Source organism: Pezoporus flaviventris, unplaced genomic scaffold (genome assembly GCF_033815535.1).
Source record: "Pezoporus flaviventris isolate CSIRO_AGI_PZ_B2104156 unplaced genomic scaffold, CSIRO_AGI_Pfla_v1 ptg000004l, whole genome shotgun sequence".
Classification (NCBI taxonomy): Eukaryota; Metazoa; Chordata; class Aves; order Psittaciformes; family Psittacidae; genus Pezoporus; species Pezoporus flaviventris.
Genome location: NW_026892552.1, coordinates 231,885 through 358,875, shown reverse-complemented (window position 1 = coordinate 358,875; position 126,991 = coordinate 231,885). Strand labels below are relative to the sequence as shown.

Here is a 126,991-nt window from a genome sequence, read left to right as displayed (position 1 = left end):
TCACAAAATAAAGCTGTAATACTGCCCAGCATCAGCAGTGCGGCATGGGAATTGTATCCTGTAGGGAATCTTGGGTATTTGGCTTTCTTTTAGCAGCTTCTTATGACTTACAGCTCTTGTCTGGGACTGTAATGTCTTCTGATGATCTGAAGGTCAAAACTCATCTTGCTTTTAAAGCCAACAGTCTGAGACATCTATTTCTCTTCCTACTGGCAAATAATGTTGAGATTTTTGCCCTAGAAGGGATGCCCATTATCTCTTTGTATTGTCTTCAGGAATGGAGGCAATTACTTCAGAGGACTCAAGCCTGGACCACGGGTGTGGGCGAGGGAGAAGGGGAGTCCAGTAAACTGAAATCTGTGAGGAGCAGCAGAGTACCTAGAAGGGATGTGGGATGTAAAGAGCGCCTGGGGAAAGGAGGCCGCAAGCCTGCTTTGTGGGGAGGATTTGGATAGGAGGCAAAGGAGCTCAGAGCTGCCACAGACTGAGAACATCAAAGACTTCTGGAAGAAAGGGAGAACTGGTGGAGCAGGGAGAGAGGAGGAGGAAGAAGGTCATGCATGTGAGAAGGGTCTCAGGAGTGTGGGGCAGGATGTGTGTAGAAGGAAAACTTGCTACTGGTGAAAAATAGTGCTTGAAGTGAGCAAGCCCAGCTCTCTCAGCCTGTCTCCAGAGCAGAGCTGCTTCAGCCCTCGCAGCATCTCCATGGCCTGCTTTGTACTCTCTCCAACAGCTCCATGTCCCTCTTCTGTTTTTGCCCCAGAGCTGGACACAGGACTGCAGGGGGGTCTCCCCAGAGCACAGTAGAGGGGGAAAATCCCCTCCCTGAACCTGCTGCTCATGCTCTGGGGATGCAGCCCAGCACACGAGGGGGTTCTAGACTCAAGCATGCACTGAAGCTGGATTGTGGAGAGCTTCTTGTCAACCAGCATTCTCTTCAGGGCTGCTCCATCCTGTCTCTGCCCAGCCTATCAATCAAGGGGCAGCTGAAATAAAATTAGAACATGGGTGGTGCACGAGACAAACTAGTCGATTTCTTTTGGGGTCTTACTGAGCAAAGGTATATTTTATGTCACAATGGCTCAAGGCAATAGGAAGGCCTAAAGAGGAGTTACTTGTTAAAGCACAATTATTGCTCCTCTGCTATGGAATTACAATGAAATCTGCCTGTTACTCTCAGTAAGATGTTTTTTTCCTTCCCTTCTGCAAAAGGAAGTTCCTTGAATTAACTTCATCTCAAAATATAAACACACTTTATTTTCCCAACACTTGAATAGGCTCATTGTTTCCACCATTTATTTTTAACATTAAAGTTTAATCATGAAGTTGTTAGCCATTAAAAAATATTAAATGAGTACAGAACATTAAAAAAATTAGTAAGCATTTCAGAATGAGCACTTGAAAAGAAAATCTATGCATAGAAACAATGGAGAATTACAATTAAGAGCTCTAGGGATCTGAGAATGATTTGTCCAGCCATTATACAGTCATTTCAATTTAAATTAAAACTGTAACTATTTTCTAGTCTACTAAAAATATGTGGTGTCACATTAAGAGTTTTAATGGAGCTTTCTCTACCAAATTTAGAAAAGCTGGTTAGTAGCACATAAATAACTCAATATTGGAAATTGAATAAATACTCTGCCAAAGCCCCCTAATATTATAAAAACACAAATGACAGAAGATTATTCTATTTTCTCTAACAAAGCCCAGCTCTCATGTTAAAACAAAAAAAGAGTTCACAGGGTGTCTGAATCTACATGATTTTGCAAGGTCTGACTGACAAAAATAAATAAATGTCTGCCTGATAAACTTTTTTTTGCCTTGACAAAACCGTGTAAATTATGCTGTACATATGTACATTACTTGTACATTGTTCACAAACTATGACAGTGTTATTGAACAGTACAAGCTTTATTCAAGTCTTCTTAAATATGAACATCCAACCAAACAAAACACAACCATAAAATCATAGAATCATAAAATCAGCTGGGTTGGAAAACACCTTTAGGATCATCAAGCCCAACCTTTACCTCAGCACTGCCAAGGCCAGCCATGTCACTAAGGCCCTTGTCTATACGGTTTGTGAACACTTCCAGAGATGATGATTCCACCACTGCCCTATGCAGCCTGTTCCAATGCCTGACTACCCTCTCAGGGAAGAAATTGTTCCTAACATTCAGTCTAAACCTCCCCTGGCACAGCTTGAGGCCATTTTCTCTTGTCCTATCGCTTGTAACTTGGGAAAAGAGACTGACCCCTACTTCACTACAACCTCCTGATGTCAGAAAGTGGTTGGAGACAGACAAGTGTCTCCAAATGTTACGGAAACAGAGTTCCCCCACACCTGTGGAGCGTGGTGGGAGGAGCTAAGGGGGGTTTGCTGGTGACCCGCATATTGGTGACCGCTGAATGGAGTGGAACTGAGCAATGTCATGTCCCTGTACTCCTCAAGGCCTGAGGTGCCCTGGTCCCCAGGCCAGGAGATCCTGCTTCTTCCATAGCCCCTGCCAACCCCCAATCTAAAGCAGTTACCCCAAGTCAAATCAGCTTTCATGTTCACATGGATGGCCTTTGCAATTCAGAGGGTGCCTGAGATCTGGAGCGCAAGCTGCTGAGCTGGAAGAGAAAGACAGGTTTAATAAAGAACAGAACAACGTGTTTTGCCTGCTATGCTCAGCAGCACCACACCTGTATTTCAGAGCAACACAAGGACTCTGCAGCTGGGCTGGTCCAACCCCCAGTGCTCAAGGTGGGTTGGTGAGGTGTATCTCCTTGTACCAGTTTGTTGTGGATCACAAGCAAGCACCATGCAGTCCCATGGAATACTTGCACCTACATGAGGCTGTGGTGTGCTATGTGGGATGGATGATAAATCCCATCTGAGCATGTGTGGAGGTATTTTGAGGATGTGGAAAACCTCTCCCAGGTGTTAAGTGGGCTCTGGGGACAGGACAGCATAATGCACAGTGTTTTAGAAGGCAGTTTACTATTAGAGCTCTCAAGCACTCAGAACTTAAAGGTTTAGAGACTGGCAGCTACTACCAAATATGCTATAATGAAGCAACTAAAATTCTGTTTTGTTTCTCCCAACAAAGGCTGATGGCATTTAGATATTTTCTAAGCTTTCAAAATGACATTCCTGCTTGTTTTTTGAACTCTTCACTATTTTAATAAATTACAGATGTCAGAACGGTGATTCCCTTAGTTAATATACTGACTTTAATTAACTAAAATACCAGGCAGGCAATTACACTAATAGCCTCAACCTGGAGTTTCGAAAGCAAGTCTATGTGGTTTTTCCTTGTGTCATGTCTATACCAACTCTCGCTCTATAGTCTCAATAACTAGCTTGGCTTCAATATGTAAACATATTTTGATTTTTCCTTCTCCTCAAAATTTAATTTCATTTTTGTCTGCTCATATAACATACATGTGTTTTAACCTTAACACAAGCCAGTTAGAGTTTCTGTCAATTTCTTATTACCCTTGCACATGATACATCTACGTGCCTGCTCCTCCACAAAACCATCGACTGAATAGGTTCTAAATAAAAGAGGGAGAGAGAAGAAAAGCTATGAGAAGGTGATATTCAGTGTGAAAAATATCTTCCATGTTATAAATCTAAATCAGGGGCTTTAAAAAGTACCTTTACATCACGCTTTGAATGGAAAAATAATTTAAACATGAACAGATGGGCTGCAGGGGTGAAGCAGGAAGTGCTCACTGCTTCTGCTCCTCAAAACAAGACCAACATGCACCATAGTTTTGTTAAAATATCAAAACTAGTCCAGTCATTCTTTGGGGACTGGTTTTCTAAACAATACAGGGCAGAACTGATTTGCATTTCAGAAGGGTATTTCATACTGCAGCAGATAGGAAATACAATTACACTGGGAAGGACAGGGAATACTCCATGAATCACAAAGATAAAGGAGTCAAAGAGATGAAAATCTGCTGAAGAGGGGAGAGCTTCTAGTTGGTTTCCAAGCACTGGTCTGGGACTACTCTTGTTGAGTATCCTTATTCATGGCCTGGACACAAATTGTAGGTGTTATAAAAATTTTCTTATAGCACTAAGTTAGAGATGAACAGAGGAACAGAAGAGAGGAACTGAGAACATGTGAAGCGGAAGAAACATGGCTATCATAGGACAAAGTAGTAGAAGCATTAGGTCTGGTAGAAAGAGGACAAAGAGTGTTGTTATTACACGGAATCCAGATACGGTCTTACAAGACCAGGGACAATTTGACCACCTGTTTTCAAAGAAAGATAAATCAAGGTCAGCCAGGGAAGTACTCAACATGAGGATGATGAAATGATAGCTAAGAGGATGCCCCAAGAGCTTCAATGTCACAGAACACATTTAGGTAAATAATGGTTACTCATATACTTGCACAAGTGGTAGCATTGTGGAGAGGTAAGGCTTAAACTTAGTGGTAATGCCAAGAGCATGTTCATGGCCACTAAGACACACCCAGCTGCCCACTGACTCTTCTCAGTGTTATGGGGAAAAGCATCAGAAGAGCAAAAGTGAGATAACTTGTTTTCTGAGATAAACGCAGTTCAATACATAAAGCAAAAGCTGTGCATGCAAACAAAAAAAACAAGGAATCCATTCACCACTTCCCATGGTCAGGCAGCTTTCAGCCACCTCTAAGACAGCAAGACTCCATCATTTGTAACAGTGCCATCACTCCAAATGTCCCTTCCTTCCTCCTCCTTCCCCAGCTTTACATGCTGAGCGTAACACTATATGGTCTGGAATATTCCTTGGGTCAGGTGGGGTCAGCAGTCCTGGTTGTGTGGTTTTTCAGCTCCTTGTGCATCCCCAGCCTGCTCGCTGGTGGGGGGGGTGTGAGAACCTGAAGAGTCCTTGAGTCTGAAAGCACTGGTCAGCAACAGCTAAAACACTGGTGTGTTATCAACATTGTTCTCAGACCAAAGGCCAAACACAGCACTGCAGCAGCTACTAGGAAGAGAATTAACTCTGTCCCAGCTGAAACCAGGACAACAAAAAAGATAAATTAAGTTTAGACTCTAAAAGAGGTTCCTAGACAAGGAAGTAAAGTTAGGACAACCTTCTAGGTGTAGCATACCAGTTGACTTCAAGAGTGACACATATGCATAACTTTATACAACCTGGCTGCCTGCAAGAGGTGTAATCTGAACTCAGGGAAGCAAGACAAGCCTTCCAGTCCTGTGTTCCTCTCTGCAGAGGCTTCCCCAAGCTGGGCTCACAACCCGTGCTCCTTGATATCCACACAGGTCCTTTATTTGTCAGACCTTGATTTTGCCTCCTCTGAGTTCCACCTGAGATCAGCTGGAATGAATTTCCAACAAGCTCAGTAAAAATACCTATTAATAGTGTAGCAGTAGTTTGGTTCAAAAAAAGCACGAACAAGTCTTGCTTCTTGCCCATTCTCTGATTCTGATCACCAAACAACATTCACTCACAGCAAGGAATATTAGCAAAAAAAGTCAGGATGGTATCCTATGAGGAGGAACCTTATTTCACACATCAGAGCTTGTAAAACAACTTGAATCAATTATCTCCCAGTTGTTCTTAGCTTAAAAAGAAGGAAGGAACGAGACATCTTAATTACTGTTTGTCCTTTCATAACATTAATCTTGTCACCACAGGGAGCAAATAGTTACACAGAATGGGCTTCCAAACAGTGGCAGTTCAGGTACTTCAGGGTACTTCTGTACTCATTCCTGAAATTAAAATTCCTTGAGTCAAGGAATGTGAAAGCAAGTGAACGTTTGAATTTTTTGGTTCTTGGGCTTTGCAGTTGTGGTTGGTGACCTAAACCACATATTGTGTTGTTCATTAGATAGACTGTTATCAGTATGTCTCATTCAATCAGCCCTGCCATCTTCTACCCTTGTTTCAATTCAGGTCAAGTTGCAGGCAAAAGCCAAATTCATTGGGAAAAGTTTGTATTCAAACAGCAAGGGATCAAGCAAAAACCAGAGCTCACACAACACTGCAGTGCCCAGATACGTATCAGCTATAGCCCTCGGCAGCACTGCTAGCAATCCTAACTGCTTTCCAACTGATATTTAGCAGACTCAAATTTCAACATCCAAAATCTAAACAAGAGTAATATTACAGCAGGAAGAGTCAGGTACAGAAAGTATTTAAGCACTGATACGAAGCTTTGAGCACTAATTTATTAGAACAGTAAGTTACGTATGCTTTTATCAACACAAACCCTTAATTCCTGTGCCAGTCATATACCACTTGTAAGATGTGCACTGTGTGAGCATCACCATTTACATTTCTTTATTGGCAGTTAAGGGATGCCAAGAATGTGGCTGCCTCCTCCCACATGGGTCCCCCCAGCACCGTCACAGCCATTCTGCCACCTTGGCACCCCTGCCCATACCCCAGCAATTTGATGCTACCACGGGTCTCCCTCAGTGCTTACTGCAAACACGCAGTAAACACAACCTCATCCCACCAGCACCCCAAACTCAGCACGGACCCTCTGCCCACATGACACCCCTGCCCAGACTGGGGTCTCCTGCTCACCACTGGCCCAGCTGCAGGTTTGCTGGTGAACACATGCACACCCCACACAACACGCCCCTGCCCTGGGGAGGACACAGACACTCGCCTCCCACCCTGCAGCTGGCACCAGCACCAGGCTGTGACCCCTCCATGTCCACCTATCAGCTGGTACCATCCCACTGACCCCACCAGCATGCCAGACCCCCACCGGGCTGCCAGCCTCATCAGCTGCAAAGTCCAGCTCCACTGCAGCCTTCCCGCCCACTGCTGCTACTGACCAGATTTGTTTGCTGTCTTCCTGTCCATCAGATGTGTATCCCTCTGTCCTGGGTTCAGCAGTAGCAGTCATGTTTTTCCTTTGTGTTAACTGGTGCAGTGCTGTGTTTTGACTTCCAGCTTGAGAACAGTGTTGGTGAAGCCGATGTTTTCGGTTGTTGCTAAGTGATGTTTACCCTGACCAAGGACTCTGTGAGGCTCATGCTCTGCCAGGGAGGAGGGGAAGCTGTGAGGAAGCAGAGACGGGGCGCCTGACCCGGGCTAGCCGGGGAGGTATTCCATACCACAGCACGTCATGCCCGGGGTGGGGGGGTAACTGGGAGTTACCCGGAAGGACAGGGGCTTCCGGGTGGGACTCGCTTTCTTGGCCGGTGGTATCGTATTCTCTTCCCTTGGTATTTTCCCTTATCATTGTTTTAACTGATAGTAGCGGTGGTGATTTGTTGCTGGACTGTTCTTGTCTCAACCCGTAGGAGTTGCACTCTCTCGATCCTCCTCCCTGTTCCTCCGGGAGCGGGGAAGGGGAGAGCCCCGGTGCAGGGGGGAGACGGACACGGACCTCGATTGTTGTCAGCTCGGCACCACTCACTGTGAGTGAGTGAACAATTTACCTGACTGGTTTAAACCACGACACCCTTTCTCTTTTAGTTCTGACTTCCCCCTTTTCCTTATCATCCCATTTGACAAGGTCCCTAATCAAATAACATTCCCAAAGTGAACATTACCACATCCCACACACCCTTATTAATATAACTGACCAGGTCTGATTCTCATTACCGTCCCTCTCAGGACCTGGCGGTTGAGTTTGCTTTATTGTATGCTCTTGTTCATGTTACCCCCTCTTCTTATTTCACCCTTTTTCATCTAAAAGGTTCTTGAAGTGCTTCAAGGAGCAGCAGCTCTCTCCTTCCATGTGCCCATGCAAACATTTCTACCTCTTCTTGAACTTTGATAAAAATGTCCCTATTCCTTTCCTTGGATAAAGAGCAGCAAAGCAACAACTTGGCATTGGAAGAAAATGATGGGACACTTCTACCTAAGTCCTTTAATAAACAGATCCTGAATGGAGGGTTGTGGATAGTAAGTGGAGCTTTTATTAGCAGCCATCTCTCTTGTCTGTCCCTGTAAGGCTCCAACAACACCCAACTATTCACCTACCTACCCACCCCTCAATGGATAAGCCTCAAGCTCTATTTAAGGGACAATAACATGGCATTCACATACAGCATATGCTACCATTGCCTTAATAAGAAATACACATTGCCACCTTGTCTGGATAGTACTGGGCATCTTTGCACAGAGGAAGGCTTCAACATACATCTTCCCACTGCTGCTGCTTGGATTTACCCCAGCAAGGATAAAGGCATGAACACTGCTATGTGACAGACAACACAACCGCTTAAATTAGGGTCTTTCTCAATTGACACTCTCAAACCCCAAACAACCCCTGTCTGTACTTACTAGTTCTGCGCATTTCAAATTTGTGATACTTACATTCTGCACCTGGTACAGTTAAAGGTGTCACTCCGAATTCCTTGTGGATAGTGAGGGTTACAAATGCCTTGTCCATTCACAAGTGGGTTAAAGGTGCTATTGTTCTGAACACGATAATCTGATGATCACTTAGCAGAAGAGCATCAGACAGTACATATGCTTGTTAAGTATCACCAAGGCACAGTAATGGAATACAGTAATGTCTTATATGGGATCACAGTTTAAATCCTAGCACTCTTGACTTCACATTTATTGAAGACAGTCCTATTTTGTACAACACTGAGCATATAGTGTAACTCTGGGAACCACAGCTGTGACTTAGTTAATGATCTCAATAAATCCTACTTAAGCAGAGACAAGAAAAGAATTATGCAAATGACTATTTCTGTAGCACATGTACTTGATAGCTAAATACATACCAAAATAAGGTTCTGCATACAAATACCAATACTTTTTAACCCACATACATGAGAAATACACAAGAAGGAGAACAGCTTACAGAATTTTATTTCAAAGAATTGCAGCTGCAGAGCATTTGTTACAAACTTGAACATACAGAAGGCATAATGTACAAATTGGGGTGGTTAAAAACCCAAGAAAGGTAGCAGATTTTTCAAATACAGCTGTGAATGTAACAAAGAATTACTTTTCTGAACACACCTGTCTAAAACATTATGATTCAAGCCTCAGTCCAAAACTGCTGCTTTCCCAGCACATGCATCAGGCAGTCATACTTGGCAGCTGGACAAGATGTCTTCCATCAGTCTCTTGTAGACCCACACATCCCCTTTAAGCCGCTGTCGTCGGATACCCACTACTTCAGGTCTGCTGAGCTGACACACTTCTAACACAAACTCCATAGCTACTTTGCCAACATGCGACCGTGTTTGACATTTGAGGGTATAACTGTACAAAACAAAGGAAACAAAATAATCATTGAAATATTTAATGTTTGTTTTCTAACACAATTTTGAATTAATAAAAGTACTTTAAAGAAATTGTGCTACTGCTATTGAGACTACAGGGAAACAGCCCAGAATTCAGTGAACTGAGAGCTTTGAATACTGTAGTCCAAGAACATTATCGTTATGCTCAAGTAGCAGCATGTGGCACTAATGTCCTACCCAGCCATAGGACCACTGCTAGCCACAGACCCCCATTCTCAGAGTGCAGAGCTGGAAGGATGGTGACACTCCCCATTGTTTTTCCAGGACAAGACCACTCTCCTGTGCAGAAACATTGCTGCAGAGAGGCTGGTTACAGCTCAGCTAGTGTGAAAAGTGGGAAAATTGAATGGGAAGTTTAAATCATGACAATGGGAGAAGGTGTTTCAGTGCAATTCAGTATCCTTCCAGATGCAGAGCTTGGAAAGGCATCAGAGGTTGAAGTGTTATCTGATGTTCTACAATGACTATAATTTAAATATTGGAAACCTTTAGAAAATGCGTGTTATTAAGCACATTCTTTTCATGCACTGGGAAATCAGGAGCCAGGCATTAAGCTTTGGTCCGAACTAGGAATCAATCCTACTCTCAATACCTTAGTCTAGTTAGTCAATCCTACAAATTAAAATACAAATCCTACAAATTAAAACAAACCACACAAAGGTGTGTTAATTCTGTGCAGCTTTTAAAATATACCGATCTCCTGGATAAAAAATGATGTCTTAACTGCCAAGAATGAGGGTTAAAAGGTGCCCAACATTATCTCTCAAAATTGCCTGATTTGGTCATGTGACCATACCCTACACAGTTTCACAAGAGATCAAATTCACTTCAGCCTCCAAGAACTTCGTCACTATTCTCAGTTCATATCTATCAAAGAACTCTATTATAACTCACTTAACCTTGCTTTGCAGTGGGTAGACAAGTTTTATTGCACACATTCATTTAGTGCTCTGTACACTTTTGATAAAATTACTGCACACAGGGCTGAGAAAGTAAGTTTAAATACTTCGCTTTATCAAAGACTTGTCTAAATATTTAGACAAATACAAGTTGAAGTAATCTTACTTTACACTTACCCCTTCTGAACATATTCCACATGATTCTTTGAAAGAACAGTGATTATTTCATTCAAGAGCTGGTCTGGATTCAGTAGCTGAGTGGAGGTAACATTGTAGTGTGCCTAAAAGTTAAAAAAAAGAAAAAAAAAATCTTAGAAAAGTTTTCATAAAGAAAGCTTCAGAACAACTAACCATAGTGAAAAATGCTCCAACTTCCCAATATTATTATAATGAACCCATTGGGGTAGCAACAGGAGCACTAAACAACTGCTACACAATTAATATCAAAGCACATCCAAACCAGAAAGCATCATAAAATCCAAAGCAGCAGTGCTAGGCCAGGGTGGCTGTCAGAAGTCTTGTACATAACCAGAGGTGGTTCCTGGAGTGGGCTAATGAAGACAGTCAGATGGCTGTACTTAAAGCACCCTGCAGCACATGCCACAGCCCTGAGATCACTTGCAGTGTCCTGCCTCACTGAAGCTGAGTGCTCCTGGTACCAAGGAACAGGCATGGCAGTATGCAGCTCTTCTAGGACCAAAGCACCACAATGTTTAAAGAAAAATGGTAACTCACAACTCAAACATATTGCACCTAATATGTCATATAATGCACTTGGCTGGTAAGTGACTTCTTGAACAACTTTCATGCACCCATATGCAACAAAAGTGCATGTCAACTATAATATGACAAATGCTCTATCCAGCTTCTGAAGTCTCAGAAGCAATTGAAAGAAAACAACCATAAAACAGCTTGAGAAATGAACACAGGTTGAAGATGCAAGGTCAGTTTAAAAGTGTGGTTCTTACAGTTCTCATTCAGCCTAAAACATGAGTAACTGCCTGCCATTAACTGCTGTAACACTGTGAAATAAAGTTCTAACTTTCCCTGTTGTACTCCAGTGTCCCTAGACATGCATCAGTAATTTTGCACATACTATGGACAAAGCAAACTGGTGTGGAAGGATAAAAACTTTTAGAGACGGAAGGTTTAGCTTTTGTTTCCATTGCCCTGGTCCCTGAATTATTTGCAAAGTCCGGACTCCTGTCCGACAAGTTGGTCAGGTTTGCAGCCCAACATACATCCTGAACTTGTAAGAGTGACACTTGCTCTGACAAGTGCCTCTTGGAAAAGCTGCCAACTGCAATACAGTAGCTGAATTCCATTTACACAGACTGCAAAACACAAAATGGTCCTTCTACTCACAGACAGCTCTTACTGTACATCAGGTGTCTTAAGAGCTGCAGCTTGAGGAGCCAGTCAGCTGAAAGTATACATCACATTTTTATGGAACTGTTTATACCTCAGTAACAGTCCTGCTCTTTCATGTTAATCATGTTTTTCAAATATGTCATCTACAGATTCAAGTATAAATTCCTCCTTAAGTTCTGAAGTGTGTTAGTTGCTGTTTGTGATGTGTACAATTCTGTTCAGCATATTAATATCACATCAATGCATAAGAGCAACTGCACTTTACTGCAGAATGCAGGCAAGTGACATCACGGAAGTTTTCAATTCGCTTACAGACCTTTTCTAAAGGTATTTGATGTTTTCAATCACACTTCCAGCAGCATACCTTAAGTTTCCTTGGGTGATCTCTAGTGGAGCATTTCTTTTTGCTTGGTGTAAGCATTGTGATCACTTTATCTAGGCTTCTTTCAAGACTTCCAAATATTTTGGTTTTTCTCTTCTTTTGGCTGCTACCCACACGAGTTAGGTCCGTATCTAATTCCACAGAATGACACCTGTTACATGAATGAATTAATCAGTTATTCTTTGTCCGTATTTTAGACATCAGTTACTTCAGATACATCACTAAATTATTCCAGAACTGACAGAATGAAGAAAACTAAAGCAAGTGCAGTGTAATATGAGAATTTTTGTTTGAAAGGCAGTTGAGATCTAAACCCAGAGATGTATATAGAAACTGTAGCTTGCTGGGGAACTGGAGTAAGAAGGAACTTACACTATGAAGACAGGAATATATTCTGCAGATAATTGACTACCAAAGTCTTAAAACTCTTCTCTGCAATCAGTGTTTTCTATCAAATGTAGAAAAAGGTTTTAGGAAGTATTATACCAAGACAATGGAAATAACAGCTTACTGTTGTAACAATGCTTCCTAGGCAGTACATGGATTAAGGTAGTCCTCTTCTAAATCAAAAGTGCACACAAATAACCAGACATTCACCTTTTTTTGGGAAGCACCTCAGCTGCTGTCAATTCATTTGTGTTCCTCAGGTTTCTGGTTTTCTCAGCTGGGGTGACTCCAGTGAACTGATTCTCTGGAAGAAAGCATCCAAGCCAAAGCAGGTATGTTTTTGCATAAAGGATTTTGTTTTCTTCAGAAAGGTGTTTTTGTGATTAATACTTTATTTCTAAAAACAGCCTTTTCTTCTAACTCAGGTCTGTATCTTCGGAGTGATAAAATAAGTTTTTAATATCATAATAACACTACTCCTACTTTACAAGTTTTACAAGTAAAACTGCAACTGTTTTCCCCAGGGCTCTACAAGTCAAGGCTTAGAGTGAATAATTCAGTACAGTACTATGAATTTGGAAATGCCACTGGAACCAGAATAAATACTCAGCAAATTACTGTGTCCAATTGTTACATTCTTTACCAAGCCATTTTCCTTATATGAAGAGTCTAAGTTTATGCAGCCATGTTTAGTAATTCACACTACATAATGGCCTAAAAAGTTCTTCTACCCACACATTGACAGATCTCCAGAGCATGGTTTTGAATGTGCAGAAGCAAACACCAAGTGCAACAGGGAGCAAGTGAGTTTTTACAATTAAACCCAACTTCAGCGTTCAAAATTTCAGATCTCTACAGAATTGCACCTGGCCCCAAACAATGCTGATCCAAGTTCCAATGGATACTTGCTATTAGTATTAATACTATCTGTCTTGAATCAAAGATCTTTCAGTGAAACAAAGAATGAGCTTTTAATTGTTTAATCCTCAGAAATACCTCACTAAAATGAGCTGAAACAGTGTTTCTGCATTTCCCACTTCAGAAAGAATACCTACTTTTGCTTTCTAAACTCACCATGAAGTCAAATTTCATAAGTTACCTCATACAACCTTAAAGGGGAGAAAGAAAAAAAAAACAACACAACAAAAAAAATCAAGCTCATAAGTAACTTGGCGTTTTAGTGAACTCCTTAAAGCCTTTACAAAGGATGTCATTGAACAGCAGTACATCCAAGATCCCTTATAACTTGAGTCAGCCTGCAAAGACTGTTTCTTAACAACATTCCTTAGCATCTAGAACAGAAGAGCCCCTTATTATAGGGAGTCCTTGGCATTTGAAGGACAGTTTGCATTTACAGTATCAACACCAAAGCTTTTATGTTGAACAGAATAGCACTGTACACACAGGAGCCATAATTTTTCATAAGAATGGACCAGTCAGGCTGAGGACAAAGTTCTGGTAACTCAGAAAAGCTGACAATTTAGACAAATTTGTTGTGTATCCATTACTGTAAGATCTACACCGTTGTTAACATTGTTACGTATATAAGTATTTTCACTGGCACATAGGACTCGTTACTGTGAAAATGCTGATATGATACCATCAGAAATGCAAGTTAGATTTCTCTTAGAAGTACCAATAAAAGCATACTTGACTAAAAGTATACCTTTATTTTCACTCAAGGTAATAACAAAGAAAAAGAGTGTTAAGGAACTTGTGTTCTCAGCCTTCACAGAAAAGTGGAACCAGATGTAATTTCAAGAACACAGAACTTGGCTCCACGTCGAGAGCATGCCAAAAGGCATGCATGTGTGACTCTAAGCAGCTATGACTTCTGTAATTAACATACAAGTAACATGCCCTGATATGTGGTTAAACCTCTTGCAGCACCTTACCAGAGTTACTAGAACAACCAGGCTGGTGAATACAGGAAAAAAAGTTAAATCTTCCAGAAACAAGCATTGTGTTCGTATTTGAATTTACAGTAATTCCTAAGCAACATGTATGTTCTAAGTTTTAATTAGTTAAATGCAATGTACCTTTGAACGCAGCTGCCTGAAAGGGTATAGTTTGTAACTGTGTTTCAATCTGATGCTTCGCAAAAGGAGCGTTTGGAGCAGGAAGTGCAAATGCGCTCTCAATACTTAAAGGTGACGCTGTATCAACATTCTCTTTGATTTCATGCTTGTTTGATGCCATTTTCCTTGTCACTGGAGTTGACAGTGTGAATTCTGTACCATCCAGCTGAGCATCATGCCTTGAATGCTACAAGAGAAACAGCAAAGAATGTCTTTGGTTTATTTTGTTGTATTCCAATCACATTCAGAAAGGTAAGAGACAAGGCAATTCTAAAATTGGAGCAGGTTAAAAATACCATACAGTGTTTGCCTACTGAGCAAAATAGATACAAGCTCTTCAATACTTCTGATTAGTTCAGTAACTTGAGATGTTTATTAGTAATTTGCCATTTGTTTATCTGCTGTTCTAAATTTTTTAGCTTGCTCATCTAAGACTATTCCTTACCAACTCATATGAACACAGGTAAGAATTTTCATTTAGTTTAATTGTATAATTCCAATTGTTTCATCGGATTTTCTTGTCCAATACAGACAGGTTGAGCTTTTTCAAAGACTTGTACAACTCTAGCCTAGCTCTGAGATCTCGTCTGCTGTACCTTATTGTTTTCCCATCCATTTTAAAATCTTCATTGCCTCATTTATTCATTCCTTAAGTGCAATTTTTATGCAAATCGAATGTCAAAGCTCAAGTTCTCATCAAATGAATCATGACCTACAGCTAGAGAATCACAATTTGTGTTCAATTATGTACTTAAAACATTTCTTCACTCTGTTTGTAACTCCCTTTGGCCAGGGTCCACTAAACACTTAAGTACATAGCAAGCTTTATGTACATTGACAGATTTTTTTGATTAAGAATTTTTTTTTAAGGAACTAGTACTTATTCTTCAAACACCTGCTTTATTCTGTGATTATTTAGAATAAATTCTTCTAATGGAGGCTCTTCAAACAGCGAAGCTGCATCAGAAAATTCCATGGATCCAAATGCATATGGCACTTCACTGCAGTTTGGAGTATCTTCATATATCGTAGTGTTTTCAGACTGAAAAGAAAGATTCAGTTAAGATTCCACTGCATGATTGTAAGTAAGATTTAATCAGAAAAGTGTTATTAAAATATAAATCTTATAATTAGAAACTGAAAAATGGTAAACAGCTAATGGAAGTTGAGTTAATGAAAGCCAAGTTTTATAATATGACTTTCATATTGTCATTGTGGATTTGTCATTTGTATCAAAAGCAGATGTGAAATTATTGTCAAAGCACCATTATTACCAAGTCATCTGTCATGACCTGTGTCAAGAGAAGTAACTAGCAAAAAAATCCTGCCTTTGATTTCAAGACTTGAATCATAAGCTCTTTTCACTGGAAGCCAAATAATAAGCTGGAAAGTACCCAATAAAAGAATGCAGTAAAGTCTGAAAGGGGGCTGGATAAAGGTAAATACATTACATCCAAAACATACAATTCTAGAATCTGCAACAGTATTTGAATTAGCACCCACAAACCTTCATCTAATTGCTAGACCTGAAAAAAAAGTAGTTTATTAAATCACAGGATTCGTTACTTCAGCCGAGACTGCTAACCCTCATGGCCCACATCACACATAGTCAAGATGTGTATCACAGCCAAGAAGCTAACAGCCCAATATTGTACCTGAAATCATGTTTCATTACCACGTGAATGCCTGAATAGAATTCCTTGCCTACCATGTTTCAGATGAAATTCATGCCATGGTGAATTTTCTGGAATACCTTTCTCCATCAAATTGCTTGAAATAAGGCAGTATTACGTACAAGCTTGTGCCACCCAATTCAGAAACTGACTAAGTTATAAGTTAAAGGTTCCCTTTTGCTTGGTTGTTTTCATTAGACTAGCTCTCACTAGAGAACTTTGTTAGTTGGGTACTTCAAATTCAGTTGACATTCACTCACAGTACCTACATGCAGGTAAAATAAATATGTCCCCAGTGCTTTAGAAAGACAATGGACTGTTGTCTTCTACAAGACATTATCTTCACAATCAGCTGGGAAGGCATAATACATACGCTAAACTGGAAATCTGTCATTAGCCAGATCAGTTTGCCTAGGACACCACTAGAGATGAAGTTACTTCACAGCGTCAGCACTGCTAAACCTAGAGAAACTCTACCTTAAAATCATCTGAGTGCAGAAGACTAACCCACTATGATCATGAAAATCACATTACACATTCAGCAACAGTTATGATTTGTGATCTGTTACACAGTGCTGGTAATTCTAAAATTGTCATCTGTGTTTCAAAGCAGTTGTACAAGTGAACTGAAATTATTTACATGCCATTGAATCGGCTACATAAGTATTCATTCTGAGTGCTTATCTCTATGCAGAGAACAGCACATCCAGATAGCTAGCTAACAATTTTACACAGGCACCTACAGTTCAAGGGAAAATGGCTAATAGAAAGTCTGCCAATTTACTGAATGCTTTGAGTTTGTCAAATACAGACCAGTATCAATAACATCACATACAGCTGCACATCGTATATGATATTGTAAGCAATTTAGTAACTTTAGACAAGTTCTGAAGTGCCCTATTTGCACTTTGCTTCAAAACCACAGGAACAGAGATTACCAAGAGATAAACAGAGTCCTTTCTGGGATTGTGTTCTGAGCAAATGAGGAAGGAAAAGGTCCCTCCCTTTAACCACCACTTTATGTAGTGTCCATGTCATCTCAGCGTAGACTGACCATGTCCATGTCCTGACACACTAGGACACTGGACTTGATGACCTTTGAAGGTCCCTTCCAACCCAAACTATTCTATGATTCTATGATGTTTCAGAAGACTTTCCTTACTAAACCATGCTAAATGCAGCTAGCAAGGTACAAAATTATTTAGACAAATATGAAATAGTGCAGTAAGAAGTGAGGCATCATAGAGGAAAATCTGGAATGATCACACAGGCCAGACAATGGGCAATTTTAGTCCATTTTCATGAGTAACCAAAAGGAGATTCTCTGGGGTACTCATAGTGCACCACGTCCTCCCAGGCAGAATTCCAGTAATGTCAATTCACAGAAGCAGCCCAGAGTTATAAACATTTTAATGAGGAGACTGAACTGTTTAATGACCAAGACTTTGGCTGTCTTCACACATGCTTGCTTACTGATGTTTAGGTCACCAGTCTGTTTTCTCAGGCAGGATTTTGTTAATGCAGAGCATTTTAATCAGTATTTTGTCCTGCTGAATTAAAGAACTTACCTCAAGGCCTGCTGATTGTGTTCTACTCGCATGCCCCTTCAGATGTGGAACTCTTAAGGAAATATGCTTGCCACGAGCCTTCTTTGATTGAAGCAAGAGATATGTTGCTGACATTTGGTCATATTTCCACTGGGAGAGGAAAAAAAAAAAAGGAATAAAGACTATTTCAATTTCCTCTTAGGAAACACTGTAAGTACAAACAAAGGCTAGCCTTCAAAAATTTCTGTGTGTTGCAAGTTTTTCTACCTGATGTGCATCCCTAATGTTTGATCACCTATGTGTAATTTCAGACTTCAGTTGATTCACATTATGTGTTCAAGATCAAGAAGCAGTCTTTGGCCATTGTCCTTCGCAACTCAAGTCTGTAGCACAGGCACTGGGGTGAAAACTAATGCTGGGACCACAATCTGTCTATAGAAGTGAATGGCAAAGGTATTAATACAGTTTGTCCAATACTTTAATGAGAGTCTCCATTTTTTTGGAAGCTGCTGTTCCTCTCTCCACTCTTGACCCACAGAAGCAACAAAAAATTGCATGTTTTTCAGCAACAGTCTACTTGCAACATGGGTAAAATGCCAGACTGGTTGGCAGCATAGTACAATTGGTTTCAATTTGTTATAAGAGATTAGAAGTCCTCCAGTAAAGGACCATGCAAACACCACAAAACTACTTGAAAGGACTTTTCCCTGCGTAGACAGATTGCTCAGATTATTTCCCATAACTAAAAAAACAAGTAGCATTAACTCTACAAACCCTTCTTAAGTATCACATGATTTAAAAGTTTGCTCTACATTTTAAACTGTTTCTACAACAGTTAACATGATAAAGTAACAGTTTCTAGAAAGAGAACTGTCACTGCTACCATGGGGGGGGGGGGGAATCAATTTCAAGGAAGAATTTTCAGATTCAAGTTAAAGCTGGAGTATACATCATATTTAAGTCTCTTCTACAGGCTGCAATGTCATTGCTAATATTTGTGCAATTCTTCTAGAAATTCGGTTCAACTTTAGTCATTTGTATTCAAAAATGACTAAACATATTCATAGTTTTAAAAACTGTGAAGAGTAACTCCAAAAAATATATATAGTCTGTCTGGGTGATGCTCTCATTTTTATCTTACCTCTTACTTATTGAACCATGTCAAAGCAAACAACCCAGAAGATGGCATCTGCTGTTTAAATTTCTGTCTAGTTGTGACTGCCCCATACCTGGCAGCGTTCAAGGCTAGGATGGACAAGGCTTGGCTCAAGCTGCTCTAGACTAAGGCGTCCCTCCCCCAAAATCATTCTATCATACTGTAATACTATTTTGGTTTTAAGAGATTTAGAATAATTTTACAATGATGGAAAATAACAGTAAGATTCAAGAAAAATCAGGAGCACAACTCAAGGAGGAAAAGGGGAAGAAAACCACAAACAACCAAATTTGAAATTTAGCAAGATATTTACAAGTTACATATGGATTCTGGAGTTCTGTAGTGGGTCATTAAATCTAGTATTAAAAATATCATAGTTGAGAATAAATGAGCATTAGTCTGATAATACAGTAAGCTTATTTACTATATAATTGTGTTTCATTACTGCAAAATATTGATGTATACTTCTTACCTCTGATATTAATTCCAAAATGCTCTCCCTGCTCTGTTTATGAAACACAGAAAGCTCTGTAACGCAATCTTCATCAAGATGTCCCAGCTGCAAGAAAATAACAGATACCGAAGCATGAGACATTCAAGTTATTTCATAATCCATATCTTACTGTGACACTGTCATAAACCCAGTGGGTTGAGTCAATAATCAACCATGATTTTAGACCTTGTATTTTAAATAATTAGCATCAGAGTGAAATATTGTAGGGAACAGACTGAAAATGTCATACAAATTCAACAACATCACAGTCTGGCCCCTCCTTTGTGAGAGGTTGTGAATTCAAATAAGAAAGCCTGACAGCAGATGAAATTTTTACTAGAATAGAAGCTACACTTTCATCTCTCCATAAGTATTCAAAGCTATCAGACATGCACATCTTTTCTACAGCCAGTTAGAACTGAGATGCTCACACAGTAAAGCTGCTCTTTACCTAGAGAAACAGTGGCATCCAGTGGCCAAGGTAAAGCACTGGCTGAAAATGTGTAGGAACTTCTCAATATTAATGACAGCTAGATTGCTTGTTTTTTTATTTGTTTGGAGTTTTCCCCCATACTGCCTTACTCTCTCATACAGTAAAACAAGCAATAAAAGGATTAACATGTTACTCAAACTAGCAATTTTCAGTGAGGACTAGATAAAAGATAAACCATAACCATATCTAACATGCTTTTCAGAATGCTTTTGCATTTTTCACCTTAAGTTATTGACCAAGCAGCCTGGAGAATCAGGTGGTCATTAGTACATGGAAATACTTCACATTTTGCTGAGAAGTCAGTTATTTTGCAAATTAAGCATCAGCTTAAGAGAAAGTAATAACATTTTGACAGCAAGAAGAATCAGAAAAGAACCATGACCATCTCAAAAGTTCATCTTCAGAGAAATGTCTTCACACCTCCATAATGGAAGGAGAGTAGTAAGCCAGTGAAGATTACATTAAATACTTCAGTATTCATCTGACAAGTGTACTTACTGGGTATTTACTTTGCCACTGAACAGCATCAGAATAACCTTGCATGAGCCAAGGGTGATTTAACAGATGTTTAACTGTAATCCGCTTCTTTGGGTCCACCTAGTGGCCGATAAAAAACAAGCTGATACATGAAGAACAATTTAAGAAACGATGTTTTCTACATGGAATCTTAGGGTAGTTAGAAGCTCAATTTGAGCTTCATAGCTCCACCAAAAGGAAGAACAAATGTATGAGCTGTGAAAAGCTGTTATTGTAAGAAAGAGTGGGTTACAATATGTTCCAGGAATGTTTAGCATTGGCTAGATTCTTACATGCAGCCCAAATGCATATCCAGCATGTCTGGCTTCATTACTGAAAAAAAAAAAATGCTATTCAAATGCTATACATAGCACAGTTAAGAACAACCAAATCCAGGCTGCTTGAAGACTTGGTTCAACATTGCATAATTGTTTCTGTATCAAACCATTCTCAGAATTTTCAGCAGAAGACAGTATTAATATTTCCCTCAAAAATTTGTGAGATTAAGCATCTTGTTTAAAACTGAGTATTTTTTAAGTATTTCATCAATGCAAAGTTTTGACCTATGCAGTCATACTTTATAGACTTACTGAACAGAAGCGATACCTTTACCTGCAGCATTTGGTTAAGTAGTAGCGTACTGCTAGGAGAGAGCCATTTTGGAATACTGTATTTTCCTCTCTGCAGAAAAGAAGAGAGTTTAGAATGAACCTTGAACAGCTAGCTCAAAAGAAACTGCTAACTTATTTGGATGACAGCAACATCTGTATTTGGTCAAAAAGGAAAAATAGAAGGCACATGCAAATTTAGCTTTACAAATGACTTGACTAAATGTAATGGTGGTCTTAAAACCCCATGGCATTAGTACAGAAAATCCTATGTTTGAATTATTGGCTGCAGTTTCCATCCACTCAGCTTGTGTGACATTTCAATTTCAGTCCACTTTTGCAGCTAATCTACTATTTATATATTGAATTGTTTCATCAAATCAACTTGATATTGAAGTGTTAGCAGTGCAAGCATGTTGGAGCCTGAATGACTAATACAAGCACTTTGAAATGTGAATATTCATTGAAATCATTACTTTTCAGACACTAAAAACCAAACTATACTCATCATTTAGCTATTCTTTTCTTTTTAAACAGGTTATATCTCATGCTAGGGTTTTGATAACTACTCAAACTGCAGAGAAGAAAAATGTTACAGATCTAGCAGGTAAGTTTCTTTCAATCAAATTATTTAGTGTGTGTGTGCGTGAGTAATGCTTGATTAGAAGAAAATTGACAATGGCTTTCAGATTCAAGACACAACAGTAGATAAAAAGCAAACCAAATACACCAAGGACAATTTGCATCTCAATGAAAATGGAGAAAAGAATAGAAATCAGTAAATAACCTATTCTTTATAATAGTCATAATCATCAATTTGTCATGGCAGTTTTCTTTCTACAAATAAATGCCTCAATAACAAATCAGCTGGTATTATACACAACATACATTTCTAGGTAGAGTATGCCTTGCTTTAACATCACAGGTTAAAAAATCTGAGTTACTTATTTACAGACAGTACTAATGAGCTATTTTAAATAGTTTGTAGGCTGTTTCACAATGCAGTTTTACTCTGAAACCAAGTAACACATGCAATCTGCGTTTTTAATACATTGCTACAAAACATGAGACATGGAAAAACAAAAGTAGCAACTGCTGGACTGATGGTAATGCTAGAAGATAAATGGCTTGCTAAAGCTACCAGATGCATAAGATCACACCAGAAATAAGTTTTTTTTTTTTTTAATCTGTCACATATTTGATTTTTCATTCAAAAAGTAAAAGCATTTATTCAAGTGTTCCCCAATGAAGAGATGGGGAACATTCAAGGGAAAGAAACATTGTAAGTAAATCATACAATCCTAATTAGCTTCAAGCAGCAGATTATTACATTGACTTGGAACAACAGTTCTGACTTTACACTGTGATAGATTTTATTATCTATAATGTGTGACATTATACTCCACCATAGTGCTTAGTATGATCAGAGGGCTGGCGCAGCTCTGCTCTGGAAACAGGTTGAGGGAGCTGGGCTTGTTCAGTCAGAAAAAGAGAAGGCTCCAGGGAGACCTTAAATCAGCTTCCAGCGCCTAAAGGGCCGGCAAGAAAGCTGGACAAGGGCTTTTGAAAAAGGCAGGTAGGGACAGAATACGGAGAAACAGCTTTAAACTGACAAGGGGGAAGATTTACATTAGTTATTAGGAAAAGTTCTTCCCTTTGAGGGTGCTGAGGCCCTAGTACAGGATGCCCAGAGAAGCTGTGGCTGCCCCATCCCCAGCAGTGTTCAAGGCCAGGCTGCACAGGGCATGGAGCAACCTGGTCTAGTGGAATGTGTCCCTGCACATGGCAAGGGGGTGGACCTAGATGGTCTTTAAGGTCCCTTCCAACACAAACCAGTCAGATTCTGTGGTCCTCATTTCAAGCAATTTTCAGTTTGCAGTCACATAAAATTAAAACAAATTCAAAGGAGAAATAGCAAGCCTACATCTTAACACACGTGTGACATTATTGGTTTTTGACTGCACCAAGACTAACTTTTAGAACTTGGTCATCTCAGTTCAATTAAAAAATTTTCAAATGGCCAACTTCCTGTTAGTCCAAATAATTCAGCACCCAGATCCTGTGCATGTTAGACAACTGCAGGTATGCAGAAACCATCTGTGATGATCTTAAGATCTCCATTCCACATCTAAGGTCTCTGTTCATGCTTTGACTATTGACAAGTTTGCCAGTTATACTGGGCACCTTGGTGTAATGTCCAGCATAAAGGATTTGTCGTTCTACAGAAGTATGATTATAGATGGACAACTCCTCATTGTATACTAACCTTATCAGCATACAACCCAATTCACACCACAAGCAGATAAGGTAGCTAAAGTCTGACGGTCTAGGTGATTCACCCTAAACAGTGATTTTGCTGAGAAACTGCAAGTGTTGCTAACATTATCTGGACAACACTAAGACATTATGGTTTATTTTCAGGTAGTACTGTGAGAAGGGAGTTGGAATCAGTGATCCTCACGGGTCCTTCCAACTCAAGATATTCTTTGATCATGCAAGTAGGAAATTTGTATCATTTTAGTGGTGACTTACCTAAATATCATCACCTTTACACGATCTCTTTGCATCAGTTAGACATTGCCTTTTTTTTTTTTTAAAAAAAAAAAGGTCTTTAAAACAGCTTAAACTGAGCTTCCTACAGATCTCCTGTCAAGCTGCCCATGTCCACTCTTCAGTTCCAGACTAACAAGTCATACTGTGTGCTGAACTAATCCTACTTTTTAGATAGCTCTGACAGCTACACACCCAGAAAAACTCCCTGTGTAGACCAACTATCAGCTGCCTCCTACCAGAGTAGTACTTGAACACTCTTGAGTTTTTTGGGGGGGGTCTGGTTTTGGGTTTTCTTTTTGTTTTTTTTTTTTTGTTTGTTTGGCTTTTTGTGTGTGTTGGGTTTTTTTTTGTTGTTTGTTGTTTTTGGGGGGTTTTGTTTATTTATTTGTTTTTTAGACAGAGGACACCCTGGGCAAGAGAAGGAGAAAGAAGTACAGGAAGCCAAAACCCTTAACCAACACTGCTGCTCCTCACCCCACTTACTTTACTGGAAGCTTTATCAACGTAAATTTTATGGCAGCTTAAAAGTGCTTGGTATGTGCACGTATGATGTGGAATAGCAGCTGCTTAGCTGCATCAAGAGGAGTTTACAGGGAAACAGAACCAACTACTAAATTATATTACTTACTATTTATTCTCCTTTTTTTTTTATGCTGATTATGGTGTCTTACATTTCCTCCTCACTTTGGAGGAGGAAAGCATAACAGCATATGCAGAATCCCACTTTTCCAAGACATGAGAATAGTTGACATTTAAAAATATTATTTTGGGTGAATCAAATGATGTATTTGCAATTCTATCAAATGCAATACAGGAGAAGCCACATAAAGGCTCATGCAAAAAAAATGCCACCCACCAGCAAGAAAATGTTGCTCCTGAAACTCCATTTCCTATCATTTTATAGCATCAAGAATACTGCAAACGCTCATCAGTAAAAGATGGAAACAAACCCACAAAATACTGATAGGAAAAGTAGCAAAGTGTAACATAATTCAGTAGATATGCCTTTTTGCTCTAGACACAGCTCAACAGGTCCTGCCATCAGAAAAGCAAAGGACTCTCATAACGCTTAGAAATGTCTGGTTTTAGTGTATTCTAGCACCATCAGTACGTACCATTATCTTCCTGTAGACAGCCATGACATTGTCATCATCAAAAGGGAGATAGCCACACAGCAGAGCATATAGCAGTACTCCCATACTCCAAATATCTGCCTAAAAAAACAAAATTTGTGGAAGTTCATGAACCTGATCTATCTAAAATGACTTAGAGACAGGTAATAATCTCTTTGGTAAAGTCCACATACAAGTCATGAAAAGTAGGCTCCTTAATTCTGGACAGAATTCTTACATTGCAAGTGAAAGCATGCAACCCAAATTCCATTTTCAATTCACTCAAGCTAGAGCAATAGTAAAACCAACATCCTCTTCCCAGGTCATCAAATTGCTGCATTACCTTCAAGGATTTTGTTCCAAAAATGAAATCAAACTCATCACAAGAAATTTCATACAGTAACATTACTGATTACAGCTGTCAGCAATGTTACAATCAACTTTAAGGCCGCACTGCTTCTTTGTATAAGCAATGCTCATTTAGCCCATAAACAAAAAGGTGGTTTGAAAAGCACTGGACTTCATGGAGAACAAAACAAAACAAAAAAAGAAAGCAGGAGCACAAGTACAGCAGTGCAAAGACTTACTCCATCCAACAGCAGAGCCATTTAGGAAGTTTGAGGGGGACTGCAATTACAGTATTTTGAATGCATTGACAAAGGCAAGTAGCAGGTCCTGATGTTCCAGACATGGAATCAAAGCTGGATAAACTCCACCTTTTTTCTTCTCTCAAATTTTACTACACTGTGCAGTACAAAGAAAGCAAGGTTTCATGCACAAATTTCCAGCTAAAGACAGGCCTGATAAAGCATACAAGATACTCAGACCGCAGAAATTTGCAACAGGAGTTGGGTAATTAACAAACTAATTGCTACTTGAAAGGATGTGAGTATAAGGAAGGAGTTTTACTGTTTTGTAGGTCACTAAAATATGGAGCAACAAATAGAGATAGTGAAGGATTAGTCAGAGCCAGCTACATGATCTGAGCCGAAGAGCACTATGTGCTATTCCAAGCTGTGACCATTGTGGTTAGTAACACAGCTTCTGAGAACTACTGAGGTTTTCCAGTGGTATTCAACAGAAGAACCAAGTGAGCATATCTGAACTTCACCACCTTTAAATACATGGTGGGAGAAGTGAGGAACAACTTACCCAGAACTGTGCTACATACCTCTGATCCAATATATGCTTTGCCCTGAATCAGCTCTGGTGCTGCATAAGCAGGGCTTCCACAACATGTGTTCAGATGGTAATCAAGGCCACCCTAGAATAACATAGGAAATCAATCACACAGAAGAACTGGCTTTAACAAAGCTTAAGTCTTCTAGCAACAACCTATTAGAGGCCTGAGGTCGTGCAACTACATTCACATTGTATTTCGCTTTGGCGTGGTTCACTAGACCAAAACCGTCTAAGAGCATGAATATCTATAAACATTCAGATCCCAAGCTGCTCAATCACCTATTACCCTAGCAGTCTTTTCTGCAGCTCCTTTTCTCGTAAGAATACTTTCCTTTGTCATTGAAAAGAGAAAAGAGATGAAACCTGAGGAAAAGTGACCCATGCTCATGAGGCTAGCTGGTTATTTATAACAATATTTAATGCAGTAAAATCATGTAGAATCACCAAAAATACTTGTCATTTCTTTTCCTGGGCTTTGTCTTTGTCCTCTCACTTGTTACTTGACAGAAGAGATTGACCCCTGCCTGCCGGCTCCATTCACCTTTCAGGTAGTTGTAGAGAGTGATAAGGTCCCTCCAAGCCTTCTTTTCTCCAGACTAAACCCCCAGCTCCCTCAACTGCCCCTCATAAGACTTGTTCTCCAGACCAGCTTTGCTTCTCCTCTCTGGACCCATTCCAGCACCTCAATGTCTCTTTTGTAGTGAGGGGCCCAGAACTGATCACAGAATTCAAGGGAAACAATTGCTGCCCTGCCACTGCTGGCCACACTATTTCTCATAAAGGTCATGATGCCAGTGGCCTCCTTGGCTGCCTGGGCACAAGCTGGCTCACGTTCAGCAGCTATCAAACAGCACCCCTAGGTCCTTTTCCAACAAAATAAGATGACATTATATCACCAAGATGATGGTAATGATTGCCTGCAGAATGTTCTAAACTGAGTCAAGTAAATCCACGTTGAGGACAAGCAACTGTATTTGGATCAGAAAGACTTTCTTCCTATTAAATTGTTTCTTAACAGGACCCACCTCACACATTATGCTGACAAATAGAAAAAGCTCCTAGAAACCAATCTTAAACTCAGAAAACAACTCAGTACAAGCATATGGAAGCAGAGGATTTGTAATTGTAACTGGAATAAACTACTTGATTTGATCCACACCTACACATATATACAAATCTTTTGCAAAAAAAGTTAGATGACAGCTAGGTAGGCAGCTTGAATTTAGGGCCTTCGAGCAAGTCTCTGCATTGCACTCTGAAATCAAACACGCGTTTTTACATGCGTGCCGTAGTTGATTTGGCCCTACTCTGTGAAAACAAATGATACTCTGTCGTGGTTTAAACCCAGTCAGGTAATTAGTTCGCTCACTTCCCCCCCCTTTCTTGCCCTCCCCCTGCTCTCGGAGGGACGGAGAGGAGAATCAAAAGAATGCAACTCCCACGGGTTGAGAGAAGAACAGTTTAGTAACTAAGGTATAACACAGATCACTACTGCTACCACCAATGATAATAATGATAAAGGAAATAACAAGGGAACAGAATACAACACCTCACCACCCACTGACCGATAACTCGCCCCCCAGGCCCGACCAAGCTCCGACCGATACCTCCTCCAACCCTGCAGTCTCCTAGCCCTTCCGGCTAACTCCCAGTTACATCCTGGGCATGATGTGCTGTGGTATGGAATAGCTCTTTGGTCAGTTTGGGTCAGGTGTCCTGTCTCTGCTTCCTCCCGGCTTCCCCTCCTCCCTGGCAGAGCATGAGGCTCACAAAGTCCTTGGCCAAACCAAAACATCCTTTTATCAGCTCTGTTCCCAAGCTGAAAGTCAAAACACTGCACTGCACCAGCTACCAAGAAGGAGAAAAAATGACTGCTACTGCTGAACCCAGGACATACTCTTACCTTTGGCTTTGCACAAAGTCCAAAGTCTATCAGCTTCAAATTATGTTCCTCATCAATCAGCAGATTTTCCTGGTAAATGAGAAAGTAATAATGAATGCTTCTATAATCCAAGTAACCAAGAAACCACATTTTCTTTCACCTTATTTCTTCCTGTCAGTAGCAGCTAGAATTTCATGGAATGTTCAGGTTGGAAAGAACCTTAAGATCATCCAGCTCCAACCCCGCTGCCATGGGCAGAGACACCTCCCACTAGACCAGGCTGCTCTCCCATGTTTTGAATTTACCTAAAGCTCTCCTCTGGAGACTGTGATTGGTTGCTAACAAATATATCCCATGTTCCAAATGGGCAACAACAGTTTGCTGAGAAGGGCCTGGGGACAGCATTGACAGCCAGCAAGCTGAACACTGGGCAGCAGTCTGCTCTGGCAGAAGAGCAGCCAGCAATATCACAAACTGTATTAAGAGGACCACAGCTAGTTAATTCAGGCAGGTTACTCTAGTCCTCTGCTCTGCATAGCTAGAATACTGTATCTAGTTTCTGCCCCAGTACAGGAAAGACATCAAACTGAATAAGAATGATGGATGGCCATCAGCCTGCTCAGGGGGCTGTAGCACTTGCTCAATGAGAGAAGGCTGAAGGAAAGACATTCGTTCAGGCTGTAGAGGAGAAAGCTTCAGTGCAGACCTCACAGAAGCCTTCTACTACCTACAGGAGCACATGAAGACAGAGCTAGTTTCCTCACAGCAGTGCATGGTGGGATAATGACAGACAAGAGGCATCGAGAGACATTCAGACTGGAAATAAGGAAAAGCCTTTCTCCTCATAAGGACAGCAAAGAGATGAACAGGTTGCCCAGAGAGACGGCACTGTCTCATGCCAGGAAGATGTGACCGGACAAAGCCCCAAGAAGCTTGGTCTGGTGCTGCTTTGAGCATGAGGTTCAAGTTGAATCCTCTAGAAGCCAGCTCCCACCCAGTATACCACATGATCCTGTGAATAGGCCAGCTCCTACAAAAAGGTACATACAAGGCTTTGGAGGCAGTTTTCACAAGCTGTCAAGGAAAATGCTTGGGCACTAAGAATTGTTTTTTCTCAGATGCCAGGGTCTCTAAAACTGCAACTGTGGAAACCCTTGAAGGGGAAACGGACTCAGGCCTTCCACACCCCAAAACAATGCTTCAACTCTGCAACTACAGCAGTGCCACAGGACGGGCCCAGTAGCATGCATCATCCCCTACACCTTGTATCTACACACCACTTGTTTCAACTACTGGTGTCCCTTTTGCCTTTGGGCATGAGAACAGAACACTCTGCACAACAGAGCGGCACCACAAAGACTCTCTCCAGCTATAAGCTGGAATAAAGGAGAAAACAAAACAGCCAAAGCAACGTTCCAAGTCAGATTTTTTGCTTCACTCCCAGCTGGGATGTGTTGTTCAGCCTCTTTTCAAAAGGAAGCTCCTTCCTCAGACATAACCACACCCAGCCTAGCTGAGGCACATAGTAGTGAGTAGAAATAATGCTCTTTCAGAAGAAAGCAGGAGAATGGAGAAGGCCTAACTGACTCCAGCTCCTAAAGAATAAATTAATGTTGGTGTTCACTATGCCTTATACAAATCTGACGACTGTTCAGGCTTACTGGTTTGAGATCCCGGTGGGCATATCCCTGACTATGAACATAAGCAATTGCTGAAACAATCTGCCGAAAAAACACACGAGCTTCCTCTTCTGAAAGGTGGTCTTTAGAAATGATGTAGTCAAACAGCTCGCCTCCGGGACAGTACTGCATGAAGACAGGAAAAAGAGAGCACCTTTAGAACACAGTAATGAACCTAAATGTGCCCGAGAGCCCTGGGCAGCATTATAGGACACTCTTCCATTCCCTCTGCTTCATCACAACAGCAGCCGCCAAATACCCTAAGTCAGTGCTAGGGCAGACCAAACAAGCTGACTCCTTGGAATGGATACAGCAGTACAAATTGCCCAGGAGCCAATAACCACGCAGGAGTTCTGGGGACCCATATGTCCCATTGATGCTATTTTAAAAGAACAGAAGCACAAGGTAGTTATTAGTTATATTTAATTATTGATTAATAATAACTAAAGTCATTCCCGTAAACAGTGAAGGGCAGCTTTTACAAGATACAACATAGTAGATATTACCAGCTTTATTTCCAAACTGAAGCACCTTCAACATGCTCATCACTGACATCATTTCTTAAGAGTTGTTTCATTTGAGCTCTGTTATCATCTACCATGACAGCAAAACCCAGGAACATTTGCTGTGGCAGAAACACCATTTCTTACCTCCAAGACCATGAATATCTTCTTGGATGTCTCTATCACGTGATACAGCTGGCATATATGCTGGTGACTTAAGTTCTTCATGGCATCAATTTCTGTTTTAACACGAGGCAAGTCATCCTATGAGACCACAACAGCAAATTGTGAACTTGCCAACTACTTTGACAGATGGTTGGTACATCAGAGTAAGCACTGCGTGACACAGAGTTTCACAGCATAGATAGGACTGCATACAAATCAAATTCAGGCCAGTACCAGCCCTGCTGTTACCCTCCCACAGTTCTGGCACATGGATCAGCATAACCCAGAGGAGTAGATGTATACCTAGTACTCTCATCAGCATTCTCTTTCAGTTACTGTAATGTTTAACTTCCTCAGTTTAACAGCCAGAGAACCTTGCCCTCTTCATAGGGCAGCACAAGATTTGTGGTCTTTTGTTACAATTCTTTTAAGGCTGTAGCATCCCACCAACAGAACAACCCAGCAGAACAAGCAGGTGTCAATTCAACACGTCACTGTGTTCTTGAAAACTGCAGCAGAACAGCAGAAGATCACAGAATCATTTAGGTTGGAAAAGACCTTTAAGCTCATCGAGTCCACCCACTAACCCAGCACTGCCAAGGCCACCATTAAACCATGTCCTAAAGTGCCACACCTCAACATCTTTTTAACACGTCTTTAATATATGCAGGGACTGTGATTCCACCCTGGGCAGCCTGTTCCAATGCTTGACAATCCTTCTGGGGAAGAATTTTTCCCTAATATCCAATCTAAACCTCCCCTGGTGCATCTTGAGGCCATTTCCAAGATGCTATGAACTTTTAAGTATCTTTTGGCTTACCCCTAGAGCAAGTTTGTCCATGATTTTTATTGCAACTTTTTCACCAGTGAGAAGATGGCGTCCAAGTTTTACCTTTGCAAATCCACCTAAAATTCCAAAAAGAGACAAATTCAAAGCTTAGCATGATGACATGCGTTCTTGTCTGCAATCTTGGAGCTACATTGGAGTATGTAGCAGGCACAGCATGCAGCATGTTCACTTGAATAAGGGAATCACTACTACACCTTCTGAGTTTATTTTCAGAGTTCTGTTCCCCAAAGCCCACCCTTGAAACATGACCTATAGATTCTGTAGTAACAGCTGATCTACACTCAGGTAAATACTGAAGCAGTTAGACCACACGCATTTGTCTGCATTAACAGACTAAGCCTACCTGTTCCAATTGTTTCATGTAACTCATAGTACTTGAGAATCTCCTCACGGTCACCGACAGACATTTTGAGAGGTATGGGGATCTTGCACTTCTCAGCACCTGCAGGGAGGAAGCGTGGACAGCGGTCCTGATTCTCCACTCGGAGCGTACTCACACACAGAAAGCACATTCGCTGCAGCCTACACGCCTAGCAACAACTCCTCTAGGCAACGAAGTCCGAACATCGCAGGCTAAGGGCACAAAAGACCGTCATCTTCTAGGGACTTCTCAACAACGCCTAGCAGCGGTAGCAGGAACATTCCTGCTGCTGCCCCGTGCCCGCGGCCAGGGCCTAGCACCCCCGGGCTCCGCCCTACCGCCAGGGAACGGCGAGAGCCATCCAGTGATAACGGTGGCTGCATGCCGCTAGCGAAGGGGACAGCACTCACCTCCTAAGCAGCCACCTCCCGGTGCGGCTGTTACCGTTCAAATCTCCTTCCGCAGAGCCCACTTCCGGTCACGGCTGCCGAGGGGCCAATCACCGCGCAGCGCCTCACCGGAACAGGTGGGGCCGGGAGAGCGAATGCCGCCAGGGTGGAAGCGTGTGTCCTGCTACCTGGTAGCCGGCGGGATGGCTTCCACTTTGGCCGCGCCGGTTCCTAGAGATGGGAAATAGAGCCCGCTACCGCTGTGAACCCATGCTGCCTCCTACGGCCGATGGCGACGGGCGGGGGGGCTGCGCTGTAGGGAGTGTCGCCGCCTACAAGAAGGCTGCCGCGGCGGCGGCGCCTGCCGCTCCAGTGGGACTGTTCAGCATATAGAGGCTGGTGGAACATATTATTTCTGTAAATTGTCTCAGTGATGCGAAGGGTTAACCGATGTACGGGGGAGGGGGTAGGATTAAGCCGCTTAACGGTGTTACTGCTTACTCGTGCTTACTCAACAAATACCTGCTCAACACTTACCATGCTTGCCGGGAACAGGGTGGGAGGACCAAGGCTATTGATAGGCGGAACAGTAACTCCTGTTCTCTGGACCCCTAAATCAGCTCTGCGGTTTGGACAGTGACCAGATCACCAGGGAACATATGCAACAACTAGATGAAAAGTTCAGGGAAGACTCGTTTACTCCATCTTGAGATCCCCGCCTGTGACCACCAGGAGACTCTATGTAAGCAAGGACCTTTCACCTCATTATAACATGAAGCAGGGATAGGTCATGAATATGTATAGGCATGTTGTGTAACCTCTTAACTATGTAATAGTTTAGAGGATAAATATGAAGAACAATGCTGAGGTGCGCATGCCTTTGGAGGAGCTATCCCCCATGAGCCTCAGCGCTGAATAAAAGCATGCCTACTTTACAACTTTAACAAGTTGTGGAGTCTACCCACGTATCATCTGCTCTGCAACCTTCCCAGGCAGACTAAGTCTTTCCCGAATAAAGAGATTTACATTTCTGAGGATAGGGTTCCATTTTCTCCCCAGTGAAAAAAAAACTGATGTGGGAATCCAGAAGTTAAATCTGGCCTGTTAACTGTAATACTTCTGTGAAAACCAAAGGAAAGGGGGAAAAGCGGTATCTGGGTCTTGACCACATGGTGAGTGCTTTCATGAACCATGACAGACAAGTATTTTGCAAGGGTTTTTCTAAACATTATACTGAGGTTTAATTTACTTTTGTTTGTGGGTTTTAATTAATTCTAGGGTTTCTTCTGTCTTGCAATAGCCATTCAGGTATCAGCAGTAATAAATGGAAAGTAATAAATGAAAAATAAACAAATATTGTAATGCATTCTTAAAAACTTTATTAGTGTGACACAGGTTCTTAGTACAGACTGTGAAGTACAGTCAAAAGTCTAAATATCCCCTATTTAAATCTCCGGGCTGTCTCTGTCTGCAGTGCTACATACCAGAGTCAGATTTTGGTATGGAACATTGGCATGGCCTTCCTCTTCAAGCACATTGAGAAGCAGTACACACATGAGGAGAGAATAAACCACATGGAGGCACCTGGCCACCTCTGTGCGAGAGCCCGGTCTGCAACAGGCTTGCAAAAGGCACTTGCGCCTGTTCATTGCAGAGCAGGTGAACATGATGTTCCTTGAAGCACAAACAACTGCCCTACATTCCCTGCTGGAGCCTGAGGAACAGAGGCGAGGACTAGAAACAGTGCAAATTAAAATAAAATATTAAAATAAAAAGGAGTATGCCTGTTGACCTGAACTTCTCTGCTAATGCTTGTGTACCTTTATTTCCTTTGCTGTGATGGTAATTGTGGCATTATTACACTAGGATTTGTATTTGTTCAGTCCAGGAGACTCCTGAAATTACAAAATAACAGTACAGATACCACTGGAAGTAGAAACTTAGAATTTGTATCTGGTGTGTTTTTCTTGTTTTAACTACAATTAAGGCATCATCCAAAATACTTACTACTACATGTGCTTGATGAAGCAGTTAATCCCCAGTTTTTCAGTCTTTAGCTACCACACCTTACTTACAGTCTACCAGGAACTGGCTTGCAGAAAGAATGCACAGCCAGGCTGAGGATAACTAAAGCTCAATATATTCCAGAATACTTAATGCATTCACTGCAATGTTAAAAATGCTAACATATACAAATTCTTCTGAGATTTACAGGCACTATGTGGAGATTATGTGCAAAAGTCTGCAGTTTTTTTTTCTTTGGCATTGCTATTGTAAAATATAGTATTTCTTGCAAATATAAAGCATCCTTTCCCTCTGAAAACTGAAGAAAATTACAAAAATGTCTAAGTATATGAGTGTAATAAAATTAATGGCTGAAGTGGGGCAAAAAACCCCAATAAACCCCAAACCTAATACAACTTAGTCCACTACTGGGAAAAAAAGAAAATATGGAAAAAGACCAGCAAGTTTCACCATACAAAGACCACCCAGCACAACCATGCGTTTTTTGCATGAGCTTTTGTTCTTCAGGAATTATTATCCACCAAGAGAAAGAAGGTGTTTTATGTGATGCACCAAGAGCCTGGGGGAAAGAAAGAGGAAAAAAAGTTAAGAGTGCTCATCTGCTTTGAGAAAAATGTCACAAAATAAATCTGGGATGAATTATCAGACAGAAAGAAATCTAGGAAGACTTAATATCACAAGGCATTTGGTATTGTTTGAAAGTGATACTGCAGTGAGGACAGCTGCCTGCTGCAGACAGCAGTAATGATACATCTTTATCTTGCTCATTTGAGGTTGGTTGCCAAATCTCCACATAGGATTTTGCCACATACAGTCAATTCTCCTCCCAGGGGAGCCAGGACCACCTCTGCAGCCCAAGAAAAGCAGCTCCCCTCAGGTTCTTCAGGGTGCTAGAGCTGGGACACTCCTGGCTGGCATGTGGTACATGGATCCGGCCCAGGATGTGCTTCAGCCTCTCCCCTCCATGCCCCAGGAAACCCCCCAGCCTGAAGCACATGTATCAAACATTGAGGTGTAGTTAAGTGAATGCCCCCATGAACTAACAGTGATGATGAAAGACTCCAATTACTCTCTCTTACGTTACAGGTGTGATCAAGACAAGTACAAATAAGTATGTGGCATCAGGTGGAACATGTGCATAGAAGGAGGTTGTACTTGTGCCAGGAAAGCTGAGAGCAGAGCACTGAAACCTGCTCTACCTGCCAGTTTATCTGTGGGGATTTTTACACCTGCTCTGCCTGCTGTTCTGAAATTAACCGGATGCAGAAGTACTGTCAAGAGTCACTGTCCTAAAGATAAAAACAAGCAGCTGAGATGTGCTTGTTCTTCAGTAGTCTAAAAAGGTCTTACAGTGGAAGCAGAATGTCATGCCTTGGAATCCTCAACTGCAGAAACCTAAAGGAATGCACCTATGTATAAGTACAGACATAGGGTGTGAATAAAAAGTAAGGCTTTTTCTGCCCAGGAACACTGAGCTTCAAAGTCATTGCAAGTGTGTGTCTAACAGTGTCTCTAACCATGTCTAGGTTTAGTAAAAGGCTGTGAGCAAAACTTGGCTTCAGTAACACTCGCATGAGTTGTCTTTGCGATAAAGAGAAGAGAGAGGAAGAAATCTTACCCAATAATGTTAACGTTAGCTTTAATGTTAATGTTTAGCTTGTTTTCTGCTTCTCAGATTTGCTGCTGGAGGGCTGTCCTTTTGCCTGAAGAGCAAGAGAAGCGTAACAGTAAGAAACTGCAAACTACGTTTCTGAAATAAAAGTGACAGATACTTTTCAGAAGACACAGTTCAGACATGAGTATGATCTGCACTTAAAATGCAAAAAGTTTAGTAACTGTATTTGTAACTTCTGTTGTGTCTATATATTTTAATTTTTCCATGAACACTTTTATCTTTCAGATATGTCCTCTTCGTATTCTACTTCTGAACATCCTTTTACCCATGCTAGTGATCCAGTCACAACTCAGAATATTAAAAAATACATCCTTCTGAAAGGGAGTTAAAGACACACACCCCCCCCCCTTCAACATAAAAAATTGAAAAGCATTTCTGTTGTTACACAAAGGCATGTATACCAATTTCTAATACTGAAAAATGACATTACTTGAAATGTGAAACATAAGATTTCCCAAGCACATATTACCATCTGATTCAGGCACCTACCTGCATGTATCCTGTGAGAGAATGTGATGAGAAAAATCTATTTTCTGTATTTCTGGATGACAAAGGCCAAGCTAACCTTTTTTTTTTTTTTTTTCTTAAGTATATATAGAATCAACTGCCTTCCTTTTCCCACCAGATTCATTCTGCGTATTTCTTTATAAATAAAGGTAGGGCTTTATTTTTTTTTTCACAACAAATAATAATAATGTAAGAACAGACATGTGGTTGAAGGTGTATACCCTAATCGATTTTAGACTGCTGCTATTTAAAAGAGAAGAGATGTGGATCTAAGGCAACTGCAGGCACATGAAGTGTGACTTTAGTATCAGCAAATATGGGAATGAAGAGCTTGTGGAGCATGCACTGAGACCCCTGTAGAATACCATACTTTCTCTGAAAGAAACATATTTTAGCCCCCTTTTATTGAACATTTTCCATGTAGCAGAAAGGTGCTTTTCCCCTATGTATACGCTTACAAAAATAGATTAAGTTCAACCTATCCATGTAAAATTCTCCCCAGAGTAACAGCCATGTAATAGGAATCCAAAATCCAGTTGCCCGGGTTTCACATTTATAGTGTATGATAACCATGATTTTCCATATTATAATACATATCTTTCTACCGTTTTAGGGTCTTTGGGTTTTCCTTTAGCCTGCGGGGTTGGCTTAGTGGTTTCCTTTCCACTTCTGTCCTACACTCCAAAGAAAAAAAATAATTACAGTTACAAATAGAATAGAGAATTGATGGCTCCTACTTCAACACCTGCCATAACACATTTTTTTAAATGCAGCTGTTAGGGTAGGAGAGAGCCCAACACAGGATGCATGCAAGTAATTACTGCCACTAGTCCATGGCAAGGTGGAATCTGGAGCTTCATTTAATACTGGGGAGATGAGAGCACCAGAAAGGATACTGAGATAAAAAAACCTGGTATATGGGCATATTTTGTATTTACTACAAAGCAATAATGTTGCAACAGCAGATTTAGCAGATTCAGAAGTTTATAACCAAACAAAACAGCTCTTTAAACACCAACAGTTTGCCTTAAGCCATCTGAGGATTTGTTGTCAAGGTAAGCACCTGGGGAAGTACTGCAGAGGCCAGAATAGCTATTTGGAAACACAGGTATTTCCTCCCAGGAATTACATCTGATGTTAACTTCAGTTTGCAAACTGCTGCTTTTTGACCCCCGGGAGAGGAACAAACACATCATAAAAGCACAGATAATCATAATCAACATTTTAAGTATGCACAAACTTGTAATTCACTCTTGGTAACTGGGTTATGCTTCCATACTTGTGTCTATACAAGGGATTTAATTTTTAACTGCTAATATACTGGTTTGGCGAAAGATCAAAGATCTTGTAACATCAAGCTTTTTTTTTCGTTTCTCCTTGCAGGAAGCAGGCAGGGATAGGCTGGCAGAAGTCAGTAGCATGAGAGACAACAGCAGGCGCTTTACTCAGCTACAAAAAGTACAAAAAGTATTCATCATTTAAAACCATGTGTATCATTCCCTCTGTCTGCAGGTGAGAGATTAGGGCATAGGACAAAACACATCACATCACAGAACCACAGACTGGGTTGGGTTGGAAGCGATCTTAAAGCTCATCCAGTTCCAAACCTGTGCCACAGTCAGGGACACCTTCCACTAGACATGGTTGCTCCAAGCCCCATCCAACCTGGCCTTGAACACTGCCAGGGATGTGGCAGCCACAGCTTCTCTGGGCAACCTGTGCCAGGGCCTCACCACAGGGAAGAACTTCTGCCCAAGATTTCATCTCAATCTCCCCTCTGTCAGGTTAAAGCTATTCCCCCTTGTCGGGTCCCTACAGACCCTTCCCCCCTCCAGGTTTCCTGTAGCCCCTTTAGGCACAGGAGCTGCTCTAAGGTCTCCCCTTAAGGAGCCTTCTCTTCTCCAGGCTGAACCAGCCCAGCTCTCTCAGCCTGTCTCCAGAGCAGAGCTGCTCCAGCCCTCGCAGCATCTCTCTGGCCAACTCCAGACTCGCTCCAACAGCTCCACATCCCTCTTGCATTGTTGCCCCAGAGCTGGACACAGGACTGCAGGGGGTTCTCCCCAGAGCGCAGCAGAAGGGGAGAGTCCACTCCCTCGACCTGCTTCTCATGCTCTGAGGATGCAGCCCAGCACACAGGGGTGGTTCTGGGCTCAGGCACACATGGCCTGGTCATGGGGAGACTCCACGTATCAGAAAATCTTCCTTTTTCCAAACATTTAGTTCACAGCAAGATGCATGAAACTTCTATCACAGTAGTAAGACAACCACTTTGGACAGCATCTTCCAAAGAGGCTAGCTCAAAACCTAAACTGAGCTACTCCAGAAAGTGAAACTTCCATAGAGTAGTGAAAAACTGTTTATTTTCCAAGTTATTAGAGAAAATGTCCTACCTTTGAGTTCTGTGGTGTGTCAGGAGCCCTTGCACTAGTATCAAAGTCACCTGATAGGGCATCGATAGCTGCAGAGTCATCCACTCGCTTCTGCAATAATTTAAATTCTGAAGTCACACAATATGCAATACTTCCCACAGTCAACTTAATGTTTCAGGGATTTACGTCTGCTTTAATTATACTTCTCTTAAAAACAAAACAAAACAAAACAAACAAAAAAAACCAAAACCCCCTAAAACCAAATTATACCTGGGCTCTACACATACATTAGGACAGAGATGTCTATTTGAGGTTTACAAGACACAGTTTCTTTCAATACTGTACCTGAACATTCACATCATTAGTTGCATATAAAAACTATAATTATTGTTAATCTTCACAGAAATTTTACTATTCACAAAGTTACTATTACTTACTCCATTCAATAGCATTTATGAGAACCTGCAGTGAATCATGCCTTGAGCCTACAATGACACTACTTTGGAAAACAGGTCAGAGGACACAGCATACAACAAAGCAAAGATACCATAAATGTTACCTCTGGTTCTCTGTGTTTCACACTGCCCTTTGCTGTTTGCTTTACTGGTTTACCCGTGGGAAGAAAAAGATTATATCCTCACTTTGAACTGCTCAGATCAGGTTTAAGATACACGTATACTTATATATGACATTGGGGGTTTACAGATCATGAAGAAAGTTGATTTCTTTGTTTCTTGTGCTATGTACTCAAAGACAGTTCATGGTATCTTTTCATAGCCTGTTACATTTACAATATCATCTTTCTATGCAGTCTACTGGAAAAGCAATTTTCTGATCCAAAACCTACTGATCAAAACCTACTTTTTCTTGTTTTTTGAATTAAATGCATGCAAGGATATACAGAGCTACTCTATCTGTAGGATATTTACATGTTTAACACAAATACGAAAATATAGTACCCACTTCCTCAGCTTCCCTGTTCTTACAAAACCAACAAGGACAGACTGGCTCATACACACAGATTTATGGTGTTGCAAGTCCAAACTAACAAAGTTAACAAAACTAACTTTTCCTTACCTGCTCACCTGACTCCAGAAGTTCCTGATAATCAGGTGGGATGGTATCATCTCTTTCTCCAAGTTTGTCTCTGTGTTCAGATTTAGCCTTTTCCTGAAAGCATTTAAGTTTTTAACAACTGAATACTTATGATAGAAATATTAGCAAACAGTAGTCAAGAGTACGCAAATAAACTTGGGACAGAACCTTTTTTAAATTTAAAATTTTTAAACTATCAGAAAAAAACATATATATTTATTTCACTATGAAGTGTGTTTCATGCCTGAAAGTTTTAAAATTACTAGCTCTCAGTAAGTGTACCCATTTAGTAAGTTAGACATACGTAAACAGCAGCATGTCAAAATAAACAAAGAAGTCATGTCAGTTTTCAGTTTTGCTTTTCAACAATATGGCTAAAAGAAGTCATTCCACACTTCTCCGTCAAATCTCATCCATGCACTGTATCTTTAAAACAAAGCCAATGTTCCTGCAATGTCTTACCTGTGAATGCATCCCAGTACCTTCAGCAGAACACAGGCTATGTATCAGCCTCACACCCAAACTGATCAAGAGTGGCCTACGCTTCTCATCAGACTTCAAAGCCAGGCTCAGTTTCAAATCCAACACAACTCAAAGCCAGAGCAGCACAAGCTCTGGAGACTCCATCAAGGAGGGAAGCATTCCTTTCACTACATTTATTTTTCAATTTAAGCTGCACAGCTTTCTGACAAACATACCAGAAATGTACCAAACAAAACACCTGGTTTGCATACAAGTAGGTTTTTAAGCATACTGTTGAAGAGTACTTTTGTATTTGTTAATGAAGACATTTTAATTATTTTTTTTTTTATTTTTTGAACATAGGCATTTTCCATGCCTTTTATAAGGAACAACACATGAAGAAAGCTAGGCTCCCACAGCTCCACTGAAACACAGCAGCTGGTGTGAGATACACCACATCAAGCATTCACTCCTCTGCTATAGCAAGGGACAATGCTGCCCAGGCTGCCTACTGCCTATTCCCAAGGCAGCCAATAACCTCTGCACAGGAACCTGTCTGAGATTAATCTTCTTCTAGATTCCAGACTGAATTTATCAATGAGCATCTTACGGTGGGTTTGTTTTTTTTTCCCCAATAGCATCCTTTTTCTTAATTATTTCAGTTTACAATTTACTATTATGCAGAAATGTGCCTGATTTTCTTACTACAGGCAAGATCTTTATACAAGTATATGAAGAAAGACTGAATGAAGACAAAGCAAGCAGAAACAAGCAAGTTAAAAAATGGGACTGATTAAATGAAAACGTCTGTTGATGAACTTGTTTTTTATGGGGTTATACAAGTCCAAGTTTGACAAAAAGAAGGCTACAAAATTAATTTTTTTGAACAGACACCATAGAAGACACCTGGAAAATAATTAGAATAACAATAAAAGGCACTGAAACCAAATTATTGCAAATTTCCTGTAATATTTCAACACTCACCCCTAAGTGGCTAACGTATATTTATCTAATTCAACATTTGTCACAAAACACACAAGTAATCCAGTTGGCTCAAGAGTGGCTGATATGCCTCCATTTAGGACAATATAAAAGTATGTTGTTTTTTTTACTAGGAATCTTACTTCTGTATCTAAAATGACATACCATATGCTCCTATAAGTGTGTAAGACATACTGCAGTATTAAAAAATATATATAAAAAAAAAAAACAAAACATCCAACAAGTAAGGTACCTCAGATTTTGTTTGTTTGGGGTTTTTTCTTCTGTTAGGGTTTTTTTTCAGTTGTTTAGTTTACCCACCAGATTGCACAAGTTTCAGAATGTCTTCTGTTACCTTTACTTTGTCCACAACCAGTTTGTTCTCATCAGGGACAGGTTCCCTCTGTCCCAGGGAATCAGACAGGAGATCCAAGGCTTCATCCATCTCTTTCCCTCCCTAACAAAGTATAAACATATTCATGAATGCAAATCTGCTGTAAAAATAATTCAATTCACCAAGCTAATACAAGTACTGACTAATGAACTGTCAACTAGTGAACAATGACCAATCAGCTCTCCTTTTGTAATTACAGTGTAGAGCACTACTGGGGAAAACAATTACAGAATATTTGGACATACAGAAAACATAATTTCAAGAAGGGGTTATAGAATTTATTTTAATGACTTTCATTACACATAGGGCTAAACGATTTAATGAGAACAGTTCTATGAAAAGACTGGGTTTTGGCAAATGCCACTGATTTTGCAAACATCATTATCACTGCAGATTAGCTGTTAAAGAAATGTCAATCTGAATTAAAACCCATTAACATTTTTATCTTCACAATATATATCCTCTTTTGCTAATTCACACCAGCTCTATTCAAAAAATGGTTCGGAAAAAAAAAGCCCTTAAAACCAATAATAACCCAAGCAGGAGGAGCTTTATAGTCCCCTCTCAAATTAGGCTGGAAACACTGGTTAGTGCACAACTGCACAGATCAAAATGGGTTAAAAAATGATCCAGGCAACATGACAACTAAAAGCAAGGAAGGGAAGTTCTGGTATTAAAAGAAGGTGCTGGTGCTGCCTGTCCCTTCTTTAATCTTGAACTCCTCCTTTTAGAAGCTTAACAAATGACTTTGCTGCTATGGTGATTGGTGATGGCTACACTATTATTATTTTAAATGTTCTCATAATGTTCCTTACCTAACCAGGAAAAAAATGGTGTTCTGCTAAGGGCCCAAGCCTCAAAATGAAACCACTTGCGCATAGGTAACTACCTGCACTGACACACAGAAAGGAAATGCAGACATCCTACGATGTGCTCTGTAACTTTGTCCAGAAATTCGTACTTTCTCTCCCCCTCCCCTCCCAGGGGGAACATTTTCTTTCCTCCCACTTGCCATTACTAGCAACAAATTGTTTAACTGTGCAATAGTCTGTATTAATAAAACTGGTCAGATCATGCTTCCATCTCTCTTAATTAGTCAATTCTGAATTTCAGAATAGGATTTACAGAAAAGGTTGCTTACAGAGGTAGAAGCTAGAGGAGCTGCTGAGCGCACTAAAGAAACTGTAGCAGCAGAGACAATGTCGGAAGAACCTGCAGAATTTTTGACCTTCTTGGTTTTCTGAAACAAGACACAGCATCATTACTAACAGAGAGGTTTAAAATAAAAACATACATCAAATTCCATGCCTCCAAAATGCAATACCTGTCCTCTTTATTTCTAGGACTTTATTTTTTTTTCAAAGCTCTACTTATTTCAGATTGAAACGTCTTTCTGTGAAGCACTGCACAACTGTTTTGCATCTCAGTTTGCTCATGTTCAATCTTCCATCCCAGCTACTGGGTTAAACCTTGTCATAGCTTAAGTCAGAGACAGGTTTAATATACCTTCAGAGGAGCTAAGACTTCACCAAGCCCATCTATATTCTCAAATAAGACTTTTAAAATTCTCAACTGCAAAGCATTACTTATGCAAGCAGCTGTTAAAAGATGACAACTAACTTATCTATTTTTTTCCCTTATTATTAAAATACTGCTCTCCTATTAATTTGTTGCAAAAATATTTTAAATTTTAGTTACTGAATTTGATTAGAGAAAGTTTACATGAACTTTTGAGGAAAACATAACATATCAATTGATATCAATTGAAAATATCAATTGATATCAATTGAAAATATCAGTTGAAATAATCTGAAAATAAACAAATTTTCAGAAATCAAATATACTCACCTTTATTACAGTTTGTGTAGGTAGTGGTGCAGATGGAGATGGAGAATAGGAAAATCCTTCTGACAAACCCTCTAAAAGATCATTTTCACTCATAGGCTAACATTAAGAACAAAAAGAAGAGGCTTGTAAGCATTTTCATCTACTAAAAAGTGAGCAGGTAACATAGTCTATCTCCATTTTTTAACTGAAAACTGGGAAACCTTACTGACATTTGGGTAAGTAATTAATGAATGAAACACTGAATATTCACTTTTTTACCTGGGACTTTTCTTCTGGTTTTGGTAAGAGTGGTTTTCCTTCTTTATCCTACAAAACAAAAATCCCCATGTATTATACCAAGCAATCTTTAAATGACTTTCAATACAAGTACTCTGAGAGCACTCAGCAAACAGAAGAGTATTACACAAGAAAACGACCTAACTAAGCAACCTCTTCCATCTGTTGCTGTTACTCAAAGTGTCATCTAATAAATCCAGGTCCTGTAACTTCAAAATATCTGAGTGCTGGAAAGTGATTCAGTGTGGGATTCTGAGCTTCCCTACTTAATGTTTCAATTTCCACAGAAATAGCACAAGTAGTAAACAAAATACCAGCCTCTATCAACATTGGTAACAATAATCCTGCACACAGATTTCAGAAAGGCCATTATCTTTTCACAATGGCAGCTGTGGCAGATGTTGTGCAAATCTTGGCTACACCTAAACTACCCATTTATGTCAAATGAGTCATGTGGTGATGTCTGCAAGCATACCACCTTGAAGCTTTGAGCAAACACAATTTACTAAGTACTAGAATACAGAAAGCTAATGGAAGATTTCAGGGAACTAATCTCAGCCTTAATTATTCCTGTGTAGGTACTTACATCCAAACTACTTCTGTGCCTATTCAGGCATCTAATGATAGATGTCAGATATTCAGAAACTACAAACAGAAATTTTTATATGCTAAAAAAGTGGCTGAACTAAACACCAACATATAAAAATGAAATGGAGTTTCAGTTTCATCTATGTATTCTTAGGAACGGAAGGAAAGTAAGAGTAAGATAGCACATTAAATAAACTACTTTTGCTTCTGTTAATCTGTACTCTGGAGGAATTGTTTCTTCATCTTCACCCAGTTTTTTGTGTTGCTCCTGTTTGGTTTTCTCCTGTGAAGGCAAAATCAAAATAATATAAATAAAACCAAACAACTACATTCCAACAGAAATGCAGATGAGCAAGCTTTTGAGGTCTTTGGTCTCCTGAGTCAAATTAGTCTTTCTAATCCAACTATCAGATAAAAACCTCTTGAAAATTAGAAGAAAGCCTATTCTCTTGAGAAAGCCTTTAATTCTCTGCCTGTTTCCTCCTATATATATCAGAAGTACCTCTACCTATTTCAATGAAGATCAACAGAGTTAAGTAAACAGACAATCACAGACCAATCTAAAATAGATTTATACCCGAGTCTTAACTCTTGACTTCTTCTGAAATCCTCTCAACAGCTGTCTGGGCTGTGTGCAAAGGAAGGCTGGACAGAGAAATCTGTAGCCAACTTCAAAAAGCACTATCCTCTTATGTTATGTTAGAAGATGGCAACTAGAAAAAGGTAGTAAAGCCAACTTCGGGAACTTCTATTTGATGGAGTTCCAGCCCACTCAAAATGCTGTCCTTCCTAGTTTTGGCTCCAGTCAATACCACCTGGGCCATGGTCTGGGGTGGCAAATGGGGGTATTTAGACTGGGACTATGAACAGCATTCACGGAGAACACACATACTTGAGTGTGTTGCTTAAGGCTCCCTGTTAAAATAACAAGATAAGTGGCAAAAACAGGTTTATGTATCACTTGTAATTTAAACAACTCGTCATGAATTTGGTGCCTTTTGAAAGAAGATTGCTACCTCTGATGTACCTGTTAATTCTGCTTTGGTTCAGCAGTAAGACACTAAACAAATGCAGTTTTCAGAAGCTGAGGGAACTGTTGTATTGTAATAGGCAAAATTATAAGAAAATATACTCCCTCTGCTGAAAGCCTACTAGTACTTCCTAAGCAGAACACAACTGGTTTCATAGGTACATTTTGTTTTTTTTTTAAAAAAGAAAAAAGTTAAAAGTATTACCTCTAAATTATTTCTAGCCTGAGGAAATACAGTAACACTGAAGATAATTACATCAACAGTCCATTTTTTGAGCTCTGATTCTTTCTCTACCTTAATTTTGTCCACAGCAGGCTTCTTTTGATCTGGATCAGGCTCCATCTTTCCTAGGGTACTGGATAAGGCTTCCAGTGTTTCATCTGCCACTTGGCCAACCTGCTGGGGTATTGATACAGTAAAAAACAATTCTTACTTTGCAGTTCAGCTGCAGCTGAATAAACCTGTTCACATACAAGCCACACATTCCTTAAGGTAAAAACTGGTAAGTAAACCAAAAAACAGTAATGCTTTTTTCCTTAATTGCTTTCACATACTTGGAATCTCCTGGGTTCAAGGCATAAGGAAACTTTGTCAGAGGTTGCTCTGTAAACAGGCATCTCCCTTCCAAAGACTTAATCACAGCTAAAATGTTCCACAGGGAGGTTGTTTGTTTTGGGTTTTAATAAAATCATATATATTCTGCAAACAAGTGCAAGAATGTCAGCCTTTAATGTCATTTTCCTTCAAATTATTCAGGAGGACAATTGTTATTTTTTTTGTAGAAACTGTCTTTTCCTGCAAGTATCCATTATGTTCACAAGCAACATCCCTTTTACAGCAGTAAGTGCTAGAATAGACCACAAGAACTGTCAGTTTGACTTCTTCTGTTAAGAAGGTCTCTGATCTTCCCCATTCAGTTTGCGTTTGACTTTATTTTTTGTTTGTCTGTTTGAAAGCACACTGCCTTTGTGGCTTACCTCTAAGGAGGATTAATATAAAATACTGAAACAAGCATCTTGAAAACATGGTATACCATTGCATAAATGAAGCACTGAATTTCCAGCTAAGACTACTCACTGAAGACACAGCTGTTGCAGCTGAAGACTGCAGAGTGCAAGCTGTGGCACAAGGGACTGCTTCATCCTCAGTAATTTTTGCAGCCACAGAATCTGAAGGCGTCTGAAACAGAACAATTACACTACATTTTACTGATTATGCTCAGAAACCCAAAAGGTGGCTGTTAAGTGCCCTCCCCCCCCCCCTTTCTTTTTAATACAGTACAGACCAAGAAAGAAAAGTCTAAATTTAAAGGCAAAAACCCCTCAGTTAAGGCCTAACTGCCAATCCTCCATGCAACTGGGGGTTGGGGGACGGGACCAAAAACAGAAGAAAATATTTTTAATGAAAGAATAGTAACATCATCCACTCTTAGCAAAACTATCACTGTCAGCATCTTCACTGAACTAGAGAGACATACTTTGGACATGCTCCTGGGATTTGATGGTTTGGACTGTACTGCAGGCTGGGCAGAGCACACAAAGTCTTTTGAAAATTCATCAATAAGATCAGATTCACTCAAAGGCTGCAAAAAAAACCAATCCCATGTGGTAGAGGTGACTCACTGCCTGGTTTTAATTTATCTTTCCAAGAATTTTATTTCAAGTACTTAGAAAGCATGAAAACTTTTGTAGTCAACACCAAAATAATCTTTCACATTTATGTGCAACAAAACAACGTGAGTTTTGTGGTGCATAAAGAAAGAAAATAGCTTTTCAGAATGAGTCAGTTGCTTTGTTATCAAAAGTCAGTACAATGTAAAGAACATGATGTTCAATACTGTTTACACGGCTACTGAAAGGAAAAAGGAACCTCTTAGCTAGAAAAACAGATATTTAACAGAACAACTTACAGAACCACTACTGAATTATATTTGTGTCTCTGACTGATAAAGATGAAAGAGCACAGAAATATTTATTCTCCTACCAACCACTTAATTCTTCTGGCATAAGATTTCATGATTCTGAGTTCATCTTCTGCTTTGGTTTTGTACTGGACTTCAGTTAAGCCATGAACCAACCTCCTTTAACTCATGCCAAGTTCCTCTTCTGGAGCTTTTCTGCTTTTTGTGTCCTTCTCTTTTGTACTCCCTATGAAACAGGAATGCTTGTCTCCTAAACATCAGTGCCTGGCTCCCTCAGAACTGTTCTCCCTTTTTTTCCTATGACATGATTGGCAGGTGCTCCTTCTGTGCAGCTCTATCACAACACCCACTACAGACGATTCCATGTCTAAGACCCAACACACGAATTTCCAGAAATGAAAAGTCTTTACACCACTGCCTTTGCACTCCTCGGTATTTCAAGCTTGAATAAGATAAACGAGTTCACATTCCTGCTAAAAGGCATGGTGTCACTCTTGCTCAGATTGATCCTGACTCATTTCAGAAGAACAGGGGTTTACTGTACTTATCCAATTTGGCAGCTCTCATCAACTCACAGTATTTGCAAAGTGAAGCCCCGTTTCTTCAGTGCACAGTTCCTTTGCTTTTCCCAATCTTTGCTTTCTTCCTGTGCATTTTAAATTTAAAAAAAACCTCTGTAAGTTCCAATCTTTTCATTCTATCTTACACATCCTAGGCCACAATGGATACTTTTTGCAAAGTACAAGTTGTTCTTCGTGATTAGGAAAATATTCACAGTGGCTTTTTCCCTCTTTCCAGTCATGTTCCTTTATATGTGATGACTAATGAAAGGGAACTGTCAAGAAAACAAAAGATTTTCCTGCCTTGCCTCTCTCTGTCCTTCAACAATTCCAACAGACTTCTACAGAATACCTTAAACTAACACCCCACACAGCTTTTGTTTGCGTCAGCAGTTATTTCTGTAATTCTCTCCTGTGTCAGTTATCTCTAAACTTTTTTCTTACTGTTAGCTCTTCATTCGCAGCCAGCAAATTGCAAGAAATCCAACTTTCACTTGACACTTCAGATCAGCAGGTTTTGTGGAAGGCAGTAAACACACAAGCAGACCAAGAGACTTACATGATGGCAGAGAGAGAAATGACAACAGAGAAGGAGAAAACAGGGTATCTATTCACACTCTCTCAACATTGTCAGTTTTCTAACCTTAGGTTTTTCCTCAGGCTTTGGCAGTGCTGGTTTTCCATCTTTATCCTAGAAGTAAAGGAAGTATAATTGACATTTTTCCATTGTTTTAAGAAGTTCCATGCTTCAGCAAAGTAACATAAAGTAAATGATCAAAAGAACGCATCAAAATGTATCAAAAGGAATGTGACCAGCAGGATGAAGGAGGTGAACCTGACACTCTGCTCTGCTCTTGTGAGACCCCACTTGAAGTACTGCATGGAGTTCTGCTGTTCTCAACATAAGAGGGACACGGAGCTGCCGAAGCAAGTCCAGAAGAGGGCCACGAGGGTGGTAAGGTGGCTGCAGCACCTCCTGTATGAAGACAGGCTGAGAAAGTTGGGGATGTTCAGCCTGAAGAAGACTTGGAGACTTCAGAGCAGCCTTCCAGTATTTGAAGGGAGCCTACAAGGATGCTGGAGAGGGACTCTTCATCAAGGACTGCAGCAATAGCACAAGGGGTGATGGTTTTAAACTTGAACAGGGAAGTTCATATTAGGTAAAAGGAAGAAATTCTTTACTGTGAGGGTGGTGAGGCACTGGAATGGGTTGCCCAGAGAAATGATAAATGCCCCACCCCTGTCAGTGTTTAAGGTCAGGTTGGACAGAGCCTTGGGTGACCCGGTCTAGTGTGAGCTGACCCTGCCCATGGCAGGGAGGTTGGAACTAGATGATCTTTCCAACCCAAACCAGTGTATGATTCTATGTTACTATGATAGACACAAGATGAACTCAGTAACATAGTTACAGGAAACCCTCTAAACAGGGCAAATTCTTACATAGCCAGGTAAATGGATAAAACAAGCAAATACAATGTCAGCACAAACAGGCCACGAGACCAGAAAGAGTTCATTCCTGTCTGGATCAACATGCAGCAGAAATTAATTCCCTAGTAAACTATCAAGAATTCATCTAGTAGTAAAAAAGGCTTTGAGTGCAAAGGATAAACTTTTGCGCTTAACAAATAGGGAGTTAAATCCCACGTCTGTAGTCAGGTAGTCTTGAAATCTCTAAAAAGAGGGGTAAAACTGCTCCTTTCACAACAATGTTAACATCCAGCTCTAGCAAGACCATTTTATATAGCAACCTTGGTAACATCAGTTAAACTGTTGCAAAACCTTCCAAATCTGAACTTTATGGAAAACACATCTCAGTTCTATGGTTGGTTTTTTTCACCTTGAGAAAAAGCTCCATCACCTGGAAATGACATTCTAAAAAAATTAGTTTAATTTTCATACCATTTTACAACACTGTTTCAAGGTTACATTACAAAGTGATACCTACCAGCACTTCCGTAAAGGGATGGATTTTACCATATTGAGTTTTAGTATCAGAAACAAGTAACACCACTCTTGGAGAAAAAGTATGTGATTTGGGAAGATAAGATCTTTGTTCATACGCCTGAAAAACCCACTCATGCCCACAAAGGGAAGGAAACTAGAGATACAGAAATCACCAGCAGGAAAAAGCTGCTGATTAAACACTAGTTTTGCTTCATTTTCCTATACTCTTTCCCTCCCTGAGACAAAAATGTCAGACACGTGCCCTATTTACACGGCAATGAAGATACAAAAAACTTACCAACTTCAGTGTTAACCTGTACTCTGGAGGTACCATATCATCAAGTTCTCCAGCCTTTTCTTCCTTTTTCTCCTTAGCTTTAGCCTTACAAAGAAAAAAAAATAAATAATAATAATCACAGAAATTACAATAAAAAAACTCCAAAGCAGACTCAACTTCAAGATTCATCAGCCTATTGTTTGAAGAATTGGTATCAGATAAAATTATTCCATATAGTAAGATATTAAAATTCCTAAATTTATTCCTATCAAATTTATATGGTAAAATCATCTTGGTTTAAGAATCAGTGCCATATGTGAACACAGCTGTACTATTTTAAATTTAAAAAAATACTCAGAGCTATAGCTTTGTGGCACATCGAGAATTTCTGTGTGTACAAAACCCTCAGGTTTCCTTGGATTTCATCATTTTGATTACAGAAGCCATAATTCTGTATCTTTTTCCATCACTGTTACTGAAATCCAGCCTTTAATTTTCTGGATATCCTTCCAGAATTAATGCATCCACTATGTAATCTGAAGGCCCAGGCTACTGCACTACCTGCACTACTACATGCTCCTTTTGGTAAAAATTTAGCTCCGACATTTTTTCTCAGCGACAAATTATTCTCTGCTATTTCCCTGTCATTTGTATGTTCTGAGCTGTAAGTGAATACAAGGGAAAATAACTGTTAGTGGCAGAGTTATAGGCAGAGTTTGCAAAACTAAACTATGACTAAACTTTGACTAAAAAGTCAAAGTTTAACATGCAAACACAGGGCTACTGTTAAAATCTAACTGTTAAAAACAAAATTCTTAGAAGTCAGAGTGAAAGGCAAAACCCAAATCAGAAAATAATGGGGTCTGATGGATAAAGGAGCACAGGCACTAAACACCTGAAAAGTCAATTAAAAATGAAATTATAAACATATGCAAAACAAAAGCTTGCTATAAATTGTACCCAGTGCTTGAGAAAAAATAAAACAACAGAGCTATAACTAACACAGTGAGAAGTGTATGTATGTAAGCTTGTAGAGTCAAATGAAATGCTTATAATTTTCCAAACCATCTTACTGTAATTTTTTTTACTTGTATCCACTCAGGGTTTCTTCACTTCTTAATTTTCTTAATCATGTAAGAGTCAGACATTCCTTAGGCCTCTGATATGAAAGTCTATTTTACACATTTGTACAATATCTAACAAAGAGGTCATGTGATTCCATGGGAGAGTCTGAAAACTGCTGTAAAAGTGAGTAAGACTATACCTCTGCCACCTCTACAACAGGGGTATGATCTTCAGGTTCAGGTTCAGGTCCACCAAGAGTACCAAGAACTTCCATTACAACACCTTTAATTTTCTGCATTTAAGAAAATTCATAAATCATTCAATTACTAATTTAAATTGACAAAGGTTTTACCTCATAGATCTTTTATGCTGCATATGAAACAAACAGCCAGCACCAGACTGGTCATTTCTGTTTGGCTTTACCTGATTTCCTTAACATCACATTGGAGGACATTGCAAATCATGTGGGAAGATTAACACAGTCTAATCAATATGTATCTCCTCTTAAGGAGAGGGGAAAAGGAAAAAAATAGGGGGGATGGGAGAGGGGAGGGAGCACAATATCATATAATACAATTGTGAAATGCTTTGACATGGTAAACCCAGGATGTATAAGATCATATTGCTCTCTACATAGGAAACAAGAAAGGTTTTTGAAACATGAGAAAAGTACATCAGATACAAGTTTTAAATACACCTCACATAGCTAAGAAAACACATACATTTTTCTACTCTTGCTCATAGCCAGAAAAAACACCGTTATTATGCAGAATAATGCAGAAAGAAAGTAATCTGACCCACTGAGGTACAGCAGAATCTGAGCAATGACAATTTCTATTATTCCTATAATTCCTATGATAAACAGGATTTACAGCTGAAAATCAGGATGATCACAGGATCACAGAATGGTTTGGGTTGGAAGGGACCTTAAAGCTCATCCAGTTCCAACACCCTACCACAGGCAGGGACAACTTCCACTAGACCAGATTGCTCCAAGCCCCATCCAACCTGGCCTTGAATACTGCCAGGGATGGGGCAGCCACAGCTTCTCTGGGCAACCTCTGCCAGGGCCTCACCACCCTCACAGGGAAAAACTTCTTCGTAAGATCTCATCTCAAGCTCCCCACTGTCAGGCTAAAGCTGTTCCCCCTTGTCCTGTCCCTGCAGGGCCTTGTCAAAAGCCCCCCTTCAAATTTTTTTTTAGCCCCCTTTACATCTTTACAAGATCAGGCAAACATAAAACACAACACGTGCTTGTAATTTTTAGTTAGAAGTCAACTACTCAATGTATTATTATGTATACCTCTTTTGATTTTGTTTTCTTCTCCTTAGGAGGAACTGAGGTGTTTACTGATCTTACTGCTTGTGCTTGTACAATTTCTCCTTCCTTACTTGGTTTCTATGAGAGATACAAAATTACAAGCAAATTTAAAAAAAATCAAAAAAAAAAGGAGAAAACTGACAAGATAATTTTAAAGTGAACTACTAAGATACCAATGGCAATGTTTCATCGCAGTAAAGGCAACCAATTGCAAGAAAAATATCAATACCTCTGTCAGACTTGTCTTTTCTTCAGCAGAAGCAGTACTACAGGTGAAGTCTGATGACAAGGCCTCTGCAAGCTCATCATCTGTCATTGGTTTCTGAGCGAGAAATTGCAAACTAGGTTATGATTATTAAATTTCAAATATCAATAGTGTCAAACTTGGTTTAAAATCTGAGTGCACTCCATGCTTACTCACACAATGACCTCATAACAACACAATGGCATTGCAGAAAAATTGTATTTCCCCTCAACGATAGATTCATTTTTCAGATAAGCTTTATTTTTTTATGTTAAACTTATAAAACAGTAAAATGAAGCTGGCTTACAGAATTCTCTTGTGAAGTACAGAAATACAAATTGTCTTTGCTAAAGACATATGCACGACTACTATTTCTTCCTTTTGTTATTATTATCGCTAGTATCTCTACGCCCACTTATCTGATTTGTTTCAGCTTCAGTCAGTGTTCTGAAAATTCTTACTTCTTTCTTAAAACCATCTGTGTCAAAGTCTAATTTCTGTGACAAGTTTTAGCAGCATCTACATTATCTGGCACCCCACAGACGTCTCCCACTTGCTGGGATTTTTGGAAGACAGGCAACACTTAAATTTTCTTAGGAGCAAATGATAGTTGGGTTATTTTCACCTTCCAAATTTTTTTTTTTTACAGGTAACTTACTTCCCCTCGTTCATCTGCTTTTGGTGGGAATCCATCTTTGCCACCCCCTTTGCTCTAGAATGAGAATTAATTTTGTAGTAAATGGTAAGCAAAAACTTACAATATAAGAGAAAACACACATGAAGAATAAGCTTTTTTTTTTTTTTAACTCACTAACCTTCAACAATTTAACATACTCTGGAGGGAGACTACCTTCTCGTTTACCCAGCTCTTCCAGGTATCTTGAAGATATATCTTCCTATGAGAAGAATGCACATCTTAGTGTCTTTGTACTCTTGTTTATTGAAATAAATTTTAATGTAGAGCTATCTACAGTGATAATTCTGTAAAGAAAACAAAAGAGTTGGCTAGATCACAGGGACAATCCTGGACCGTCACTATAGTGTCTTTCAGACCTAGTGTCATGCATGTGGCATCTCAACTAGCTGCAACAGTGCACACCACCTAGCAAAACTTTCCCTCTCCAGATTTCTTCTGTATTAATATAGGACATTTCAGTGTCTCCCGCCATAGAATGTATTGCTGTACCTAAAGTGAATTCTAAATATTGATAAATTCAAAAATTTTCATCACAGCTGAGTACTGCTTTTAATCTTAATCATAGAATCACAGAATCATTAGGGTTGAAAAGGACCTTAAGATCATCTAGTTCCAACCCCCTGCCATGGGCAGGGACACCTTACGCTAAATCATATCACCCAAGGCCTCGTTCAACCTGGGCTTGAACACTGCCAGGGATGGAGCATTCACAACCTCCCTGGGTAACCTATTCCAGTGCCTCACCACCCTAAAAGGAAAGAATTTCCTTCTTATATCCAATCTAAACTTCCCCTGTTTAAGTTTTTACCCCTTGTCCTGTCACTACAGTCTCTAATGAAGAGTCCCTCCCCAGCACCCCTATAAGCCCCCTTCAGATACTGGAAGGCTGCTATGAGGTCTCCACACAGCCTTCTCTTCTCCAGGCTGAACAGACCCAACTTCCTCAGCCTGTCTTCATACGGGAGGTGCTCCAGTCCCCTGATCATCCTCATGGCCCTTCTCTGGACTTGTTCCAACAGTTCCATGTCCTTTTTATGTTGAGGACACCAGAACTGCACACAATACTCCAGGTGAAGTCCCACAAGAGCAGAGTAGAGGGGCAGGATCACCTCCTTCGACCTGCTGGTCACACTCCTTTTGATGCAGCCCAGGATACAGCTGGCTTTCTGGGCTGCCAGCGCACACTGAAGCTGGCTCATGTTCATTTTCTCATTGACCAACACCCCCAAGTCCTTCTCCGCAGGGCTGCTCTCAATCTCTTCTCTGCCCAGCCTGTCGCTGTGCCTGGGATTGCTCCCACCCAGGTGTAGGACCTTGCACTTGGCATGGTTAAACTTCATGAGGTTGGCATCAGCCCACCTCACAAAGTGTGTCGAGGTCCCTCTGGATGGCATTCCTTCCCTCCAGCATATCAACCAAGCCACACAGCTTGGTGTCATCGGCAAACTTGCTGAGGGCACACTCAATCCCACTGTCCATGTCAGCGACGAAGATGTTAAACAAGACCGGTCCCAACACCGACCCCTGAGGGACGCCACTCGTTACCAGTCTCCAGCCGGACATTGAGCCATTGACCACAACTCTTTGCGTGCGGCCATCCAGACAGTTCTTTATCCACCGAGTGGTCCATCCATCAAATTGATATCTCTCCAATTTAGAGACAAGACTATCATGCAGGACAGTGTCGAACGCTTTGCACAAGTCCAGGTAGATGACATCAACTGCTCTACCCCTGTCCATCAGTTCTGTAGCCCCATCATAGAAGGCCACCAAATTGGTCAGGCAGGATTTGCCTTTAGTGAAGCCATGCTGGCTGTCACCAAGCACCTTGTTGATTTTCATGTGCCTTAGCATGCCTTCCAGGAGAATCTGCTCCAAGATTTTGCCAGGCACAGAGGTGAGACTGACTGGTCTGTAATTCCCCCGGTCATCCATTTTCCCCTTCTTGACAATGGGGGTTATATTTCCCTTTTTCCAGTCATCGGGAACTTCACCTGACTGCCATGATTTCTCAAATATGATGGCCAGCGGCTTCGCAAGTTCATTCACCAGCTCCTTCAGGACCCGCGGATGGATCTCATCAGGACCCATGGACTTGTGCACGTTCAGATTTTTAAGATGGTCTCGAACCAGTTCCTCTCCCACAGTGGGCGCAAGGTCTTCATTCTCACAGTCCCTGCATCCATCTGCCTTTCAAGACTTGGGTGGTTTGGTCAGAGCCTTTGCCAGTGTAGACTGAGGCAAAGAAGTCATTCAGACCCTCAGCCTTCTCCAAATCCCGTGTAGCCAGTTTTCCCAAGAGCTTCCTGAGGGGGCCTACATTCTCCCTAGTCTTTTATTTGCTATGTACCTGTAGAATCCCTTCCTGTTATCTTTAATACCTCTAGCTAAGTTTAATTCTAACTGGGCCTTAGCTTTCCTAACCTGGTCCCTAGCTTCTCGGACAACATCCCTGTACTCTTCCCATGCCACCTGTCCTTGCTTCCACTTACTATAAGCCTCTTTTTTCAACTGAATTTTCCTCAGAGGCTCCTCATCCACCCAAGGAGGTCTCCTGGCCCTCCTGCTGCACTTCCTTATGGTTGGGATGCAACACTCCTGAGCTTGCAGCAGGTGATCCTTGAATGTCAACCAACAGTCTTGGGCCCCTCTGCCCTATAGGGCTGTATTCATTCTTCTTATGTTACTTTCCCAAACTAACTCAGAAAAGTATGCTTCCTTCCCCAAATTCTTGAGGTATTACTCTTTCTCAAGTAGAAATGAAATCTCCTAGATTGCTTAATGCTCTCTTATGTCTCCATCATTGCCTTTTGTAGATGCACTGGAGACCATGCCTGGAAGTCAGTTAAAAAAGCAACAACTGTCTTTACTGACCCTGTTTTCTACTGAGATACATTCATAACTGTATCATTTCTGTTTTACCGAAAAAAGCACTAAAATGCAACTGTGCAAACTCTGTTTCACCCCTTAGCAGATCTAAGCAACAAATACTGTATCAATGTAGTAGTGAGCAACTATAGACATATTTCAGAGATTAATCCTCTAAAAAATAAAAATTAAAATGCAAAATACCGTAACTTCTGGACCAGTGTAAACAGGACTAGTAGGCACAACTTCCTCAGGTCCACCCAGGGTATCTATTAGGCTATCTAGTGCTGACTCATCCATTCCAGCCTAAGGAAAATAAAAAATAAAACCATTCTAGAAGTTACCATGCTGTACAAAAAAAAAAATCTGAATCATTTGATGAATCTGCAGAAAACTCCTGGAAACAAGACTAAAAGCTTCCTGCACTTGCCAAATTTTTCAGTGGGAAATGTTCTTCCACTCTTTCCCTAGTGTCAGTAACAGACTCATTTGTATTCACGCACCAGCTCAGATGCAGGGATATACAAACATAACTGAAAATAAAGAGTAATTAAGTTTATGCTAGTTGTGGTAAAATTTATTCTAAACAAGCCCTATTTGACAAAGCATAAATGACATGCCACTAGTTTATTACCTATTCTTTCAGATAGTCCTTCACCACCATACGTAACTATTACATAGCAGTACTTCAGCAGTTACCGATATTTTTTTCCTGAAATAGAAGTGTTTCAGAGAGAGAAACACCCTCCAAGTCATTTTTACATGGACGCATTTATCTGGGACTTGTTTACCAACCTCGCTGCTTGACTTATCAGCCACAGGAACTACGCTTGCACCAGCTGCAGCTGCACTGGCTGCAGGAGCCTCTGTGGACATTTTCTCAGACTTGGGCTAGAGAATTTAGGAAAAAAAAAAAAGAGCTACATTATACGGCCCTATGTTAAAAATTCAAGAGACAAAACAAAGTAAACTAGAGATCTTCTACACAGGCATACGTATCTATTTGCCCTCTTCATCTACATTTCGAATACGAGAAGCTGGTTCTACCTACTAGCTGAGTGGTCTGGAAGTTGAGTAGCTGCACACTGTGTGATACTGAGCCCAGTCTAAAACATACAACTCTGAGGCTGCATGTATTTTTTTTGACTCAGCAACAGGCTAATGAACCTGCCCAGGGTCCAGATACCGGGGCAAAGCAAGCTACCATCTACCTGCAGTACTACAGAGTCATTCTCCATTTCCAGAGTGGTTTTGCTGTGATAAAGGAAGCATGCCATTTTAAATACTTTACTCCCCCGTTTTACTTCACCAGTAAAAGAAATCTCCAGTGCAGAAAGACTACGAGGCTCCTTTCAAGTCTCTTCTGAAAGCTTTCACTTATACCTCGTAGTTCTCAATATACCATAAACACTAGCAGCAAATACTGTTCAAACAGGAAGGGTGAGAACTGCTTCAGTGAGTTAGGTGCAGGCACAACACCAACACAAAATTAAGACTTTCTCATTTACTGCAAAAAAGTGGGTTACAACAGAACTGCAGGAGTCCTTCATATTACATTTGCTTTATCACCCAGACATGTGCAGACCAGAAAACCAAAAGATCTAGATCCTGACTCAACCATACACTTTTACTTCAGATTTTTCTCCACTTGCCCCTCTGAAAATGACTGCACCCCGAGTTTTTCCCCAACCTTTCTCTTCCTTGTAGTCACGGTTTATGGGCTACCTCACTGCAAACCTGCAACCTGCTGACCTACTACATATAGAGCCAACACTGCTACTACATAGATGCCTGGAAGCCCCTAGATGAACGAGCTCTATGATGGCAATGCTCACATAAACAAAGCTTGACTGACCAGACAGTCCCTTCTATTCACTTCTGCCATGAAGGGGCAAGGGAAAAGACTGGCAAAGTACCAATTCTAACAACGTAGCTGCAAGGAACTTGCAAAAAAGCTTGCCTGAACGGCAGAGGAGCCCCAAACCCATAACACATGGTAGCCAACCTATACGTGTGAGGATATTAACATCACTTGCTTGGCTAACAGGCAAGTCCTGGAAAAACTGATGTATGAATAGGACAGCAAAAGGTGGACACACATCAGGATCACCAAAAAACCAGTGCAAACTACCCATACCATGTGGCTGGGTGGCTCAATCTGCAGCCGATGCTTATTCTCTAATGCTGTTATGGGTTAGCTGGAAGTGGTATATTCCGGATGGTGTTTATGTTACTTAATGGGTAAAATGTGAACTTCCTACGTTCCAGACTTTAAAGCAGCACAAGGAGGTCTGTCACAGCCACCTTTAATCACAAGGCAGCTCTTAAGCTTTTCTACATTGTGAATTTTGGGAGTGTAGTCTCACTTGCAATATTCAGCATAAGAATCCATCTTGAAATGAATTTTTAACCCCTATAATAACATAAACAGTAAAAATTTTATTTGCTACTTCTGCCATACCTTTGCTGTCTCTATGGAGATTGCTTGTGGAGGCTGGCCAGCTTGAGCTGTAGTTACTTTTTCTGCATTATTTGTTGTCAGAGAAGGGGAAGTTTGGCTTTTTGCCTGTGTAGAGACAAACTATTATTAGATACAAAAATGTTTATGGGATGGATTTGGGTTTTGGTGTAGTTTTGTTTGTTCGTGGTTTTTGTGCTTTTTTTTTAGGGAGGGAGAGTGGGACGGAAGAAAGGAAGAAGGAACAGGGGAAGGAAGGGAGGAAAAGATGGAAGGAAAGAAAGGAGGAGGGAAGGAAGGGAGAAAGGGAGGAAGGCAAGGAAGGAGACAAAGAGGAAGGAAGGGAGGGAAATACCACTGCAGCCTTTTTTTTTTGGGGGGGGGAAGAGAGTTTGGAAAAAAAAAAAAACCTGTACAACTTACACCATTGGGTTCCTTTTGCCTCTCTTCAGACAGCTGTTTATTTTGAGAGTCTGTTGGCTGTCATAAAATAAAAAACTTAGATAATTTATCCTTACCATTATTCAATGTTTTGAATCATGATCTACCCTAGCTCAAATAAGCACAAGACAGATTAAAGGTGGTTAACAGAACACCTCCTGAGCTGCTGCATTTCCACGCCTGTTTGTTCCTTGCTCTTGTGAACACAGGAACATTAGAATGTTACTAATCACATGGCAGTTTCATGTGGCACAGCAGTGGCAAAGAGTTTAGCCTCTTTCTACAAAGTTAGTCATAGTCCAAAGTACAGCACTTGCCAAAGGTGAAAGGTAGGTATTTACCTTGGTTGACTGCGTGCTTTTTCCAGACTCTGTTATGGTTGTTGGTGCAGGCTGAAATATAAGTAACATATATTCAGATGGAGATTAATATACTTAGTTATTTCTAAGGAGTGGGCTTATAAACAGAAGAATATCAGGTTCATGTTTGTGAGCACTTGTGCTATGTAATTAATATACAGTGTCCTGATCTAATAGTTTACAACATTCCAACACAGACCTCCACTCCAGGGCCCACAGGTCACATGTGTGCAAACACACATATACACACACTCCTCATATAGAAGATAGAAAAGAGAGGGAAAGAAGGTGTCAAACAAATAGAATGAACAGTTTGATTTACACTTGCAAATTTTCTGCAGCCATGACACCAAATTGATTCCTGTGATTCACCTCATGTCAAAGTACAGTAACCAACAGATTTCTACTAGTAGAAACATGAACACTGAAAAATTCAAGAAGTTGTATGTGATAAGAAGAAAGAAATATTGAAATGCTAGCCTCCTCACTGTATTTTTCTTTTTTTCCTCCTCTTGTTTCTTCAGCAGTGCTACAATTAACACAAAAAGAGCCAGCCAGCCAGAATTCTTCCCTATCCCCTCTATTCTACTAATACATTGAGCACATTTAAAAGATACTAACAGACAAATAATTGTTGTTTTTTTTTCCCAGTAGCCTATTAAAAATCAGTGAACAACCAAAAGAAAACAAAAAAGCAAACCAACTATTAGGCGGTAATTATAGATTTCTTTATTCTTGATAGATTTCTATTCTTCTTATAGATTTTTCTCATTTCAGCTCCCAAATATTAATTAACATTGCTATACTTCCAGCTTCTCTTTTCTAGCTGACCACATTTGCCACATTTGTTTACCGCGTGTTATGCAAGTATTCACACCCCCACAATGAACCACAGACACTTGGCTGGGAAATGCTGAATGTGCATAAAAACACAGATGCCTGGGCATAATCTTTGCAAAGATCTCAAGGCTGTACATCACAGTGAAGAACACACCACCACCACAAGTAAGTCCCAACATGGAAAATATTGATAGAGAAGGAGGACAAAAATTTTCCAAAATCCAAAATGGAGAAAAAAACTAATATTAAAAAAAAAAATCACTTAACTTCTCAAGATTCCTTGCTTTGGATTTTCTCTTGACGTTTAACTTGATTAAAAAACACATATGGTATGATTCAACCATGCTGTTTATGCTCCCACTTGTACATCCTCATTACATGACTACCATACGGTTAACTCAAAGACATACATCCACTATTTGTGTACCTGTAAATAATCCTGTATTGAAAAGGTAATCCTAGATTTTCAGATTTTAAGCTAAAAAAGGTTGGTCATGTTTATGCAGCATCTAAAGCAAAGAGTCAACGAGACATAAGACGTCCTTCAGCTGCAAGGCTGCAGAGAAACCTAACAGATGTGCAAGCTTGAGGTCCAAGAAAGAGAGTCTGACTTTTCCTGCTGTGGGACTGTTGTAGGCATATAGTTTGGTTTTTTTTTTTAAAAAGGACTTTTTATGTAGATATAGTTAAAAACTGGAACCTGTGTCACCATGGAAAAGCCTGAACAGATACAGGGGCCTCCTAAAAGGTCGGGATGACCTGGGAAAAACCCTAATGAAGATCATTGACAGCCAGGGAAGAGGCACTGGCCTTCTGCAGGTGGAATGAGAAAAACAGAACTGAGAAAAACAGGACTAACAAACCTCTGATCAGTAAAAACTATTAGTGAAGACTGGTACATCCTGAAAACACATGGACACTATCAAGGTATGTCTCTAATGTATCAGTATAACATGATTAGCGTGTTCTTTCGGTGAACTATCCTCATTATAATCTCATCTCTTAAACTAAAAATCACTCCCACAACTCAAAAGACTCCTGGACAGGTGAGAAGACCCCTCCCTGAGCAGCACTACAAAAACAAACGATGTCATCTTATGTAAATTAACTGACTAGTCATTAAATGGTGGGAGGGTTACAGGGGGTTACTAACCTGAGTTACATTGTATAAAAATGTGAATTTTATGGGGCAGTGAGCTAGCTCAGAGGGATACTACCTAGCGCCCCTTTTTGAGCAAACTTGGAATAAACAAATACTTTGGCTCTGTGTGTGAGAACTGGCTATTGCACGCTTGGCAGCCACAGGTCCTGGTTTTGGGACAACATGACTGTTGCCTGCTCAGGATTTTAAGTACCCTGCTGCTAGAGCGCAAATTCAGGTTTTCCTGCTGTGCTTTCAAGAAGAGGAGTAAACACCCTTTTTCTGCAGGACAGTAAAATCTATTTTCTTGCATTTCTGTCAACACATAACAACAGCTGTATAGAACATAAATTCAAATTCTCAGCCTGCCAAACCAGTTATTAGCAACTGCCTGCTTTTTCTTTCAATATTGTAAATATTATTATACTAAAGACTTAATGTGTTTTGGGTTTTTTTTTCAGGGTATGCACTATTCATGAGACTTTCATCTCTTCCAAACTGTGCAGAACTGCTCATACTATAAATTTATCTGTGACAATGCTGAAGAATATATGGGCTCACACACATGATCATGAACACATACATACACACACACATTTATTCAGGTACACTTTTAGCAACAACAGAATTAAAATTGACTGAAGAAAGAAAAAAATATTACCAGGCAAGTCAAACCCACAATTTTGGTATGAGACTATGTATATTCAAAGGCAACAATTCAGTCATCCTTTAAATAGTGTCAGCTCTGAGCAATCACACCCTGAAGCCACAGCTCAGTTTACACTGAGTATACACTGATCTCCTGTGGAGAAAGAGATGTTCCCTTCCCCTCTTACTGCCTGCTTCCACCTGCACTGCGCCAGTACCTGAAAGGCCACATCTTAAACTGACTCAGGAAACTGAAAAAACTGCCTGGGAAAGGAAATGAGGATTTTTTAACTAGTTACCTAGGTTACAGTGCAGTTGCATAACCACATGCAAAGAAAAGAAAGCTGGATGGGATCTGGTTTTGTTGTTGGCAGTACCCAGCTCCTTCCACTCTTCCAGTGAAAGCCACAGGATGCCTGCTCTCCACCCTAGTCCTCCAACCTTCCCACCTAACCCCTGAGGCTTCACCTACAGAACAAGGAGTTCCACATTCCTTTCTTTGCTGCAGTAACTCAGTTTTCTCAGAGGGGCATGATACTGAGGATTAATCTGAGGCAAAGGATTCAAATACAGAGAACTGGAAGCTAAAGACAGATCCTGAGCATGTCTAAGAGTACTAACACACCAGTGAGACTCTAGGAAAGACAAATGAGGTGGTTATCAAACAATCAAGAAAGATTTGGTAAATTGCAGGAAATTTTGGACTAGAAATGAAAATGACTCAGCAACCACATTTCTTTTCAAAGAAGTGTACTGTCAGAATGCAGATGACTTGCTTCATCCAGCAGGAGGAAGACATTAATAATGCAACAGGCATTAAAAGAAAACATTAACTGTCTTACACATGCAAATGCACGACATGGTTTCAAAGGGATTTGTGTTTACCAGTCTCACAGTACTGGAGTACAACTCTGCCGCTCTATTTCTGTCTTGTCTTGCAAACATAAGTTTTAAAGATCTGATTAGAAATCTACCACATTCTTCTGAGTGTTACTTCAAATTTCAAGTAAAGAAAGAACATAAACATTTTTAGACGGCTAATTGGGAAAACAGCATCAGTAACAAACATGATACGAGTGAGTTTGCTCACAAATGTGACAGGACAGAGATCTGCAGTACTTTCATTTATAAGTAATGATGATTGTGCATAATGGAAAAGGCTTAATTGTCATACAGCTCACTGCTACCAATATGTGTCTTACACGTATTCATGGAGGAAAAGGGTTGTAAAAGGCTGAGGGGAACGAAATGGCTAACTTCAAGCACAGAAAAGATGGAGCTAGGCTGTCTTCACAGATGAACACTAAAAGGGCAAGAGGAAACAGATAAAAGTTGCAGCAAATCACAGAATCACACATAGATTTGGGCTGGAAGGGCCCTTATAGATCACCTAGTTCCACAGGCAGGGACACCTTTCACTGGACCAGAGCACTCCAAACTCCAACCAAACTGGCCTTGAACACTATCAGGGATGGGGCAAGGGAACTTCCCATTTCATAAAAAGAAAAAAAATCACCATCATGAAGGTAGCAAAACATTAGCCCTGGCTACCCAGAGATGTTGTTTAATCTGCACACTTGCATGTATTCCAAGCTCATCTGGCAATGCTGTGAGGTGTCTGTTTTACCTACAGAGTGGCTCCGCCAGGACTAGAGGACCTCCAACCTCACTATTCTACATGTTCCTTCACTTGCATGTACCCAAGGTGCTGCGCAAGTCCTGGCTAGCCTAGTTTGGTATTCAAGACTTTTGTTGCTTTCACTGTTAAGATTACGGAAAATGACAGAGGGAGATATTCATTAATTGTTTGTTTAAACAATATTCATACATTCTGTTAGGCAACAGAGGCATAAGGGAGGATTACAGTTCTTGTCTAACAAGTAAAATACATGACTGATGACACATGTTTGGCACTAAAAAAATTCCAGTCATAAGGCAAGACAGAACAAGCGTAAATAACAAAGCCAGAGAAGCTGTCAGACAGGCAAAGATAAGAAATTAACAAGAAGATGCAGCTGTACGTACATTAAAAGCTGAAGCTTGTCCTGAATTCTTTGAATATGAGAATTTCCATTAGGTCAATAACCCTGTAATTACACTGGGGGGAGCTCTATACATGTCACAAGACGTGACTGACCAACATTAGAAATTTTGAGGGTTTTTTTTGTTTGTTTTATTGCTGTTACAAAATCCTCTGAGTGCTTTCTATGGCATTTTTAGATATTTTTTAAAGAGAAAAATAAGATTCAGATCAGACATACAAAGTAAAGTTACTCAGTAACAAAGTGTTACAAAATGAATTCCATTTCTTCATTTAGCTGTGCTTAACTGCAAGCACAAATTTCTCAGGAATTCATACCTTTGTTTCAGATGGCTTCATGGTTTGGGGTTTTGATGCATCCACAGTAGGGGACTGCTTCTAAAAGGGAAAAATACAAACGAATTAATTTCACCTTTGTTATACATACTGCTATTAAGCAAGCATAGGCTACCTGAAATCATTAGATACACAGCTAGAAGCTAAAAAAAAATATTACTGAAAATCAGACCTATCATTTTAGGTCTTCTGCCTTGCCTGTATTTCTACAATAAATGTATGTAGGATTTTGACAGCATGATGCTTGTAGATCTCACAACTTTTTTTCTCTTAACTTGTGCTGAAAACAAATTTCGCATGAAACCAAAACAAACTCAATTCCTGGTCTCACACTGAAGCACACATACTGGCTGTGCAAGAGCTGTCCATATTTCATTTTTCTTTTCTTTTGTGCAAAATGGTACTTCTGGATTTACTAGTCTGTTACATAAAATACTTAACACTACATTAGCAAACTCAAGTATGTTGAGTTAAAAAGGAATAATTTACCTCTACGTAACATACACAGCAGTGTTTCTACCTATCACGCAACCCTGTTGGAAAAGCTGCAAATGAAATGGTCTGTTTTTCTAGCTTTGGTGATATTAATCTGAGAACAGCCTGTTTTAATTCTGCTGTGACTGTATCAAACTTTAAAGCCCAGACATTAATATTCCAATACATTATACAGATGTAATACTACCCCTCTGTTCCTGCCTCATGTTCCTCTGCTCAAAGCTCTATTTGCTATCTCGATCACAGCAACACATACAGAGTTTACATTTAAATGAACAGCACAAGTTACTGACTTTTCCAGATTTCTTCTTCATGCTTATTATACCACTTGCTATATGAAAACACACAATCTGAATAAAGTCAGAAGCCATTCCACGAGTCCATACCTAGGGTGACGTCATACTCCCACAAAGAAAATCATCTCATTTCCGTAACTTTTCATAGTACAAGCATTTCTCAATGGTAACACAAAAGTTGTACAGGATTTAAAAGGTACATTACGATGGCGATGACGGCAGTGTGCTCTCCCCACAGGCATATGTGGTATCTTGCACATCTTAGTAAGAGGTTTGACTAAAAATATGCTAGACAGGATTTGCAACTGTCATACCACAGAAATGTAAGCAAGTAATACCTGCCTCCATGTACGTATGTATGTCTAGATTGACTATGTAATAGATGTATGGGTGGAGAAGTACACAGGAATGTATAATGCCTCCTACATCAGGATAAGAACAAGTTTTTTAAGAACATTTTTATATATTGGGTGGTGTTGGTTGATGAGAAACTTCACAAGAGCCTGCTTCAGTGGGCTCTCACAGCACAGGAAGCCAATCTTATCCTGGGCTAAGTCAAAAGGAACATGACCAGCAGGTTGAAGGAGGTGACTCTGCCCCTCTACTCTGCTCTCGTGAGACTGCACTTGGAGTACTGTGTACAGTTCTGGTGTCCTCAACATAAAAAGGACATGGAACTGTTGGAGCAAATGCAGAGGGCCACGAGGATGATCAGGGGCTGGAGCACCTCCTTTGTGAAGACAGGCTGAGAAAGTTGGAGCTGTTCAGCCTGGAAAAGAGAAGGCTGCGTGGAGACCGCATAGCAGCCTTCCAGTATCTGAAGGGGGGCTACAGAAATGCTGGGGAGGGACTCTTCATTAGGGACTGTAGTGGTAGCACAAGGGGTAACAGGTTAAAACTTAAACAGGGGAAGTTTAGATTGGATATAAAGAGGAAGTTCTTTACTGTAAGAGTGGTGAGGCACTGGATTGGGTTGCCCAAGGAAACTGTGAATGCTCCATCCCTGACGGTGTTTGAGGCTGGGCTGGACAGACCCTTGGGTTACATGGTTTAGTGTGAGGTGTCCCTGCCCATGGCAGGGGCATTGGAACTTCGTAATCTTAAGGTCTTTTCCAACCCTAACTATTTTATGAGTCTATGATTCTGCATATTACCATTGGGTAATCTGTAGGCAACACCATATTTTCTTAATTGGCTCTTTAATAGTTTTTCCTTTTCTTTCTTCTCCATGGAATTAATCCACATTTCTTCTACGTGACTAACAAGTAGGTATGTCTTCTACGCCTTCTTATTAGTCACCCCAGTCCCTGTCCATTTAACAAAAACATATTTACCTGAGCCCTTTTGCCTTTAGCCCTCCCCACCAAGGCATTTTCCCGCAATACACTAAAAAGTTCACTCCCAAGCTCCAGCACAGCAGCACCACTATGACCTGCAGAGAGCAGTGAAAACCTCAAAATAATCCAGCTGCTTCTTTTTACTCTATCCAGCTGGACTAGAGCAACTAGCAGCAACTAGATGAGTTTAAATGTTCATGGAGGAAGATTAATAGTTTGGGAACAGATGAGCATGTAATGCATAGCTGCTGCTCAGCACAGCTCCTACTCAGAACTATGGAGAATGCCACACCATCCTCCCTGTAAAGACTCACGGCTGATTTGGGGAAACAAAATCCTGCTCTGGGAAGCTGGGGGAGGGGGAGGGGAAACGGGAAGGGTGGCGAGTAGCAGAGGGCACCCTCCTACAGACAGGCAGTGCTGTGTCACACTGGTCTGTGGGCTTCCTCAGCGGTATTACATGCCCCACTTGTCACCTTCTCCCTGAATTCCACAACATTCGCGGGCTCTTAGAGCGTGTGTCTCCAAGCACACTGCACCTGGCAGACTGACAATGCAAAAAGCTGCGAGGTCCAACCCCCCCCCTCATTTGGCAGTCACTGCACAGCCAGTCAACACCAGCCTGACTCTGTGGACAGCTTGTCACTGTGGTTGTTGTGGTTTTCCTCTTCTGAGGGCTGTGTACTATGGCCAGCAATGCCAGCTGTCAACCAGCTGCACAGTCAGACTGCAGAAGGGGCGAAGCAACACACAGATGCCTGTCAGGCATGGATGTAAATATTAAACTGTTGCCTAGCAACAGGCATAATAACTGCCTGATGCATAGTTCTCACCATGGAGGTGCGAACCCCTGCTGAGCCTGGGCCAGACACCCCCTCACAAACAGTGAAGCTGCCAAACAGAACAGCAAGAACAAAGAGAGTTCAACTCACCCTGGCAGTCAGGGATTGGCAGAGAAAGCCAGGCAGCCCTCCCGCTGGGAGAGCAGGGTGTTTGTTGTGTTGTTAGGGATCCCCTGAGACAGAAACATGAGCATCACTGGTGCTGACACCCGCTCCTCCTGTGTCAGCACCCCTGTGGGTCCTCCCCAGACATAGGTACGGATGCTGAGGATCCCATTCCAGCCCCAGCCCTGAACCAAGGGAGGGAGCTGCTGGAGGTCCCAGCCTGTGGGACAGTTGCTGCATGGCTTTTCATAAAGCACCTTTGCAAGTTGGGCGAGGAGGCAAACTGGACAGCAAAGCACCCAGGACCACAGCGATTCATGGGCAAGAAGCATGACCACCTGCAGAGGAGCCCACCAACAGCATGAGACCACCACAACAGGGGCTCAAAAGACGAAGAAGAGGTTACAGGCTAACACTGATTAAGCAGGGGCTGGTAACTGAATTACCCACTGCAGGGTCACAGCCTGTGCTCTCACCAACCTGCTTGGCAGACAGGAGAGGCATGGACAGACAAGCACAGGAACTGACCAGTAGACCTCAGATGCTCTTGGCAATGAGTCAGAGGATGGCTTACCAGAAAGGGCTGATGAGAAGACTTGGATCTAATTTCGTAAGAGAAGGAATACCCTTAGAAACATATTTGTCAAATTAGCAGGGCAGTTGACATGGTACTGTTGAAAGAGAACAATCACAAAAGCCAAGAAGTGGGTTAGTAAAATAACAAAAGAAGCTGACCAAAACCTGGTTATCTAGCCTCACTGCATGTACTGAGAAAAAAAATAAAGTGAGAAACATCACACAAAAGTAATTTTAACTGCGCAGAGAATTGGATGCAAACACCCTTTGGAAAAAACGCAAGTGAAGAAATCCGTGAGAGCACTGGTCATGGAGACCACCCCATATGGTGTTGAGAGCTATCAGCAACTAAAACTACCAACTTGGTGAATTCATGAAAACCGTTCATAAGACTGAGGAAGGCCAGTGCCCACCTTTAGAAAGGAGCCCAGTGCACCAATTGGCTACCTTCAAAAACAGAACAGACGCTGGAAAAATGTACCAAGCAACTAACACCGAAACACTTAGCTGACAACGTGAGAATAAACAAGAATCAAAAGACTGATAAAGAAAGGCACATAAAGACAGTGCAACACTTAATACACACAAACATGGAAATAAGCTCAGCAAACAGACCTAGGACATGTTGTCACTGCAACTTCTCATAGTACTTGAGGTGACATTTTCTTGAAAGAAATGGGGGAGGTGTTTACCTATGGTTACAATGCTACAGGCTAGCATACTCTTGCAAAATAAAACCAAGAAAAGAGGAATCTGAGATAGAAACCTGTTAACATGACAACATAAATGTAAAATATGAGAATAACTTTCCATCCTTTTTGGCTTGAGGATCTGTAGGTCAAGTGCTAGGGCAGTTTTGGCTGTCACACTGCAATATAGATGAATAAAGAAAGACCTGAGGATCCTTTTAGGGAAAAAAAAAAAAAAAAAAGGATAAATAAGTATGCATGAGGAACTTAGCGACAGGAAAAGCAAGTTAGCACCTGATGTGTCTTCCTCCAGTTAAGGACCCAAGAAAATGGAAAAACAAGAAAATGGCTTATTCTACAACAAGAATCTCTCAAGTGAGAGCTTCAAGATCTTCCTTTCTGGGAGATAAGTTGCTCCATAGCAGAAGCCATATAGACGAAGCAGGGGTTGCAGCCCTAGCAGCCTTCGGGGAAGCTTATATACATATTTTCTCTATGGACAGAGTACCCAAGAGCCACCCAGGTACCCTTCTGGGCTTACACACATTACATCTGAGGAAATTGGGGCTGTTTCTCAGACTAATGTCAACTTTACTATTTCAGTATTACTAACTTACAGAGTTACTTCGATACAGCTGTGCAATGCAAGGCAAAACTTAATCTAGCTGACTACAAATGGTTGCTTCTTTACATTACTGGTTCTGGTACCAAGTTTTAATTACGAGTGTTTGTAATACATGGACCACAAATGCTCTCTGGAGAACTTCTGTGAAAAATAATGGATTATTTCACTGAAGTGTAAAATACCACTTGAGCTGTATGGGTTAAACCTCTCACTTTGAAGGTACGTGGCAATGGCTGTGCAACCCTCACTTACCCAGACACACAAAGACAGTCAGCAGGCAGAAGGCAGGCCGGGAATCATAGAATCATAGAACGGTTTGGGTTGGAAAGAATCTTGGAGACAATCCAGTTCCTTCAACACTTGCAGAGATGGCACTAAGAAGACATTCAAGCCCCTCACAATGCCCTTCATAACACAGCAAGCAAAGCGATATGCAGTCTTCAAAATATATTTGAACTGGAGAATCAGTATGTTGATCCGTGGTATAAACTAAACTCCATTAATTTTCCATTAAGCTGGAGTTGCAAGAAACAACCTGAACCAACATCCGCGCGTATATACAAATATATATACACATATCAAATACATAAGTATATATATAAATGTACACACTTATATAAAAAATACATAAGCAAATATATATTTAAAGCTACACAGCAACTAAGATATGCAGTGATTTAATAGCCAAGTTAAAAATCAAAAATTTGAGAGCTCTTGAGTGTCATTTTCCATCCCAAGCAATGCTGGAAACATTATTTTGTAATTATTGTTCTTAACAAATTAGTTGCAGAACTATGTATAACAGAAACAACACCTTTCTAAGTGAAAGATAAAATACCCACACACAACCAAGAGAGCAGTACTTTTTCCAAGATTTCAGCATTCAGTTAATTTTGCAGAGTTTTAATATTAATAACTTGATGACATGGAAGAGCAGGATATAGGCTTCCAGTATATTATGCACACACTGGTATATTTACTTTAAACATTCCTACTATATATGCCACTATGTTGTCCTGTTTTGACGAGTTTCATTGTGGAAGTAATCACCATCATTTATTTTCTGGGCAATTTACATTGTAATTTTTCCTTACTTACTTTTCCACATGTGATTATCTGCAGGCCTGTCTTATCTACCAGGGAGGGGAGGAATCTTGGAGGTCAGTTACTTTTTCTGTAACTCAATTCTAATTCAGCCTAAAATTCTTAGCTAATGTTGTTACTTTGATGTCACGGAGCTCATTACTCCCCTGACCCAGTAAAGTCCCCCAGCTTTGCACTGGCTGCCATAAAGCAAAGCAAGTCAAAGAGGATTTAGTATGTAAACCTGCAGATCAACTTGAATAAGCAGTTTGTTGAATTCATGCTTTTGTGTTTCAGTTCTTCAGTATACATGGTTTTAAATCTCCATCTTCAAAAAGCCAAAACCAAACCCAAACCAAAACAAAAAAAAACCCGAACAAAACCAAACCAAAAAATCCCACAAAACACAATCAAAAAACAAACTAAAACCACCACTACCAAACCCCCTAACTCTAGGGATGCTTCCTGCGTTAAAAATATTCATATTCTCACCTGGTGTGACTACAACCTGAAAACATATAAAAACTGTTACTATTATTACAGATTAAATTTCTACAACTTGACAAAGATCACAAGTAACAAAATTTTAGAGATAAAGTGACACCCCTTAGAGCTAAGAAACTTCGTACCACCTAGAAAAAAAACTGATCTGCCCAACCACCCCTAGATCAGATGTCTGGTTTTAGGTTTCTGGATTTCAGCAACCTATGTCAAAGTCCAAAGCATAAAACTGGTACGTTTGTCTTTATTTTAGTTACTATTAAGTCACAATTAGGACTCTCAAACAGCTTTATGCTTGAATAATAAAAAAATAAAACACAAAAAAAACCTGAGGGCTGTGAATAACAACTGACTTTAAATCATTTTTGTACCATTTGATTTTTTTTCTTGAACTTCCAACACCGCACTTTATGCTTACTTATATGCTGGAAGTTAGGGATACACAGAAAAATCTAGAACTATCCCACAGCATCTTTTTGCCATCTCTTACTGTGTCTAATACTTTCACAGGTTTTTTTGTTTGACTGTTTACTTCATTCAGAAGCAGAAGAAAAGAATTTGCTACTTGATCAGAGGGTATGCACAGTACCTAAACATCAAGAACCTTTACGTACTTGGCAGCTCAACTTGTAGCCAGAAGAAATTTAAACTTCAGTATGTAGCATAGGTACTGCTCTATAACCCTTACTTAATAGCAACTTCATGTCCTTCCATGATTACTCATGTTCTTCCATGACTACTACGAGTGATCTAGAAAGAAAGACAGTAAATACTGAGCAGGGTAATGGAATTCATCTGTGGCCTTCAGATTCTTCCCATATGCAAACAAACCACCACTTCAGTATCACAGGAAAAACACTCCTTTGTTCTTTTAAATGGAGTGAAAAGCAAAACCACAAACTCGCTCTGGTTTTATATGCAGATTATACCTCTCCAGCATCAAACGGAGGCTTTGTTTCACTGGAAAAGCTTTTTAACTGAAGCATCAGCCAAGAAAAAAGTGTGTTATTTTCAGACTTTTCATTATCAAAGATGTTCATTTTACTGTTATTTTGATGAAGAGTGATCTCAGTATTTCCACTTGATCACAGAATGGGTTGTCTAATCTGAAATTTCCCTCAGCTATGCATGGAGAAATACTCAGAAAAGCTATACTTTTGAGCAGGTAAAACTCCTCACTGCACATACATAAGTATCATGAAAAGAGTTCTGACAGCAATAACTTGTTTAGAACTCCCCACTCTTATTTCTTCTTAGAATCTGCTCTTCGATTACCTACTTTTGGAAACTTCCTGTTTCCATCACAATAAATTCTACAAGCTGGCACATACTGAAATTTCACTTTCATTCAGTCACATTCAAATATTAGAAGCAGTGCACCAGTACTGTCACCACTCTTCTCAGGTTCCCACTCTGTGCCACATAGCATTACAGAAATGTACAAGCTGCTTGTAGCTGTAGCAGAGCTCTCCTCTTTTGTAGGTAGCTCAAAAATCTTCTTTTCAATTCTACCTCCTGCAGAAGGTTAGTATTTAGCTGTAATTACTACTGTTAACTGCTTCAATTTCTGCACGTTGTTTTAAATAGCAGAATGTTCCAAAGCTATCAGCAGCAGCAAACTGTGAGCTGATAAGAAAACTCCAGGAACACACACAATTAGATGCCAGCCACATGCCACACACTGCTGCTGAGCTCAGCTAGGATTTGCGTTGCTTGGTCTGCAGAACACCCAGGGACAGCATGTGAAGAGGGACAGCATGCAAAGCCCTTCTCAACAGACCTGGAATAGAAATGGGGAATTACAAACAAAACTGGTATTCTTTAAACAGGAAGTTACTAAGATTGAAGTGTTGTGTAAAAGAGGACTTAATACTGGAGATCTCCAAAGTTATAACCTTGGTTATTTTCATTAAAATAATTAAACTAGGCAATACTCAAAATGGGTGGCTGGCAGTCACAGAGCGATTCTCTGCATTAGAAATGGTACTTCTCTGCCCCAGGCTGCAGAAGTAAAATGTTACTCACAAAGCCATGTAAACTGATACACACATTGTCACGAAGGCACTGGCCACCAAAGTGGACAGAAAATAATACAGGGGGATAAACAAAAATTGTCAAGACAAGGAATCTTCATAGAACTTTGCTGCTGAAACATAATCTAAGGGTAATACTGCATAACCTGGGAGGGGTTTTGCTATTTTTCCTTAGATCATCTTAGAAAAACACAACACTGTTCTTCTATTACTACTTTAAAAGAACCAGATTGGGGCACTTCCTGCTTCAGCACTGCCTCTTAATTCAGGTTCTCTTGCTATTGCTTCAGAAGGGCCCCTTGCATACTCGAGGAAGAGACATGTTATTGTTCAGTTAAAAAAAATCAGAATCTCCACCTTCGCGAGGCCTTGTCCTCCCGCACAAAAGCTCCCTTCCTGGGGATCAAAAATATTAGTTTTCTAGTCAGTTGGTTCAAGCACTAAGCAAGGCATAAAGGCAGGCATAGAGCTGACTTCTTCCAGAACCAGGAAGTATCAGTTCCTTAAGGCTCAGAACTTAGGTTTCTGAGCCTTAAAGGAGTTCCTGAGGAGCTCACAAGGCCACTGGCCTCCCTACAAGATTCTTTCTTTGGCAGAAGAGACTTTGGACAAGGTCCCAAGCTTTTGTTAGAGCAGGTTCTCCTCCCTCAGGAAAGCAGAAAGCAAAACTGGTAAGAATGAGCACGCTGGAGACCAATTTACTAAAAAAGCAGTTCCTTTACTTTCCAGAAACATAAGTTTCTCCTCTGTCCCCATTCCCAGTACTCCAAAAGGTACCACCTTCAGGGCAACACAGCTTCTTCACCTGGGTTTCAAATTGGGAGCATCTGCTTAAGGAGCAAAGCTCCAACACTAGAGCTGTGAGAAATACTGGCTAAGGAACTCATCCCTGAAACTCCAAGATCAGGAAGAGAATTTTCTGCAAGCTCTACATACACCACTTATCTAACTACTCCAATTAAAACAAAGGAAAAAAACAAAACAAAACAAAGGCAAACAAAAGCACCATCTTACAGAAGAGTCTGACCATAAGAAATACATTAGTCTAGAAAAGAAAATGCCTCACATAGAAGAAATTACTACCCATCATGGTTTCTATAGAAATACAGCATGGAAAAAACTAGCTGTCAAAAAAAGAACAGATCAAGAACTCAGCAGGGTTGCCTGCAATGGTCAAGAACTCTGTGTTACTCAACACACTATCTTCACTTTCTCCAAACAGGAGTTAGTATACTAGTAGCAATAATAAAACAGTGGCATAACTATTATTATAATAATAATCTAATTTCTACTATTAAAGAAAGAGCAGTAACATACAATTTATTGAAAAGTAGTATTTTCCCAGATGTTGGTTGTATCTTTTAGCATTTTTTAGGTATCAAGTATAATAATCTCTTTTTGCCAGTAAGTTATTGATACCTAAGCACAACTCAGCCACCAAGTTGCTCATACAGATCCCCACACCCTGACTACGCAGTATTTTCTATGTGCCATAGGCTTACCAAGCTCTTGCATTTGTATGGCAAAAAATTACAAGGGTTTTTGATGCAAGAGCGTGGGTTGTTCCTGTTTGAAGCAAATAAAAATAAAACCAAACCCAAAAGAAATTACAAACAAAACTAAACCCCAAACAAAAAATACACAGAATAACTTAAATACTGCTTTAAAACTGCTCTTTATCCCTCCTTCCTTCAAAACTATCTAAACCACTTACTGTGTAACGTGTAAAACATGGAGTCTCACACAGCGTCTAAAATTACTCTTTCCAGGACGTTAAAATCCCTTAAAAGTCTATTCACTACACACAGCCAGTTCCAGAGTGCTGCTGATGCCACGATCATGCTGGAAGCCCTGGAAGTCAGCAGGGGCTGACTTTTGTGTTACGTCAGCCCACAAAATTCCCGGAAAAAAAAAAAAAAAGAAGAACTGCAAAATAAACGTAAATCAGCCTAAAGCAGAGGCAGCAGGAAAGCAAAGCCAGTACGAATAGCTAACTTACTTAGTACTTGCGTGCTTCCTGCTTCCATCAGGAACGTCAGCACACGGCTGCTTCTCGCGACAGCCGCAGCGGGCCCTGGTTTTGGTAGGTACTCGCCAAGCCCTCCGTGAGTGGTGTGCCAACAGCTCTCCCCTCCCAGCAGCACGGCCGTCCCACCTCCGTCCCACAACGCCCGCACCAGCGGAGGGAACCTGAGCGAGCAGCTCCAGGCCCCGACAGCGCCACGGAAGTGCCAACGCAGAGGAGCTCTGCCCCCTGCCCCGCAGTGCCTTGCTGCATCCGGCATGAAGCCGCAATGAGCAAACCCATCGCCTTCTGAGGGCGCGTCTGCACGTGGTTTGATAAGGTTTCCCCAAGTGCACATGGCTGTCATTAAGCGGACAGAAGGCACGGGGAGCCATGCGGAAAAGCTGGCATAAAATGCCTGCCAGGATGGCACAACTCAGGGATGGCGTTACTTTCAGCTTTCAATAAACAGTATTTGTCTTCCATCTCTGGAGTCAGGAGCATTGGTGCCAAGGGAAGGAACCTACTAATTTCCCCTTTCTCAACAGACTGATGTTTCTTTCAGAAGTTTATGGGTCACCCCCTCTCTAAATCTGATTATCCAGACTCCCAGAGTACATAAATGTTATTATCTAAATAAATTGACATGGTTGAGCCCATTAAGGCTGCTGAAACTTTACTAATTAAGACTATTATTAAGACTAACAAATCAAAATAGTTCATATGAATTTTAAAGGCACTTCTTGAGATACCAATAGTGCCTGCTCTTTATTTTTTAATTGTATTTTTTCCTAAAGAATCAAATTCTCAACACCTGTTGTATTGGAGAGGCTTTTATATAGGTTGTGAGGTTGTTTTTCTTTTTTTAAAGACCCCTCCAACAAACCTTTCAACCATTATTTTCTTAGTAGCCTCTATGCCTCCCTTTATCTCAAGGGAGTAAGAACAAAAGTCAGCCCTAGAAATGGAAGTAGAAAGGGGAAAACAAGATATGACACAGGCTGATGAGAAAAATATCCCATTTTTGAGTCAAGTACCAAGTATTTTTTTTGTGAAATGATGTATTATTTTGACTGCCACACAGCTTTTTACAAGTTGCAACTTTTGCAATGGTCTCCAGATCATTCGCTTCTTTCATAGCCCTGCTTTTTAAACAAGATGACCTTGGGTGATGGATGCCACATGCTATGATGTTACACAAAACCAGCTCTTCCATGCAGAACTGTACTCCTGCAGCTTCCAACTTTTAACATTTTAGTCTATTTTTGCCATGCCTCTGTGTGGACTAATGGGGGAAATTAGAGACACCCTCCATCCCAATCCTCAAAGTTATGTTATAATATCAAGGTAATTTTAGGGTAAAATGCACCAGCTACTTCCAGGATGGAATGCGGCTGATATGCACAGAATCCACCCTAAGACAGCACCCCAAGCAACCCTGAGACGTTGGCATATGGTCTCAGCATATACAAACTGAGCAGAGGGTGGAGTGGAGCCAACACATCATGGCCAGGCTCTCTTACAATCCCGGCAGGAAGGGGAACGTGAAGGCACCATGTAGTGTACATAAATCACCTCACAAATGATGAAGGAAGCTATATTTTTATTGTAGAGAGAATTTCAAACCAACCATTAACAAAATATGTATTACTAGAGCTACTCAAGCTCAATAGGCATTTAGTTAAAGCTCCATAAACACAGAATTAAAAAAATGAAACTTGTATTACTATGTAAAACCTGCAAATATAGAAGGGCCTCCTAAAAGATCAGGAAGCCTGAGAAACCAACCCTGATTTATGATGAGAACTGACAGCTGAAGAGGCTTTGGCCTTGTGTAGGCAGACCAAGAAAAACAAAACTAACAAACCTCTAATCAGGAAAGACATTTCCTTGAGGTCTGGACCTGGACATCTATCTGAATTACAGAACCACAGGATGGTTTGTGTTGGAAGGGATCTTAAAAGCTTATCTAGTTCCAATCTCCCTGCCTCCCTTCCACTAGACCAAGCTGCTCAAAGCCCCACCCAACCTGTCTTCAAGAGTCAGCAAAACATGATTAGGGTGTCCTTTTGGTGAACTATCCTCTTTATAATCTCATTTTAACAATAAAAATCACATCCACAGCTCAGAAGACCCCTGCACAGGCTAGGAGGCCCTTCCCTAAGCATGTGTAGCAAGACAATCCATTACGTAACATTATGCAAGTCAGTTGACCAACTGGTAAATGGTGGAGTTATGGAGACTTGCTAATTTGAAGTAAATCATATAAATATGAAAAACTGAGGAGAGAAAATTAGGGAAGACTCCATCATGACTGCTGGGATCAACTGATGGGCTGAACCTGTCTTCTCCCCCCACAGGAACACCAGATGGTTATGAGCTGTACTTTATGTGTATTTAACAATCAGTTTTTAGCTGGCTTTATGTATGTTATTTTCACACTTGCTCTTGCAGTTACCGTATTATATTATCAACAGCAATCTTTGAACTTTAAGCTATCACTGAGTTATATCATAGAAATTCTCAGCTGAGATCTATTTTGTGCGCATTTCCAGAGACTTAAAATTGACACGAAATTGACTTAAAATTGGCTTTAAAAATTTACTTAAATTTTTAACTCGATGGGTGAATCTGTTCCCATGAATTCTGAATAGGATGGCCAAATCACTCTCTGATACATTGTGCTGTCTGGTTGAGCACCTGCTGAGGGCTCTGACAGGCAGATTGGATGCAAGGATCTCCCCTTTCCTGGGATGGTAACAAACCCATCAAACTGACAAGTGAAGGGGTAAGATCTTCTCCCTTCTTGGAGGTAAACCCCTTATTGAGGTAAAGACCCCTTAATGTGACACTGCTACCAAGATGACCAGCACTCATCTCCACATGGACACGGTTCCTGTGATTTTCACGTGCAGGACTACGTGCTGGCAACAGCCCTGAAGGCAGCTTGCAGGAACAGCCTCAGGGATTGCCATGGTCTTGCTGCAAAACACCTATAAATTGAGGATCTGTGCACCACAACACAAATCTACTCTAAGGAGAACATGAAGCGGAAGTTCTCAGACCATTTAAATGTTTTCCTGAATAACCTCAAGATTTAGAGATAGCCTTTTCAACCTTCACGCTATTAACTAGTAACACATAAACAAATTTAAGCATTTCACAGTATCACAGTATCACAGTATGCTAGAGATTGGAAGGGACCTCGAAAGATCATCTAGTCCAATCCCCCTGCCAGAGCAGGAACACCTAGATAATGTTACACAGGAATGTGTCCTGGCGGGTTTTGAATGTCTCCAGGGAAGGAGACTCCACAACCTCCCTGGGCAGCCTGTTCCAGTGTTCCGTCACCCTCACTGAGAAGAAGTTTCTTCTCAAGTTTAAGTGGAACCTCTTGTGTTCCAGTTTGTACCCATTACCCCTTGTCCTATCATTGTTTGCCACTGAGTAGAGCCTGGCTCCATCCTCGTGACACTCCCCCTTTATATATTTATAGACACTGATAAGGTCACCCCTCAGTCTCCTCTTCTCCAAACTATAGAGACCCAGCTCCCTCAGTCTTTCCTCATAAGGGAGATGCTCCACTCCCTTAATCATCTTCGTTGCCCTGCGCTGGACTCTCTCCAGCAGCTCCCTGTCCTTCTTGAACTGAGGGGCCCAGAACTGGACACAATATTCCAGATGCGGTCTCACCAGGGCAGAGTAGAGGGGAAGGAGGACCTCTCTCGACCTACTAACCACCGCCCTTCTAATACACCCCAGGATGCCATTGGCCTTCTTAGCCACAAGGGCACAGTGTTGGCTCATGGTCATCCTGTCGTCCACTAGGACCCCAGGTCCCTCTCCCCTACACTGCTCTCTAACAGGTCGTTCCCCAACCTATACTGGAACCTGGGGTTGTTCCTGCCCAGATGCAGGACTCTACACTTTCCCTTGTTATATTTCATCAAGTTATTCCCTGCCCAACTCTCCAGCCTGTCCAGGTCTCACTGGATGGCAGCACAGCCTTCTGGCGTGTCAGCCACTCCTCCCAGCTTAGTGTCATCAGCAAACTTGCTGATAGTACACTCAATTCCCTCATCTAAATCACTGATGAATATATTAAATAATACCGGTCCCAGTACTGACCCTTGAGGCACTCCACTAGTTACAGGCCTCCAACTAGACTCAGCCCCATAGACTACAACTCTCTGGCTTCTCTCCTTCAGCCAGTTCACAGTCCACCTCACTACCTGATCATCCAGTCCACACTTCCTCATTTTAGCCGTGAGGATGCTATGGGAGACTGTGTCAAATGCTTTGCTGAAGTCAAGGTAGACCACATCCACCGCTCTGCCATCATCCATCCACCGTGTTATTTCCTCATAAAAGGCTGAGATTGGTCAAACATGATTTCCCCCTGGTGAAGCCATGTTGACTGCCCCTCATAACCTTCTTATCCTTGATATGCCTTAAGATGGCACCAAGGATAAGGTGTTCCATCACTTTCCCAGGGATGGAGGTGAGGCTGACCGGTCTATAGTTACCCGGGTCCTCCTTCTTGCCCTTTTTGAAGACTGGAGTTACATTTGCTTTCCTCCAGTCCTCAGGCACCTCTCCCGTTTCCCAAGACTTGGTAAAGATGATGGAGAGTGGTCTAGCAATGACTTCCGCCAGTTCCCTCAGCACCCGCGGGTGCATCCCATCTGGACCCATGGATTTATGGATGTCCAGATTGCTCAACTGGTCTCTAACCCATTCCTCATCGACTAAGGCAAACCGCTCCGTCGACCTGACTTCATCTAACATCTCAGGGGTACAGGGCTCTTCAGGACTGCCTGCAGCAGAGTAGACAGAGACAGAGACAAAGAAGGCATTCAGTAACTCTGCCATCTCTTTATCTTCTGTCACCAGGGCACCCATCCCGTTCATCAGTGGGCCTACATTGCCTCTGGTGTTAGTTTTGTCTGCCATGTATTTGAAAAAGCTCTTTTTGCTGTTCTTGACCCTTCTTGCCAGGTTTAATTCTAAGGATGCCTTAGTCCTCCTAGCTGCCTTCCTACATCCTCTAGCAGCAGCCTTATATTCCTCCCAAGTGGCCAGCCCCTCCTTCCATGACCTGTAAACTCTCCTCTTCCACTTCAGCATACCCAGCAGTTCCCTATTTAGCCACGCAGGTCTCCTGGCCCTCTTCCTTGACTTCCTACGTGTCGGGATGCTCCGATCTTGAGCACGGAAAAAGCAGTCCTTGAATATCAACCAACTATCTTGGGCCCCTTTACCTTCAAGCAGCCTTGCCCATGGGATTTCCCCTAGCAATTGCTTGAAAAGGCCAAAGTTTGCCCTGCTAAAGTCCAGGGTTGCAATTCTACTTGGTATTCTACTAGTCCTACCACACAAGATCCTGAACTCCACCATCTCGTGGTCACTGCAACCAAGGCAGCCCTCAACCCTTACTGCTTCGACCAGATCCTCCTTGTTAGTGAGGATGAGATCCAGCAGCGCTCCTCTCCTGGTCGGCTCATCCACCGTTTGCAGGAGGAAGTTATCATCCATACACTGGAGGAACCTCCTGGACTGCGGCTGGGTTGCCGAGTGGTCCTTCCAGCAAACATCAGGGAAGTTAAAATCCCCCACGACGACCACAGCCTGTGACTGTGAGGCCGCTCTCAGCTGCCTGTAGAAGGCCTCGTCAACTTCCTCACCCTGATCCGGTGGTCTGTAACAGACACCTACAACAGTATGCCCCCTGCCAGCCTGCCCCTTAATTCTCACCCACAGACTCTCAACTCGCTCATCATCTGTCCCTGGACAGAACTCAGTGCATTGTAGTTGCTCCCACACATAAAGAGCAACCCCACCACCCCGCCTGGCTGGCCTGTCTTTCCTGAAAAGGACATAGCCCTCCATGACTATATTTCAGTCATGTGAGCTGTCCCACCACGTCTCTGTAATTGCCACCAGATCATAGTCTCCTCACTTAACACAGGTTTCCAACTCCTCCTGCTTATTTCCCATGCTGCGCGCATTGGTGTACAGGCATTTCAGGGAGCGAGCTGAGCACACTGATTTCACCCTAGGATTGTAGGAGGCCTCCCAGTCTTCATTAATTCTGGAGCACTGCCCCACTGGGGCAAGCCCAGCTACAACCCCATCCCCCTTCGAATCTAGTTTAAAGCTCTCCAAATGAGCCCTGCTAATTCATGCCCCAGCATCCTTTTGCCACATTTCTGTGGATGTTCCCAATCAGTACCGTGACTTCACATGATTTCTGCTCAAAAATTCTTTCCTTCACAATAAGGTGACTGCAAAGCTCACAAAATCATAGAATCATAGAATAGTTAGGGCTGGAAAGGACTTTAGGATAAAAAATTAGTGACAGTTAAATAAGGTATGTAGCAGGAAAAAAAAATAAATCCCAGCAAATAGACTGACAGTAGGCATCACTTCTGATGATAATCTAGACAAATCTGTGACAAAATTCCCAGTCTGCTCCATAAACAGTAGGTATTCACTCAAAGACATTCAATAATTGAATAATTGTTCTTTTTTTTCTTGTCATTTTCCTGTTTGTTGCAGAAGAAAGCAGACTGAATCCCCCTTTAAAACAGTGTTAATTTGGATGCCAGCTGAAAGTAACTAACCTTAAATTTCTTAAATTATTAAGATCAAGAAGCTTTCTCTTGATCAGTCAAGTCAGAAACAAAAATAATTCTCACTAAATTTCCACTGTTGTTGAATTCTTCCAGCACTGCTTCAATGAATTGTCCATGAAAGTAGTATGAACAAAAATTCTCACTTCACTAAGCTATAGCAGCCAGCAACAAAAAGAAAATAATTACTCATTAAGAGCAATGCTAAAAATCTACTACATAAAAAGCAGCAAAACATCATTTGGTATCAACAGAATTACCATATAGGAACACAAAGATCCAAGAAAGATCACTGGATCTGGCTGAGTGCAAATATTAGTGCCTATTTATAGCTATAATTGAACACTGAGCTAGAAATTTGCTTTCCTGTTGGCTATGTAACTGGCAAAACCAGTTTAAAACGTTGTAAAGAAAACACAGCCGCTGGTAGGGTACCTTCTGCAGAGGAAGGAGGTTAGTTCAGCTTTAATTCCTCACTGCTGCCTGCTAATAATGGTAGCAGTGATCTCCTAGTGTGTGCACCTTGGCAGTGCTGAAAGATGCTGCTCACAAGCAACAAGGATTGTGGGAGATTGTTAAATTTAGAAGATATAATTAAGAGAAGGTTTAGCCTAAATGAAGGAAACTATTCATGGTCAAGTAGAAACTAAAAAGGTTAAGCTTCAAATACCTATTAAGAGTCAATTTTAAGACCATGAGGTCAGTATTTTCATAGTACTGGACAAACAACAAGTACTGAATATAACACACAGCCTAAGTTGCTATAACCTAATATAAAACAATTCCTGGCAATTACAATACGTCACATTTTTTTCATGATGCTCAATAGCATCACAAGAAATTGTGCCTCCACACTTAATGTAAATTATATGCTTATAACAGAAAGAACACATACAGAAAAAAAGACATAAAGATGTGTTGGTTAGAAAATTGAATGTGAGCTTCCATGGGACCATGCAGGTGGCAACTGGTATGTGAGAAGATTGTACTTGAGCCTGTTCCACCCCTTGCAGCTCCCAAGGGAACTACAAATGTACAACTATAATCAGCTTAACTAGCAGGAGACAGGCCCTGCCAAACTGTAAGGAACAGACAGAAAAGCAACAAAAATGTTGGGCTGTCTTCAGCGATAGATAAATGCATTGAAAGAAGGGGACAACAGGATTTATATATCCCTATGTCCTACTTCTTAAGAAAATAATAAAAATTAAGAAAATTATAAATTTAAATTATATAATTTAAATTATAAATTATAAACTTAAATTTATAAATTAAGAAAATAATAAAAATCACATTCAAAAGCAGAAACACTTCCTGCTGATAGAATCTTTTAAATGATGGGGTATCTCCAGATATGGAATACTGTCACACATTCAAGTGACTCTTTGCTGTCAGGCTAAGGAACAGATGGCCTCATGTCCTGTGGGGAACCAGCACAACGGAAAGCACTTTGCACACATACAAGGGAGTTGAAAGTGTTTTAAAAATATTTTGAAGAGTGGTTTTGAAACCCAAAAGTGCAAGATAACCAAAGAACAAGATATCGGAGCAAGACAGATGAAGACATCTGTCTTGTCTATACTACCAACTAGCAGCCAACTACATCAGTCTGTAAGTACTATCATCAGTATTGGTGTAGTGTGAATTGCACTGGACTGCATGCCAAATCACTCTCCCCTTGAGCAACTCTCTCCTTGAGCAGGAGTTGAGAGTCGAGCAACTCTCTAGGTTAGAGATTCCTTACCTGAGACTGAGATCCTTCCTTACCCAAGACAGAGAGATTCCTTACCCATGACAGATCCTTGATAAGTGACTGATAGCATGCTGAATTAATGCTTTGAAGCATTACTAATTCATATAATTAATCAATATTATTATAAACATTGAATGGATAATTCCATTAGACACTAACCGTTGTTCAAGTCTGAGACTTAGTTTGGACCCAGCTTTAGAGAGGCTCCAAAAGGAGTTCAGAAAGCAAGGGAGTCCACTCATAGCTCACCGGAGGGGCTGTCTTTACTCTATGCGTCTCTGGTCTCTGTGTGAATCTTCTAACTCGATTCTAACTCAACCTTCTTTTCTACATTTCTTCCATGCAGTAATTAATAAAGTGAACCTTGCCATCAAACTTACTGAATTGTGTCAAATCACTGTTAAACTTTGTTAAATTCCATCAAACTTGTTAAACTGTTGAATTATTATTTTACCTCAATAAAACATACGCTACTTCTCTCTACTCTTGAGTGAGGTGCATTCCACTTGCACAAAACAGTGACCATCAACTACAGCCATTAGTTCACATATAACCACCATGAGAAAGCATACTTTCAGCACCCTATTTCAAACATTAATAATCTGTAAGACATCAGCACACTTAATGTGATCCCTGCTTCTCTTCAGGAAGCATGAACTGCGCTCCTATGCAAGTCATCTTTTAATACACTGGATGGTAACTTCCTGACTGACTGAATTGTTCCAGGAGCTATGAAAGCAGAGACAGTTCTCACTGCTTCAATGTCATCAGGCCCATTGAGTAAAGAGAATCCAAACATCCAAACAATACTGAACAGTGAGAAAAGAACCATAGCCCTGTAAATCAAATGAACTTTGCCACTGATACCAATGGGACCAGGATTTTAAAAAATAACAAGGAGACTAACAACATGTGAAAGGAGAGAATGTAACCATGTCTATTTCTTCAAAAAGTCAGTGCTGGCATTTTGCTGACCTGCACTCCTCTTTAATTTCAATTCACTACATAAAGAGCATTGTAGTGTTGCTGAATGCTGGCAAACCAACCGTTTTCTGTCTCATTGCAGGGAATGAAGTCATATCATATCCTTTTGACTTCTAAAAGAGACAATTCCTGTAAGTATGCATTACCTTAACAGCAGAAGGTGCTTCAATTGTCTGTGTTTTGAGGGGTTGGCTAACACTAGCACTTGCTGGTTTCTTCTAAAAAAAAAAAAAGACATAATAAAGGTCAGAAGTGTTGATGAAGAAGGAGAAAAGCCAAGCAGAACTGCAAACAAAGCAGTATATAGAAAGGTACACTAAAAAAACTGTCCATTAGAACATTTTATACAAGGCAAGTCATCCAGAAATAATTTCTATGTAACTTTAATTGACAAAATTAATTTCAGTTTTGCTTAGCCCAGAAAAGGCTGTTAGGTTGCACTTAAATCTGGGCCATTTCCTGCAGCAGAGTGACTCCATTTTAATTAACAGTTAAAGCAACAGTAACCATATATACTTTAATGAAAAGTATCAATGAAAATAAGGTTGGTAAGCTATGCTGTACAGACTTAACTTGAACCACCACGCAGAAGTTAACATTATACCTCAGGAAGTAAAGATGTAAAGACAAAGGCAGAATAATGGGTTTTCTAGTCAGTAAATATTCTTTCAACTGAAACAACAAAGCCATGACAACCTCCCATTTTTGACCAATGCAATGCCATTATCATCAAGTACCATCAGGTACCGCTGCAAAAACTCAGCAACTGCTGAAATCACACCTCACAAAGTCTGGATAAATAAGAGATTAGTAATGAATGCAGCAAAAAGCTTTTTCAGGTTCTTGGAGGCAGCAGATGGGTAAGACCTATTCATTTCTCTGGTAAGCTGAAAATCCACAACACAGCTAAAGAGTACAGACTTACATTATCCTCTACAGACAGGGAAGTCTGCAGAATGACCAGAGGTTCAATAACCAACCTCATATGCAAACTCAGAAACACCAGTTTGCAACTGATGGGATGCTAGGTACTGTAACAGACTGAGAGACTCTGTCATTAAAGACCTCTTTCATTAATTCCACCTCTTGCTCTCCAAAACCAGGACAGCATCTCAGATAAACAAACTGCACATTTAAGTCACCCTCCAGCCAGAGCCTGGGGCACTGGGCCACCCTTATGCAAGACTGACATCACAAAAATGTGGACCAGATTGACAAAAAGTGGGGTATTTACATCAAGGATTTCACACTTCACACTGGTGACACTGGAAACAGTGACATCCAAGTAAGACTTCACAGCTTGTTTCAAAAAACAAGTATAATAGTGATTTTTCCAGTTAGAGGGATGTTAGGAGTGTGACTACCTCCACCAGACACTCCAGTCCAGGCACTCCTGCCTGACCCACAGTGCTGCCCAGTACAGACCAGTACTACCCAGTACAGACCTGCATAGCTTCTGGGGCCCAGCCCAGCACCAGGCTGATTGGTGGGGTTCCAAGTTCATCCAGGAACAAAATTAAGCACATATCCCGGAGACAGATGAGCAGGCAGGACACTGGCACAGCCAGCTGCACTGTTGTCCAGCAGCACCCACACACCCAACTCACCATAACAACCAGCACCCACAGCTGTGTCTCCTCCTCTGGGGCTCCAGAGCCAGGAGGGCACTAGTGCAATCACGCACTCAGCACCCTCCAGGCTTATGAGCATGGGCACTGTTGCAGGTCCCCCCAGCACCGTCATGGCCATTCTGCCACCTTGGCACCCCTGCCCATACCCCAGCAATTTGATGCTACCACGGGTCCCCCTCGGTGCTTGCTGCAAATACGCAGTAAACACAACCTCATCCCATCAGCACCCCAAACTCAGCACGGACCCTCTGCCCACATGACACCCCTGCCCAGACTGGGGTCTCCTGCTCACCACTGGCCCAGCTGCAGGTTTGCTGGTGAACACATGCACACCCCACACAACAAACCCCTGCCCTTGGGAGGACACAGACACTCGCCTCCCACCCTGCAGCTGGCACCAGCACCAGGCTGTGATCCCTCTATGTCCACCTATCAGCTGGTACCATCCCACTGACCCCACCAGCATGCCAGAACCCCACCGGGCTGCCAGCCTCATCAGCTGCAAAGTCCAGCTCTGCTGCAGCCTCCCCAGAGCCCACCCACTGCTGCCACTGCCCACGGTCATTTCTGGTTGTTGCCCCCACTGACACTAATTGCTCAGGTTTGGTATCTCTGCACTTCTGTCCCTTCCCTTCCTTACGCTTCCAGCTGAGGAGATAAATATCTTTATGCCCAAGTAGTCAGGTTTGTTCTTATTGCAGCCTCCCTCATCTTATTTACATGACCAAGTAGGCAGGTTTGTCGCTATTTTCTCCTCATGGCTCCTTTGACCAGATGCCCCTAAATAGCAGACACTCTCCTTCCACACACCCTTCAACCCTCATTACAATGAACATTATTAATGCCCTTCAGAAACCAGCAGTCCTCCGGCCCTAGGTGGCAATGCTCCTGAAGGCAGGTGACAGAGGTGTGATGCACTGCAATTTTCTAGAGACAGTACAGAGATGCAGAACACTTTGGGTTTTACTGATGTAGTGCATTAAAGACTCAGTAGAAAGTATTAGCCATAAACGCTTCAGCTTTTAAATAAGTTATTAAGTTGTTGAAGGAACAGAAAATTTTAAGTGCTACCTCCTTCCATTTTCAAAAACAAAAGGAAAAAAAAAAACCTCAAAAAAGAGCAGACCTCAGAAGAGCAATCAGTACACCAGGTATACCTTCATTATTGTAGCTCCCAGCTTGCACCTCAGGCTCAACCTTTGGTTCAGGACCTCATGGTCATGGTACTCAGAGCTTACTTTTGGTACAGAAGTATTTCTAACATAATTATGATGCTCTGAAAATCCACAAATAAATTACTGTTTTGAAGAGGGAGTTTTTATAACACCTACCAACATACTCAAAAATTTCAGGCACAAGGTGTGGCAGCCTGACCCTGGCTGGATGCCTTGTGCCCACCCAGCTGGACAGGGGAGAGAAAATACAACAAAAGGGTTGTGGGTAAAGGTGAGGGTAGGGAGATGATTCACTAATTACTGTCATGGGCAAAACAGACTTGACTTGGGGAAATTAGTTTAATTTAATTAGTTGGCTTCTTTTATTACTAATCAAACCAGAGTAGGTCAATGAAGAATAAAACCAAATCATACAAAACCTTCTCTCCACCCCTCCCTTCTTCCAGGGCTCAATTTCACTCCTGAATTAACTACCTCCTGCCCCCACAGTGGCACAGGGAGATGAGGAAAGGGGATTGTGGTCAGTTTGTCACTAGCAGCCTCTGCTGCTATGTCTCCTCAGGGGATCACAAACTGTTCCAGGGAGAGTCCCCTACAGGGCACAGCCCTTCAGGAACTGACAGCTCCAGTGTGGGTCCTCCACCAGGTCACAGGTCCTGCCAGCAAACCTGCTCCTGTGGGCTCCTGTCTCCATAGGGCCACAGGTCCTGCCAGAAGCCTGCTCCAGCACGGGTTTCCTACAGCCTCCTTCGGGCCTCCACCTGCTCTGGCATCGGGTCCTCCCTAGGTTGCAGATGGATATCTGCTCCACCATGGGCTGCAAGGCACAGCCTGCCTCACCATGATCTGCACCACAGGCTGCAGGGGAATCAATCTGCTCTGGCACCTGGAGAACATCCTCCCTCCTTCCTCACTGACCTTGGGGTCTGCAGAGCTGCTGCTCTCATGTATTCTCGCTCCTCTCTCTGGTTGCAGTTGCACACACAGCTTTTCCATCTTTGCAAATATGTTATCTCAGAGGTGCTACCACTGTTACTCAGCCTTGGCCAGCAGTGGGTCTGTCTTAGGGGTGGCTGCACTGGGTCCATGAGACATGGGGCAGCTTTCAGCATCTTCTCACAGAAGCCACCCCTGTAGCCCCTCTGCTACCAAAACCTTGCCACATAAAACCAATACACAAGTCTAGCCGGTTTCCCCACATTCCCCTCCAAGCATGAGCTAGGAAAAAACCTAATAGAGTGAAATAAATCCTTGCCCTGAGCATGAACTTCTGTTAATCAATTAAACAGTATGAAGGAAAAATTGTTAATGTGTACATTTTTCTGTTTCATGGTAAGTGGAACAGCAATAAAGATACACAGGTAGGAGAGACAGGAGAAAAAGAAGCAAATAAATTCTCTGGAGTAGAGAAAGCCTACCTAGAGATAAGGTACATGGAAAGTTAAGCCACCACAGCAAATCATTACGCTTTGCTGAATACTCATCACAGCAGGCTGAGGGATACATTTCAGTTCCCAGGGCTATCTTTCAACAGTAACTTCTTTGGTATTTACCCCTTAATGCATTTGTAAAAACAGAAAAATTCACCACATCATGCTGCTAGGTTCATCCTTCTTTAACACTTATTGAAATAATGGGTTTATGTGCTTCCCAGCATCCTCCCCACAATGCCCCTTCCAGGCAAACCAGCTCTGACATCCTTTATCAACAAATCCATTAGAGCTGTTCCCATCTTTTCCCCTTCCTAGAAGTGGAAAAGTTTTTTTTTCCTGTGACAGTCTCAGACACAATCAGCTGAAGAAGCACCTTGCAGCTGTACTCACATCTCCTTCCCAACCTGATAATAATAGGCTAATGAATTACCAAAGCTTAGCTTCTTTAGGAGAATCAAGAGCCTGCACAGAATTGTGCATGAAGGAATGAAAGCTCTGGCATACAGGTACTTACAACTTACTCTTCCTTGTTAGCAATGGCTTCAAAACAAAAAGCCAAAACATTGTTTCAGAGTGAAATACTAATTCCCCACATTTAATAAAGGGGAGATAAAACATGTATCTCTTTGATATGTAGATTTTCTGAGGGAAGACATGATTAAGACTGATGTCTAGAAATAAGGAATAAATATTCATTTTGAACTATAACATTCAAGTGTTATAATACTGCAAAGAGAATGCATATAGTTGTTTTAAATAAAAAAAAAAAAACAAGAAAAGAAAATCACATGAGGAAAGAATGTGCAGTCTCTTGTCCTAGAAATGCTTTTGACAACTACCTTTTGAATCTTAGCCAAAGAAGAACAAAAAGAAAGTGAGACAGGCAAAGAAGCTGGTTCTGTACTGCTCAGAAACCCTCCACTCCTCCACTGAGGATCACACTCCCCTGCAGCCACCAGGTGCTCTTGCGGTGGATAAAAACTCAACCAATGCAGTTTAAAATAAATAATTTGGTACCAAAATGCAAAGAAGCCTCACAAATGCTTCAGTCAAAGTTATTTATGCACTTCCATAACCCAGACTAGTACTGGGCACCCCAACAGATTTTTATCACTCATGAAGTCATTACTCAACGTTATACCCCTAGACTCCGAGTAACTGAATCCTGCATGACAAGCATCAGGATTAAAAGCTATCCCAGAAATCCTGAGGTCAGAGCAAAGAATCAGCTCCAAAAGGGCAGTGATGCTTCAGTGCCAATTAACATTGTCATCTTTTCAAACTAAAGAATGTATTTCCTGTTAAGAATAATGAGCTGAGCTAGCAGTATGTATTTTGTCTACACTGCTGTAAAGCATGAATCAAAATGGCAGGATGCATTAGGAGGGTCTTGTTTCATACCATAGCCGGTAAAACTTGGCCCCATTCTAAGCTGGGGCTTCAAATTCCTAGAATATATGATTCTGTCTTCCTTTTAATACCGCATTTTTATGTTCAGATGCCAACAATTCACAGGCTAGTTTTTTAGACTGATACAGAAGCTCTCCTCTGTTTTTCCCTCTATGACAGTAAAAAGAGGATAGGTCTTTCCAAGGAAGGAAAATGAAATTTCCTATTCCATATACTTTTCAATAGCATGCTGCAAACATGTTGACTCAGAACCACAATGTCAACACAGTGAGAACACAGGCAGATATGCAAAAAGAGCAGCACATCACTTACTCTTACTGGATTCAGGTGCATCCAAGCTGCAAACATGCAGCAACTTCAAGTGCCTGAGCAACCCACCAATTCCAACAACAGTCTTTTCTGCTAGCATCTACCAGACATACATCCACAAGGAATTAAAACGTTTCATTAAAGCTGATTTAGATCAAGAAGTCTCCTTCTTAGAATGTGAATTCAACAAATGTAAGGTTCTGACAACCAAGACATTATATCCTTGTGACTGGAACCTTTGTCTTTGAGCAATGACTAATACAACCATAACACACACACACTTTCATGGTCAACTATGCTAATAAAGAAGTGTGTATCTTCTTTTGATTACATATTCTAGCACACCTGCAGTTTCCAGCTTTGTCCCTCCAGCAAATCTTTCACCTCTGTCTACAAGACACCAGGTATAGATACACATATAGATAGTTGCTCATCACTGGACTAACAGATTATGTGTATTTCAACCTAAAGCTGACCATTCCTGTGGCAAGTAGATCCCCCAGTCTATCTAGACGTGCTTGAGTAGCACCAGTGAAATAAGGCAAGGCAGTATGAGTGTCTTTGCTAACAGGTAATGAAGCAAAGATCAATCGGATCCAAGAGCAACATGGCCCTATGAAGCAGGATTATCACAGTCCTAGCCCCTCTGAAACCCTTCCACAATACCTTCTCTCTTGTGCTAGATGCAATGCACTGAGTATTAATGCAACCAAAGGACTTCCAAGTAACTGCCACAGGCTGCTGTGAAGGATCAGGGTTAAAGTAAAAAGGGTATATTAAATCTAAGGCCACATCTTAATTCTGTTCTCAGAAATTAAACAGACTAAATTTAGTATCCTAGAAGGAAGAGTTGGAACCCTAGTACTACATTAAACTTCATGTTTCCAGCCACTGAGCAGAGGAGGTGAGAGCTGGACACTTGGGAAGAGTGGCAGGGAAGGACTGTGTCCTTCCTTTACTTTCCAGCCTGCGGAGCCATTCAGCAGAACAGAGGTTGCTGGAAACTGCTGAACTCACCTGCTGTCTGTCTCTTCCAGCCAATCAGTTGGCTCTAGCTGTGCAATTTAAGTGTCAGCACCCTCCAGTGTAGTACAACAGAGTGGATTTTAGAAGCTGCATTTTCAAGTGAGGAGTAAACACAAACTGCAGCTGCCAGCCGTGCTACCAGTACCATGCAGAAAGGGAGGCCTGTTCCATGATTCAGATGGAAAGGCTCACGGCCTTCAGAGAGTTCATGGCTTCGCCTTTGAGCTTAGAGGATGCTGTTTATTATACACTGAGTGGACCAGCCTGGTACTTGGCAACCTGATTTCTTTTCTGTCCTACTGAGCAGTTGGATGACCTTAAATGAGTCAAATCCAGCTCTCTGTTTCAGCACCTCCCATTCCCCACATTTTATCTAAGTCACTCAGGTAATATGTCTAGTCTCCTCTGTACAACATTGGAAGATCTAAGGATGAAAGGACTGTGTGATAGTCAAGCAATAAGCTACTAGAAACAAAAAGTAAATACTTCTGGAAGGAACAATCATGAACTAACATCTGTTAGTACATCACAGATAAAATGCACATACTCCCCACTGTGATTGTATGCAATTCCAAAACTGTAGTGTTATTAAATAGATCATCTTCACACTGGTAACTCCTAACTCTTTTAAAGCATTATTTTATCACATTATGATGCTAGAAATGGAAAAATGTAATGGAGCCATTAAATCTCCTCCACACCTCTGTCCAAGTACATGTCTTGCCAAGTAGGTTTTCATTTACGGAAAACCTGCTGGGTTTTTATTTACGGAAAACCTGCTGGGTTTTTTTCAATCTACTTTTAAGTCTCTAAGAATGAAAGGCTTGAGAAGTCCATTCTATGCCTTACACATTTTGAGCTCTCCTTGATGAAGCAGCTAATTAGCATCTGCCACTCACTATATACCCAAAGAATCAGAGGAACAAAGTCATTTATTGTTATTTTTAGCTACACAATGAGTATACAGGCTTTTACAATTTTCCCTTCAATATGAATATGAATTCTTCAAAGACCTTCATGTCTTCTTGTCATTTTTATAATGCATTACCAAATCTTTTCTTGTAGGGAGGTGAACAAACTCAATATGCTAGACAAGGTTGTCTACAGGTATCTACAGATAGATCATAAATTTCTGCTTCAAAAAGCAGGCGTAACCTCTGACTTTTAGACAATATATGACATTGAAGACTCTTAAGAAAGCTGTACAAAGATTTTAATTGCTATCTCAACTGCTTAAAAATATCAGAGTGCTTTGGAGGTGGATGTGAACCAAGGTGGGCCTGAACCTGTTCAGTGGGCCTAAGGAAAAGCGATTTGATCTACTTTCCCTTTTAAGTATTGTAAAGTAAATGAGGAACAAGTCAAATACAAAAATAAATTCACAAGAGGAAGCATAAATGCAGGATTCTAAGGACTCAAAAAGCAAAACCTTCTTTTACTAGCTAGAAATAATGTTCCCAGTGAAAGGTCAGAAGCAGTAACTCCACAACCCAAACTATGGGCTTCAACTCCCAGCCTTCCCAAGAAGTCAGCACTTCTATATTCAGAACAACATGCAAAGAATTTGGCATTAAACTTAGCATGTATAAAAGAACAATGCTATTTAAGCAGTAATTAAAACTGTCCAGAGAGGAAAGGAGGAACACGTTCTCAGGCTAGACAAGCCTTCCTTGGTATTTGGACAGGAAAGAAAGGTAATTGCTTTAATCATCCACTTCAGAGGATGGCAGTAAAAGCATGCACTGGCCTTGATTTGCACTGCAGTTAAAGGCACCACAGCTTAGACAAAGTTATTTTCCACATAGCTTCTGCTGTGAATATAGTACCAGGCACGCCTATTTCTAGCTTCACTGTGTCAGTGACAGACATTTGAAGCCAACATGTAGACAGTTAGTAACAGGCATACATACAAGTTCTTCTCTTTCTGTATCTAATGTTAGCCTTCCTCAGGGAAGGTCTGCTCCTGCTTGCAATAGAAGAGATTCTTGGGGAACTAATTATCAGTACCAGGATTCACATTCTGACTTGGACACCTCCTCTTTGTAATACCAGCCTGACTCACTAGCACACAAGGACCTACCTCCCAGTGGCTAACAATGAGACAGCTGACCTTTCCAAGTACTGTTCCTAACACTGCCTGCAACCCATATTGCTTCTGACTATAAAATTGCTTCTATAAACCCAGTGTTATAACCCAGCAGGGACTCTTGAACCAGTTCCTGAGGAAGCAAGACAAATAAATATATTTTTTAAAATACAACATGGCCCACATATTTACAAGCATGCCAGGAAATGGCACAGACATCTGTGCAACATCTATGTATGAATTTGGATTTGTATCTTTGGAAGAAAAGCCAGGATACAACCAGGGTGGAAAGCGTCACAGTGCACTTGCTTCATCCCTACTTCTGGACAATTGAAAAACTGGGATCATCAGATGCGTCCCACAGTGTACCTGCACTGCAGAACAGACATATCTACCAAGATCATTTCCATCAATACAAATGTGAAGTATTTGTGAAAGGATCAACAGAACAAAGAAATATTTTCAGCAGGCTGCTCAGCAGTACAAGACAGAGCTATACATTCCTGGAATGAATGAGTAACTACAGTCACCAGTTAATTACACCACTTTGCTGTCAAAACACAAAAACCTGTATGGGGCGGAATTCACTACCAATGATTCTTAGCATGTTCAAATACTTGAATTTACCTCTGCTACACCTGCTTCTTTCTCTCCTGATTTGGAAGAAGTTCCACTTGCCTTGTTGTCACCATGCTGTTAAACAGAGAAAATAAATGCGTAGTTAAGATCTTATAGTATACCTTCTATGTAGAGAAATTCCCAAACATCTTAGTGCATGTATGATGCCTTTCATCTACCACAATATGACAGAAGAGAACATCCTAAGTTTTCCTTCTCACTAATGGACAGGGTTTCTAAATGATCTGCTGGATATCTTCAAGCAAAATCACAGTCATGAAGTCATGCCAGGGCAGTACATGTAACATAATTACTCCTGTGACAAGTTCTGGAAGATATTAAGCTTATCACTCATTCCTCACCAGCCCAGCACTCTTCAATACTGGCTTTAGAAACACTGTCAGTCCCACCAGCCTCAGCAGAAACTGAACATCTCTCAGAGAGACCAACACAATATACACTATCATGAGCACTCCAACACCTGCTTAGACACATTAGAATGCTCATTATGCCCAGCCTTCTTTACCTGGAGGAAAGCTGTTACTATTTTCTCCAGAATTCTGCTGCTGATATGCAAGAACTAAATGCTGTAGCAGTGCAGGCACAGGTACACATTAGGAAATACAGTTCTTCTACATCTTCCAAACCTCCTTCATCTTACATTCCCTCCAGGACTTCAAACCTCTGCTTTCATCCAACCTTATGTGCAATCCCATCTGCTGCCCAAGTGTAGCAGTGTACAGAAGGACAGAGTTTGTTCAGCATGCACACTGGCATCCAGCGCATGCTTTACTCTCTGCATCTCTGGTGAGCAGTGAATATGGCCCCTCAGAAAAGCTTTTTCAAAAGCAAATTGTTTAATCTTTAGAATAGTAAAAAACGAAACATTTTACCATGAATACAGAAGTCGCTGTTATCTGATGGCTAGTGTTAACTTCCAAAAGCAACTGAGACACCTGGGAATGAGGATTCATGTCCAGTTTGTTTTGTTAAGTAAATAGAGGAGATTATTTGAGACCCATTTATTCCTTCTGTTTTGAGGACTGAGCAGCAGGAGGTAAAGTTTGCTAACCCACTAATGTAACGAGTTTGTACAGGTTTTTCTTTACATGGCTACAGGGAGAAAGTAATGATCCATGTATGATTGCACTATCTTCAATAGGAACACGTTCAAGCACATCAGCAGACATGCTGGGAAAATATTAAAGCTGAACGAACAAGCAAGACTAAAAAAGAACTAGTATGTGTCTAATCTGTTTCCACTATTTTGGTCTATGACAGCATTTTCAAAAATTGTTTTAGACAGCCTCTAACAATTCAAGTTTTTAAAATTAGTTTGGGCATGAATAAGATACTTGACAAGTTTTAAAATTGAAAATACTATTCTCATATTCCAATTGTGCCTCTTCAGAGGAAAAACAGTCCTTGTAGGTTGTTGTTTAATATAAGAGATGAATTGACTCAGTGTCCTGTAATAGCACTTTCAGTATAGACACAATTAGCCTCATTATCTGCACTTTTTAGTGATACAATGAAAGCGCACACCACATACCTCTGAAAGCAACGTCAGTAAGTGCGTTTTTGCTTACAAAGTGGTAAGTCCAGAGCCAGCACTGCTACACACTCAGGAGCCACAGCTCCTACCCAGCAAAACTTCGTTGTGTGGACCAGCCCTCTTCCTAAACAGATACCCTTGGCACAAAGTGCTACCTAGATTCAGCTACTAAAACAAGCACGCCTTTCTGTACCCTGCACATATTTTACTGCTTTTATCCATTTGCTTCTTCAACATTGGGCATAGCTTTAAAAGCAGCAACACCATTTAAAGCTTAGATTTTTTTTTCTTTTGCTAAAACAACTCCAGAATGCAGGAGTCTTACATACCTCCTACAGAGTGTGCCAGGCTTTTACCAGGGCCAAATCTGGTGTTACTCTTTCTCCCTAATCCATCTCCTTGTCTTCACACCAAGGAAACCCATACCAGACAGGACCACAGCATCAACAGGGCCTCCGGTCTCAAGACTACAAAGAAGAAGATAACGCTGTACCAGCAAGTCACAGACAGAGCTCGGAGTGTGCCCTCTTGGGTGCCAAGACTTCTGCGTTTGCCTGCCTCAGCATCCACTTTTCCTCTTTTCCCATCCTCAGCTTGACAGCTAGGCACAGCTGTCTATGCTGCTTGCAGAGGGCAGGACAAGGGGCCTAGCAGCATTCCCTCAAGCAGGGTATCAAAGCCATGTCCCAGAAGGACCCCAGAGCAGCTTCACTGGCCAGAGAGAAAAAGGAATGGACCAGGACAATGGCCACAACTTTGCTACCCCTAAATTCAAGTGAGAGAGAGATTAAATGCATGCTGTCTTCCCTCTAAAAGGCTGTGCCAAGTAACACCTACAACAACAACGCTGTGACTTAAAGGCCAAATACTGTTCATCACGTATGGCCTGACCAAAGTAATTTTCTATCCAGTAAGTTGGAATCACACACTGTGTGCACATTCATCACTGATACTCTCTGGACTTGGATAATAAAAGAGTCTATGAAAGTATTACCTCACTTTAAAGTCTGCCATCCTGAGGAGGTAACCTGGGAATGCAACTTTCTAACACACCTTCTGAGAAGACCGCACTGGTTCCCTGAACAGCTGATGCTTGAGACAAAATGAGACCCTGTTTCAAAAATGCCTTTCAGCAGCTCTTTTCTGCTCTGTATTTCCAAGCTTTGAACCTTCTACTGAAAAAGAAAATAATAATAAAAGCAAATCAATCAATCTGCTTAGCAAGAGACTAAGCAAGCTCAGGTTTTCCAGAACAGTATGCATCCATCACTCTTTTACATTCTCAAGTGGATGACAGAGTTGACTTTTCCTTTGGGCACTCTTTCTTTTTTCCACTCATCTTTCGTTACATTGCCAAAGAAATATATCCATAACCAGGCAGAGGACAGGAGCAGCTCCAGGTCTGTCACACAGACAGTGGGCATGAAGTTGAAGTTACATTTCTAGTTCAACTAAGGAATTAACAACAATTCCTTACAGTTGTTAAGTTGGCCCAAAATATTTTCCATCTCTACTAACTAAAACTGAAACACATAAACCCACTCATAATCACATGCTCAGAAAATACAAAGAAGTATCATGAACCAGAACATTTATCCTGAGATATTCATCTTATTCAACAGTGCACAAAAATGTCATGACACTGTTGTTTTATAGACACAACTTTAACTTCTTATACAAAGAGCAACTAGAAAGAAACTGGCCTCAGTGAAAAGCACAGGGCAAAATTCTAAAAACTGAACACATGACTACATTCTCAGCCCAAGCTTACACAAATCAGACCTCAACTAAAAGTCTTGCATCAAGAAATTCCTACTAAACCTCAGGAGCCCCATAAGCATAAATGAACTTTTGGTTCAAAGCCATTGAGCAGCATCTCAGAGGACTGCAGTGACAACACGCTCAGTCACTGGGTGAGAAGGGAAGCCTCCTTGCAAGCCTCTCAGATTAAGTCAACCAACTTTGCACTGCAGATATTAAAGGAAATGCATCATTCCATACAGAGAGGAATCTGACCTACTGTTTTCAGTTGAAACTGAGAATGCAGCAGAGATCGTTGATGCTGCTCAGGAGACTGCCAAATGGAAAGAGGTGGCAGGGGAACTACAATCAAGCAATGCAAGGAATGGAAAGGTGAAACCTAGATTCTTATTACAGCCATCCTGTTCTGTTTTAAATACACAAGCCAGTAAAAACCTTGGTAGAGAGACCAGTGAATCTTTTTTGTGTCTGTTCTCTCTCTCACCTTTTCTGCTTTCCTTCTCATCCTTCAGGAAGGTCTCCCAGGCAGAAACTGTCCTGTGCACTGGGCCAGAGCACGCTGCAGTCCCACACAGAGGCCTGCAGGCGCTATTCTGGTGCCAAAACTGTAACCACGGGTTTACCACAGAGCACGTGGGTCAGTGGTTTCCTTACCTGATCACAAATAGCAGCACACTGTCTTAGCATCTTTTTGTACATTGGATTCAGTGACCCAGGACAACAGAGGCCTTTAACATTCATGTCATCACTTAACGCAGCAATTCCCAAACATTCCTCCCTGTAACTTGGTGTCCTCCACCATACTGTATCACTGATTTGACACACAATACACAATACTCAAAAACGTTTCAAAATGCCTATCTAAGCTACTTACAGCAATTTAAAATTTAACAGATATTATTTACCTGATTATATATTCAGGAAATACATTATGTTTTCTTCTGAAACCCACCTTACACAGTGCATACTTTCCATAAAACTTTAACAGAACACAAACTTTTTTTCACTGCTCTGTAAAGAGACCGTTTCCGCATATGACTAATAAACTATAAAGAAGACTTTCAACAGCAATTGCAGGTTTATAATGACTAACGACCTAAATCCAGCCAAACCACGTGGAGCTATGAGACAGCTATGGTTTATTCAGGGAGAATCTAGCAAGCGACAACATTTCCTGGCAACTCCACTACCTACCTGCAGTTACCATATGTTCCTGAGAACAGACACACTACGAGGATTTTTCCAAAGCAGAAACAATCCCATAAAAATTCTGCCTTATGTCACACATCGCTATGTTTTGACCGAGGGGTACAGTTTTCGTCAGCTAGCAAGCTCTGCCTTACTTCAGAAGATGACAGAAACTGCCAAATCCCTGATTTTTCAGCGTCACTTATCCGCGGCAGGATGATAGAAGTACATCCAGAGTACACCACATTCTCATCTGACCTGAAATTCTACTGCACGAACGCTTTGGGGGAAAAAAAAAAAGGAAAGAAAAAAGAAGCGCTGATGTACCTTCTGTCACCGTAAAATCCTTTCCTAAGTCTTAAAGACAGAGAGGGGAGGCCGCCCGCCGGAGCGGCACGCCGCCGCCCCGTTCCTTCCCCCGGGGGTGGCCCAGGCTCCCCGGCCGTCCCGCCGCACCCCTGCATTTACCGTGGCGTACCACCACCTCGCGAAAGCCATGGTGCTGCCCTCTGCTCGCTGCTCCCTGCTGCCCGGCTCGGCTCGTCAAGGCCTGGGCCGCACCCCGCCCCACCAGCCGCCTCCACCCCAGGGCGGCACCGCCGCGGCAGCAGCCTCCCACTCCCGGCCCTACGGCACCAGGGCAGTGACCGCGGCCACGCCGAGCCCGTGAGGCAGCTCGGGCAGCGCCGCCGGGGCTCGCCACTGCCATCCCCACAGCGCCCTGGGGACTACAGCCACCTGCCCCGCCGCCCGAGCCCCACCTTACCGCGGCGGGGGGCGGCTGCCTCCCCGTCCCGGGCTGAGACATAGTGGAGGGACTCCCTTCCGCCTGCCCCGGTGCGGCTCTGGGCCACGGAGAAGCTAGGGTCGGCCGGCGAAGCAAGGGGAAGCGACCGATCTAGGGGCGCGGCGGTACCAGTGGCACAGCTTTCTGGGGCGGTGGCGGATCCTCCCCTTCCTGCCGGGACCAGGGGGGGGACGCGGGAGGAGGAGGGCTGAGGTTCGCGGCGATGGCTTCAGTCCGGAGAAAGCTGCGGGCATGCCCCCGACTCGCAAGCGCCGGGGCAGGGCAACGCTCACCCGAAACTAGAGTGCCTTTTCTTGAATAGAAGAGGTGAAGGGGCAGATTCTTTTCTTTTGCTGCGAAAGACTTTACCATTGGAAGAGCTTTGGGTATGGACACCCGACCCTCAGCTGGAGGTTGGTTTGAGGCAGCTCGTGTCAGAGATCCTGCCTCCACGGCTTCTCCCTAGAGGGAGCCGGACGGTGGGTGTGTGTGCGTGCTCTGTCGTCCCGGCTCCTCTACCAGCCTCCAGCCTTTGCCAGTAGCTTTGGCTTGAACCCACGCTAAAGGAAGGGTACATCTTCACACCTTCCTGCAAAACCATGCCCTTGGTTTTGAGCAGGTCATACATCCTGTAGGTTGCTGTGGTGGTAGCGTTCATGTTTAGGGGATTTAGCATAGCTAGGGTTGTTAAATGTAAAGGGTTTCCGGGTCTGATGTTTATTTGAGAGTGGGACGCAAATGTCTCTGGCCGTGTAAATCTACACAAATGAGCTGTGTGGGGTGTAGTGATGGCCCTTCCAAACTACTGCAGGAACAGGTCGTGGTCAGTCAGAGTTGAAAGAATCATAGAATCATAGAATGGTTTGTGTTAGAAAGAACTTTAAAGCCCATCCAGTTCAACACTCTGCCATGGGCAGGGGCACCTCCCACTAGACCAGGTTGCTCCAAGCCCCGTCCAACCTGGCCTTGAACGCTGACAGGGATGGGGCAGCCACAGCTTCTCTGGGCAACCTGTGCCAGGGCCTCAGCACTCTCACGGGGAAGAACTTCCTAAGATCTGATCTCAGTCTCCCCTCTGTCAGGTTAAAGCCATTCCCCCTTGTGCTGTCCCTACAGGCCCTTGTCCAAAGCCTGCTCCAGGTTTCTTGCAGCCCCTTTAGGCACTGGGAGCTGCTCTAAGGCCTCCCCTTAAGGAGCCGTATTTTCTCCAGGCTGAACCAGCCCAGCTCTCTCAGCCTGTCTCCAGAGCAGAGCTGCTCCAGCCCTCGCAGCATCTCTGTGGCCTCCTCTGGACTCACTCCAACAGCTCCATGTCCCTCTTGTGTTGTTGCCCCAGAGCTGGACACAGGACTGCAGGGGGGGGTCTCTCCAGAGTGCAGCAGAATGACAGAATCCCCTCCCTGACCTACTGCTCATGCTCTGGGAATGCAGCCCAGCACACGGGAGATCTGGGCTCAAGCGTGCACTGAAGCTGGGTCATAGGAAGCTTCTTATCAACCAACACCCCCAAGTCCTTCTCAGGAAGAAAGATGAAGCACATCCAAGCCACCATGACCAAAACCTGGAAAATGCTCTCTGAGCAGGAATGGTGCAGTCCTGAGCCCTGTTTGACCAAGTCTCCTGTTCATGTGGATATGTAGCTGGAATGAAAAATTCATTGTTTACCAACAGCACTACTCTGAGGCTCCCTCAGTAAGGAAACAAAATGTGACTGAGGTGGTGTGGCAAATATTCTTGAAGCATTGTGGCAAGAATGATGAATTATAACATAAGTCAACCTCCAGTAAAAGAGGTTCAAAATGCAATAGATGACTTGCTGCCTGTAGGTACTTAAACACAGGTTGCATGCAGGAATTGGCACAGTTCATCAGTTTTGTCCTGCCCAGGTCTTGTTTATGCACAGTTTAAGTAAAATAAAAAGGTGTTTTGGTTGTTCTGTGCTAGGGAATCCCAAGTTTAGGCTGGTTGGGTGCAAAAAGCAATTGGATGAGCTGTATTACTCTGAAGAGGTAACAGCAGCAGTGGATCCTGCACATGAGCTTGGGCGAGGAGGCTGTCTCTATCAGCAGAAGGAAGCAGAAGTGTCTGAGTCTTCAGCAAGTGCTCACCACCTAAGCAGCTGTGGGGAAGAGGCGACAGGGCAAGCCACTTAGTGGAAAGTCTGTAAAGTCAGTTAGTGCTCGTGCATTCTCCCATCAGACAGAAAGGAGGTGAGTGGACCCCTTGAAGCCTTGGTGATTGGCTTTAATCTCCAGAGATGAAGGATGGTTCAGATGTGTCATATACCTAAAGCAGTCGCTGCTTTTCCTTGTGATTAGCTACGTGCAAATCTACAGCTAGTCTCTGAAGTATTCCAGCCTGTGACATGTCTAGGGTTTGCATTCCACTTGATGGGTCACCTGCTTAAAACATTCAGTACTCAGACTTTCCCTGAGCTCTGCGTTGTATCTGTCTGTGGAAGTGTAAAGCAGCTACATGTGACCATCTTACAAGGATGTGCATCTAGGCAAGGTGCTCTGGAAGAGACCAAGGCAAGGGCCATATTTAATGCACAGCTTTCACGCAGGGCTGTTGTGTGCTTTTTTATCTGCAGTCACTCTGACAGGTCTAACAGATTTTACTGCATTCCTCAGCTGCAGGCAGCAGGCCCTCCCTGCTAAAACAGTGCTCCAGGAAGCCTCCAGCAAGCTTTACTCTGCTCATTACTACATGCCTGATGACCAGCAACTGGAGCTGACAGTAGCTGAAACTGTGGAGTTCACAGTAATGAGGCAGTAGTACATGAAATCCTTGGTGATGTCAGTCTGTATCATGCTGGGCCAACGTTGAGGGTTCTGCTGATCCAGATGTACATTGTCAATTCTAAGCTTTCCTAGTAGGAAGTTAGATGATAAATTAGATGAGTATTGATAAGATTTGAACACTTGGTAGCTGCACGAAGGAGGAGAGCCGCCCGGACATTGCCTCCAGTTCTGCAGCCACTGTGTGTGTCTGCAGCTATTTGGAAAATGGCTGGGCTCCAGCCTTGCAAGGAAATTGGGCTCTGGGTGAAGGGCTTTGGCACTGTTGTTTCTATTAGAAGACTCATGTAGCTTGCCACTGCTTTAAGAAACCATTGTGTATTGGCAATTTCTGCATACATTTATTCTTAACTAGTTTAGATTACTTTCATATGTAATTGAGGTAGACAGCACACGTTTCCAGGGAATGGAAAAGCAGATACTCATACCTTTTACAAGTGATCTCAACTGACAGGTGCGTGAGTCAGGTCTTCAACTACTGCAGGCCTAAACACCATCCCAGCAGTTTGCTCAGTTGGATAAAGATTTTTGTATTTGCTTGGAAGAGTTGGTAGTAATTATCCCAATCAGTCTGACTCTCCTTATCTTTAATTAGGAAAATCAAGTTTTTCTTGCAGCTTTCAGTAGCATACAGGTGTATAATTTCAAAGACACATTCTGTTTTCTGTTGCATTTTCTGCTTAACTATTTCAGATCATCTGTTGGCAAACAAACCTGCTAAAGCCTGCAGAGATTTGACATGGCTGATAGGTAAGTTCTGCAGAGGATTGTCCAAATGCAGGAGAGGATGAATACTCCAGACTTAGGCCTGTTCAATACATATTGGTTTGAGCAGCAGCAGGTAGCCACATTGGTTCTTTACTGTGATAATATGTAATACAAACAAGTATTTTAAAACATTTTGTATGCTTTTAATAGTTATTTAGAGTTATGGTCAATGGCTATGTTTACATGTAATTCAAGTTATTTGGAGTCTAAAATTGGAATCTAGAATAGAAGACTCATTTTTCCCCACCATATTCCTCTCTCCAAAGGGCACCAGTTGACGTCAAATGCCTCTGAATAAAAAGGTGCTCTAAATTCTGGCAGGATCAGATGAAATTTTTGCCAAGCATACATATTTCATTAGTATAGCTTGCATAACAGCACTACTGCAAGCTTATGAGTCATTCACCAAATTTACAAAGTAAAGTACAAAATTTCTTGTGTAACTGGATTTTTATCCAGAGTAGTTAAAAAAGAAGTCTAAAATGAAGTATAAAAATGAGTCAAACAAGTTGTTTCTTTAATCTCTGGTTTACTGAGAAATTTATCACAAGTTTTCATTGTGTTCTCTTCCTCACAACACTAAAGTAATAGGATTTACTTTTTTTTTTTTTTAATTTGATGCATGCAGTCCCATCCTATTTCAACACACCAACAGTAACAAAGACAAACAACTACATTTAATTTCTTCATCGACTGCTTTTGTTCAAAAAGTGTTCAGTAACTGGAAATTGGAATTTTCAGTTATGGAAGCCCTCTATGTTGAAAAGAGTGAATAGTTTGATAAATCTTTGCTTTATAACTTAATAAGCAATAATTAAAATCCTTGCTATTGAAAAGAAAGGTTTATTTCTTTATATAAGAACCCATATTTTGGTACATGTTGTAAACGTGTTCTTTTTCGTCATATAAATAGTGTGTCCTCTTGTTTGTTTGGTGTGGTTTGAAGGCTTCCTGCTAGACTCCATCTCACTGCTGAATGGAAATTTCCTTTCCACAGGCAGAAAGTCCAAAGTTTTGATACCAACCAAGGGAAGATTAGAGCTGATTCCATAGTCTTCCTTGGGGTTTTTATTTTGTAAATCTGTAGATACTGAGCTGAGTCTTGATTAAGAAAAAAACAAACAAACAAAGAAAAGCAAAAAAACCCTTTGAAATGAATTTTTAATAATTACTGGAGCTGAATTTAGGTTATATGTACAAAAGTTTTTATTTATCCAGAAGTTCTATTTCATTCTTGGAGTGGCTATGCATACAGACAGCACTAGGTTATGACTTCAAATTTGGGTCCAAAAGGAAGTCCAGCGTGACAAAATAGGCATTACCTCGATGAATGTCAAACATTGCAGTTATGTAGGAGTGGGCAACCTGCAGCTCATTTCTGTCTGCTGTTATTACAAAAAAGCCAAAAACTTTCCTGAAATGAGGTATATTCTCTCAAGTGTAAACTAAATTGTGAAATTACAGCAAGAATGTGCGTCCTAAAAATTTCTGATTTTTTATAAACCTGATTTATAAAGATTTATACATATGAAAATTACAGTGCCATTTCTCTCAGATTCTCAGATTGAAGGCATAGATTAGTCTCTGAGTAGAAACTGCAGATAAAGAAAACTTCGGTGAGCTCTGTGTGAGGTGGGACAAAAATGTGTTTATGAATAAATGTCCTGGGTTTAAGACTTTAAAGTCTTTAAACACTATAATTTTTAAAAATCTCTAGAAAATCATGCTAATAAACTTAAACACATACCTTTTAAGCGCAGTTTCTATGTTTAACATGCAGAATTTTTCAAAATGTTTTGGCTGTGTCAGTGCTGTATCTTGGAAGTCATAAAACCCATGCAAGAGATTGAAACTTTTGCATACTTCTTGGACATTTTCTCAGTTTATCTGCATTTGCCACAAAGACAATGATTTCCCTGAGAGTGGTAGCATTCCCTCCACTGCAGTGCTGCACTTACCCCTTATCATCAGGGTGCATAATGGTCCCCTCAGAGCAACTTTTCTTCAGAAATTAATCCTGAAAATCTTGGAAATAATAGAGGCTTCACAGAGGAAGGGTTAAAAGAACAACTATGGTTTCCTGAAATACATCCTGTAAAACAAACTAAAAATTGCATTGGTTTGAAAAGATCAGTTAAGTCATTTATGAGGGTAACTTTTGTTCCTAGGGTAACAAAGAAAAGGTTTTACAAGACAACACATCTCTTTATATTTTGCTTTTTTTTCATTCTCACTACCTTACCCACACACAGATGTACACACAATTAGGGCTGAAGAGGCCCAAGACAGATCAAAGTATAGTTTATAACTAATCCAAAAGCAAAAATAAAACTGACACTCAACTGCTGTATATGTATATGTATATGTATATGTATATGTATATGTATATGTATATGTATATGTATATGTATATACATTCATGCATACATAGATGTATCTATGTCTGTCTTGTAGCTGTTTTATAGAGGATGTAACTCATCATATGATTAATCAGCACTCCCATGATTCCCAGACAAAATAAGAGACTAGTGACTGAAGACTAAGGATTAATAACTTAAAAGAGCACTTAAAGATATAATTTAATATATTTAATTGTATCTTTTTATATTTAATTATATCTTTATATTATAATTAAATACTGAACTTAAACAACAAAATGTTAACTTAAGACTGAATTTTGATAAGAAACTTTGGGGATTCTCTAGGGCTAGGAAAGGGAGAAAAGTACCTCCTCCTCCTCCTCCCATCTCCATTCAGCCTTACTAAGGGGCAGCCACAGTGTAAGCCAGTTGGTATCATCTGTAGCTGCTAGTGGCACAAGCAGAATGTGGTGCCCATGACTCTTAATACCATAAACAACAGCTGTTCCTTGGGGTCTTATAGGAGCATCCTGCTGGGATGCTACTGGACACTACTGGTGATTAGAAAACACAAAATTGTCTTTTGCCAGTGATGCTGAATGTCTTTTTTGCTTCCTGCCAGGGTTTGAAAACTGTTCCCCAATGCTGTGTTGTCTGGGTGGTGATGCTTCTTCTCATACACTTTCAGCAGCTGCCTGTGAAACAAGATGTCATTAATTACAGCTTTACTTCCATAGTATTTCCCTCTGTACCTGTGACAGGTTACGAAAAAACCTCTCGCAAACAAGAAATTCCTGTTAAGAGAGAAGGAAATGACAGTTCTGGGCTCTGGCAGCTTTTGTGAGTTGTAATACATCCGTCATTCCTACAGCTTGCAGTCCTGTGATAGCAGGTTCAAAGAACCCAGGCTTTCATTCACACTTCTGGGAAAGGCTGTTGTCTTTGCTGCTGGTAAACTGAGGCTCAGGAGGACTGAGGGCTGTAAAGGGTCACACAGGGCACTTGTAGCAGATAAAGACATTGACCCAGAGTTTGGTTTATGTGCAATCTTCTCAGACACACTGCATTTCTGATCTGATCATCAAACTTAAAAACAGGGCTGTATCAACAAAGAAAAGAAGTTATTATATAGCTTGTCCTCCCCAGTTTGCCAACCATGAGAAACCTAACTATGGTTTCCATCAAAGCATCCATTTCCATCCATTCATGCATAATGTCCTTGTTATGTCTGCAAGGTGTATTTTTATGCAGGTGCACACATTTGTGAAATCAGATACACATTTTAAATATATACACAAACAAATTATTTATTACACTCTACAGTTAGAAAAAATACTCTGTCAGATACTTTGCCAATCACAACTGCATAATATACCTGGAAATGGGGATAAAAGCAGGCAGTAGTTTTCCTTAGGAGAGCACTTCATTGCTCAAAACCTGCAGATCGGCTTCCTCACAGTTGGTGAATGTTGTGCATTTAGCAGCTTTGTTAGCATCTGTTTCATCCTATACTTGGTTGACCAGTGCCACGTCTGAAGGTGAGACTTACATGTTAAAAGCTGCATTAATATTAATAACCACATCTTCAAAACATAGGTCTGCTTACAACGTGGCGTCCTTGAATCCATTAAAGCAGTCTGCTTCTTTGCCCTTACGTCCCTGCTCAGAATTTTTGTCAATTGCATAGCTCAGGCTCTTTTTAATCGCTGTTGACTGCATGCCTTTTGCAGGAGTAAGGTCTCTTCTTAGATTAGCACTATACTTTCTGCCTTTTAAGAAGCACAGCTTTCAGTCAAAACAACGGAGAGGAAGTCTTAAGTACAAGCTGGTTCAGAAATGTTTAATGGAAAATTGCAACACTGCTTCACAGGAAACTCTTTCCTGTTTTAGAAATGTGAGAAAATAAGAAACTGAAATTGGTCAGAAGGGAAACATGGGTAATGTGGAAAATATTTTACAGCTCTATGCCATTTTGAAGGCAGTATAAATTTTTCATAATTAAAAAAGAGAAAGCAAACTGAAATAACATTGCGCAGAAGCAGAGGTAAGTGGGCACTTAGAAGTAAGACCCGAGCACGCAGTGCAGCTTGGCTTGACATTTAGCTCAAAGCAAAGAAAAAAACCTCACCTTTTTCTTGTTTCATTGTGTGCTGAACAGATCGCTCCCACCTTAGCAACAGATTGCAGCTATTTTGTAGCTGCAAAATAGCACAATAATAAAAAGCACTGATTCACCTGAGTGGCCAAGCAGCAGTGGCAGGGTGAGGGTGCATTGCTTGGGGACATCCCTGCTTGCGGTAGCTCCTGCTCCTGCTCCTCTGAAAACATGTGCAGCATTAATGGAGCCGAAGTGCGGACAACTCCTTCTCAGCACGCACTGCTCTCCTTTGGGAGTTGTTCTTTCTATTTTAAGCTGTGCATTTGTCCTGACAAGTGCGATGGAGCAGCCCTGCATTGCAGCGAGACCTGTTTCTGTGCATGTTCAGGACCAGGCATCAGCACAGAAGTGTGTGGGGGGATTTGGTTTGTGGTCAAATTGCTTGGTAGAAACCCAGCACAGTTTAAATGCAGCTGATGTGCAAATCAGTGAGAGAGGTAACAGAGTTTTGTTTTGTACATCACAAAACCCCAGATCTGTCATTTCTATCCAGAGGAATCTGCTGCTCTTCCAAGGTTTGCTGATGGAGTCAGTCTGCCATCAGCCAAGATGATGCTCTGCTCTCTCTGGGCAGTGGCCATTTGAATGCCATGTGTGGATAGCTGGGTGCCCTTTGCCACGCAGCGCAGGCTGCCCTGGGCCTCCCAGGCTTGAGTGATGGAAACTCTGTTTGCAAATACACAGTGACTTTCAAATGGCATCCACATTTGGGTGGATGGCAAATGCACGGCAGCTCTGCAGGAGCTTATATTTCGTACACATCAGCCCCAAACTTTGCAAAACCTGAAGAATTTCATGTCACCAGGGGTCAGCAGAGTGGTAATAGCTGAGGGGAAGTTCTTTGCTCGAGAAAAAGCATTTGTTTAGTGTGGAGCAACTTGTGATGACTGCCCAGGATAGCCACACCATGCCCAGACTTGTCCTGCCAAAACCAACCTGACACCCCAACTCACGGTGGTGCTGTGCTCTGCCCCCTCCCCAGCACAAGAGGCACACCACTGCCTCGTTTCCAAAACCCAAGGCTCACAGGCTACTTCCTGATTCCCAGGACAAGGGGCAGGGCAGTGGGGCTGGACAGCAGGTGTTTGTGCTGGGATGTGGATTGCACACTCGCCCTATGGCTGCTGCTCCCCTCATACCTCTGCTGTGACTCACCCCAGTGAGCTCAGTGACAAATCTGGCCCATTCTGCTCTCATGAGGCCCCTGGCCAGCAGCAGAGCAGCTTTGGGGTGGAGCAATAAGCTGAAGAATTAATGTGAAATTATTAAATGTGGCAAAAAACCTGGCCTTGAGCAAGAAAGTAAATGCTTTCTGCCGCAAGACCCTGAAAACTGAGGCAAGGTTTTTGCGAACAGCACATGAGTTTGAGTGCCTACCTCCTGCACCAGGCACTGGGGAAATGAAAATCCTTCTTTGCCACTCAGAATTTGGCATAACTGGAGGAAATGTGGTTACTTGTGCTTGCCAGGAACCTGCTTCAAACTTCACTGCAAGTAATGGCTTCCCACTGCCCTGAGTGAGTTTTAGAACAAGTCCGAAGAAAACATTATTTCTGCAGCAGTACCACAACAGTAGAGTGTGGTGACAGTACTTTACATGAGCCAGGTCCGTATACCTGCATGTGTGAAAATCACCCATGTAGGGAAAAAATGGGAAAAAAAGTGTACAAATCAGGACACTGAAGTCCAGTATCCTTTTAAAAAAGACTCCAGAAAGCTCTGCCAGCATTGCATACTGTTTTCAGAAGACACTAGATGATTTTTAATAGATGATTACCCCCAAACTGGCTGTCATTAGGTGGCAGGTGTGCTGATATTTGTGGTAAGCAAACAGTTAAGCGGCAGTGTGCCTGTTTCTGTGCGGTGGTGCCAGCACAGACATTTCCTCCACAACCTCTGCCTCTGCTGCCAAAGCACACGGTTTACAGCTAAAGTCAGGTGACATGCTTTGCATCGCCCAGTAGAGATAATTCCCATGCCTGGGGAACCAGGGCACACATGAGGTAAAACTAAACACAGCCCATAAAGCTGGAAGTGGGAAAGGGAGTCCCAAAGGACAGGAGGGCTTGGAGAGATGATGACAGTGGGCTGCAATGGAGAGCAGCATTGCCCTCTGCTCAACCCAGCTCTCCCGTTCAGGACAATGGCATGCCTCTGGTGAGAAGTTTGTTTGCACCGTTTCCAGGGTTTGCCAGAGTTGGTGTGTAGCTCCCAGTAGATTTTCTTCCCTCTGACCACAATCATGCTGCTCTCATCTGCTCCTCCCTCTCTGCACCCTGGAGTGTTTACTGCAGGGCTGCAGACCAGATCTTTAAGAGATGCACAATGCATGACTCACCCGCTTTGGAGCCAAGTTGTGGCAGTGCTGGGTTGTTAAACCAGAAACTTCCTTTTCATAGTACCCTGACTGCAGATGAGCTGTGTCCTCCTGTGCAGACCTGTCAGCGTGACTGTGCTTGTACTCCCTTGTTTTTGTTGTTATCTTCCCAGAAATATTTTACAGAAAGCTTTGCAAGAGGTATTCTGTGTTGGCTCTGAATTTCTGTGCATAGGGCAACAATGTACTTGGGGTGAGTCAGGCACAACAGCACTCACATTGTTGGGGGCATTTCCTGCCCATTGGTGGGCTGCGCTACCTCTGTCCTCTCCTTTTCCCCACCATGAGTACCAAGGCTCTGATAACCACCCAAAAAGCCATCAGATACACCACATGATCAGGAAATCCCCATGTAAGGTACTAGATTCTATACCCTCAACTTTCACAGTTGGTGCTGTCTGTGAAGACCTGTCTAGATTTTGAAAGATGAATTTCACTGCAGTGTTTTCACCTCTTTTTGGACTGTCGCATGCTTAGAGATATCCTCTCAGCAGTGCAGGTTCTTCCAAGGTGACACATACCTGGGTTAGTGTTCGCTGTACACAGTCTTGCTTCTCCTCCATCACTGTGTCCTTCTGAAGTGGTGTGTGAAGTTGCCCTGGTTTCAACCCCTCCCATTAGGCATCAAAACAGCATCCACTAAGCATCATTAACAAGTTTGGTTTCACAAGATTATTCAGCTTTTTTTTTTTTTTTTTTTTTGGTGACATCCAGGAGTCTCAAGACCATCCCTGTACCAAAAAATATTGAAAGATGTGTCAGAAAGACAGAATCTGAGGAATTTAAGCTCTAAAACCTACACAACCCTTTCTACTGCTCAAAATGGCTCCTAACATCAGTTGTATGATGGCACTGGTTTCTTGCTGCCCCATGGTACATTTAACCTAGCCTATATCTCTTTCTCTTCAGGATGCTCTAGATTTTTGCTGCCTATTCTCTGGGGAACTCCCTGTGCCCACCTTGGGCTGTGACTCATTTCCTCGCATGGCTCATCTCATCCGGTGTGCCTACAACTTGCTCATCTCCTCTGCAGGAGCAAAACTTGTTACAAAACCCAGTGAAACTATCACATTGTCAGAAATCTTGCTCTTTTTCTCTGTGGCATGCAGAGAGCCTCGTCCGTAACACCTTTTAGGGGCTTCATATACTGGCTGATATATAAGGAAAGGTGGGGGAAAATGTGGTTTTCTCCATATAGAGCCATTTTAAACTCATTTTATTACTTGTTGTGCAAACATGCAGAGAGGTGCCAGCAACTTACTTTACTTCCCCAGCAACTACTGGGGAAGTAAAGTAGCCACAAACTTTAGTCTCAGAATTTCAGTATAAATGGGAAGCTGAAAGTGAAAGCAGAGATCACCGGGCTGTCAGTGCCACCTGCCGGGGTACTTGCAGTGGCAGGCACCTTCACGAAAGTGAGCTGTCAGGGAAATCAGGGTGAACATTCCCTGCTCTGTGTGCCAGACCTTTCCTGCATACGTGCTGAGTACACCAGAAAGTCAGTCTTTATTTTGTCTCAAGATATGTGATCCTATCTTTGCCAAAGAAACAGATCCCATAAGGAATTGAAAGCATGAAAATTCATAGAATCATAGAATCACACAATGGTTTGGGTTGGAAAGGACCTTATGATCACCAAGTTCCAAACCCCCTGCCATGGACAGAGATGCCTTACTCTAGACCATGTTGCCCAAGGCTCTGTTCAACCTGGCCTTGAACACTGCCAGGGATGGAGCATTTTCCACTTCCTTGGGCAACCTGTTCCAGTGCCTCATCACCCTAACAGTAAAGAGCTTCTTCCTTATATGTAACGTGAACTTCCCCTTTTTAAGTTTAAAACCATCAGCCTTTATTCAGTAACTGCAAAGGGATGAAAAGTCCCTCTCCAGTATCCTTGTAGGCCCCCTTTCAGATGTCAGAGGGCTGCTTTGAGGTCTCCACGCAGCCTCCTCTTCTCCAGGGTGAACAGCCCCAACTTTCTCTGCCTTCATACAGGAGGTGCTCCAGCCCCGTATCATCCTCTTGGCCTTCTCTGGACTTGCTCCAGCAGCTCCATGTCCTTCTTAAGTTGAGGACACCACAATTTCACACAGTGTTCCCAGTGGGTCTCTTGCCTTTCTTAGATTAATTTTCATCTGTCACTCAGAAACAGATTGTGCCATTATTTGTACCACTTTCAGGACAGAAGACCAAGAAAACTGAGTGGCAGGAATCCTAAAATCATATAATCTCCGTAAACAAAATCTGGGATTTGTCTTCCTACCACTGCAGGGGAAAATAAGGATTTTTTTAATCTATTTGAATAGCCCACTGGTGACATGCTAGTGAGTTTTTGTGCTGCTGTGAGAAGTTAATAGACCTTGCCATGTTCAAAAAGATGCGCTTATGCATTCTGCAGTGGGATGTGAAGTACTGCTGTCATGTTTGGCCTAATTCATGACACAGCAGGACTGTGAAGGGGTACAGAAATGGAAATCAGTCTGCTAAGTCAGTGTCCAGGCTGATCTTGAGTTGTGTGGGAGGAGAGACACATCTGGAAACTACCTGTCCTCTAGATTGTCAGTCTTTATAACTAAGAAACAACAAACATCAGACACATCCTATTTTTTCACATTCTTCGGTTCAGTTTTAACAAATAGAATGTGGTGCTGTAGCAGTGATGGGTTTTTGCTATAGGTAAAACCACCAGAGATACGGGCTGAAGCAGTGCAAACTGTCATACTGTGCTTCAGCGTGTGTGCATTTGTGTCCTTTTGTGCTGCCTGGGAGAATTAACACTTTCCAATTGCAACATGGGCACCTCACTTCTTTAGGAATTGTCAAAATAAATCAATCAGAATTGCAGGGTGCCTTGGAGGTAAACCAACCTGAATAACATCTGAAGAACCAAAAACAGAGGGGTAGTTCTCCACGTTGAAAGCTCCTTGGACGGGATATTTGTGCTAGCATATTTATCTGCAGGGTTCCAACTTCACAACTAACTGCAGTTAAAATCTGATGCACAAGGAGAAGCAGTTCTCCCAGTATACATGAAAGGACACGGCTGTAATGCCAGTAATGCAGGGCCCATTTATTTTTTTTATGTGTTTACTACTAATTACAAGCATGAGACAAACTGGCAGAAGAGAGATGAGGTCATGTTGGCAAGGTCTGTTAGTTCATTCCTCATTTTCTCTTGAAACAGTGAAATGTGTGCCATCTTGTGAGGTCATGGGTTTTGTATGCTTTTCCCTTTCTTTTTACTTTTTTTTTGTTTGCTTTTTTATCTCTTTTCCTTTTTCATTTTTTTTCCCTTTTTTTTCTTTTTTTTTTCCTTTTCCCTTTTCCTTTCTTTTCTTCTTTTTTTTCTTCTTTTCCTCTCCCTTTGGAGGCAGAGCAAAAGGCTAAAATCTAATCCATGACCAAGAGATTCCTACATGCAGCTGTGTGCACACACCTCTCAACTCTAACCTGATGCTTTCAGCCCCTTGCTGAAGCAAGCCAAGAAAAAGTACTTATGCACAGGTGTAATTTGGACTGAGGGAACAGTTCTGGGGAGTGAGACAGAGCTCTGGCTTGGGCTCAAGAGGACCCTTGCTGTGCTTCTGCTCAGGTGGTACCCAGAATGTTTAGCTTACTCCTGGGGACAGGCACTGCTGCTTCAGTGCCAAGTGCTGGCCAAGGAGCAGCCTGTCTCCATGGCTGTAGGACAAGAGCCCTCCAAAGACAATGCAGTTTACAGAAGTGCTCTGTTCTTTCTCTCTTGTGTAATAGCTCAGGAGGACTTCCATTATAATCTGTATTTCCTTCAGAATGGCAGCTAAGATGTATCAAAAGCTAGTCCTGGCTTTTGGAAAAAGGATGAATTTGGATCACTGAGTTGCAGGACACACCTTTTCATACTGACCTGACAGTTCTCAGTTACTATATTAGAAATGTGTCATTATGGGTCCTGTTGAGATCCATCCGCAGGTCCTGAAGGAGCTGGCAAATGAAGTTGCGAAGCCACTGGCCATCAGATTTGAGAAATCATGGCAGTCAGGTGAAGTTCCTGACGACTGGAAAAAGGGAAATATAACCCCCATTTTCAAGAAGGGGAAAATGGATGACCAGGGGAATTACAGACCAGTCAGTCTCACCTCTGTGCCTGGCAAAATCTTGGGAGCAGATTCTCCTGGAAGGCTTGCTAAGGCACATGAAAATCAACAAGGTGTTTGGTGACAGCCAGCATGGCTTCACTAAGGGGAAATCCTGCCTGACCAATTTGGTGGCCTTCTATGATGGGGCTACAGAACTGATGGACAGGGGTAGAGCAGTTGATGTCGTCTACCTGGACTTGTGTAAAGCGTTCAACACTGTCCTGCATGATAGTCTTGTCTCTAAATTGGAGAGACATCAATTTGATGGATGGACCACTCGGTGGATAAAGAACTGGCTGGATGGCCGCACACAAAGAGTTGTGGTCAATGGCTCAATGTCTGGCTGGAGACCAATAACGAGTGGCGTCCTTCAGGGATCGGTGTTGGGACCGGTCTTGCTCAACATCTTCATCGCTGACATGGACAGTGGGATTGGGTGCGCCCTCAGCAAGTTTGCCGATGACACCAAGCTGTGTGGTTCTTTTGATAACCTGGAGGGAAGGAATGCCATCCAGAGGGACCTTGACACGCTTGTGAGGTGGGCTGATGCCAACCTCATGAAGTTTAACCATGCCAAGTGCAAGGTCCTACACCTGGGTGGGAGCAATCCCAGGCACAGCTACAGGCTGGGCAGAGAAGAGATTCAGAGCAGCCCTGCGGAGAAGGACTTGGGAGTGTTGGTCAATGAGAAAATGAACATGAGCCAGCTTCAGTGTGTGCTTGCAGCCCAGAAAGCCAACCATATCCTGGGCTGCATCAAAAGGAGCATGACCAGCAGGTCGAGGGAGGTGATCCTGCCCCTCTACTCTGCTCTTGTGAGACCTCACCTGGAGTATTGTGTGCAGTTCTGGTGTCCTTAACATAAAAAGGACATGGAACTGTTGGAACAAGTCCAGAGAAGGGCCACGAGGATGATCAGGGGACTGGAGCACCTCCCGTATGAAGACAGGCTGAGGAAGTTGGGTCTGTTCAGCCTGGAGAAGAGAAGGCTGCGTGGGGACCTCATAGCAGCCTTCCAGTATCTGAAGGGGGCCTATAGGGATGCTGGAGAGGGACTCTTCATTAGGGACTGTAGTGATAGGACAAGGGGTAACGGGTTAAAACTTAAACAGGGGAAGTGTAGATTGGATATAAGGAGGAAATTCTTTCCTGTTAGGGTGGTGAGGCACTGGAATGGGTTGCCCAGTGAAGTTGTGAATGCTCCATCCCTGGCAGTGTTCAAGACCAGGTTGGACAAGGCCTTGGGTGAGATGATTTAGCATAAGCTGTCCCTGCGCACGGCAGGGGGGTTGGAACTAGATGATCTTAAGGTCCTTTCCAACCCTAACTATTCTATGTTTCTATGATTCTATACTCTTGGGGCTCTCTTGATCCTGTTTTTAAGCTAATCACTGCTTCAAACTGTGTTTGAGTAATGGGATCTGCTAATATCTGCCCCATGTAATCAAGGAACATAAAACTTTGTGAAATACAGGTTATATCTGATGCTTATTACCAGCTGACATTTTGTGTCAGGTTGAGCATTATGGCAGAGCGTGTTTTTTTATTCAAGAGTTTGTGCTTACACTATATACTTAAAGGTAAAAATATTATTAAAAGCCTAAAACTTGGAAAAAATATTCTTATTTTTAAGCCATTTAAAACTACATACAGATCATAGACTGCTTTAGATGTGTGAATCCCTGGTCAGTATGGCAACAGGAAATATTTTTTCATTGCCTTTTGATGTTACTTGCAGCCTGTTTTGAGCATTTTCCCAACATGACCAACTGGAACCTTTTGACTACATTTCTCTTCCTCCCTCTGTGTGACTGGAGGACTTCCAGGGTTACAGTCCTCAGGGCTCTTTGCCATGCAATAATCAGAGTTTCTCTGTCATTCTTGATCAATAGATTGGTGGAAGACTGGCCATGCCCAGGACCTGTGCCCAAGGAAGGAATTCTGGGCAGAGTAGTAGCTACAAGCTGTCTTGCAGTGAAGGTACGGCCAAAAGATCTTCAGATGCAAACAAGTCAAGAGATGTCTAGCTGAACTGTCAGCTAGTGCGAGCCCAAACCAGGGAATGATACAGAGCATTAGTGTTTTGTTGCAATGTTCTGTCAAAAGCAGCAGGCTGCTTTTCCCAAAACTTTTCCCACCTCATCATCAGAGGAGCAGTGACAGAGACTGTCTATGTGATGTGAAATTCACAGTAGAGAAACTGTGAACAAAAGGGAAAAATAATCCCCTTGACTTAGCCTAATGTCAGACCTCCATGGTTGTCTTTCCTTTTGTTTTTTTGGGCATTATTACTGCTTGTTGGTATGCAGGAAAATGTCTACCTTGGGTCAGTTACTGTGTTACAATACCATGGAGTATGGCCATGGAGATACTGAAAAGAGTATCTCCATGCAGAGACATGGAGAACACATGGAGATAGCTGAAAACAGATAAGAGTGTGGCTGGAGATGCTCAGCTGCAGCAACCCTCTCTCCTCAGACTCAGGCAGTGCCCCATGAGTACTGCTGAGCACCCACGTGATTTCAGCCACAAATATGTGTATATTGGCATCCATCCACCCAGCTGGTGTGAGCCTTACAACCTGCAGAAACAGCGGGTCTGGGTGAGAAATGAGGGTTTTGAGTCACTTAGCATCCTCCCTCCACATGCTGTAATGTGTCTGTCACCTGCCTGCTCTGTACTCAGTGGCAATTAATGTCCAGTAAAATGAAAATTAAACACACATTACAAAAAATCTCAAGTGTGAAACAAATCTGTGTAGACTTTAATTTGACACGTCATAAAGTTTTTCAGGCAAGACCAGGAAGACAACATCTGATTAATCTAATATGCAAATATAAGCCTGTTAGCAATTCATGCTATCAAGTATGAGTATGACAGTGATAGACCTGAGGTTTATTCCTGTGTGATGTGAAGTAATCCATCTCAGTCCTTCTGTTCAAGGAGGCACTGGCTTTGCTGAAGAAAGACTGAGAGAGGTTTACAAAGAGAATATTTAAAGACAGCAGGTCTGCTGGACAGGTCAGAGCATCCTCTTCACTCACTCATGAAGGACCAGTAACAGGGCATGAAAATAAGTGTTTGTGCACATAAAAGAGGTCTTTGTTTCCAGTGTGAATGGAGGTGGATGTTCTAGGAGAACCAGGGTCCTGGTTAGGAACAGATTAGGAAAATTGAGGAAAAGAAAATAATTGAAAAACTGCTACGGTATTATAACCTTTTTAATGTTTCATGGCATTTTCCTTTATCAGGTGAAAAGATTTCCTGAAGTTTTACCTCTTTTTTATTGCTGATGTGATCTAGGTCTCTTCATATTCCTCTACTTTCTGCCCCTTGCCTGCAGAGCGTGGGGGGGGGGGGGGGGGGGGGCGGGGGGAATGCGTTGAAATTTCTGCCAGGATCCCTGGGACAATTTGTGCAGGGGGGTGGGAAATGGGGCCTCCTGCATCAACCCCATAGATAAAAGAGCTCAACGTGAGATGGGAGGGCTTGTGAAGGAGCCAAGCTGGGGAGTGGAAGGAATAAAAATACAGCATGACAATCTCGAACATATGCATCACTGAGGAGTTAGCAACATACAAGGCTTGGATACCCAGCATAGGGAGAGAGCAGGCGCTTCGCTGCTTTGTCACATGGGGCTGTTTTCCCCTATTTGTAGCACAAATTCTGGTGTTTGCTCTGAGGAGGATGCTATGGGCTCCCCTTGCCAAAATTGCCTTTCTACCTCCATTTTTAACGAACTTTGATAGGCTAAAGAGTGCATGTGACAAATGAGGAAATTAATTAGTCAGATTTTAATTTATAATTTTTTTTAGGGCTCCCTCTGCATGCAGAAATCCACCTTCAACAGCAAAGCTTTGGAGCTGGAGTCAGAGCTTCTCCTGCCTTGTCTGCCCCGCACATGGTATCACCGCAGCCCCAGCTTGCAGGCAGGGCAGGCTGCAGATTGGCAGCCCTGACAGAGTTCATCTTTTCCTTTTTCCCCCTTCTGGAGCAGCTCACCTTGTAGCCATGACAACTCTCCGCCAGGCGCAGGCAGGCCCTGGAGCTGGTGCTCCTGGATGTGGCTTCCCACTCACAGTGAGTTACAGCATCCCTTTGTGGGCCACAGCATCCATTCATGGGATGCACTGATGCCACAGAATCAGACGCTTGGTGGAAAAGGACATGGGGGTGCTTATTGAAGGATACTGAACATGGGCCAGCTTGTGCCCAGATAGCCAAGAAGGCCACTGGCATCTTGGCCTATATCAGTACCAGTGTGGCAGCAGGGCCAGGGCAGTGATGATCCCCCTGTACTGGGCACTGGTGAGGCTGCACCTTGAAACCTGTGTTCAGTTCTGGGCCTTCACTGCAAGAGAGACATTGAGGTTCTGGAGCTGGTCCAGAGAAGGGCAACGGAGCTGGTGAAGGGCCTGGAGCACAAGTGTGATGGGGAACAGCTGATGGACCTGGTGTGGGGGTTTTATCTGGAGAAGAGAAGGGTCAGGGGGGAACTTACTGCTCTCTACAACTGAATGGAGGATGGAGCCAGAGGTGGCTGTTCTCTTCTCACAAGGAACACATGATAGGACAAGAGGAAACAGCCTCAAGCTGCATCAGGGGACATTTAGACTGGAGATTAAGAATAATTACTCACTGCAAGGGTGTTCAGGCATTGGAACAGGCTGCCCAGCGCAGTGGTGGAATAACCATCGCTAGAAGTGTTCACAAACAGTGTAGACGAGGCCCTTAGTGACATGGTTTAGTGGTGGCCTTGGCAGTGCTGGGGCAACAGTTGGACTTCATGATCTTAAAAGTCTTTCCCAGCTTAGTTGATCCTATAATTCGTGGGACAGAGCATCCCCTCATGGGCTGCTCCCACACCTGTACCTGGGTTATGGGGCCAAAGATATGGGACAAGACCCCCCATTAAATCTGATCAGGGGACCAGGTCTGTTCTCTTCAGAAGAGGTGTTAGCAGCATTTAGGTCTGCTGCTGTCACAAACAGCCCTGTGCCACACTGCATTCTCTCTTTCTCAAAAAATCTCCTAAGACGTATATTCTGGAGTGAAAAAGAGATTTGATCCTGCTCCGGCAGCAAGCTTAAAGGTGCAAAAGGGATGAAGTCACACAGCCTGGGATTTTGCTCCTAGGCTTTTTGCTACTATTTGTTATTACAGACATTTGTTATGCTCTGCACTAGTGTCATGGTTTAAACCCAGTCAGGTAACTCATTCACTCACTTCCCCCCTTCTTTCCCTCCCCCTACTCCCAGAGGGATGGAGATGAGAATCGAAAAGAATGCAACTCCCATGGGTTGAGAGAAGAACAGTTTAGTAACTAAGGTATAACACAGATCACTACTGCTACCACCAATAATAACAGTGATACAGGAAATAACAAGGGAAGAGAATACAACACCTCAGCACCAGCCAACCGATAACTCGCCCACCCCCCAGCCCGACCAAGCTCTGACCGAACCTCCTCCAACCCTGCAGTCTCCCAGCCCTTCCGGCTAACTCCCAGTTACATCCCGGGCATGACGTGCTGTGGTATGGAATAGCTCTTTGGTCAGTTTGGGTCAGGTGTCCTGTCTCTGCTTCCTCCCGGCTTCCCCTCCTCCCTGGCAGAGCATGAGGCTCACAAAGTCCTTGGCCAAATCAAAACATCCTTGTTATCAGCTCTGTTCCCAAGCTGAAAGTCAAAACACAGCACCTCACCAGCTACCAAGAAGGAGAAAAATGACTGCTACTGCTGAACCCAGGACAACTAGTCAGGTTGTCCTCTAAGATACCTTCTTATTATGGCAACAATCTTCCTTAGTGAAAATTTCTTAAGGAAGATTTCTTAATGAAAACCTTTTATTAACATTTCCAGTAGGTTTCTCTTCTTTATTTATATGGGCAGTGCAAACCCTTTCCTTTCCCTGCCTTAAACTGTTCTCCTCCTGAGAGGAGAGGAAACAGAGCATAAGAGAAAAGCAAACTCACATGCTCTCTTGATCCCAACATCTTATTAGGGCTGAGAGTGGAACTGGGGGCAGCTTCCTCGTGGAGGCCTGCGGTGATGTGTTGAAATAACAGGCACATCCTAACTCAAGCCAGCACAGCAGCAGCCTGGGGTAAGGCACAGCCCCTGACCCTGCCACACACCTCCCACAGGTCATCTACTACCCAAAAACATTGATACAATCAGGAGCTGCAGCTCCAGAAGTCTCCACATTGCTGCCTTGGGAGCTGTTCTGGCTTTGCTGGGAGAGGCAATGCTGTGCCTGCAGAGCAATGGTTTCCAAAAGCCAGCAAAAAGCCTGTGCAGGAGCTTCAAATCTGCATTGGTTATCATCTGCAGTGCTGTCGTTTCTGTGCATGCTCAAGTACTCACCCCTCAGTTTCACTCCAAGGTCTGTTTCTAATATAATGGTACCGCTGGGAAAGGGCAAATTTCCAGATTTAGTTAGATTTAAATGAGAACTGAACACAGGTTGCAGGGTGCAGCCTTACTGATGCCCAGTACAGAGGGGCCATCACTGCCCTAGTTGGGAAGTTACCTTCCACACACCCCAAGAACCTCCTAGACTGTTTCCTTTTTGCTGTACTGTATTTCCAGCAGTCATCTGGTAGGTTGATGTCTGCCATGATAACAAGGGCTACTAATGGTAAGACTTCTCTCATCTGACTAAAGAATATTTCATCTGCTTCTTCAACGCCCAAATGTATCTGTGATTGTAGTCATCAGAGCTGGGCAGTAATATAGAAACATTTGTAACCATATCATGACAGGAAATTAGTTTCTGCTTAGTGTAAAATAACTTTTTTTTTCTTTTTAAATCATCAATGAGCTTGATCCTTGTTATATTTTATCAGCAATTTCCTTTTTGCTTCTAGACTTTCTGTAGCATTACTTCAGCCTAATGATCGTTAAGAGATGCATCAGCTCACTGCTGTACGATGGCAATGGGGAGGAAAGCATAAGCACATTTCCAGTGAGAATATATTGAGTCCATTTCCCAGATCAGTGTTCAAAAATCAGATGAAAGCTGGCATTTCCCTCAGATGCATTTGAGCTAGGTAAGTATGAAAACGATGCCATCAACATTGGTGCTTAAAATAAAAATAGAATTACCACCTAAACCAAAATCTCAGAAAATATTTGTTTTATGAATAGTTCAGAATAATTCAAAGGAGATAATTTTTAGGCATTTTTCCTTGGTGAACAAAAGAGGAAGCAGCTGCAGTGATGTACAGCCACATACATGGTCAACCTAGGTGGTACCAATACACGGTTGTACCACTGTTTCCCCAGAGTAGTTTTAACTCTGCCATCACAGCTCTCCTCATTCTGCTTGTCAGTGCATTGAAACTAAATCTGCATCTAATTCGCATGAAAAATTTGCGTTCAATGTTGACACTGATTCTTTCATCCTGGTTGTGTTGTGTTTGTATCGGACACACCAATGTTATTGCCTATTAAGACACCTGGACTCCATAGGAACACAGCAGCTGTACTGGGTCATAGTTATATGCCAACATTTTCAATGTTTGTCCCATTCTTGCAATCTGTAATATTTAATCTTCAATACCTGCTACAGGCTTTTATTGCAGCTCTTCAGATACTTTGAGGACAATGAAGTGTTGGTTATACATATATAAGGACTTCTGAGCTCTTTGCCAGTATTTGCATTTTCTACTGGAGAAGATACCAGCTGAACGAGAGCAAACCAGACAGCAATAAGGAAGGTAAGGTTCCAGCATGATAACTACTGGTTCATACCTCTTTCTAGCTCCTTACAAATGCAATCCAGCAGAGTAACACACTGAGCAAGGGTGACACTCTGTGATAATCTAGGAGAAGTACAGGGGCTTTTTTTGTTGTTTGGCTGTTGGTCAGGATAGTTACAAATCCACATCAGATGGGCTTCCTTCAGTGTGGTTCAGGTCCAGGTGAATGTCCTCCTCCTGGTGTCTGTGACTACCAAGGGTCAGCATGTCAGCAGGCACAAGCTAAGAATCGCAAGTGAGAAGGCAACATGTTAGATGAAGCACAGGCTCTGTTCATATTAGCAAGTCTGTGTCCTCTCTTAAGGAACAGAAAAAGCAATTTTAAAATGTAAGACAAATGTTCCCAAGTGAAATCCAATAAAACAAGTTGCTCCATGATGCTGGGTATGGAAGGTGCCTTATTCTCTATAAATTTGTGCCTTCGACTTGATTCTTTCCTGTTGACTTGTAATGAGGTTGCAGTAGAAGGACATGCCATGCTAGATATTAAAGGATGTGTGCACTGAAGGTAAGACACATCTGGAGAGGCTTCAGCCTTTTAGATATCAAAATGCCTTTCTGAACATCAAAAAGAAGTTAGGAGAGAAACTGAGCAGAGCCTTCTCTAGTGCTCAGCAAATTGTGAACTCTGAAGGAAGTGTCACTTTCAACTAATACCAGTTCTAACAGCAGCTAAAATCAGCTAGGCATTATTCCTAGCATGGGCAGTCTATACATGGTCTTCTGCCACTGGGTGTGTTGTACTTCTTGTACAACTAGGGAAAAAACTCAAAACAGGGTTTCACAGAATTCAAAGCTTGTTAGGAAATTAGGCTAAAAACGCCAGATAGAATTTGCTTTAGGATAATAATAGCCCAGGAAAAAAACATCTTGGACTTTCAGTCAGATTCAGCTGGTTTCCACTGTTGCTTTGGATATTGGCTGTCTTTCAGAGGAGGCTTAAACTGGCATTTTCACCTTCCATGAGCTACCCATGTCTTTAAAAATAGCTGGTCATAGAGTATGGCTTCTGTGACCAAAGGTGTTGGGGTTACATCTGCAAATGCAGAGACCCCCTAACCCTGAAAATATGCTGTATGCCTCCCCACAAAAGAAGCCATGCTACTTTCCAGCATCCTTGCTGAGAAAAAGCCTTGAGCTACTGCTGCTGGATGAGGATGAAGTAGATGAAGTAGAGCTTCATCTGTCAGAGCACTACAAGACTGATCTCTGTCCTGGAGCTACAGCTGAATGACACTGCCTGATTTCTATCATTTGCAGAAATGTGAGGTCTTTCTGACAGAAAAAGGGCAGCAGTATATGGGAACTCCTTCCCTTGCATAAACTTAATTTTTGAGAGGTTTTGTTCAGATCAGGATGAGAAATCTGGTATCAGTTCTCATTATGCCTTCCCTTGAGAAACAGAGGCTTTCCTGAATCTTGTGACATTCATACTGAGTGTATAAATAACCGCTGTGCCTTCATTCTTTGTCAGGTTTGCATTATTAGCCATTGCTGGTTTTATTGTGTAGCTTCATTGATCATCTGCATCTTACAGAAGCAACACAACTGGAGAGTAAAGGAATTCACCCTGGGTCTTCAAGTGATTTGCATTTTGTGCCTACTGTGGCAGTAGTGCAGAATAAATTTTATCCTCAATTCCTTTCATCAGGGCTCCCCACTGTTAATGGTACATTTGTCTCTTTCAGCATCAAATATTTTGTTGAACAATCCCAGCTGATGTTGTGTTATATTTCCTTTCCAACTTCCCCACTCTTAATAAGTACTACAAATTTGAGTGGATGATGATAATCTGTAAAATTTTCTCTTTATCCTCCCCTGGATCTTTGGAAATGCTCTGGACTGTTGCTGAAAATACACCTTAAACTAATCGTGTTTTTTATAGACGATGTAATCTTGGAAGATTGAATCTATTACCTCCCTGCTGACATATCTCTGGAAAGACAATCACTTCACTAAGCAGGAGCAAGAAAAATCTGTTCTACTCACCATTCTTTTTTAATCAGTGGGTACATTTGTGGCTTGTTAGCAGAGCACTGGCTGCCTCTCTGCAGGCTGCCAGACTGCCACAGTAGTTTCTAACCCAGCCCTTTCCCCACACCACCGTGGGAGAGCTGTTAATTAGAGTGGCTGGCTGTCCTGGAGGTTTTAGGGTGAACTTCTTTGCTATGTGCAAGTCAAAGGATGTGGCTTTTCACAGAGACTGCAGCAGCTTTGAATACAGCCACGATGATGTGCAAACAGCTTTTCTGTTAAAACAGGCTGTTTCATCTGCTTCACTCCTCTTTTACTGGGTGTTAAACTTATGAAAATAGATTAGATGGATCAGGAGAATTTCAGCAGCAGTTAGGGATGGTCAATAATTTTTCGGTAGCTCTACTTGAGGTCAGCCTCTAAGGACAAGGGTTGTCCTGGTATCAGCAGACAGAGCTACAAAGCTTCAGTGGGGATCACCTGCACCATGGAATGACCTGGAGAAGCCCAGTGTGCCGTTATGTGGGTTTTGGTCCTTCCACCTTCCATGTAGGTGCGAGTATGAGCACCAAGCAGTCCCATTGGCTATGGCTTCATCCAACCCTAATAATAAAGTTATCATGAAACTCACTTTCTCCATGCTGAGGATGCCTTACCAAGCCCTATTTTTCTTCTAGGTAAGCCTGATTCAAAAAGGGAGTCTTGGTCTGACTGAAGTTAATGAGGCAGGATTTTAACATCATCCTTCTGGCCACTGAGATACTTTTGAGTACTGCCTGTTGTTTTTGCTGCTCTTCTGCTAATACACCTTTTACCCCAGTTTCATTTAAGGTTTGTTCATTCCAATTTGTGCAGAAAATGTTTCTGCCCAGTAATTCTACCTCATAATTCCTTCTGTGCCTGTTAGAGTTATGTAGCCCCTAATCTCCCCTAATCTTTTCGAAGCAGCAGCCATGTTCTCCAGCCCTATTCTCTGTTCTTGTCAAGCTGCAAACATCTCAAAAACATCAGTGTCCTTTTCCATACTTTCCAGACACACTTCATACAGAGCTACATGATCTTACAGAGTACAGCCAAATTGCGCTTGTGCTGTGAGAAGGGTTGTAAGCCTCAAAGAAAACTTGTTCTGTAAAAGCCATAATGCACATCCCATTGCCTTTAGGGGGACTAGGAGGACCCAACAGGAATCACTGCTGCATTTTTGCTGATGTTTTCTCAACATTGTCTCTGGGGAATGGTGCTGAAAGACAGCTTTTGGTATTTCATAAAAATGTCTATAGAAAATTAGGTTGGTAAAGTTCCTCTTCCACATAAGGAAGTTTATTTTTTGTACACCCTGTCTATGAAGATAGTGCTGCAGCATTTTGGAGAACCTAGCCGTAAGGGATCAAACTGGTTTAGAGTCACTCATTTCCCTAGTTTGCGTCTCAGCAGCACAGACAAGCTGTCAGAGTCACCTTTCTTCCCCAGACCTTCTCAGGAGCTGTACAACAGCTGCCCACCACTGCATCGGCCCCTCCATCCATCCTGCAAATCCGGCTGCATTCTGCACTCAGGAGTATTGTTGTGCTCCCAACCGCAGGGAAAGGATTCCTGCCTCATTGAAATAATGGGTTAATTACCACTCCTGTGTTTAAAATTGCTCCATTTCGAGTCCATCAAAGTCTGGAAATTTTTGTCACATGCTTTATGCGGATTAGGAGGAGGCATAATTTATATCAGATAAGGATAAACAAGACAGGAAAAGGAAGAAATTATCCCAGAATAGAAGCAATTAGTATGACCAATAAGATGTTGGGTTTTATTCTTTAAATTTTATTTTAAGAATTTTGTATCTGTATTTTTGGAGCCGATTTTCTGCCCTAGCCCCAGGCAACACCATAGCAGGACCCAGCTCCATAACAGGATGCACTGTGCTTATTGCACAAAGGCTGGGGTAACCTGGAAGAGGTATAATCGCTATTAGCCTCTTCAAAGGTAGGTGAACACTTGTGGAAAACATCTGGCAGGCAGTGGATGGATCTGTGGCTTTGTTCTGCAGCAGGTTTGGCAGAAGAAGTGAGGAAGAGGAGCTCTGATTGAAGACACTCTGTAGGTGGTAAGGAGAGCAAATCTCCATTATTCTTCCCCCTAAGAAATAAGTGGAAATAAATAGTTCATCAAATGAAAAATTATAGAGATCTGAATTTATCTCAATTCCTTGCAGAGCAGGCTTTTAAAACACATAGTACTTTCTGCTTGGACCTAATGAAAACTTGCTAAATATGCATAAAAGCATATTTAGAGTCCAAGCAAATGTATTTCTGGTCCAAACAGGGCTTCTTCACAGGAAAATAACTGCAAGTAGATTCAATAACATGTTAAGCTACAGAAGAGATCTCATGAAGTTATTGCATAAATGAGAACTGGTTAATTCAATCTGAGCACATGCATGCCTCTGCCGTTGGGCACTGCTGCAAGTAGAGTGTCTGTGGGCAACCAAAGATCCTTCATGCCTCTGCTGGCAGACCAGGCTCTCTGCAAGACACTGAGCAAGCAGAAGGAACTTGGAGAAAAGATATGAGTAGCAGAGAGCTCATCTGAGAGCCCAATACTTACAAATACAGACAATTACTTGTTATTCAGGAGCACCTCTATCAGTGTGAACATTCATGGCATGCACGCTGGCTGTTCACTCTAAATGCCAGCAGTGGTGCACAGGGTGCTTGGTGTGCAGGCAGCACAGCTCCACCAGGGTTTGTGAGAGCCACCAGTGAAGACAAAAGAAGGTGCTTGGCACTCGTTACCTTTGGGGATCTCTTGCACCAAAGCCCAAGTCAGTCCCCTTGCACTAATGAGTGAGGGCTTGGTCTGCCAGATTGTCTGGTTTTAAGCTGAAACACAAAAATCTGAAGTTAATTTGTCTTTTCTAGCCCATCTATGACCTTGAAACAGAAAAGAAGAACTTTGCAAAAGTACCCTGGCACCATTTATATAAAGAATAATTACAGCAACATCTGAGGTCATATAGAAATTACCCATGTTCCCAGGTATCATCCTGCTTCAGCATCTGATTATCACTTTTGCTATTCCTTTTTAACACTGAGGCTATATACTATGCAAGCTATCCAGGAAGTTTGTCATGAGAGCAGATGTCCCACTGGTAAAAAGATGAGCATATCTAAATGCTTTCCTGGGGCTTTCCTCTTTATTCAGTGCATTTACATATGGCCTTACAAACCCATTTGTGCAGTCACAGCTGCAGCTGTACTTATTGTAATTATACATGGATTAGTTATAACATGAAGAAGCTCTTGGGAAACCTCTTGGTCTTGTGCAGAGTATGGGACTACCCAGACTTTATGGTTCCCTCTTTTCCTGGCTTTGTCATGGCTGCTGAATTTGGTACCCTGCACTAGTCATCATCTGCAATGCCGGGTTATGCAAGGTGAGACGAGGGGCAGATAGTAGCTGTGGAGGTGGGATAATAAGGGTATTAATCAGAACAAGAGATGCGGAAGTACATAGCAGGAATACATCCGTGATTCAACCCCCTTGACATGGGGTTGGTGATACAGAGGTGATCTCAGATAAAACCAGCTTTCATTTTCTTGAAAACTCTGAACTGCCCATCTGAGGCATAATTCCTTCTTTGCAGAGATAATGTCAATGACTGGAATAATCATCATCCTGATTCAGCTGGAAAAGTAAACACTTCATTTTCATGGCTACAGCCGTGTTTGCTGAGCAGTAGCACCTGTGACACACTGGAGGATGAGCTCACACCCATGAGATATTTCTCTCCTCACTTCTGTAGTCCTTTGCAACGGAAGCT

At 41.8% G+C, this 126,991-nt stretch overlaps 2 protein-coding genes across 19 annotated transcripts; both read right to left on the bottom strand.

The window, feature by feature from the left end:
* Nucleotides 1-8,776: 8,776 nt before the first annotated feature.
* MELK (maternal embryonic leucine zipper kinase) lies at nt 8,777-31,392 on the bottom strand. Of its 7 annotated transcripts, none has more exons than XM_061445340.1 (17): nt 31,107-31,391; nt 30,734-30,819; nt 29,896-30,012; nt 29,228-29,371; nt 27,588-27,656; nt 25,674-25,766; nt 24,506-24,604; nt 20,842-20,910; nt 20,212-20,310; nt 19,200-19,286; nt 17,593-17,721; nt 15,247-15,393; nt 14,313-14,538; nt 12,484-12,577; nt 11,869-12,037; nt 10,311-10,414; nt 8,777-9,193 (listed from the first exon to the last, which is right to left on the bottom strand). In XM_061445340.1, the coding sequence occupies exons 1-17, from the start codon at nt 31,273-31,275 to the stop codon at nt 9,016-9,018; spliced, it is 2,079 nt and encodes a 692-aa protein (XP_061301324.1). In that variant the 5' UTR covers nt 31,276-31,391; the 3' UTR covers nt 8,777-9,015. The 7 variants fall into 7 exon arrangements, with proteins under 7 accessions (XP_061301324.1, XP_061301330.1, XP_061301326.1 ...); XM_061445346.1 differs by having other exon boundaries at nt 29,896-29,987; nt 31,107-31,388; XM_061445343.1 differs by having other exon boundaries at nt 9,100-9,555; nt 31,107-31,392.
* A 1,483-nt stretch (nt 31,393-32,875) lies between these two features.
* Nucleotides 32,876-99,033, bottom strand: CAST (calpastatin). 12 transcript variants are annotated; one of them, XM_061445328.1, is made up of 30 exons: nt 98,840-99,033; nt 93,579-93,644; nt 84,028-84,099; nt 63,908-63,967; nt 58,902-58,952; nt 58,543-58,599; nt 58,123-58,227; nt 56,457-56,552; nt 55,866-55,967; nt 52,912-52,992; nt 52,755-52,808; nt 52,082-52,174; nt 51,835-51,930; nt 50,731-50,823; nt 49,488-49,571; nt 47,889-47,936; nt 46,242-46,346; nt 45,842-45,943; nt 45,059-45,160; nt 43,933-44,016; nt 43,128-43,175; nt 42,870-42,965; nt 42,163-42,261; nt 40,983-41,084; nt 39,157-39,259; nt 38,649-38,692; nt 38,111-38,200; nt 36,326-36,399; nt 35,157-35,241; nt 32,876-34,097 (listed from the first exon to the last, which is right to left on the bottom strand). In XM_061445328.1, the coding sequence occupies exons 1-29, from the start codon at nt 98,879-98,881 to the stop codon at nt 35,184-35,186; spliced, it is 2,307 nt and encodes a 768-aa protein (XP_061301312.1). In that variant the 5' UTR covers nt 98,882-99,033; the 3' UTR covers nt 32,876-34,097; nt 35,157-35,183. The 12 variants fall into 12 exon arrangements, with proteins under 12 accessions (XP_061301312.1, XP_061301311.1, XP_061301323.1 ...); XM_061445327.1 differs by having other exon boundaries at nt 45,059-45,163; nt 98,840-99,031; XM_061445339.1 differs by having other exon boundaries at nt 36,326-36,394; nt 98,840-99,031.
* Between the last annotated feature and the right edge of the window lie 27,958 nt (nt 99,034-126,991).

What these genes read in the sequence shown, in the direction of transcription:
- CAST (XM_061445327.1), bottom strand. Translation starts at nt 98,881, where the DNA reads ATGTCTCAGCCCGGGACGGGGAGGCAGCCGCCCCCCGCCGCG. An exon ending in TCTCCATAGAGACAGCAAAG is followed by an intron (nt 56,553 to 58,122) that starts GTATGGCAGAAG and finishes TAAATTCTCTAG; the next exon opens with CCCAAGTCTGAGAAAATGTC. An exon ending in AGTATGTTAAATTGTTGAAG is followed by an intron (nt 52,809 to 52,911) that starts GTTAGTGAGTTA and finishes TTCTCATTCTAG; the next exon opens with AGCAAAGGGGGTGGCAAAGA.
- MELK (XM_061445340.1), bottom strand. Translation starts at nt 31,275, where the DNA reads ATGTGCTTTCTGTGTGTGAGTACGCTCCGAGTGGAGAATCAGGACCGC. An exon ending in GACTTTGTGCAAAGCCAAAG is followed by an intron (nt 25,767 to 27,587) that starts GTAAGAGTATGT and finishes ATGTTATTCTAG; the next exon opens with GGTGGCCTTGATTACCATCT. An exon ending in TTTTGGAATTAATATCAGAG is followed by an intron (nt 17,722 to 19,199) that starts GTAAGAAGTATA and finishes TTCCTCTCCCAG; the next exon opens with TGGAAATATGACCAAATGTC.